Source organism: Lygodium microphyllum, chromosome 17 (genome assembly GCF_053477565.2).
Source record: "Lygodium microphyllum isolate KBCC chromosome 17, Lygodium_microphyllum_v1.1.10, whole genome shotgun sequence".
Taxonomy (NCBI): Eukaryota; Viridiplantae; Streptophyta; class Polypodiopsida; order Schizaeales; family Lygodiaceae; genus Lygodium; species Lygodium microphyllum.
In genome coordinates this window covers 87117076-87261254 of record NC_141151.1, presented here as the reverse complement: position 1 = coordinate 87261254, position 144179 = coordinate 87117076, and positions in this window count along the sequence as shown.

Sequence of the window (144179 nt, the reverse complement as noted above, 5' to 3'; positions counted from 1 at the left end):
CTTCCAAGTTTAGCTATATCAAGGAAATTTTCAATGTTCCTTTTGATTTGAGGGAGTTATTGGAGGATCTTGAAGATAAACTTAAGGAGTACAGATGTTTTTATGATAGACATGTTCAAGGTTTGGAAGTCATTGGATTTGTTCATTATAGTGATGTCATGGGAGCCAGCATCTAGGTCAACTTTGCTAGGCAGGTTCAACCTCATTGATGAGGAATTCAGAAAGGGAGAAACATGTTGCCCTTTCCACATGTATCAACATCAATGCCTTCTAATCCATAAGGACGTTGGATTTATTGTGTATCTTCAGTACATGGAAAATTCTTCTCCAGATATAGACCAACAAGAAAAGCTAGAGGATATTGCAAGTATGGATAAGGAGGTCGAAGAGAAGGAGGAGATGTTCCAAGAAGATATTGAGAATCAACTTGTCCAAGGTTTTGATGTAGGTTTGTTCAAGAGTGACAATATCACAATGGTGGAAGAAAAGGAGATCGAGCCAAGTGCACAGGTTGATGAAGAAGGTCCTCTTGCATGTGTTCCAACATTTCCCACTTATCTTATCAACAAGAAGAGATATGTGTTGCTAAATGATATTCAACATCTTTTTTATCTTAGAGAAGATTATTGCTTAGCAATCTTGCAGGTTGGGGCAAAAATGACATGAATTTTATAGGTTATGAACAAGAACCACTAGCAAGTCTTGATGTTGAGGGAGAGAATTTTCAAGACAACTCTATAGCCTTACATACATGTATTAATTAGACCGTAGAATATGAAAAGGGGGGGCTACCTATAGAAGAAGAGTTCTTGCAGGTCTAGAAGAAACTTCATATTGATGATGTAGGGTATGAAGAGAGATTGAACTCTCCATCAGATGAGAAACCCAAGAGTTCAATAAATCTTTATGATGATAGTCTTCTCGAAGAAGACAAACATCCTAAGATATGAAATATAATTCAAAGTTACCCATTGAGTTTATGTTAGACTTTATTATGCATTATAGATAAATATCTTATATCTTATACTGTTGTGGTTTGTTGTGTAGATTGGGATTGAAGATCTGGACAACTTTCTTGGAAGGACCAAGGGCTCTAGGCCAATAAAGCTTGGAAAAAATCAAAGCCTTGGCCATTATATTGGAAACTTAAACAATCAAACAATTGTAATATATCACAGTAGATTGTCAAGCTCTCCAAGTCTACCAATGATGGCTTTGAGAGCTATCTCAAAGGTAATTGGATCTCAAGTTTTCAGCAGAGATTTGGACAAGATCATTTTAGTGGAGAAGGAAGAAGCCATAAGAGTTTTTGGCTTCATGCCTGGATACAGTGGATCTAGAGCTAGATATTTTGGAGTTCTTGGCTCCTATTTGCTCTCTTATGTAGGAGATAGTAAGAATTTGAAGCTTCTTCGAGGCTATCGAAAACAGGAGTTTTTGAAATACAGAGGTCTTATTGAGTGGGATGAAACAAAAGATTCCTCTAGAGGCCTTATCGAGCTACTTGAAACCAAGGACTCCTCTGAAGGCCCTGTTGAGGTGCCGGAAACTAAGGTCTCCTCTGGAGGCCCTGTCAAGGTGTCTGAAACTAAGGACTCTTCTGCAACACAATCAGACTAGAATATGCCAAAGATTAAGGGTTTCTTGAAACCCATATTTTCTCAACTCTTCGTTTGGTTTGTAACCATTCTGTAAATCTTTGCTTTGCCCAAGAATTTAAACATCTATATTTTCTTCTTTGGGTAACAATTTGTATAGTCCTTGCTAAAGATGATGTATTGATTGATGTGGTTGTATCTTTAAGCTTGAATTTATGCCAAATTTGTCGATAGAACCATTGAAAGACCTCTAATAAACTGCTGGCTTTGTGTCTTCCACCTCCATGTCTTGTGTGTCTGAAATATTTTGTTCTTACTTGATAATGTGATTTTTCCATACCTTGGGTTGACCAGATAGATAGAGATCCATATTGTTTAATAAAGTATGGAGCATGGTTGTATAGAATATGCTGCATAGTCGACAAATAAAGAAAGTTATTAAAAAACATTATATGAGTTCGACAATGAAGAAACAAACAAATACTTCTTACCATATAGTGAGTAAAGTGTTGATCACCCCAAGCTTCTGTCATCGCCTTTTTTAAAAGGTTCAATTGGTTTTTAAAGTCTTTGAGATCATCATCATTCCATTCAGTCTTATCACAATAAAAAAACACTTTGTCTAGTGTTTCCCAAACTTTAGCTTTTCTATTTCAAGCTTGTCCATTATCAGTGTGATCCTTAACTGCATTATGTAGGGATTTCCATTGATTAAATTTAATAGTTGAGCCACCATTTCTCGAGTTTATCTTGCCAAGTCTCCCATGAAAGCCTAGAAACCTTCTAGCCTTCACTCCACCAATAGATGGTTTTTTTGGGACACAATTACCATCCTTAGACTTCTGAAGATCTAGTTCAATAACAACATTGCCACCATGCAAACCAATTGCAGAGAGAAAAATTTCAACCTTTGTTATAGCATTTGTTCTAGTTAATAATGGCTTCAACTTCCATGCAAATCCTATATAGAGATGAACAAGCTTTTCAATTATCCTGCAAAGTGCATGAAGTGTACAAATATGGACATTCGCTAAAGGAATGTCCAAGACTGGTTTATACTGTGGATCCTTATTGTGCCTAGAGGGAGCTCTATTCCAATTGCTTGAGTTTAACTCTGCAGCTGGTGACATGCAGTATAAGCAAGGAGATCTCAAGTTGGCTCCCTTTGATACATTATATATACATTTGAGTGTCTTTAGGTCACCATTTATGTGCCACTCAATCCTGTAGTTCCCAAATCCTTCAACAAATAGCTCTTCTCCTACTTGTTTCCTTTGAATAACATTAGGTATTGATGTTTGATGAAAAACCCAATATAATATATCAAAATTCTCAGTATCTACCTCAAACGCTCCTAGCCACCAGATGTTATATTCAGATTGAACACTAAATGATGTTGAGTGATTGTAATGACATGACAAAAGTGCTCTATTCATCAAGGTAATAGAGATTCTCTCCAATTTTTTACATTTCAGAATCTCGCTTTCATCAAGTTTAATCACAAATCTAGCTACTCCCTGTGCCTCTGCTACTGACAAGTCATAAAATTTGATCATTAAGCATTGTAGGCTGGGCAAGTCGAAGAAAATATTGTTAAATTAATTGAATGTAACCTCCTTTTTCTTGCCCTTGAAGCTAGCCTTGATATGAAAAGGCTCACCTAGAATGCCCATCACTTTGTTATTAACTCTCTGTCTGATAGTCCTAACCACAAATGGCTTCGAAAGTATACAATTGCGTACTTGTCCTTGCTTCATATTTGATTGTAAAAGCTGGAAAAGTTGCATATAAGCATCTCGACTGATACCAATACTATCCACTGTCTTCTGTACTAACTCAAAATCCAAAGAATAATCCTTTACAAATGACTCCATGCATTGTTTTTTTGCCTTTTTAAATTTCTTCTTCTCCAAAATATCCTTTGAAACTATTGAAGGAAGAAGGATGATAATAAAACTGAGCTGCTTTTAAAGAATATCTTTCACTTGTATTTGGTTATAGAAGAGATCTAAGCAAAATTAACATCACAAATCAATGCAAGTAATTTAAATAAAGCTATTTTTAAGATTTTTCAAGTGAAAAAAATATACCTTGCTGCTTGGATTGTTTTACCACAGCCTCCTCCTCCTCGTTTGAGATTCTCAATATTTTTAAGAGCTCTTTGTCGATTTCGAAGGTCTTATAAAGTTTGTTTTCGTTGATAAGCTTTGATACGCTTTTCCAATGAATGAATTTTTGTTGACAATCCTCTAGCTTCTACAACAACTCTATATTGTGTTTCATCAAAAGATGATTCTCTAGTCCAAGGAGATCCTTTTCTACAACAAGTTTAAGTGTATAACCTAAAAATCCATTGTAGCCATCACCAATAAACCTCATTAATGATGAACTATTATAGAAAGGAGGAGTGCTATTTCTGCTAGGATCTTTGGGATATAGCTTTTCATCTAACCAAAGATCAATATTCTTCTTTCCTTTAAACCTCAGTATATGTTTCATAGACTCTGTAACCGTGATAGATTTTGTTCTCTTTTTTATTGGTTTATACTCACTATCCAAGTCAATATGAAGATGATAGAGAGGTTTTTTATGAGAGCTACATAGATCATTGGATGATTGATCCATAGCTGAGTTACAGAAATCATTGGGTGATTGATCCATAGCTAAGGATATGATTAGAAGCAAGAACGAAAACAAAGAAGAGACTACTAAGGAGGAGAAAAAAAAAGAGAGAAATGATGGAGAGAGGCAATCGAGTATCCACCAAAATTCAAATTGAATATTACTTTTCACTTTAATGAGGAGAGGTAAGATCTTCATTATGACAACCTTGCCAACTTTATGGCAACCTAGATTTCTAGGTCTGATGTGACCATGAGAATATCACGACAATGACTTATTAACGAATTTTGATATTTTAACTTACCAAAATATAAACCTTTTAAAAATTCTATAAAATGATTTTATTTCTTAAAATTTTTTCTCTCTCTAGGATCTCTTACAGGGCATTTTTGAGACCTCAAAACTCCTCTAATGCATGGAATGTTTCGGGGTTTGTTGACTAGGGTTTCCCAAGTCTACCTCGCAATGAAATGTTCGCAGCCGAGAACCCACTAGGATCGACTTGAGATTTGGCTCCTAGTAGTCAAGGTCTCCTAACATCATTCTAGCATCAGATTCTAGACATTGGGTTCTGGACATCCTACTCTATGCACAGATACCCAAGCCAAAGAAGATCCATGCCACACTTGGTTAAAAGTGATTGGGAAACGAGAGGGATGCACCACTCAATCTCTCTACCTGTAGGGCGGCATAGTCCCATTCTGGTCTTCTAAAACGGCATGAATTAGGTTCTAACTTACCACTGCCTAAAGGTCGATAGTAAAACCTTGTGAGAAACCTTCCAATTCCTTAGGACCACCCTGCCGTAGTACAGACCAGTTGGGGGTTCCGCCCACCCATTTCCTTCAGTAGGCATTCTTTAGTTATCTAATTAGGTCCTATTACATTTATGTGTGACATTTAAAACCAACTTTTTTAATTAATCTTTTTAGGGAAAAAGGCTCATTCGTGTAATTTATGGCACAGACACAAATACAGAGCAAGCAATCCTTTTGAGAAATAAGTTCCTTAACTTATCTTCAAGTTAATCTTTGTCTCCTGCGTATACAGGAGAAATTATGTATCCCTTCTTGTCCAACAGAAGTACCCAGTCCAAATCACATGGCACCATAATTTCCATCCATTATTTAAAATAAGATCTTCCAATGCCATAGACATTGGGCTCACGACAGTCTTCAAATCCATTCCAGACTAGGCAAGGGGTGTCCAGAGTTCCACTGACCCCAAGCGACCTAGGAGTGAGACACAACTTCCGTGGTTGTCCTTTTCACCACTCGACCTTCGGCCTGTGAATCGAGTAGTGCCCTCTCCAATTGAAATGCAATGTGACCTTGGAGATGATCCACCTGCGCAAAATATCCTTCCTTAATTAATCCAATTAAGAATCAAGCACAATCAAGGCAATTAGCCTAATATCATCTTCCAAGAAGTCATTTCTTATTCCCATGGCAATTTGACATCACAGACCCCTGCCATGCATTTACCATCAAATACAAGCACTTGGAATAATCATCCAAACCACAATCCAACAATCAGCTGAATGTAAAAACATTTAGGGTGTTGTTCGATGATCAACCAATAATCGATTGTATCTTTTTTCAAACAATGCAATAAAGGACACGATATCATTTCCATCGCATATCCGATCTCCCCCTTGGGATCAAAGAGCGCTACTATGCAGAATTTTAGTTGACTTTATATTCCTTTTCCCCAAAGAATGCGAGACAAATTTGTAACGATTCAAGACTATCTTCTAATGCAAAGTAATCCTTGAATTATTGTGCGAGTTGTACTCGACTCATGGTTTGGTAGCACAAGATAACTCTTTAACCATTACTCAATGCGAAACCTTCATAGGATACATGCAAGAATTTAATGCAAGATCAACTTGTGTATCCTCGATACTTATTTCATATAACCTTTTCCATGCATGTACCATCTATGGGCACAACCATCAAGGTAACCTTATATGCCCTTCATGCTATATTTGATTTTTTCGTGTAGCACTTGGATGCAATGATTGTATTTGGGTACAAGTTTTTGTGCGAATCTCAATGCGCCATATACATAAATCTACACAAGGTTATCTTTGGTTGCGGAAAAAGTTATCCCATAATTCCCTATGAGTTCATTAACTATTGAGAAAAAAATTTAGGTTACTTGTTAAAATCAACTCATGTGCATGCCAAAGTAATATACCCTATGTCTCAATGGATAGGGGAGATGGCAAATAGTACCTAGATATTTGAATATGAATTATCCATACCTGACGTTGTATTCATATTAGCACTAACGCCCTAGCCGATGACTCCATTGTTGGATGTGGGATTATCATTGGTGTTGTCTCATTCTGTTTGGGGGACCATACCTTTGGCTCATAAATCTCTCTCTCTCTCTCTCTCTCTCTCTCTCTCTCTCTCTCTCTCTCTCTCTCTCTCTCTTCCATTGTTGGATGTGGGATTATCATTGGTGTTGTCTCATTCTGTTTGGGGGACCATACCTTTGGCTCATAAATCTCTCTCTCTCTCTCTCTCTCTCTCTCTCTCTCTCTCTCTCTCTCTCTCTCTCTCTCTCTCTCATTGGAGAGGTAGCGTGCTAGGGTGACTCTCCTCTATACAAGACAATAAGTTGTGGGGAAGAGACAGAGTGTGTGGTCACCCTCTAAGGAGGGGAAGAGAAGGAGAACCTTCTTAGGGGGGTTCTCTCTCTGTCACTTCAGCTCTCCCTCTCTCTCTTCGTCTCACTCACTCACTCACTCACTCACTCTCTCTCTCTCTCATAGGCCGACAGCAAGGGGGGGCGGGGGGGGGGGGGGGGGGGGGGGGAGGGGAAGAGGTGGTACCTCCTTCCCCTTTCCTTTACGAGGGGGGTTTTTTAATAGGAGGAGAGGGTTATTATTGGAGTGGAAGGTGATTATTATTGGGGGAGGGGGGGCAATGTGGAGTAGTGCTGGTGTGGTGGTGGAAGTGACCACCGCTTGTTTTGCATGGCAGCAGGGGCTTGCAACCTCCCAACAATTGCCCATGATCTGATGGTTATGCCCGTGAGGGAGGGGGTGGTAGGCCACATGGCCTCCCCCTCTCCATCGTGATTATCGCATCCTTCCTCCCTGCCCCTTGGCATCGTCCATGTCCTCCTTCTTCGTCGATATGATCAACGGATTCTCCCTCCATGTTGACTAATTACTACAACTCCCCTTCCCTCTGCTATAGCTGGCGGCGTCGATAGGGGGCATGAACAAAAATTGATTAATTCTATTAAAGGGAGGTGGGGTATGGTTCCTGTACTGGGATATCACATCTTGTCCACCTTAGAGAACTCGGAGATGCCCTCATCTCGAAAGAAACTGGGGAAGACAAGTATTAATGGGGTTTAAGGACTGTGGGTTTCGACCCACCATGCGTCTACTGTGCTACTCTTAAGGATTCAAGTAGTGCAACTCATATTATTGCAATTAATCGTAGGTACAAGAGTAGGACTTATTCTTGATATAAGTTGTATTACATGTTGATAAAATTTCCAAGATTTCTAATCATCTTGAAGAGGTGTAATAGGTTGTAGGTCTTCGTCTTCATGTGATTCATCTATATATCCAAAGATTCTACTTGTGTAGCTTCGTTTTCTTGTAGGTTCAATGTCTTCTGGACTTGGATTTAAGTCAGGGTAGTCTTTTTGGAAATTCCCTAGCTCATTGCAATGGAATCATTGATGGTAGGGACATCTCCTATACGGATGTGCCCTATCTCTCCGCACGTGTGGCATCTCTTGTCCTGATCTTGAGGATCCTCTTTGTCATGATTGCATGATTGAAATTATTGGATGATTTTCTTTGCTTGAAGTAATGCATCTTGCAAATCTTTTGGATGCATTGCTTCAAGATGGTAATCCAGAGGAGCGTTCAAGCCATGGCAAAACTTGGATACTTGCTACACAATATACATAGGCGGTGTGTATTTTAGTAGGGTTACAAACTTTGAGTAGTAAGCCTAGGTTAATTCTAGCTGCTTGAGCTTGGAGAATTCATTCTTCCTCAAAGTCTGGTAGGTTGGCGGTGTTACGCGAGCGGTGATCGAGAACTAGCCTCACTCACAACCTGATAACGAGATGTAAAGGAGTGCCGGCTAGGGTAATTGACTTTGTCAAATGCTCAACACAACTTGGAAAATTTAAATATTCGACGAAACTCACAACCACACAAGACAACTTACAAAGAAGTATCCAAAATTTTGACAACAACCAAATAAATTATATTCTCATACCTTAATAGCCTCAATCTGAAGCTTGGCACCACAAAGTCTAACTTCTTCCTTTTCCACAATAGCACGTCCAAAAATCTCTCGCATACGACCCTCCTCTCACATCTCTCACAAGATGACAATATTAGACTTTTTTATGCTTTTAAGGAAATTTAATGTTTTTAATTTTTAAGATATTAAAGCTTAAGAAATTTTAAAACCTTTAAGGATTTTTTACTCCATGCGTTAAGTTAATTCAACTCTTGCTGTATGGCCTGCTTTGTCCTTTTTCTTCTATTGTGTCTTCCCTCCATCGCATCAGCAACTAGAACCTTCTCCTTCTTCAAGCCTGGCAACAAAGGCAAGCTTCTCCACTAGTTCTTTCCTGAGCTTGCCTGCCTCTTCTCTCTCTTTCTTTCTCAGATCGTGCATCTGGCTACCATTCATGTTTACTGCGCTTCTGGCTTGCTTCGTCTCAACAGAAAGGGCCAAAAACCTGTTGCCGCCTCGGCGAAAAAGGCCTACAAAAAACTCCAGGAAAGTCATAGATTAATGCCCTATTGTTGCCAGGATTGGTTGTAAGGGCAACTTTTCTGTCGTTTTCCTGCTGTTGCTTGAATCACCATATCCAAATGAAGCTTGCAGCGTTTATTTCTAGCTTTTCTCTTCCGCTTCCAGAAATCACAGCACACAGAAATCATCAAAAACCATCCTCGTCTTTCTTTTCTTTATGTGGTAAAAAGACTCTTCCATGTTTCAACTTTTTAGCTATTTTTCTTCCTCTTCATCTTTCGCAACTTGCATGGAAGCTTTTCCTCTGCAGTCCATCGACGATTCTCTCTCTCTTTCTCTCTGTGTGTTTCTGTCCGAGCTCAGACAATGGCTGCTGGCTTGTTTTCGTCTTCCACCTTGAAATGTTATGGACAGAATGACCATGACCTGGCCCATATCTGACCGTGACAAGCCACCGAACCTTAAACGGAATCTTGAAGACTGCCATGTCCTCCATAGCCTACAGACCTAAGCTCCACTCTCAATCTCCATAGGCAGCAGCCAATGTAACAGGAAGACAAATGGAGTGTGGAGGATGCTCTGATGCAAAATCAAACAGCAGCGTTAACGAGAAGTTCGATAGGCCAAAACGTCAAGCCCAGGAATTCTCTCTCTCTCTCTCTCTCTCTCTCTCTCCGAGTGTTGTTATCTTCTTCTGATTCTCTCAAGGAGGGCTGAGGATCTCTCTCTCTCTCTTGTGTGCAAAAGGACTTGCACAAAGAAAGAATAGGTGATGGCATCAGGGGTGTGTTAGTGCGATTTGGTGATGAGATTCTCTCACCACATTCATGGTCGAAGAGAAGAAGAAACCCTGTAGGTATGCTATGCTGTACCACTTTTTTCTGGGATGTGCAGAAGCTCCAGCAGACCAGCTCACTACCTTCAGCGTTCTCTTCCCAGCCAAGAGACCACATAAAAGTTTTTTCCTCTTCCTCTGAGTCTACAGGTAAAGGAACACCTGTACTAATCTCCTGTGAGCATTCACCATTCGAAGACCCCTTCGATGAACCAACGGTTTCGGTTAGCATGCCATCTTTGCTCGTATCAGCCTCCAGCTTTTGAATTGTTGCATCAATATCCGATAAAGCAACATAGCGAAGATCAGCAACCCTTGCAAGATCCATTCTCCTTTCGAGACCCAAGGAACAAGAAAGACCCAACAAGCTGCTGTGGTCTTCCAAGTTCAGCTCTGGATCTGAGTACAGCTTCAGCCATTGCATCAACCGCCTGATCTTGCCCAACCACACACTGATGCAGACATTCAGCCAAACCTATCAGGCGCTCTTTCATTCTGTCCTAATCTAGCGTCTGGAATCCCTGTCCATCGACTCACTACCTCAGCTATCTGATCAGGACCAACAGTTTTGTTCATCATAGACCCATTCACCAGATTGTGATTTAAATCACCGTTACTGTGAGTCACAGTTGAGATCTGGCTAGAGAGCAGCCTGTGTTCTTCCATTTTCTTCCACATCAGAGCCATGGCATAGGTCATCAATAGCCTCATCAAGTATTATAGTTTAGTTCCGCAGCTTATGCTCACTGAATCTGCCTTTGTCTGAATTGATGAATCAGATTTATTGGCACTCAAGGAAGCATTCCCATTAGTGGCTGCTTTTTTCTAAGAGCATTGAAAAAATCACTTCTGTTTTGGGCTTGTACAGAAATCCGTTTATCTTCTGCAATATCTTTTAATCTCACTCCAGCTGCAACATCTGAAGCACTTGCTCCTGGTTGTCTTCGATCTTGTAAGTTTTCTGCATTGACCCTGGCTTCCTGTTCCCATAACGTTTGTTACCTGTGTGTTAGCATTTGCAACTCCATGTGAACTTACTTGAGAACCATTGCTCCTGTCAGTTTTTTTGGGTTGCTGAAACTGTTACACCATCTTTATTAGACTTCCGAAATAGTAGCTTCCTTTGGGGAAAGGAGGTTTAACATATTACAAACCAAATCCTGCAATTCGTCTGGAAAGAACACAGCAAGCTTCTTGGTAAGGTCACTACGTTTCTCAATTACTCCCACATTAGTGAGGGAGAGATCTTGTAACTTTGGAATCTTCTTGAAATAGAGAAATTAGAAGGCTTGAATCTTCAAGTATTGAGCAAGAAGCACATCATCATCACGTAATTGAGCGCTTGTGTGATCATTGATTTCAAATCCTTTATAAAACCGCAATAAATCTACGCTCCATGAAACACTCACAGTTCAATAAAGCATCAGAGGCAACATGAAGCTCTGTTTTGTAAATCCCATCAACGAGAGATTTATTGAACTTAGGCTTTGAGTCGCCCTTCAAGGTGATAGACCAATTCTCTAGAGCAATCCTAGTGAGCCTGTCCCTTTGAATATCTGAGAGGGTAATGGTTTTGCCCGTGCCCAAAATTCCTGCTTCAATCTAAGCAACTGCATCCTTCTGAATGCTAGGAGCGAAACCATTCTTGGAATTAAAACATGCAATGGATCTAATCCATGACATGCTACCATTTAAATAATGCTCACACAAAAAAATATGGATGCACTGAAGATATTTGTGCCTAGCCAATCTAGAGGTGATTGTGCGTCATGCAAGATGCAAAAAAAATTCCTTGTTAATTTAAAATTCCTTATCCTCACCTCTCAACTCTCTTCAAAAAGATATAACATACTCCACTCCTCCCGCCCACAATCTCACCAACACTCTAGAAAGGATGGTCCTCAAGATATTGACCAAATATGAACAACCCTTCTCACAATTGATGGCGTCCTTCACGACCCTCGAACTCTCCCAACCACCTTACACTCTCAACCAGAGGTTCCTAGCTTTGTGATGAACATCCCAAATGGTGTGTGCAAGAAATGTGCGTGCTCAATGACAGGTGCTCTCTCATATGCGCATGCATCTAAGATTTACTGCATATAGTTGCAGCGGACCTCATGCCATGCTAGCGCTCAACGATGGTGCAAAATGTGCATAATCCCAATCCATGGCATGGAAATATTTGATAAGGACAGGAGACGACCCCCGAGTGCAGTGCATCAATAAGTGCAACATGAAGTGCTCGTGAACCCATTATCCCTGTGATGTGCAAAAGTCTCGACAAGAAAACATACCTAGCTCCTCAATGTTGAGTAGCTATTAGCAAACTCCAACTTTATCATGTTTAAAAAAAATACCAAGCTCGACCAAGGCTATCACGTTTCACACTCAAAATCAAACAAAATGACAGAAGAAAATCCTATGCTAATCAGACACAAGAAATCCAAATACAAAATAACAAAACAAACTGTCACACAAACAACTAAGCTAGCAAAAATCAAACCTAACTACGATTTGACTAGGGGATTTCAGTTTTCAGAAAAACGCTTGGCAGCGGAAGATATGGTTTGCGTACAACGTTTTTCAACCAAACCCAAGTGACAACAGCTTCAGAAATACCTTGATCTTTGCACCATTGCTTCCACCATATCCCAGCTTGGCCAACTTGCTCAAGTTTGACTATCATTTCTTGATTGGAAGAAGCAATTCTCGAAGTAGAGAAATAATCATTTATTGACTCAATCCATATCTCTGCCTCTGCTGCGACGACGTCTATCCCTTCTCCATCAGACTTGGGGGCCTTGACTTTTTGAGAAGGAATTTCTTCTCTTGCATGTTAGTATTCATGGGTGCAGAAGGTGCTTAACAATCAAGCCATACCACTTAGGTTATTCTATTTAAGATATATCTATGAACCATACACAAATCAATCCCATATTGTTATGAAGTTTTACTCTGATGCCAACTATAATGTGCATGTCCAAGCACATTTTAATAGTCCATCGAGAAACGAATCTAAGCGTCATTGTGCCCGACACTCCCATGGAATGTTCCAGGGTTTGTCACCTGGGGTTTCTGGAGTCCGCCTTGCAACGAAACATTCGCGGCCAAACCCACTAGAATCAACCTAAAATTTGGGCTCCTAGTAGTCAAGGTCTCCTAACAACATTCTAGCATCGGGTTCTGGACATCTTACTCTACATAGAGATACCCAAGTCGAAGCAAATCCATGCTGCACTTGGTTCAAAGAGAATGGGAAATGAGAGGGATGCACTGCTCAACCTCTCTATCCGTAGGGCATAGTCCCATTTTCATTCCCTAAAATGACGTGAATTAGGTTCTAACCTAGCATGGCCTAAAGGTCAAATGATGGTAAAACCTTGTGAGAAGCCTCCTAGTTCCTTGGGACAACCTTGCCGTAGGACAGACCCGTCGGGGGTTTGGCCCGCCTGCTTTTCTCAATAGGCCTCTTTAGTTATCTAATTAGGTCCTTTGACATTTATGTATGAAATTTGAAACCAACTTCCTTAATTAAGCCATTTAGGGAACAAGGCTTATTCACAAAATTTATGACACAAACACAAATACAGAGCAAGCAATCCTTTTAACAAACAAGTTCCTTAACTTATCTTCAAGTTAATCTTTTTCTCCTGCCCACACAGGAGAAATTATATATCCTTTTGTCCAACAAAAGTATCCGGTCCAAATCACATGGCACTATAATTTCCATCCATTATCTAGAATAGGATATTGCAATGCCATAGACGTTGGGCTCATGGCAGTCTTTAACTCCGTTTTGGACTAGGCAAGGGGTGTCTAGAGCTCCACTGACCCCAAGCGACCTAGGAGTGAGACACAACTTCTGTGGTTGACCTTTTCCTCACTTGACCTTTGGCCCATGAATTGAGCAATGCCCTCTTGGCTTGAAATGCGGTGTGACCTTGGAGATGATCCACTCATGCAAAATATCATTCCTTAATTAATCCAATTAAGAATCAAGCACAATCAAGGCAATTAGCCTAATAATCATTCCTTATTCCCATGGCAATTTGTCATCATAGACCCCTGCCATCATGCATTTACCATCAAACACAAGCACTTGGAGTAATCATCCAAACCACAATCCAACAATCACTTGAATGTAAAAACATTTGGAGATGACCAACCAATAACTCATTGTATCTTTTTCCAAACAATGCAATAAAGGCCACAATATCATTTCCATCGCATATTTGCTCTCCCCCTTGGGATCAAAGAGTGGTACTATGTAGAATTTTAATTGACTTTATCTTCTTTTCCCATAAAGAATGCAAGACAAATTTGTAAGGATGCAAGCCTATCTTCTAATGCAAAGTAATCCTTGAAATATTGTGCGAGTTGTACTCAACTCATGGTTTGGTAGCACAAGATAACTCTTTAAACATTATTCAATGCAAAACCTTCATAGGATGGATGCAAGACTTTAATGCAAAATCAACTTGTGTACCCTTGATACTTATTTTGTATAACCTTTTCCATGCATGCACCGTTTATGTGCACAACCCTCAAGGTAACCTTACATGCCCTTCATGCTATGTTTGATTTTTTCATGTAGCACTATGATACAATGATTGTATTTGGGCACAACATTTTGTGAAAACCTCAACATGCCATATACATAAATCTATGCAAGGTCATCTTTGGTTGTAAAAAGAGTTATCCCATAATTCCCTATGAGTTCATTAATTATTGAGAAATCAATTTAGGTTACTTGTTAAAACCAACTCATGTGCATGCCACAGCGATATACCCTATGCCTCAATGAATAGTGGAGATGGCAAATAGGACCTGGATATTTAGACATGAATTATCCATACCCGACATTATATTCGTATTAGTAGTAATGCCCCTGCCAGTGGATCCATTGTTGGATGTGGGATTACCCTTGGTGTGTGTCTCCCTCTATTTTGGGGCCATACTTTTGGCTTATAAATCTCTCTCTCTCTCTCTCTCTCTCTCTCTCTCTCTCTCTCTCTCTCTCTCTCTCTCTCTCTCTCTCTCTCTCTCGTCAGAGAGGTAGCATACTAGGGTGACTCTCCTCTATTGTGAAGGGGGTTTAACTTACAAAAAAAGGAAATAAGTTGTGGGAAAGAGATGGAGTGTATGGTCACCCTCTAAGGAGGAGAAGAAAAGGAGAACCTTCTTGGGGGGGAATCCTCTCTCTTTCTCTTCATCACTCCCGCTCTCCTTCTCTCTCTTTCTCTCACTCACTCACTCACTCACTCACACACTCTCTCTCTCACAGGCCGATAGCAAGGGGGGGGGAAAGAGATGGTACCTCCTTCCTCTTTCCTTTACGAGGGGGGTTTTATAATAGGAGGGGAGGGTTATTATTGGGGTGGAAGGTGATTATTATCAGGGGGTGGGAACGTGGAGTAGTAGTGGTGTGGTGGTGGCGTTGACCACCACTCGTTTTGCATAGCGGCGGGGGCTCGTAGCCTCCCAACTGCCCATGATATGACAGTTATGCCCATTGGGAGGGAGGGGGTGGTAGGCCACGTGGCCTCCCCCCTCTCCATCTTCATTATCTCGTCCTTCATCCTTGCCTTGGCATCATCGACTTCCTCCTTCTTTCTCAATATGATTAGCGGCTTCCACCTTCACGTCGACTGATTATTGCAACTCCCCCTCCCTCTGCCAGCCTGGCAGCATTGATAGGGGGCGTGAAAAAAATTTGATTAATTCTATTAAAGTGGGGCAGGGTGTGGTTTCCGTGCGGGGATATCACATCCTATCCCCCTTAGAGAACTCGAGATGTCCTCAGCTCAGAAGAGACTAGGGAAGACAAATATTAATGGGGTTTAAGGACTGTGGGTTGTTTGAACCCACCATGCCTCTATTGCGCTACTCTTAAGGATTCAAGTAGTGCAACTCATATTATTGCAATTAAGAGGAGCTACAAGAGTAGGACTTATTCCCGATATAAGTTGTATTACATGTCGATAAAATTTCCAAGATTTCTAATCATCCTGAAGAGGTGTAATAGGTTCTAGGTCTTTGTATTCATGTGATTCCTATATATATCCAAAGATTATACTTGTATAGCTTCATTTACTTGAGGTTCAATGTCTTTTGGATTTGCAGGGCAGTTTGTTTGGACATGCCCTAGCTTATTGCAATGGAAGCATTGAGACTAGGGACATCTCCTATGGATGTGCCCTATCTCTCCGCACGTGTGGCATCTCTTGTCCTGTTCTTGGGGATTATCTTTGTCATGATTGCCCAATCCAAGTTATTAGATGATTTTTTAAGTTAATCTTTGTCTCATGCCCATACAAGAGAAATTATGTATCCCTTCTGTCCAACAGAAGTACCCTATCCAAACCACATGGCACCATAATTTCCATCCATTATCTAGAATAGGATCTTCCAACGCCATAAAAGTTGGGCTCACGACATTCTTTAACTCTATTCCGGACTAGGAAAGGGGTGTCCAGAACTCCATAGACCCCAAGCAACCTAGAAGTGAGACACAACTTCCGTGGTTGGCCTTCTCAGCACTTGATCTTCTGCCTGTGAATCGAGTAGTGCCCTCTTGGGTTGAGACACGGTGTGACCTTGGAGTTAATCCACCCGCACAAAATATCATTCCTTAATTAATCCAATTAAGAATCAAGCACAATCAAGGAAATCAACATAATACAATCTTCCAAGAAGTCATTCCTTATTCTCATGGCAATTTGTCATCATAAACCCCTGCCATGCATTTACCATCAAATATAAGCACTTGGAATAATCATCCAAACAACAATCCAACAATCACCCGAATGTAAAAACATTTACGGTGTTGTTTGATGATCAACTAGCAACCAATTGTATCTTTTTTCAAATAATGCAATAAAGGCCACGATATCATTTCCATTGCATATCCGCTCTCCCCCTTGGGATCAAAGAGCGGTACTATGCACAATTTTAGTTGACTTTCTATTCCTTTCCCCAAAAGCATGCGAGACAAATTTGTAACGATGCAAGACTATCTTTTAATGCAAACTAATCCTTAAATTATTGTGCGAGTTTTACTCAACTCATGGTTTGGCAACACAAGATAACTCTTTAACCATTACTCAATGCGAAACCTTCATAGGATGGATGCAAGACTTTAATGCAAGATCAACTTGTGTACCCTCGATGCTTATTTCGTATAACCTTTTCCATGCATGTATCATCTATGTGCAGAACCCTCGGGGTAACCTTATATGCCTTTCATGCTACATTTGATTTTGTCATCGTGCAGCACTGGGATGCAATGATTGTGTTTGGGTACAAGGTTTTGTGCGAACCTCAACACGCCATATGCATAAATCTATGCAAGGTCATATTTGGTTGCAGAAAGAGTTATCCCATTATTCCTATGAGTTCATTAACTATTGAGAAATAAATTCAGGTTACTTGTTAAAACCAACTCATGCGCATGCCAAAGCAATATACCTATGTCTCAACGAATAGCAGAGATGGCAAATAATACCTGAATATTCGGATATGAATTATCCATACCCGATGCTGTGTTTGTATTAGCAATAACACCCTCACTGGTGGCTCCATTGTAGGATATGGAATTACCATTGGTGTGTGTCTCCCTCCGTTTGGGGGCCATACTTTTGGCTTATAAATATCACACACACACACACACACACACACACACACACACACACACACTCTCTCTCTCTCTCTCTCTCTCTCTCTCTCTCTCTCTCTCTCTCTCTCTCTCTCTCTCTCTCTCTTTGTGTGTGTGTGTGTGTGTGTGTGTGTGTGTGTGTGTGCGTGTGCGTGCTCGGAGAGGTAGCATGCTAAGATGACTCTCCTCTATTGTGAAGGGGGTTTAACCCATGAAAAATAAGTTGTGGGGAAGAGATATGTGAAGAGAGGAAGAGATAGACAAAGAGTGGAGAAGACTCAAGAGCCTTCAGGCTCATGTACTTTCTTCTTCATTATTCCACACTTTGTCTAAAAAACACAAAGTAAGAGTAATTGTTAATCTAGGTCTAATTGACCAATACCCAGATTAACCCTACACCGACTTATTCAATGACACACACATGAATAGCTGTATCTAGCTGGAGTTGGTCTATCACACACGACATAAAGAAGGACGGGGAAATACGGGGAGCTTGATTTCTAACACTCCTCAAGCTCAAACCATCTGAAACACTCCAAGTAGCTACCTAAAATAGATGAACTTATCTCTATCAAGTGATTTGGTAAAGATATCTGTTACTTGCTATTCAGTCTTCACATGCATCAAGTCAATCTGCTCTGCTAGTACCATTTCTCTTATGAAATGGTAATGAACTTTAATGTGTTTTGATCTTGCATGATAGATAGTATTTGTTGCAAGTATAAAATTGCTCAGATTATCATAATTTAGCTTCACTTTGCTATCCAAGCGAATCCCCAAGTCATTCAGTAACTTCTGTAGCCAAATAGCTTCATAGGCCGCTAAGGCCACACCATGATACTCAGCTTCTATACTAGACAATGCAATTGTAGGCTATTTCTTACTCTGCCAAACTAATCATATTGTTGTTGCCCAATCCAAATGCATAGCCACCGGTTGACCTCCTGGTCATAAGCATAACCAGCCCAGTCAACATCAATCAACCTTGTCAAGTCAAGGGGTTTCCCATATGCATAAAATAGCGCATAACTTGTCGCCCTTATTTATCTCATGATTCTCCTATCTGCATCCAAATGCGGTTTGCAAGGCTTTTTGCCTGAACTGACAGATTAGCCCCACAGCATAGCTCAGGTCAAGATGAGTAATGGTCAAGTAGATCAAGCTTCCTACCATATACCTATACATGGTTACATTCTCAATCTCTATCCCGACATCAACCTACAGCTTGACATTTTGCTCTAAGGGTGTATCCATAACCTTGCATTCAGTCGTACCATACTTCTATAACATGTCATGAGGATACTGCTTCTATAGCAACTATATGCCTTGAGGCATAGACACTACCTCAATGCCTAGAAAATATTTTAGCTCACCAAGATCTTTGACTTTAAATTCAGCATGCAAAGATGATTTAATGTCTGCAATCCCACTCTCATCATCTCCAGTGATGATAAGATCATCAACATAGAAAACCAAAAATACATAGCCATGAATTGTCTTTTTCACAAACAAACTATGATCAACATCACCTAATTTAACCCATATATTGTAAATAACTGCTAATTTGAGCATTCCATGCTATGGGTGCCTGTTTTAGCCCATATAATGCATTTTTCAACCTGCATACATGTGCTCGAAATTCTAGATGCACATAGCCTTTAGGTTGCTCCATGTAGACCTCTTCCTACAACTCACCATTCAAAAAGGCATTTTTTATATCCATCTGCCATAGTTTCCAGCCTTTAAGTGCTGCCAATGCAATGGCAAATCTAACAATAGCCATTTTAGTCACAGGACTGAAAGTCTCCTCATAGTCAAGACGTACTGCTGCGCATACCCTTTTGCAACTAGCTTGGCCTTGTAGCGTTTCAATGACCCGTATATGGGTCCGTCAAACGAAGCATTACGTGACGGACCCCAGACAACTAAGTGCACTAACTCCAAGGGTCTCAAACTATTCTTTACATGCTTCATGAAGGAAAACCTTGCCTACTTTCCAAACTGACATGTAGGACATACATGACCAAAGTCATTATACTTGAATTTAGGTAATCCAAGTACCACTTCCTTCTGCTGCATAGATTTTAGCTTTTGTACATTGACATGGCCAATCCTTTTGTGCCAAATCTCTATATCATCCCGAATAGCACTCTCATCATGTGCAAACATGGCTACCTTGAGTTTTGGAATGGATGTGTCCAATGTAAACATCCTGTCATCCCTTCTACCTCTGGCAATTAATTTGTAGCCATTATCGTATTCTTTAATAAAGCATCCATCTTTATTGAATCTCACATGCAAGTTTTGTTTTGCTATCTATCCCATAGACAAAAGATTCTTGGTTATTGATGGTACATGTAATACATCATGCAGGCTCTTTATCTTGCCATCATGCATCATCAACGAAACAATTCTTGTGTACTGAATGTCATGCTGGGTGTCATCCCCAGTACACACATAACCATGTGAACTTGCAACCATCTCATCGAACCACTCTCCATGGGGTGTCATATGATTTTATGCCTCACAGTCAATGTACCATCTATCATCTCTATTCTACCTAGATTCATTCTTGGACACATGCTGCATGGCAAAGAATCTGTCAACCTGCACATCATGAGCATAGTTAGAAGATGCATGGTGCCCATGTTGTTTTCCCTTTGCTTTCATTGGAGCCCCAAGAGGAACACCAAGGAAAAGGGAATTATCTTGCAAGAAAATCTATATTGTAACATCAACAAGCTTTTATTTCATTCTTCTGATCATCAAAACAAAGAAAACAACAAATCTTCACGCAGCATCATAGTAGATATCTCCCACGGATTTGATAGAATCAACCATAATCTCCAACATGATATAATTCTTCAATTTAACAAAGAATACAAAATAATACACCATCTTTGAATGGAAACCAATCACATATTATTCATCTTCAATGTCTTCATAGTTCTCTCTCTCAATCTCTCATATACAGTTACACTGTTTTGATAAAATTATCTTTGGCTCTCTCTCTCTCTCTCTATCAATAGTACATCATCTCCTCACTAAAATGCTCTCATAATAACCCTCAATAGCCCTTCTTATGTTGTCGATAAACCTCCCAAGAGGTATGTCTAATATGAAGAGTCACCAGAGCCACTACAGTGTCTTGTCACAGCTCACTACTGTCACTGTCACTTAGTCTTCTCTTCAGTCTTCAGCAGCTGGTTCTTCCACTTGTTTTAGCTCTTTTGAACTTAGATTCATCCTTTCCAAAGGTTAGAAAACTTTCCCAAAGTCACACATACATTCTACAAAACACTTACAGAAGGTCTACAGAACAGTTAGAGTACAGTATCAGAACAGCTACATTACAGTTACAGTACAGAGACAGAGCAGAGACAGAGCAGAGACAGAGCAGAGACAAAGCAGAGACAGAGGGTCTACAGAAGGTCATCGGAACCTCATAACTCATACTCAAACCATTACAAGCTACAAAAAATTCAATAAGCTTTAAAAATATCTCAATCTTCATCAATCATCAATCCATGCTTCATATAGAAGACAATCATAACAAAACAGAAGCTATACAAAAGGTATACAGAACCAATCAGAAGCTCAACAGAACATCATAGAGCTTCATATCTCTACTGAGAATCGTCATGAACTTCCAAAACATAATCAATATCATACAAAACACTCTCAAACACTTCCATTAACAACCATACATGGTGCATAGATCGGATGCCGTAAGAGCGTGTAGTGAGCGTCGGAAGGTCCCCAAGAACAAAAGAACTCTACTTTTTGCACAAAACTCAAGGTAGAAAGTATGCATGACATGAACAAGAGACCAATTGGGTGCAATATCCCCCCATACCTTGTGTGAGCACTCCAGAAAGCATGTATTTTATGTATTAATAATCTTCAAGCTCAAATAATAGCCCAATTTATAAAATAGCACGCTTTTGGCTTTTGAGTTTGCTTTAGTGCTAAATAGAAATAAAGTTAATGGGCGGGCGCCCAAGAAGTCATGCATACCCAATACAATGTCCAAATAAAAATATCATAACCATGCCCCCATGCGCATACAAAAATAATAAATAAATATCCAATGCCTTAATAAATATGCGCGATAAAATATAGGCGCCATGCCTAAGGTATGCACCCATCAAAATATAGATGATAACTCGAATACACGCTATCCTCCAATGCTTTCCACCGCCACTGCTGCTATCACTACACATCAACTGAAGCATTCCCAATCGTTAGTAAAACAATACAATTAAATTGACAAAAGTGAATATCTAGCAGTCTTCAGCTACATAAATAAATCAATTGGTTAGAAATCAATCCTAACCTTAATTTATCATGAGTACGCACTCTGAACTCATAAACGTTTACTAATTTAATATGTATTTTACAGAATCACCCGCTATGGAATCACCCATGTATACACTAAATTAACAAAACACCCAAAAAGGATAGACGTCCCCATCGACTTCTCGCACAAAGAATCCACTTTGTGTATGAGCCCTGATAATAAAAGTTTACGGAATCCACCATAAAACCTCACGAAATCCACTATGGCACAGAATCTACCGTGTAATATGCCTCATGGCATCATACCCCCGGGGTGGGATAGCATTTGTCCTCAATTGCTATTAGCTCAATGTGGAGCTAACGGAGTGGGGAAAGCATTTAAGTCTCTAGCCTGCATCCATTGGGCCTCTTCAACAAGATGGTTTTTAAACTTGACCAAATATCTAGAATATCTACAGTCAGTTCTAGTGGTCATAAAGTCAGTATGTATAATAGCTTTAGGCTCAAGGATTTCAGTCTCTTCATCTAACAAAGGTGGGTTTTCATAGATAGGGTATACAGGTAATTGGCCTCTAAAGGGTCGTAATAAACTAATATGAAAGGTGTTGTGAATTTTCCAATGTGGTGGTAATTCTAGTTTAAAAGCATTGTCGTTGATTTTGTGTATGATCTTGAATGGTCCATAGAATCTAGGTGCTAATTTCACAACTGGGTGTTTATCTACACTTTGTAATCTACGTTTTTCTATTCTTAACCAAACATAGTCATCAACTTTGAAATTCATGGCCTGTCTTTTCTTATTGGATTGTTTTGTATATGATTGCTAGGCTTTGGCAATCATATCTTTAACTTCATAAAAAATAGTAGCGTGCATGTTAGCAATATCATCAGCACTCTGAATCTTATTTGATAAAGATGCAACAGGTGTAGACAATCTATAACCATAAACCACTTCAAATGGTGCTTTCTTTGTAGCTGTGTGTGGTGTATTGTTATATGCAAACTGAAGTAAATGTAGATGTGTATCCCATGTATGTGGTTTTGAAATAGTGTAAGCACATAAAAGATCTAAAATAGTACTGTTAGTAGCTTCTGTTTGACCATTTGTTTCAGGATGAAATGCAGATGAATAATCAACCTTTGTGCCTAAGTTAGCAGACAAAGTAATCCAAAAATTATTACAAAATCTAGAATCATGATTAGAAATAATAACTTTTGGTAAACCATGATTAATGAAAACAGTTTTCAAAAACAGTTGAGCTGCTTGAGATGCAGTTAAAGTTTTCTTGCATGGAATGAAATATGTTTGTTTGCTAAACCTGTCTACAACAGTCCACATCATATCATGGTTAGCTTTAGTGTTAGGTAAACCAGTAATAAAATCCATAGAAATCTGTTCCCATGGTCTTAATGGAATAGATAAAGGCATTAGTAAACCATACTGTTTACCATGATGTCTCTTAACTCTTTGACAAACTAAACATTCAGAAACAAAGTTAGATACATCAGTGTCCATATGTGGCCAATAAAAATCTTCAGTCAATGTACGCAAAGTAGATATAATACCTCTATGACCTTGATATGGAGGACAATGAATCTCATTCAAAACAAAAGATCTAAATGGAACTGTAACACAATCTCTTTTCATAAAACATGAATCCATCATTGTACGACAGTGAATCAATAGGAATCTAGTTATTTCTAATTAATTTATTCCAATCAGCTTGAAAGGTAATGTCCTGATGATAAGTATCTTTCATAGGGATAAGGGAATCAAATGATATGACAGAGATATTATGAATGTTCAGTCTTCTACTTAAAGTATCGGCTACTACATTTTCTTTTCCTGGTTGATATTGGATAAGGGGATGAAAACTCTAAATGAAAGCTGCCCATTTGATATGTCGGTTAGAGATTTGGGGTTGACTAAAAAGATGTCTAATGCTTTGTTGGTCAGTCTTAATCATAAACTCAGAACCCATTAAGTAATGTTTCCATTGTCGTGAAGCTTGTACAATAGCTAACAATTCTTTATCATAAGTGGAATATTTAAGTTTGGATGGTTTCAGTTTACAGCTAGAATAGGCTATGGGATGATTATTTTGCATAAGTACAGCTCCTATTCCAAATTTGCTAGCATCAATAACTACTAAAAAGAATGGTCTATTGAAATCAGGTAGTTGTAATACAGGAGCATGGGTTAATGCATGTTTCAATAAATCAAAATATTTTTGTTGATTATCAGACCAATGATAAACAATACCTTTCTTTAAAAGTTTAGTCAAAGGCAAGGCAAGTAATGAAAAATTTTGCACAAACTTCCTATAGAAACTAGCAAGACCTAGAAAAGAACGTAACTCATGCACATTTTTGGGTATGGGCCAATTCAATATTGCTTCTATCTTTTTAGGGTCAACCTTACCTTCTGATGACACAATATGACCTAGATATTCAATTTTTGTTTGAAAGAACTCACTCTTTTCTAGATTAGCATACACTTGATTATCTTTCAACAACTTGAAAACTAAAGACAGATGTTCATAATGCTCATTCTCATTTTTACTGAATACCAAGATATCATCAAAGAATACTATAACACAATGCTGATATTTCAAGAATATGCGATTCATCATTCTACTAAATGTAGCAGGTGCATTAGTCAATGCAAAAGGCATCACTAGAAATTCATAATGTCCAAATTGTGTTCTAAATGCAGTTTTGAATATATCAGATTTATCTAATCTCACTTGATGATAACCAGATTTAAGATCTATCTTACTGAATATGGCAGAACCTTGTAGTTTATCCATAAGATCATCTACCCTAGGAATTGGATATCTATTCTTAACTGTAATTTTATTCAGGGCACGATAATCTATGCACATGCGATAAGTATTATTATTCTTCTTTAACAATAAAACAGGGGCGCCAAATGGAGAACTACTAGATCTAATTAATCCTCTATTTAGTAATTCTTCTATTTGATTTTGAATTTCTTTCTGTTCAATCTGGTTATGCCTATATGGTGCTTTACATGGTGGTTGTGTACCAGGAATTAAATCTATTTTGTGATCTTCAGGACGTGAAGGAGGTAGACCAGGTGGTAAATCTTCAGCAAAACAAACTTTAAATTGAGCAAGGAATTGTTTATGCCTAGGATGCATATGTTTTTCTTTAGCTTGAAGTTCATTCACCCAAATTAAATAAGATTTACTACTTTTATGTAATGCACGTTTAACTTGAGTATGAGTAAGTAGTGGAAAATTATTAGAAACGTGCATACCATGCAATGTAATTTGTTTTCCTTGAAAATAAATTTTAATTGAATGCATGGAATAATCTATGTCAGGATTATACTAATGACGCCAAGGCATACCTAGGATAATATCACTTGACTGCAAAGGTACAACTAGAAAATTTCTACGTTCAGTGTATTCACCAATTTTAATTTCTAAGTTATGCACCTCTTGTGTTCCATTATATCTTGTGCCTAAGAATGTCGCTTTAATGCGATAATGTGTAGAAACAGTTTGTAATTTCAATTCTTTCACTAACTTTGCAGAAATAAAATCATGTGTACTACCATCATCATGCAAAATAATCTCTTCTTTTCCATGCACTAAACATTTCATTGTCAACAAAGAATGTGGAGTTGACATACCTAGTGAAATATCCCAAGGAGTAGCAATGTCATCCTCATCTTCCGTAAAGTCAGGCATTTCCTCATGTTCTTCATCTTCCATTGCTCCAAGATAATTGATATGGACAGGTGGATTCTTCGATTGGCAATTGACTACTAGATGTCTAGGTTGATGGCATTTGTAACAAACTATAGGTTTGGCTTTCGATACATTGTTGGCAATGGCAGGAAGTCTAGGAATATTGGGATTTGTCTGTGAGGATGGCTTAGGGTTTGGATTGGTATTTGATGGCAAAGCAGGTGGTTTTGTCCAAGACTTACGGAAAGATGATGAAGGAAAATGACTTGATTGAATCTTCTAAAATTTGAATAGAATTGCTTGGAACCATAGTTACCATTTGCTTGAAATTGTTGTGGACGTTTGCCTCTTCCTCGAATCTTGTCTTCAGTGTCATGAGCCAAAGAAATTTCATCTTCAAGGGTTGTAGGCTTGAACATATTGACTTCAACGTAGTAATGCCCAAGTAATCCAAACATAAACTTGCGTTTGTGAGTCACTTCAGGTACATCTTCAAGCATTTGGAGTTGTAGTAGGGCATTCCAAAAGCGTTCGGTGTACTGGGAAATAGGCTCACGAGATCTTTGCTATAGAAGATCCTATTGCTTTATGGCTTTTTCATGGAATTGAGGAGGAAGGAAATTTTGCATAAACTTCTTTTTGAAACTCTCCCAGGTAGTGGGACAATCAATACTCTTACGAACCACGGTCAATCAAAGAGATGCTCGATCGACTAAATGATTAGTGACACATTTAATTTTGTCTTTCAGCGTATGTCTCTTCATGAAAGTAATCATCAAACTGACTGATGAATGCAAGTATAGTCTTTCCATCTCGAGTTCCATTGAAAGTACGGAATTTGAAATTTCTTTTACTTATCTTTGTTTCTTTGCGGATGGATTGAGCTTCGAGTGTCGTATCGATGGTTCATCGGATAAGATCTTCGAGTTGTGGTCCATCTTTGTCAGTGGTAGATCATTGCAAATTGGCCAATTGAACTTGCAAAGCTTGTCGGGCTCTTCGTTCTTCATCCAGCTGCATCATAATTTAATCAAATTTTTGTTCCATCGTAGGTTTAGGAAGATCACCTTCAGCCATTAAATCATCCATATTTTGTTTCGTCATCTTGTAAAAAGTGAAAAGACCTCAGACTCTCAAAATCCAATTAGTGGGATGAGCATAGCTCAAAGTCAGGTATACAAGGCTTATAGATTTTTGTTGGGCTTTTACGGTCTTCGTCTTTTGCGGTTGCGGGATTTGTAGTCTTCTTTGAAACTGTGTGTGACCTTCTGTGTGTGCTGAAACTGGTTTAGCAAGTCTGCGTGTGGGAATAGAGTCTTCCAGGGAACAATTTTGTAGTTCTGTGCTTCTGCTCAGGAACAGTCCTTATGGGAGTTATTGGAATTAGTCTGTTTTGATCTCTGTGGACTTGCAAAACTTATAGAGTAAAACAACTTGCAGAACTTGGTAGATTAGGAAGATTTTTTACTTGTAGCTTAGGTGATTAATCTTGATAGTAAACTAACTGGTGGTCGACAAATTTTGAGGGGGGGCCTTTTTTGTCCGTTAAAAATCACGCTGATATGCCGATGCTGCCGCCGATTTTTAAATTGAATAGATTAAGATTTTTTAAAGCTTAATTCTAACCTTTAACTTAAGCTTATGAAGTTTTAGATATGGAAGCTTATCTGTTGTTGACTGTGAAAAAACGACTTGATGAAGGAGATGTAGGAGTGGTCCTCCGCCTCCTCAGGCTGGTCCTTCACAATCAAAGGCTGTAGATAGAGGTTCTTGACCGCCAGGAATCCACCTGTATCAACCATTCGTGATGAAACTGAATGTAGATCTCGATCGTTCCAGGAGCTCCGCCTTCGCGCAAGATGGGTAGCGATTTTAAGCTCTCAATCTCAGCTTCGCTCTGATACCACTGGTGCATAGATCAGATGCTGTAAGCACGTGTAGTGAGTGTCGGAAGGTCCCCAAGAACAAAATAACTCTACTTTTTGCACAAAACTCAAGGTAGAAAGTGTGCATGACATGAACAAGAGGCCAATTGGGTGCAATCTCCCCCCATGCCTTGTGTGAGCGCTCCACAAAGCATGTATTTTATGTATTAATCATCTTCAAGCTCAAATAATGGCCCAATTTACAAAATAGCACGCTTTTGGCTTTTGAGTTTGCTTTAGTACTAAATAAGCTAATGAGCGGGTGCCCAAGAAGTCAGGCATACCCAACACAATGTCCAAATAAAAATATCATAACCGTGCGCCCATGCACATACAAAAATAATAAATAAATATCCAACACCTTAATAAATAGGCGCGACAAAATATAGACACCATGCCTAAGGTATACGCCCATCAAAATATATATGATAACTCGAATACATGCTATCCTCCAATGCTTTCCACTGCCACTGCTACTATCTCTACACATCAACTAAAGCATTCACAATCGTTAGTAAAATAATACAATTAAACTGACAAAAGTGAATATCTAGCAGTCTTTAGCTACATAAATAAATCAATTGGTTAGAAATCAATCCTAACCTTAATTTACCACGAGTGCGCACTCTAAACTCATAAACGTTTATTAATTTAATATGTATTTTACGGAATCACCCGCTATGGAATCACCCATGTACACACTAAATTAACGAAACGCTCGAAAAGGATAGACGTCCCCATCGACTTCTTGCACAAAGAATCCACTTTATGTATGAGCCCCGATAATAAAAGTTTACGGAATCCACCGTAAAACCTCACGGGATCCACCGTGGCACGGAATCCACCGTGTAATATGCCTCCTGGCATCAATACATCACTCTAAATCCATCAAAAATCAATCATTTAGTCCTCAAAAACAACAAAAAGCAGTAAAAAATTCAATCTTTTTCCACTCTCAACATATCCCCACACTTAGAAAGAAAGCGTCCTCACGATCTAAGGAAAAGAAGAATATAAGTTCACTAAAGAGCTCAATTTTATCTTCCTTTGGATCTTCAATAATCTCTCCAAAACCACAACCCCAACTTATTACCTGTATTTGATAGGAAAAAGTACTAAAGGAAAACTTCCATTCATTAACTCATCTGATTAATCATTTAAAAACCATAATAAATTTGTAAAGGATATGAGGTTCACTTCCATGACACCTCCAAAAAGAGATATCTATCATTAAGAATCATCCAAGATACATTGCAAAGGCATCAATGAAGATGATCCCTTTTGAAGGCTTGGTGGTTTCGAAATCGATCCATGGAGAAGGATTCATCTACAAATGTCTTTGGAGGATTTTGAAACAACTGCAAGCAGCACATCCTTTCTAGCAAAACAAGGTATCTGCTAGGGAGACATAGGGCATGAAAATACAAGACATCCAACTGGTGGGAGTCAATGTTCACATTGACATTCATATAAAGTTTTGGAATGGCCTTTTGATCATTATGGGAATGCCTATGCATGTATGCTAGATACCAAGCAAAATGAGCTGTCAATCTCCTTGAAGAATCTAGAGATTGTGAATATTGGTAAGCAAAATGAAGGTAGTTCTGGTATGCTTGATTGGCAGTTGTCCAATCTCCTAGAATTATTGGCCAATTTATCTGGGGCCCTGTAAGAGAATCAGTCGAGCTCCATCCTCTTCTTCTGGTAATCAGCTGATCAAACCCTTCATATTCACTAACCAACTGAGGGGGTTGAGAGATAGAAGTGGTAGGAGATGGAAGTGGAATAAGTAAAAGGGGATGAAGAGATGGGTAGGAAAAATCATAAAAGGAGGAATAAGTTAAACAAGGAGTGGCTGAAAATTTTAGGGAATCAGTTAGGAAGGGTGTCAATTGATAAATAGGAAAGGTAGAAGGTACATGGATGGATGGAGAAGGGCATGGTGGAGAAGGGGAAAATACTCCATCTTCGATAAAAGAGCAATATGTAAATATGGAAATTTGAGGAAAAGATTGAGGTTGGAAAAGAATGGGTAAGATTTCCGGTGAAATGGTTTGATAAAGGGAAAGATAGGTATCATAACGGTGAGCCATTTGTTGTAGTACAATAGGCTAGGAATAGAGGGACCTAAGATAGATCTTCTCTGATAGGCATAAAAAAAGGTTGAATCAAATGGATGGTTTTTGGAAAGGTGAGCTAAGAGATCCACCCTCAGTTGGTTAGTGCTCTGTACATAGGTAGAAGCCGTGTTTTGCCGTTGATTCAAGACCACATAATCAATCATTGAGTGCCAAGAATTATCAGGGCAAGTAGCCACTTTTGAGGAGTAACTCTGGAACATGTCATCTATTCGCAACTCCAAATAGTTGACATATAAAACAGCTTGTAAAACCACATCTCCCATATACCAAGCCATATCTACTTCATCTGGAATCAATAGATCACCTCGTAGATACATATATGACAACAACATGGTATCCATCGTCACAGAATCTTTAAACACCATACGGACCACTTCTGTCAGTAACTCAGGATACTAAGCTCCACTCCAACCATCCTCTGGAAGAGGAAGATCCATCGTTTAAAGCTTCATGTAAAAGGCCAACTTCTGCAATTGATAGTGGACAAAGAAAGAATGGTCCGGAGGAACATATTCCTAGAAATGCTCAAATGTAGACCATAGCAGATCCATCCTGGACTGCAATCATTCCACTTTATCTTGGAATAAAGGACACAAGGTATCCTGTCTCTGGAGAACTCCCAAGTCCTACTGTGAGAGAGAAGGGATCAGAGGAATATTAGGACTTGGAGGAATAGACCATGACTGTGCCAGTTGGTCTTGCAACTGCTTGATTTGGGAAGCTTGTGATTCCACTGTGTTATGAACAGTCTGTAAGGCTGAGAGTTTTGCATCTAAAAGAGTCTGAAACTCTTGAGCTTCTTTAGACATCCTCTCCTTCTCCTCTGAGATTTTAGTGACCTCTAATTGAGCTTCTGTTAACTGAATCTTCAAAGAAGATATCTCTTCTCTTTGGGTCTCAATCGGTTGGGTTTATTGCTCCATCTGCTTAAACAGATTTGCTAGTTTGTCTTTAGCAGATGCTAACTCTGATGTTGCATTATGCAACTGGTCTTTGGACTGCATCAGTTCTTTGTAAAAGGAAGCATACAGCTATTGAACACAGGCTGTCATTGAAAGTTCAATTGAACTCTGGATGCCTTTATAGAGGAATGGAATGGCATCTCCCGAAACTAGACTGCTCAATGAAGGGATTGATATATCCAAGGAACCCTCTCTATGTGCTCTGAATAGGTTGTTACATGTGAGATAAGTAGGGAGGTCACTGCCCGATGTAGTAGGAATTGTAACTGAAGGAGCTTTATCTGCTACCCGCTTCAAGCATTTTCGCTGAATGACTAGGGGAGGAGGAGAATCTAGATCCTCTATTTCAATAGGTTCTGACTCTTCTGAAGGTGGAGGAGGAGGTACTGGATCAAATGGAGGAGGTGGAAGCACACCCTTCTTTAGGCCTAAGTATGTCAAGAAAGCATACAGGTAGGATCCATATGTGACGTTTGTAACATTGCCCATGGTTACCTTGACAAAATGTTGATCCATCTTTGTGAGTAGACAAGTGCTCCAATCAATAGCTACTCTTTTTAACACCATCCTGGAAGCTGTAAAGAGCTCTTTGGACAAGTAATGGGATGGTGTCTTGGCAAGCATAAACCTGTCTTGGAGAAACTGGCAGACCAACTTCCACACAGGATCAATGATCATGGAAAAAGAGACTCCTGAATTGTTGATCACTTTCTTAACATCCAGAATTTCCTTTGTCTGTTTCTGTAACAGCTTCAAAATCTCATCATTAGAGAATAGTTGTTGAGCTTTAACAAAGGACTCTCCTTTGTAGGAAAGAGACAGAGCCTTCCCTAACCCTCGGGGTATCAGTGTCATGGAAGTACCATGGACCAGTCCCGACTTCTTGCTGTATGAGGCAAGAAACTCATCACATATGGATGGATCTTTTGGAATCAAGGGAAAGGAGGTAGCCACAAAAGTTGCGAGTCCTGCCTTCGCAATAGGCTCAAAAGTGAGTAGGGAAGAGTAATCCCTACTAACCAGTGGGACATACTGGATAGGAGGAGGAGTGTGAGGTGCCATTCAGATGATAAACACACACACTACAACACAGACAGTCACAAAGAATGCCTGCAAAACAACCAAAGGGCTATAAAAAAGGAATCAATCTAAAAGAAGGACACTCATATATACATAGACGTAACTAACCCATTTACCACCCCAGACAATACACATCCTAGAAAAAATTCGGCATGACCTCTACACAGATGCGACCGAAAACTTCATGCGATGCAACAAACAGACACCCAAATCCCTGTATCAGGCAAAAAAAAAGAACTACATACCGCACCTGTAATCATAACACATAGACAAATCAGACTACGAGCAAAATGTACATCAAGACTTGACCATAACCTGGACTATCAGTGTCAACTAAAAGACCTTTACGTGCCCATCCCACGAAGCGTATTTATTAAAAAGGAGAAAAAAGTGCAGTGAGGGAAATTTATTTTAATGAAGGGTTCATTTTAAGAAATTATTACCAATGGTTGACATTTTATTAGGTGATAAACCTTAATAAGAAAATGGTGGTTCCTTCTTAAAAAATTAATTACAAATTATTAAGGTCAAACGGTGCTTTATCGCAACGCGGACTACAATTCCCAGACTGGGTCTCTAAATGCAAATTCCTTAATTAAAAACTAAGAGTAATGTGGAGCACTTTTTTTGCCAGTGCGTGCTTCTTCGTGACGGCTGGTTTATTTTTATTATAAATTAAGTGCCTCTTAAGCGCACGTAGCGTGCGTAAAGTGAATGGTTGGTTAATTTTTAAAATTATTAAATGGTGTGTTTAGCATAAATGCGCGTGGAAAATATGGGTGAATAAATAGTTTATTTTAGCAATTAATTATGATTAAGGGGAAATGAAAATAAATAAATCTCATAAAATGGCCGGAATGCGCACGGAGGAGCCCCCCAAAAGCAATGAATCCAGTCAAACAAAATCAAAGACCATTGAGTGAGCAAAAAAGAAAACACCTTAGTGGGTTTGTTAATTTTTAATGTAGTTTTAATTTTTTATTTTGGATTGTGTTTAGGTTATATTTTAGGTGCGTTTGTTTTGGTTTTATAGTGTGGTTTGGTTTATTTTTTTAATTTGGTTTTTTGTTAAATTTAATTTGTTATTATTGGTGGTTGGTTTTTGTTTGTTTGTTTTTTAAATAATGTCAAAGAGAGAACCAGGGAGAGAGAAAGAGGCGAGAGAAGATTGCAGAAGAGAGAGAAAGACTGTAGGAAGAGAGAGAAGAAGAGTGACGAGGAGAGAGAAAGACTAGATTTAGAGAGAGAAAGACAAGAAAGAAGGGGAAGCCATAGAAGCTGTGAGCAAGAAGGAAGAGAAAGTTTATAATTGTATTAATGTGTCAAAAAGATGTGAAAAATTACATCTTCTCTCCTTTTATACCAATGTCAATGTGACATGGCATAATATCAATATTATTAACACTTATTTGTTATTCCCAGCTTCTTACAATCTATCCCTTCCCAAAAGTTTTTGTCCTAAAAAACAAACCTAGAAACAACTAGAAAGAAGATGGATAGAACATAGTACTACTCTGTTTTATAGGTTTACAAATGGGAAATGAATGAAAAATGACCACTACAAAGAACGGAAGTAAGCCCCAACTATATACATGATTTGAAATACTTCAGAAGCAAATGGAGCCATAAAGTCTTCAACAAATAGTCCCAGAACAAAGTAGATAGCTTGCTGAATAAACAGCCCCTGGCTGGACCAAATCTGCCCCATAACTATTGATAGAAGCGTCCAAATGAGATGTATCATATATCAAAATGAAGCTCTTGAAGAGTAATTTAAGCCCATATAGATAGCTTAATTCTAAAAATTAGGTACGATAAAAAACTGTTCTAAAACAGCGTGTTGTCCTGAACCAGTCTACATCATTACTAGCTCCATAAGCAATAGGCTTCAGCCGCCACCAATGTCTCCCTCAAGTATGGATACTCATCCAATATAGAATCAGGTCTCCAAGAAGCCTCTTCAGATGGTAAACCTCTCCATTTGATCAAATATTCCACAATAGAACGTGATCGAAACTTCTTTTCGCGCTGACTTATAACAGCCTCTGGGATGTACTGAACAAGAACATCTTCATCAATAGGTGGCAGCTCATCAACTATATCCACTGGATCACCATAATAGGGCTTGAGCTGACTAACATGGAAGACGTTATGAATCTTTGTAGAAGAGGAAAGCTCTAGTTTGTATGCCAAATCTCCAATTTGCTTAAGGATCCTGTAAGGGCCATAAAACCTGCGGGCAAGCTTATTACTAGATCCATCTTTTAACGTAGAGTACTTGGATTTGGGCACCTTCAACAAAACCATCTCTCCTTCTTGGAACTCTAAAGGCCTCCTCTTCTCATCAGCATACATCTTCATTTGATCTTGAGCCTTCCTTAGATTCACCTTGCATTGTTGAAGAAGGGTCTAGATTCTTTCCAACTCCTCCTTCCCATGAGGATTGATCTTTTCATTAAAGATGACTGTGGGTAAGGGAACCTTGTAACCATACAAAGCCTCAAAGGGTGAAACTCCTATGCTCGCATGAGTGGAATTGTTATAAGCAAACTCAGCCAGGTGTAACCAAGAATCCCATGAGGTTTGGACATCATAGCAAAAATGGCGAAGATAAGTCTCCAACCATTTATTAACTCTCTCTGTCTGTCCATCAGTTTGGGGATGATAAGCCATTGATGGAGCCAATTTATTGCCCATAGACGTAAATACTGCCTGCCAAAAGTTACTCATACGCTTTGAGTCCCTATCATGGACAATCACCTACGGTAATCCATGTAGTCTAAAAATATGCTCCATAAACTGGTTGGCCACTTGAGAAGCAGTAAACTGAATTTTTGTTGGGATAAAATGAGCTGCTTTGGTGAGTCTGTCAACCACCACATAAATACTATTCCACCCCTTCTTAGTAGTAGGTAAGCCAGTAATGAAATCCATAGTAATATGAGTCCATTTACCCGTAGGAATAGGCAATGGCTGTAACAAACCTCCTGGCTTATGGGTGCTATCCTTATTTTACTGACAAGGCATACACTTCATAACGAAGTCCTTGACATCTTTCCACAGTCCTTTCCAATAAAAGCTTTTGCTGATCCTGTCATAAGTCTTGAAAACTCCCAAGTGTCCAGCTAAAGGCAAAGAATGTAACTCCTCCATAATTTTTCGCTTAAAAGAAGAGTAGAGGGAATAATAATCTTGCCTTTCCACCAAATAAGACCATTTTTAAGCTGGTAATGCGAGTTTTCTTCCATAAGACCTTGCTGTAATTTTTAAAAGATTTGGCTGAATTCCTCATCTAAAAGATAGGCCTCCTGTAGTTCTTCAATCCAATCATTATGTAATTCTGTCATGGCTGACACTTTGCAGGCCCACATACGAGAAAGAGAATCAGCCACTATGTTATCTTTGCCCCTTGTATGAGTGATATCAAAGTCATAATTCTGTAATGTAGCTACCCAGCGACGTTGCTTTGGAGTGAGATTCGACTGAGTAAGGAAATACTTGAGTACCCGGTGATCACTATGTACTCTGAATCTGCTGCCATATAAGTAATGGTGCCACTTCTTGATTGCATGCAGGATAGCCAACATCTCTTGGTCATAAACATTCATAGCCATCTCCTTATCTGTAAGCTTACGGCTCTCAAATACAATTACTCCATGCTCCTGAAGCAAAACAGCCCCAATGCCACGGCTACTAGCATCACACTGTATAGTAAACTCTTTGGAGAAATCCGGGCATGCTAAGATAGGAGCAGAAGTAAGGAGTTCCTTTAACTGGTTGAAGCTGTTATCTGCAAGAGCATCCCAAAAGAAAGCCTCCTTCTTCAACCTGTCAGTCAAAGGAGCTGCAATTGCAGCATAATGCTTTATAAATTGGCGATAGAATGAAGATAGACCAAGGAATCCTCTAAGAGAGGTAGTAGTAGTAGGCGTTGGCCAATCTCTTATGCATTGCACCTTCTTGGGATTAGCCTGTATTCCTTTTTCACTGACTATATGTCCCAAGTATTCCACTTCAGTTTGCATGAAAGAGCACTTCTTCTCCTTAGCAAAAAGCCTATGATGTCTCAACACATCAAAAACCCTTCTCATATGTGCCAAGTGATCCTGTAAAGTCTTGCTATAGATCAAAATGTCATCAAAGAACAGACAAACTGAAAGAGGAAAGGTTGCAAGATCTTATTCATCAGGCTTTGAAAGGTAGCTGGAGCATTTGTAAGCCCAAATGGCATCACCAAGAAATGATAGAGCCTGGAGCCCACAATCAGTCCTAAAAGCAGTCTTGACTTCATTACCCTCTCGCATGCGAATTTGATGATACCCTGATCTCAAATCAATCTTCGTGAAGAATCGAGCCTCCTTAAGCTCATCAAGCAAATCATCAATCCTGGGTATAGGATACCTGTTCTTCACTGTTATCTTATTGAGATCCCTGTAGTCAATGCACATTCTGAAAGATCCATCTTTCTTTTTGACTAACAGGACTGGAGATGCATAAGGTGAAGAACTTGGTTCAATGAATCCCATTTCAAGAAGTTCTTTGATTTGCTTGGCTACTTCCTCTCATTCACACTTTGATAATCTGTAAGGTGGCTTATTGATTGTCTTTGAGTTGGGCTCCAAATCAATGGGGTGATCCACTGCTCTCTTAGGAGGCAATGAAGTATGTACTTCAAACAAATCTCTATACTCCTCAAGAAGAGCTGTCAAGGCTGGATGGTTTGCTGAAATATTGGGCTGATCCTGTGTTTCTTTGTTCAAATGCAAAACAAATATTTGTGAGCGCTTCTTGTACTCTCTTTTGAGTTGTTGAATGGTGATAAGTTGAAAATCAGATCTACTAGGAATTCCCTGTAAATGGATAAGCTGTCCATTGGAGATAAACTCCATATATAACTGTGAGAAATCGATAGTGATCCTGCCTAATGTCATCAACCAATCACAACCAAGTACAATATCTATGGGCCCCATTTCCAGAGTGATCAAGTTTACTTTGGCTTCAAAATTTTCAGCTAACTGCAAAGAAACCTGTGGGCAAATCTGTGTGCTGATTTCTTCTTCACCATTAGCCACTTGTACTCTAATAGGCTGTTGTAAGTCTGTGGGAACACAATTTAACTTGTCCATGATGGACTTATTGACAAAACTATGAGTACTGCCACTGTCTATCAAGATGAACACTAGCTTTCCACATATGCTTCCCTTCATACGAAGTGTATTAGGGCTCTTAGATCCTGTCCAAGCATCCATAGAAATAGAACAATTTGTGGCAGCAAGCGACTCATCACAAGATCCACCAAGGTCAAACGGAATATTTTCACCTGGATCAAAAGGAAAAGAGTCGGCTGGATCATAAAAGTACTCATGTCCAACTTCCTCCTCAAGATCTTCATTTTCAGCATTAATTGCCAGTGCATTAGCTTCATCTATGTCATCTTCAAAGTCCTCAAAAACTAGCATACTCTGAAGCTTGGGCTTGACATTTTTGTATACACACTTTGAAGCATGATCATGTGTATACTTTTCTCCACACTTGAAACATAAGCCCTTCTCCTTCCTTTCCTTGTAAAGATCCATGGGAATAGATTTGGGATTTGTATTAGCTGAAATGGACTTAGGCTTGTTGTCCCCCTGTTTGAATTCAACCTTTGGACTGTTTGTTGTCCTGAAATTACTTTGAGGCCTAGAATCATTAAATGGAGGATAAGTTGGTACCCGTAAGCTCCCATTAGGCACATGATTGCTGCCATAAATGTTACCAACTTGTCCCTCCTTTAAAACAGTCCTTGGCTGTCCATAACTGGGCTGAAATGAAGATTCTTTCCTATACTTTCTTCCATAGTGCTCCGCAAGCTCAATAGCCTTGAAAAGTGAAGTAGGATTTTGCGTCATAACATCAATTGACAAAGATGACTCCAAACCATACATAAACTTGTGAAGCTTAGCCTCATCATTGATGCTTTCCACATACATGGTCAAGTTGAGGAATTGGTTTGTATACTCTCTTACATTTAGGCCCCTTTGTTCCAAACCATACCATCTCCGTGCTAACTTCTCTTTCTCAAGAGGCAAAACAAAGACTTCAGCCATAAGTGCCTTAAAAGCTTCCCAATTCTCTACAAGTATATTCTCTTTCTTGATATACCTCCACCAAGTATGGGAAAATCCTTCTAGATGCAAGGAAGCAAAGCAAATCTTCATATCATCATTTTTAGGGTATATATCAAAGTAGGACTCCATCTTAGAGGTCCATTCCTCTAAGTCTGATGGTGAAGATGACTGGCCATTGAATTTGGCTAAAACAATTTTGTCCTTAAACTCCCTTTCAGGAAAGGGTTGTTGTTCCAAAATTGGCTGATCAGGATTACCAAGTACAGAACCTCCAAATTGAGACTGAAATCTTCTAACAGGTGGCTGAGAATTACTATGTAATCTTCATGTTGGTAAAGTACCCCTGGAATTTTGAGTATGCAATCCAAAAGCTTGAGTATTGACCCCATTCAAACTGCCCAAATAGTCATCATGACTTTGTGAAGCTTCTCCTACTTCATACTGACTATTTGGAATGCCTCTTCTTCCAATAATCCCATTACCATGACCATTTTGGTTAGATGGCTAAAGTGGGACTGAAAGGCCATTGTTTGAACAAGCCTTCTCATTAACTTCTTTTGATGCCATTTGCAACTGCATGAATTTAGAGATTTGTGCCATGAGTTGTTCGTTGGATTCTACCAACTTATCAATAGAAGCCTTGGTCTGATCAGTAGATAGAACCATCTGCTCCATTCTTGACAAGATGGCCTCATGTCGTTCCCTATGTCTTTGTTCATGGACACACAAAGTATTATTGAGTATATTGACTTCTCCTTGTTGTTGAAGCTCTTCAGGGTTCTCTTGAAGTGTGCTATCCATCATGGAATCCCTGATTTGCTGAGCATAATCCTCATGGACCTTATTTTTTCCTTTATGTTCTGCCATATTAGTGCAGTCCTGTAGTACCCCTTGTCAGAAAAACGGCTATAACTTTGGCTAGGAAACTTCGATTTCAGAACTTTTTTGTGCGAATCGAAGCGAAGAATGCCCTCTTCGAGATGAGGTATAGCACGCTATAACAGGTTTAGGACAGAAAATTCTGTAGCTGGATTTCAAAGTCTGAATTGTCTAGTCCTGTACCCTGTCTAGACCTGTAAGTGCCCTGTTTTGACCCTGTAATGCAAGATAGTAACCCCAAATGGCTACCAAACCCTGCAAAAGGGTATATAGGACCTGTGGGTACCCTGTAATACCTGCACCTCTGCTTCAGTAATGAATGGTGTACCTGTAACCACCTGTAAATACCCGGTAAGTGACCTGCTTTACCCTGTTTTAGTCTTGTAGGTACTTGAGTCCTTGGAAAGTCTTCAATCTTCAATCCTCCACTCGCTGTACCTATGTGAGGGATAAAATGGCATGACAAGCTCCCTACACGGGCTCCAAATCACCAGGAGGTGGGCAAAGTTCCCCCTGGGTCGGTTGGTTGCACCCCTTCGGGATCTTCGATAGTGAGGGAGGGTCACCTCTCTTTTGTCCCACTATCTCCCCCGGCATCCACCTTTTTCCTCGGTGGGAATATCAACATGGCAGAGGCTAGTGTTCTAAGCAATCAACATGATATGCATTTCTGAAATATTCATTCAGCCTTTCATGAGATGCAATTGAATGAGATTAGAAAAATTGGGATAGAAGAAGGGTCTTACCGATGCAATTCAGTGACTCACTGATTGCTAGTACTTACCCTTTTACAATATTTCAGCTTGGGTGAGTTCAACCAAACAAATCAAGGTTATGCATCAAGCTGATCAAATGATACCTATGATGAAGTAATGGTTTGAATCAAAATGAAATTCAATGAAATAGGCTAGAATCAAGGAGAATTAACACTAATCTCTAATCTATTGATCAATCCACTGAATTAATTGATCAATAATCTCCCATCAACAAGTGGAAAAGCCATTAGCAATTGGATTATTGAGAGATTTCAGAGATTAGTAAAAGGAAAATACCTCCATTAAGCTTGAAGAATATGATAGATGTCAGCTTCAACCCCGTTGATGCAAAAGTCCTTCATAATCCATCATAAATATGTCATAAAGCTTGAAATCTCCATAGAATCAGTCCATACAAGCTTCAATATGATAAAATCCTTGAAGAATCAATGCTCCAGCCTTGCTTGAACACTTGAACATCAAAGATTCAAGCTCCTTGATGAAAAGCCCCAAAATAACCCTTCCATTTGAGCTCCAATGTCATGCACGAGCTGAAATCTCTTCAATATCTTCAATCTTGGAGTCTATCCAACTTGTACTTAGCTTTAGAGAAGCTTTGGAGGTCGGGAAAGTCCAAAATTTTGAGAAATTTGAGCTTCCAGATCTGTGGCTATGGCTGCCCTGCTGTGTATTAGGGTTTGAGCAAGAGAATGACTGATCAGGATGCTTCAGAGGCTGAAGATTATTGTCAACAAGTGCTTGATGAAGCCTTCAAGAGCTGTGATCAAAGAGTTGAAGATTTGGAGCAGGCTGAGCACGGAGAGAGAGCAGGAAATTTAGCGCAATATTCGGCGCAATTTTTGGGCTGTTCTTGGCTGATAATCAGCACCACTGCTTCACTATGGTATTCCTCCTGAAGCTTATGCAACAAAGATCATTTGCCCCATGCTTTGACAGAGAGAAATGTTTAGCAGAGAGAGATATTTGGGACTTTCTTGACAGCCACCATGAAAGCTTCAGCCAAAAGCTTGATGGAGAGAGAAGAGAAGCTCTCTTTTGAAAAGTAACTATAGTTTAGCTTCTAACTAAGCCCAATTAACCATCCTTTATCCTAGTTATCTCCATTTTTGCATGAAATTTGATGACGTCCAGCCATTTAAGCCTTTATCTGCCATATCTGACCTTGGATATCTCCAGATGTAGTCTCTTACTAACTGTAGATGTCATGCAGCACTCCACTAGTCACTGTCTTGTACCATTTTTGTCTGAAATTGATTTTGAAATAGGAAAATGGGACTGAAAATGGAAGAAAATAATGGATCAAAGACTCAAGCTCTGATACTACTTGTCAGAGAGAGAACCAGGGAGAGAGAAAGAGGAGAGAGAAGACTGCAGAAGAGAGAGAAAGACTGCAAGAAGAGAGAGAAGAAGAGTGACGAGGAGAGAGAAAGACAAGAAAAAAGGGGAAGCCATAGAAGTTGTGAGCAAGAAGGGAGAGAAAGTCTGTAATTGTATTAATGTGTCAAAAAGATGTGAAAAATTACATCTTCTCTCCTTTTATACCAATGTCAGTGTGACATGGCATAATATCAATATTATTAACACTTATTTGTTATTCCCAGCTTCTTACAAATAATAATAACAATAATGAAATCAAGATATATAGCACATGAATATGTGATGAAGGAAAAAATAATAATACCATTTCAACCATGGAGAAAATATCCACAATTTATATTATGAAAATAAGTTTTTTTAATTATTTAAAAAAATATTTGTGCCTTGTATGAAAATATTTTGAAGTGAGAAATTAGTGGAAAAAGGTCAGGGGGTGGATGGAATTTTTTGAGATTTTTTTGAGATTTTTATGTATTTTTACTAATTTTAAATTAATTTTATGTATTTTCAGGTAATTTTGAATGAATTTTCAAATTTTATTTTTTAATAAAAATTTTTGGTTTGAATTTCCACCTGATAAATATTCCAAAAAATGATAAAAATATTAGGGAATTTTTAGAAATTTTCCTGTAATTTTTTCTAAAGTTAAATGAAATTTTTCAATTAATTAAATCAATTAAATGATGTAAATCAAGTTAGTTAGGTAAGTAAGGTCAAGTTAGGTCAACTAAGTCAAGTTAGTCTAGATAAGTCAAGTAAGTTAGGGTAAGTCAAGTTTGGGCTAGTTAGGTTAGTCAGGGTTGATTAGGTTAGTTTGAGTTAGTCTAGGTTAGTTAGGTCAATTAGGTTAGTGTAGGGTAGTTAGTCAAGTTAAGTTAGTATAGGGTTAGTTAGTCAAGTTAAGTTAGTCTAGGGTTAGTAAGTCAAGTTAAGTTAGTTAGGCAAGTCCTAACTAACCGGGGTTAGACCAACTAGCCTAGGGTGAGGTAGTGGGGTTGATAACTAACCATAATACAGTTAGTAGGGGTGGAAACTAACTAGGGGTCAATTAACCAACTAGGTTAGTGGGGGGTGGAACTAACCTGAGTTAGGTTAGTGATACTAACTACAATTAGGTTAGTTGGGACCTAACCCTAGTGAGGTTAGTTGGAACCTAACCCGAGTTAGTTTAGTCGGAACCTAACCCTAGTTAGGTTAGTTGGGACCTAACCCTAGTTAGGTTAGTTGACTCTAGGGAGGTTAGGTTAGGACTAACTAAGGTGAGGTTAATTAACTAAAGTTAGGTTAGTTTAACCAAAATTAGGTTGGTTTTAACCTAGGTTAGGTTAGTTTCTAACCAAAATTAGGTTAGGTTTAACCTAAGTTAGGTTAGTTTCTAACCAGGCAGTGAGGTGGTGGGGGAGGAGGAGGAGGAGGAGAGGGAAGAGAAGGAGGGGGGGAGGCCGGTGGTGGGAGGAGGGCGGCGCGACGAGGAGGCCGACACGGAGGCGGTAAACGGCAGTTGGAGAGGCCAGAGGGCGGTTGGAGAGGCCGATTCGGTGGCGCTGACGGGTGAGGGTGGAGGAGATGGAGGGAGCCGCGCAGGTGGGCGAGGCGGCGGGTGGAGGAGAGTTAGAGGCGTGGCGTGAAGGAGGCGGCCGAGGAGGACAGGTGGAGGCGTGGCGTGAAGGAGGCGGCCGAGGAGGTAGAGGTGGAGGCGCGGCGCGAAGGGAGCCAAAAGGCGCTACAAGCAAGTGGGGAGCCGGCGGATGGCCAGACACGGCATGCGGCATCGAGCAGCACGGGCGGCCGACGGAGGGCAGCGGACCAACGGTGAGAATGTTGTAGAGGCGGCACGGACGGCAGAGGGCGGCCCCGATAGCAACAGAAACGACAGGAGGGTGATGGGAGCACAGGAGGGCGACGGGAGCACCGGCGGAAAAGGGGGAACCCAAATAAGTACGTCCTTTTTTTTTCTTTTCTTTTTTAAAATTAATAATAATATAAAGTTTAGTTGTTGATTTTTTTCTTTAAAAAAATTAAAATTAATTTGTTTTAAGTTAATTTTTAGGGTTAGCCACGAACGCCATGGGGGCATCTCGAGGCGCGTAAAACCAAAAACAAGTGCATTCACGCGCGAGGCGAGAAACATGGTTAACAGGAAAAATGAAGAAAAATTAATAAAATCCAAATCGTTTGTCAGATCAAAAATCTGTAAAAAGGAAAAATGGGTCAGGAGATTAGGGAAAAATGTTGGAAACATGCAACATGGGTTTCGGAGCAAAATCAGGGTGTTCACATGGGAAAAACGCAAAAAAAACCTGAAAACACATACGTGTATTAATATCAAAAAATCTGTGCATCGAAACGAAGTGCAGAAAGAAGGAAAAATGTGCAGAAAAATGTGTCCGATAAGGTTACCATGAGAAAACATAGTTCCGATTGAGATAGGATGCATTCATATAGAAAAACCCCAAAAATGAGCTTGAAAAGGGACTCGAAAATTAATACGGGAAAAACCGTGCATCGAAATAGCAGGCGGTTAAAAGGAAAATTGTCTAAAAAAAGGAATTCACAAGATTGGCACGTCAAAACTTAGTTTGGGGAAAATGATGAAGGGTTCACATGGAAAAACACAAAACATACATTTAAAAACGCTTGAAAAAATTAATAACTAAAAATAAGATAGTCAGAAGAGGGGGGAGAAAAAAGAAAAAAGTGGGGGAAAGGTGGCAGGACACAATTGTCAAATCAAACTAGAATTCAGGTGAAAATAGGGCAGGTTCACATGGAAAAATGTAAAAAATAGACACGAAAAAGGTATGAAAACCCGCAAAAATTAATAACGGATGAACCGTGCATCGAAAGGACATGGAGTAAAAAAGAAAAATGTCAGGGGAAAGGGGTAGGATAGGCCTGACTCATCAGATTAGGGTTTTGAAGTAATAAAGATGCATTCACATGGAAAACTGTCCAATTCACGGGAATTACTTCAAAAACTAATAACTTGAGACACGTTTGTCGGAACAGGGGTTGGTAAAAAGAAAAAATAGGCAATTCAAAGGGACAAACAGGGCTGTAAAGTTAGATTGAGCTTTTAGTAAACATAAGGTCCGTTCACATGAAAGAAGCGCAAAACCAAGAATAAGGCAAACGGTCAAGGAACAACCCCTAGGACAGGGTGAAATAGAACGTAAGGGTGGGGAAGGAACCCCATCAGGGTAAAATAAAGTCACGACATAGATGCATGATTAAAACAGGGTGTATGCATGGGGGTATGCATCATGGACGCGCAGGGACACGTCCCCACACTTAAAACCTTAACAAGAAGGTTAAACCAAACATCAAGGACTTAGTACATCACATGAGACCAACCACGATGTCCCCACACTTAAAACATGACCATCACTGAGAAACAAAAGGTGTAGGATTAGAAAAACTTGGCCCATATTGCTGAGAAGGAATGCCAACTATCAAGATTGCGTCTGGAGGCGTTGTCGGTTGCAGGAGGTAACAAGGTGACTTCATAGCACATGTCCTTTTTTCTTCGTGGCAGGGACCAAGCGGCAATACCCAGGGAGGTAGATGATTGAAGGAATCACATGAAATTTGTCGACAGCGAGGGATATTACATTCAAATCACGATCACTCAAATGGATTGAAAGAGCAGTCACTCACCCCATTACTAATATCACTCGAGGAAATAAGGATGAAATCCCAGAGCTCACACCCGGCTTAGGAATCGACAAGGGAATGATGTAGAGGTAGTATGCCAGGGTGCACAATTGATGGTGCATCAGTGAGTCCAACCCATCTGGCATAGGTGCAAGGAGAAAGGCCAGGGAGCCTTGTAGTGCAGTATATAGAGCAGAGTGATGTGTCATGTGCTGATGGGGTAGAGACCCTTCATGTGGGTGCATAGGGAAACGGGAACGTACCTGATTCCAAAGGTCGTAACGTCCCTCAATCCTTACCTCTCGGTAATTGATTGAAAAAACACCAGTGACACTCAACCCACCCTCTGTCTCACGCTCTATTGAAAGATACAGAGGGAAGCCCTTTCCTGAAACCCATTGATGTAATCCTCGTTGTCACTTGTGCAGAGGTTGTATGCCTTGTGTGCTTTTGATGGTGTAGTTTTGCATCCTGCCCTGTGCCGGCATACAGTGCAAGAAGGAAGGCCAGGGAGCCTTGTAGTGCAGTGCACAGAAACAGATCGTGCTTTGTCCATAGAGAGGCCCATCCCGTGCGTGCAACACTCTGTTCACACATCTCACCTCTCATTTGATTTGAAGGGAAAGACTGGTCACTCACCCCACCCTCTGTCTCACTCTTTGTTAGATACAGAGGGCAGCCCATACTCACGTCCCCATCCTTTTAGGATGAAAGCTCACATCACTCAAGGGGTTCCTGATGAAGATCATGTCAGCTTGTTGGTGTCACCAGGATCTTGAGGACAAGGCGTACCCAGGGAGGCATCCTACAAATCTTGTACTTCAATGATTGGTAAGGAGAGTTGTCTATTAAGAAGGGCAGACGGATTGATATTGCAGAGACAGCATACCAAGGGAAGTGGCTTCAAATTACTTGCCAGAAAGATTCTGCAAGTGAGTCAGCTATTCTGAACTACGGGGTGTTACCACCTTTTCCACAGTCAGCTTCTCGTCCAAGGGTATTTCCACCTTTTCTTGGAACGAGGCATGTTATGATAGGGAATTTCTTCCTTTTCTCCCATAACAATTTTGTTGTTTTTTTCTCTCTCTCTTATTTTATTTTCTTTTCTTTTCCCTTTTTTTTCATTAAGAAAGAGAATGGTAGAAATACCATATGTCAGGACCAACCTTGCCACCATTTTTTTATCAGACGAGAAGAGAACAATGTCGGATTGAGATGTTTCTGCAAGGGGGTAGCAAAACGAGACCGCCTCATGAGGAGAATCATAATGGTTGTCAGAAGCATGACAAGAAAGTGCAATGCCCAAAAGGAAAGGGGTAGGTCGATTGTGATTGTCAAGATCCCCAGGGAGGGAAATACTTCTTCAAGCGATAGCCATTGATGAGGAAAGGATCATCAGAGTCATCAACGGTCTGTACCTGAACAGAGCCGTTAGGATTGATGGCCAGTACCTTGTACGGGCCCATCCACCATTGTTGAAGCTTGCCAGGAAACTTGCCAAATCTTGAATCATAGGCTAGAACAAGATCACCTTCTTTTAACTCCTTGTACTTGATGAAACTGTCATGATAGGCGTTGCGTTGCGCTTGAGTAGTTTCCGTGCACTGTAGGGCCATCTGTCATATCTCGTCCAAGCATTCCAAGTGCAGGAGACGGCGTTGCAATGACTCATTATCTCCCAAGTTTAGGGGTCCTTTGAACCAATCCATCCTAGCTCTTGCTTTAAAAAGCCAAGGTCTTCCCAACAACAGAGGGTATGCGGTCCCATAAGAATTTGGTTTAACCACCAAACATGTCAGCCAATAGTCTCTTCCTGCAAGGGTTGTTTTTACGTATGGGAGGATGCCCAACGGTTTGACTCTACTTTGGTCTGCAAATCTGATAAGCCATTGTGTAGGTTGAATTCCTTGCAATCCTAAGTCCTTCATTGTCACATCCGTCATTATGTTTACTGATGAGCCTCCATCAATCAATGCATCTGAAATAAAGCATCCTTCTATCCATACACTAATCTTTGGGGTTCTAGGATCTAGGAAGGCATTAGCCACATCTACTTCCTTTATAGGCTTCGGGGCCTTATTGATCTTGGTTGCTGTTGAAGGAGCGATCCTTAGTCCACGTCTTCTTGTCAAGATTCTTTTGAATTTCTTTCAGTAGCTAGGAGATAGCATTAGCAACTGTCGGAATGTTAAGTTTGGTTTAAAAGTGTCTAGGCCTTTTACCAAGTCATAATCTTTGATAGGATCCACAGGCTTCTCTAGCCTATTGGGGAATGGAGCTACACCCATTTTCATCTTTCCTTTTTCTTCCAATAATTGTAGCATCGGCACTTCTTCTGTCTCTGGAAGTGCTTCTGTATCTTCTAACTCCTGGACCTCTGGTCCTGTCTCTGGGACTGTCTTTGTAACTCTCTGTGGCACTGTAGTGCTATGTACTGCACTGTTCTGTTCTGTACTTTTTTGTCCCTCTGTTGGCAGGTTGAACTTCACAATCTTGGCAGGAGAGTTATTTTCATTATGAACCACTGGTTTCTTCTTCTTGGTGCGCGTAACAGCAGCAACTTCCAACTCTACCAAATTGGAAGCATGCTCTTGTACCTTCTGTTGGCTATCAGTGGCATTGGCCTTTACAGGGGCTGGACTGGGACAGTCCTTTGTAGTGTTGCCTTCTCCTTTGCATCGACTGCACAAGGGCCTGTAATCCACAGATCGTCTAGGGTTTGGAAAATTTGGGGAGATATGTCCCTTTTCTCCACACCTATAACATTCCACCTCTGATCTCTGACCACCGCCAGATTGTCGTCCTCTGTAACTTTGAGAGGGAAACCTCCTTGAACCAAAATTAGGACCAAATTCCCTAGGCTTTGGTTCAATTTCCTGTGTTATCATTTTGGATTCCAGCAAGTTGAATCTTGCATTTTCATCCTTCTGTCTTTGTTCATGCATCTCTTTCAGAGAGAAAATATCCTCTGTATGGTTCTTCCGCAAACAGTAGGAACAGAAGGCTCCAGGAATGGTTGGTTTTCGGGTACATTCAGTGGCTAAATGTCCCTCTTGATGACACTTTCCGCACCATGTATTAGCACGCATCACATCTCTTCCAGCTCTCCTAGGAGTGGATATATTGGCAGTATTCACCTTCAATGTCTGTAACTGCTCTGTAATCACATCCAGAAGCTCTTTCTTGATACTTGAAACTGAGTTGGATAAGTAGTCCTTCAAATTTTCACCTCCTGAAGTACTTGTAGTAGGGTTTTGGGAAACTTATGTAATTACTGTATAAACTCGTTGGGTCGAATCCAGAAGGTCCTCTATTCTGGCTCTGATTTAGAGCTCCTGTTGAGACTTGGGGTTGTTGATTCCAGTTGGTAGGGTTCCAGTGTTGTTGAGTTGCCATTGGAGGAACTGTTTGAGGCCACTGTTGTTGTGGTTGAACCATCATTTGAGGCACTGTCGTCTACGGTGACCATACTGGATTATGTGCATTATACTGCGGCACTATTTGCATTTGGGGATAGGGGTAGGGAACTGTCCATGGGACTGTATTTGGTGGGTATACCATTGCAGGCATGGGAGGAGGTAAGACTCCTCTTCCTAGAGTCATTGACAGCCTTGCTTCCACTTCGTCATACAATCTTGCACCTTCCACTGTAGCTTGCAGATTGACTGGTCTTCTCAATTCTACGAACTTGTGAACTTTTGGTTGTAGGCCCTTGAGAAACACTCCTTTTTGAATTCCTTCGTCCAAATGATGGTTAGTCCATCTCTTCAGGATGGATTCCATTCGCGAGACATAAGCTTCTACTCTTTCTCTAGAGGACTGACTTAGGTTCATGAACTCCTCTCGCATCCGCTCTTCAAAACCTTCACGCATGAATTTAGTGAGCAAGGCCAACTTCAGGTCATCGTCCCATGTGCCAAAATTTCTTGCTGCTTGTCTCTCATACCACTGAAACGCCATGCCCTTGAAAGTGGCGGGGAATATTGCTAACCAATGCTCAGGGGTTCTTGCATTGTTAGCCACAAATGCTACCATAAATTCTGCTACATGAAGATTAGGGTCTTCATTGTACTCTCCCTTAAAGACTGGCAATGGGACTACATTTGCTGGCCTATCATCAATATTTCCAGGACGAATCTGACTAGGAAGGGGACCTTGAGTCACCATGGGGACTTCTGTAAAGAGTGCTTTTAGGGCGTCGAAGGAGGCTTCTGTTGTGCGAGCTCATTCTCAGCTTTGATTTTTTCCTTCTCTCTTCTCACGTACCTCTGGACTCATTCTAATGCTTGCCTCTTTATTATGTCATTCATCAGGGGGTTGGCTCCAACCAGTTGGTCTGGACTCAACAGGATAGTATCAAAGAGGGCTTCAGTCTCTGAGGGATTCTCTGGCCAACATCTCTTCTACTTCATTCTTTTCAACATCTCTGAATTTGGATTTCAAACCACTACAGAGGGGAAGATATTCCGTTTTAAAAGTATCAAAACTCATTCTTCTTAGGATCGTTGTTGCGTCATTATAATAATGCCAGCTTCTGAGGGTTTCAACAGTGTATGTTATGAAAAACACTCTATCTACCAACTTCCAGTGGGTTGCTAATTGGACAAACAAAAGATTGTCAGTGCACCAAGCATCCCATGTATCTTGCTGTTGAGCATCCATGAACAAATTCCAATGCTTTTCCTTCTTGTTTTCGTGAACCTCTATAGACCAAGACTCCTGAAGCTTCTTCACAATCTCCCACTTGATGATGTCTGGAAACTTCCCAATGAATGCCAAATCTTCTATGGATGGTCATTCTCTCTTTTTCTGCTCTTCAGTTTGTTACCAAACAGTTTGCCACCAAGATGCAAGTTTCTACCTCTTCAACAGGAAGAGGAAACAGTCCACCACATAGAGCATGCATCATGATGGTGATATGTTTCCGCCATTGTGAGATGAACTTGTTGTGGAAAGTGACTTTGATTATGAGAATTTCCAACTCCTCAATGGAAGAAGGACTTTTGCAAACATCCATTGAATTCTCTCTTCTTAGCAATGCCATTTCCTTCATTTTCAGCCTCTTTTGGTGCTTGTTGATGGCAAGTTTCCCCGGCTGCGCACCAAAAACATGGAGCCCCAAGAGGAACACCAAGGAAAAGGGAATTCTCTTGGAAGAAAATCTATCTTGTAACATCAACAAGCTTTTATTTCATTCTTTTGATAATCAAAACAAAGAAAACAGCAAATCTTCATGCAGCATCATAGTAGATATCTCCTACGGATTTGATAGAATCAACCATAATCTCCAACATCTTCATATAATTCTTAAATATAACAAAGAACACAAAATAATACACCATATTTGAATGGAAATCAATCACATATTATTCATCTTCAATGTCTTCATAGTTCTCTCTCTCAATCTCTCATATACAGTTACATTGTTTTGATAGAATTGAATATCTATGGCTCTCTCTCTCTCTCTCTCTCTCTCTCTATCAATAGTACATCATCTCCTCACTACAATGCTCTCATAATAACCCTCAATAATCCTTATTAGGTCGTGGATACACCTCCCAAGAGGTATGTTTGATATGAAGAGTCACCAGAGCCATTACAGTGTCTTTCCACAGCTCACTACTGTCACTATCACTTAGTCTTCTCTTCAGTCTTCAGCAGCTGCTTCTTCCACTTGTTTTAGCTCTTTTGAACTTAGATTCATCCTTTCCAAAGGTTAGAAAAATTTCCCAAATTCACACATACATTCTACAGAAAACTTATAGAAGGTCTACAGAATAGTTACAGTACAGTACTAGAAAAACTACAGTACAGTTACAATACAGAGACAGAGGGTCTACAGAAGGTCATCAGAACCTCATAATTCATACTCAAACCATTTCAAACTATAAAAAAATATTCAATAAGCTTTCAAAATATCTCAATCTTCATCAAACATCAATCCATGCTTCATACAGAAGACAATCAAAACAAAACAGAAGCTATACAGAAGGTATACAGAACCAATCAGAAGCTCAACAGAACATCATAGAGCTTCATATCTATACTGATAATAATCATGAACTTCCAAAACATAATCAATATCATCCAAAACACTCTCAAACACTTCCATTAACAACCATACATCACTCTAAATCCATCAAAAATCAATCATTCAGTCCTCAAAAACAACAAAAAACAGTAAAAAATTCAGTCTTTTTCCACTCTCAACATTCATATCTTCCTGCTTGTTGTAATAATCCTTGTAATATATCCATATCTACCTCAGTAATGACAGTCCTTATATTTGTTTGACTAATCATTCGACTACCATGAGAACCAGATCCACCACCTCTACCAAGGGGTGATCTCCCCCTGCATCTAAAGCCGCCAATCCATGCTGGCCTCATGTATTTGTGCCATGCCAATTACCCTGCTGCTGCTGTCCATAGGTGTTTCAAGTGTCACCATGACCTCAAAAGGAACCATAGCCTCTACTGCCTCTGCTACATTGGATAGAGTACAAAACAATGTCTCTACCTTGAGACGCACTAGAACTTGTATTCAATCCAAGCTTTACCTCCTCATGCAATAGCAAACCAACTAGCTCATCCCAGTTAGGGGGTTTAGCTCTTAATAGAAATAGATGTATCAAAAGCTTTGTATTCTTTGCTAAGTCCATTCAGTGTGATAGCAATCATATCATCTTCAGATATCTTTGATCCAATGGTGGCAAGTTGGTCTGCTATGGTCTTAACCTCTATCGTATAAACATGGATGCTTCTACCATTCCTAGACATGTTGTTGAACTGCTGTTTTAGCTGAATCTTCCTTGCATGTGTTACATTTCCATAGTTCTTCATGAGTATGTCCCATGCATCTTTCGGGGATTCACATCTAGTGATCTGTATTGCCATAGCATTAGATATACATAAAGAAAACTAGTGCAACACCTTGCATGCACTCTTAGTCCATAGCTTATGAGCTCTTTTTTGATAATTGGTTGGGTTCCTCTCAAGCACTACAAGTTTAGCTTCATCACTTGTGCATAGGTCCCAATATCCTCTGTCGACCAAGAAATTCTTCATATAGAACTTCCACAATGCGAAATTCTTATTATCCAACTTCTCACCGACAATCTGTGTAATGTTGTCACTGCCCTACGAATTTTCCATGTTGTAATAGACTTTTTTTGTCAAATGCGTGACTTCCTACAAGCTAACAGGTGTGACTGACCAAGTGTAGTCCTTAACTGTCTATGACAATTTTTTTGCAACATGTTCATTGTAAAACAAGTGTATTTCAGTCCAATGACAGCTCAAAAATATCCACAAATAGGTAATCCCTCCTGTAGGTACAATGGTCAATGCATACACAATGTAGTTGCTTTAGCTTTATCTTCTACAACCTTACTGTCAAAATGCATACATACAGTCTGTAAACTGTAGACTACCAGTGACCAACAGCTTATTTAGTACTAAAACTGAGTCTTATACATGTCATACATGTCCAAAACCTTCATAAACATCTGCTAGTACATGTAGCAATCCAAACATAAGCATACAGGCACAAATTTACGGACCGCTTATTGATCAAGCATTTCAAGCCGAGCGGCCATGGCTACCTCTCACATAGCCGACACGCAATGCCTACCTTGCGAGTGTAGTGAGCTTACCTTGATGTTTCGATCGAGTCCCCTCCTCTCTCTCACGCTCCAGTAGCTCCACGATCCTTGTGGCAAGTTCAAGCAACCTCAAGCCCCCTCCGTCAAGCTCCATCCCCCATAGCCGCATGAGACAAGAGAACAGAAGAAGGGAAGGAACGATGAAGAGAGAAGATAGGGAGCTTTTTCTCCACGATCCCTCACTCTCATACACTCACTCCCTCACTCCCTCACACTCCCTCAATCCGTCACTCAAGCACAAGCATGAAGGTAAGAAGCAAGAGAAGAGGAAGAAGAAGCTTTAGCCACACCCAAGAATGAGTTTCTCGTTCACTTTTGAACTTTATATACATGCCCTACCTTTTGGGCGGTCATCCACACTTTTTTACATGGCCGGTCATTAGCCTAGGCCCTCTTTTCCTATTTCCCACCATTCCAACTCATCCCATTCCCACTAATGCCTACAATTGGCATAAGAGTGAGCCTGTCACACTTTTTACAAAGATTCGAGAGTGCCTTCATATTTAATGGCACGCTTTTACTCTTTTCTTTTCTCGAGGTGATAGCATCGTTTAAATCATTCAAATTTCCAGGCTTCCATTTTTTCCGCACTTCTGCTCCATTTTCCGTTCCTCTGTGCTGCGGTAAACATTACCCCCCTCCTAGGGAGTGTTAGTCCCATGGCACTGGGGTGGGGAGCAGCAGCAAAGTTGGGATCAGTGCTAAGTGGAATTGGCGAACAGATGACCGCGATTTAAAAAAAAGGTGCTGCTATGAAGGATGCATGATGGGGTGTTGCTTCAAGATGATTTGGAGAGGTTTAGGATTGCTTTGATCTTCATGAAGGTGCTCGGCCTTTGTTACCCAGTTGGAGTTTGTCGTTGGCCATGACTGTCACAATCGGGACTCCGCAAGCCATGGAAAAACACATGGTTCCAAAATCTATGCCAATGGCAGGCCCCGATTCAGTTATAAACAACCTATAAGAGAAGGATGTGCACTCCCTAAGGGGTGTGTCTGCCTCCCGGTGAGGTGTAAGTGCATGTGTAGTGGAACTGGCAGATGGGTCTAACCTTGGGCTTGCCCTCGGTAATGTCCCACACTTGAGGACCCAGTTCGTGTGTTGTTGGAGGTGCAGTGTAGAGCTTAGGGTGACAGGTCTGGAAGTCCTTCCCTTGATGTGCCCTAAGCGTGAAGTGGGGAGAGGGGCTAGGGGTGAACCCTAGGTGCAGTGAGCAAGGTGAGTTTTTTTTTTCTTTTCTTTTCTTTAAAAAAAAAGTCGACAGTATACATAGAAGGCGTTTGGCTAGTGCCGATCACCGTCAGCCAAAGCGCGGGGTGGTCGTAGGCATTGGGATAGAAAGGCACGGTGAGAGCGGAGTTTAGGTGCCAGGAAGTGCTTAAAAATAGCTAAAAATTATGAATATCAAGGGAAAAATATTCACCGTCAAAGGCGGGGCTCGATCTAGGACGATTTTAAGCGCCAAAGTGCTTTAAAGGTGCCCGAGCGACACTTGTTGATTTTTCATAATTTTTCAGACAGTTGTGCCGGTTGACACGAGCTACTGGCCAATGCGGGATGCTAAGCCGGACGCCCAAGATTTTTCATAGCTCAATTCCGAGTCCGGACGGGGAAATGGCCAAGGAAACGGTCAAGATGCGAAGGGGTGGACAAAATTTGGACCAAATGAGTAAGTGACCCTTGGGAGCCCAAGAATGAAATGCCACATGAAATGTTAGAGAAGAATCGTGGAGAGAGAGAGGAGAAGATCACGCCAGCATGCGCGCGAAAAATACGCCGTTCATGATGGAGATGGAGATGTGGGGCTGCAAACAACCCCTGCAAATGATGATTGCCCCTCATTCCCCTCTGTATGCTGATCTTATCGCCGCCCTTCGCTCCTCAATTGATGGCCTGAATGCTGAGATAGAAATCTAGTCTTTCTCTCTCCTCCCTCTCTCTCTTCTCAGGGGGAATTCATGTGGGAAGAAGAAGGAAGAAGAAAGAATGGTGGAGGCTTGTGCAGCATGGATCGGATTGCTTCACGGGCTAGAAATGGTGATTTGTGATCGTGCTGAGCATGAAGTGCTGCTGATCTTCAGATTTGTAGCCATGGACATGAAACCCGAAACACGCAAATAAGCGGTAATTCAATTTTTTCAAAGGAAATTTGAGATTTCATGGCTTTTGATTGATAAAATGTTGTTCATGTGGGCTAAAATTTGTTTATGTTGCTGTTTTCCATGAGTATTTGTTGATCATAATCAAAAAATCAGAAAAATATGCATATTGTGGCTCAAAATAATACACTAAAACACGTAAAATATGGAAAATCAAGGGAAAATGATGTTTTTGGGCATAAAAATGGGAAAATGAATAGGAACACCAACTAAATTTTCATTTTGCTACAAGAAGGAACTAAGGGCCACAACCCATAACCTATTTTGAATTTTCAATAATTAAATAATGTAAAAATAAGGGAAAATACAAGGAAAATAGAGGAAAATCGCAAAAAAAAGGGAAAAAATGCATTTTGGGTGCGAAAAATTAATGAAAATTAAGAACAATGTTTGTGAATGTTTGTGGGGACTAAAGCATGAGGATTTGCCTCAGTTCAACCCCACCTTCTTGTTCTAGTGTGTTTTTTCCGCTTTTTACACATAAAATGATGGCAAAATGCCCTATAAGTCTATACAACAATGCAACATTTGATCGCTGGAAGGGTAGAGTGGTTAGAATGTGTCTAAATGTGGAGTAAAATGATGAAAAGATTGCTGTTTTTGTTTGCATACCATACAGGTCGGTGAATAATTATAAAATAAGAGCATAGTAGCACGAGGGTTTCCTTGGTGCTAGGTTCGTACAACGCCGCATAAGAATGCTAGTTGAAAATCATTGAAAGGATGTTTTCCACATGTGCACAATATTGATTTTATAATTGTTTGAGCACTTGGCATCCACAATATGCATAAGTCATGGAAATATTTAAAGGTATCAGAAATCCCGGATGCACAGCAATTGGTTTCATTAGGACCTTGACCTACGCTGAGTGAGAGACAGGACACCCTAAGCCATAGGCTAGTTGTGGGGTCTAGGAAAAAGAGAGGTAAGGACAATGGTACATTCCTGTATACGATTAAATGGCACCTTGAGTGGATTTTGTGCGAAATGTTCATATGTTGAGCGACACATTGAGGGGCCAATCCCCAAGGTGTAGGAGAGTCGCAGAGGGGTGACGGCATTCAGCCATTAGAGGACCCCCTATGTTTGTGCTTCGTGCCATTAGGCAATGTGTAAGGGACTCCCTCTGAGGAGTAGTGGGTGAGAGAAGAGTGGACTACAAACGACGTAATACAAACACAAGACATTTAGGAAGGCAATGTATGTGTCATCAACGCTCCTGGCCGCGAGGCCGTGGGGTTGTGGAGCGCGTGAGATAGAGGTCCGGCTAGTGCACGAGCCAGTGCTGGCCCATTCTAGGTTCCATCAGTGGTGCGTCTACAGGGAGCCGCTTAAAAGTGGTGGTCCTCGAATCTTGGTTGTCTAGGGACCAACTAGCAGTTTATGCCAAAGGATACTGAGATTGATCCGTTATTTATCGATAAGCATCGTCTAGCAGAAATCCAAAAGCAAGAGAGAGACGAAAGAGCTAGGCGACGTGCTGAAATTTTTAGGAGATATTCCCCTAAGCGTAGTGGTGCTGAACCCTTACGAGGGAGTGGATCTAGTGGTCTTGGTGCCACAAGCAGTAAGTTAGGAGAAGGTGGAAGCTCTAGTGCTCCCCTTTCTACCATAAGTCAGTCTATATCAAGTGCGGGAGGTGCAACCCCACCGTCCCCTATTACTAGTGCAAATCCAATCCTCGTGATGGCGCAGCCTATTGCAATTCTAGCAGGAACAATGGATTTGCCGGCTCTAAGTTACCCGCTACCCATTTTTAATGGGCTAGTTGAGGAAGATGCGGAACTCCACATTAGGGAGTTTCAAAAGCTGATGTTTAACTGTTGCATTCAAGAAGAAGGACATTTAATGATGTTCTTCAATATGACTCTCAAAGGAAGAGCTGCCATATGGTATCATGGTTTAGAAGCCGTAACCATATTGAATATTGATGCATTTTATGGAGCTTTTCGAAGGGAGTTTACCCCTGAAAGGGGTGGACAATATTGGTTGTGTGTACTCAACGTGACCCGTCAAGAACCACACGAGGATATTCGTGCTTATGCGAAGAAAATAAAAGAGGTTTTCCGTAAGTTGGACACCTCTATTCCTATCCCCGCAGCTGCCCAATTGCAATATTTCCTACATGGTTTGGACTTTAATATCCAATTGCAGTTGAGTAGTGTCCCTTTGGGGGATATAGATACTGCCATTACACGAGCACAAGAGGTGGAATCCCGACTACAAGCAGCCTATGCTTCTCGAGGCAATTCGAATATGGGTTTAATATTGGGAAATAATGTGGCAATGGCCAATGGCGGTAGTGGCCAAGGAATAGCGATGGCTAACCCTAATGGGAGAGGGAACATGATGCAGAATGTCCCTTTATTACCAGCTCCCCCTAGCATGTCGATGCCTACGAGCAGTCAAATGGCTCCAAATGGTGGAGGCCAGGCGGTCAATTCTAACACCATGCCTGTGGCTCAAAAACCAGTGCCTAATCGAATTGTTAGGCCAATGGAACGACATGGTAATGACCAAGGCTATGAGTCGAGCGCTTCCAATGTTCTTGGCGAGGTTAAGGACATGATGAAGCATTATACCGACATGATTACGGAGCAGTATTTTTAAATAGCCGTCGATGTCAACTTCCTAAAAAAACAACAAAATTTGATAGGAAGTAGATACCCAGAGGAGGGTGCACCTTCGAGGTTTAGTTGCAAATGGTGTGGTGGGCAACACTATCCAAGAAATTGCCCAAATGTTAAGTGCGACATTTGTGGAAAATCCGGCCATTTAGCAGCTACTTGCTGGAGTAAGATCAGTTCCCTCCAGCGAGGTAGTCGGCAGAGCTAGGGCCTGTTAATCATCATGCACAAGGAAATGATTCCCAACGAGAAGATGGGCCTAAACAAATACTTCAACGACCAAAGACTACAGTGGAGGAGATACCTAGTGGTAGTGGGGTTAGTTTGATTGAGGCTGTACGCATTAATGATGCTGAAACCTCTAATTTGCGAGCTGTTCTTACAAGAGGTCAAAAGGGTAGAGAAGCCGACAAGGATAAGCCTGTCGACGGAAACCCTAAACAAGGCGACAACGGAATGCAAGTTTTGGATCTTGCCATGGAAGGGGGACCTTTGAAGCCCGTAGAGAGTAAAGCCGATAAGGAACCACCAAAGAAGAAGGTGAAAGTTAAGAAAGAGGCAATAAAGCCGATTCAGCGACCTAAAGAGCGGATGGTTTGGCGTGAAAAGCGAGCTCTATCGGACTATCATGAATTCGATTTGGCGAGCTCTCTTTGCGAAGTCAAGCCGGATGTGAATCTTTTACAGCTTATTAAGCTTTTCCCAGGAGTACGCAAGGAATTTAGAAAGATCCTACATACCGGGTATATCGTAGAACCTTTGGGTATTGCGCGAGTTGGTGATGACTGGTTCGAGCATGCTGAGAAGCATTGCCCAAGGGTTGCAGCCTATGTCGATGGGATATTAGTAGATTATGCCATTGTCGACATGGGATCATCTATTAACATTATGAGTTCTGAACTGATGGAAAGGTTGGGTCTTGCGATCTAGAAAGATACCTCCACAATTCTCAGGATGGCAGATGATAGTTTGAGACAGCCAGAAGGCTGCATCACTAAGGTCCATGTCACTGTTGCAAATGTAGAATGCCTGTTGGACTTTAGGGTGATTCATTTTGCAGGCCGTCCAAGTTACCAAGTATTACTCGGACGACCTTGGATCTTGCAAGCGGATTGCCAAGTAGATATACCCGTCAGTCGACTAATATTCGGTAGAGGTGCCCAACGTGTGGTGGTTGATGCTTATCCTGAGTCCCCGCAGAGTGAGAGAGCTCCTCTATCTTCTATAGAATTGGAGACATTAGAAGATTTATCTGCCAGTGAGACATCATCGAGTGATGAGTCCAAAGAGGGATCCACCACGGAAGACATCTATCAGATTACTTTGAACGAGCCGATAGAGGGACAAGATCGTATAAGAGATGCAGATGTTATCGAGCTCGACCTTGGTATGCTTGATGATTCACGGCCAATCAAATTAGGTTCTATGCTCAGCACAGCAGAAAGGGAGGACTATGTGGCCCTGATCCAGGAATTCCGTGATATCTTTGCTTGGAGTTATGATGAACTGAGAGGCATTCCTCCTAGTCTTGCTGTTCATACAATTCCGTTGAAAGAGGGCAGTCGTCCTGTACGACAGAAAGTAAGGCGTATGCCTTTCGAACAGAGGGACGGGTTGTTTGAAGAATTACAGAAGCTTCGAAAAGTGGGTTTGATTTTTCCTGTGCAACACACGGAATGGTGTTCACCGGTTGTGATAAGAAATAAGAATAATAATCAAATCCGATTGTGTATAGACTTTAGAGAGCTGAATAAGCAGACAATTAAGGACTACTACCCGTTGCCATTTATTGACCAGATTTTGGATCAATTAGCGGGTAGGGAGATATATTCGTTTATGGATTGCTTTGCAGGATACAACCAAATGGCAATTGTAGAAGATGACAAGTTGAAAACAACTTTTATCACTATATTTGGTACTTTTGCGTACCATGTGATGGCCTTTGGTTTATGCAATGCGCCTGGTTCGTGGCAACGAACAACAGATAAGACATTTGGTGACATATCCCTTGAAGAGTTGAAGGTGTTTATTGATGACTTAGGGGCCGCCACCGTGAGAGAAAGGCAGTTGATCATTTTACGAAAATGTTTTGAGCGCTATAGACAATTTTGCATCGCTCTAAACCCATGAAAGTGTGTTTTTGGAGTACCTTATGGGCTATTGCTGGGTCATGTGGTCAGTTCAGTAGGAATTGCGGCAGACCCCGAGAAGGTCAAAGTTATAGTTGCCATGGGTCCACCACGCACTCCAAAAGAAGTTCATAGCTTTCTGTCTTCGGTTGGTTATTACCGTAGATTCATAAACGCCTTAACAGAAAGAACGTTGCCGCTTACAAATTTATTGTCCTTTAGCTGTTCGTTTGTATGGGGTGACCCTTGTAAGATAGCATTTGAGGATGTGAAACAGGAGCTAGCAAGAGCGCCCGTTTTAAAAGCACCTAAAAGAGGTGAGGTGTTCTATATATTCTCAGCAGCCACCATGTATAGTATCAGCTGTTGTTTAGCCTAGATTTGGGAAGAGAAGTGGTATCATCCGATAGCCTTTGCTATTCGGAAGTTGGGGGTATCCGAAATCAATTATACTTACATGGAGAAGTTGTGTCTAGCGATGGTCTTTGGGACCAAGAAATTCAGGCATTTATATTCTCTATGAGAAAGTCGTGCTTTATACGAAGGTGGAGGGACTTTGACTATTGATGAATAAGCTACAGCCGCCTGATCGTCTAGCAAAGTGGTTGATCACTTTGCAGGAATTTGATTATGAAATCAGGAGTAAGCCACCAAGGTTGCAAGGCATCGTGGAATGTCTTGTGGACTTTGGGGAGCCGAAAGAATCTGTGGCTGAAGGTAGTGACATGGAGTTGTTATTTAAAATAGATATGGCATCTATTCCCTCCTGGTATGCTGCAATAACACATTATTTATCGACAGGAGAGGCGGGATCCGAATTATCTAAAGCTGAGAGAAGGAAAATGAAGCAGCAAGCGTTAAAGTTTGCCTTGATCGCAGGTACATTATATCGACAAGGGGTTGATGACATCTATCGCCGATGTGTGATGCCTAATGAGGTGCCATTCATTTTGGAAGAGTGCCATGATTCCGCTTGCGGTGGCCATTTTGCTGGACGGCTTACAACACAAAAGGCTTTAAGAGCAGGTTATTGGTGGCCGGCCATCTTACAGGATGCGTTTGCGTATGTTAAGAGATGTGATATTTGCCAACGACATGATAGTCGAGAGAATAGGAAACGACCACTCACCCCTATTATGGCGATACTTCCATTTGAGAAGTGGGGAATAGACTTTGTGGGTCCTATTACTCCGTCGTCGACTACGCAAAAGAGGTATATCATTGTAGCAACTGACTACTTCACAAAGTGGTCAGAAGCACGTGCAACAAGGAAAGATGATGCTAAAGAAACTGCTAGTTTCCTTTTAGAGCAGATAATATGCCGTTTTGGCCCACCGAAAGAATTAGTGTCGGACCATGGAACCCATTTCCTGAATAAGGTGATCAAAGGTTTGACAGAGATGTGGCAAATCAAGCATAACAAGACAACCCCATATAACCAACAAGCCAATGGGCAAGTTGAAAGCACCAACAAGCAGCTTGTGGGCATCCTGTTCAAAATTGTGTCAGAAAAGAAACGGGATTGGGATAAAAAGTTATACGTGACAGTGTGGGCCTATAAAATGACCTTCAAACGAGCCATTGGCCATACCCCGTTCAAGTTAGTATATGGGGAGGAGTGTGTCTTGCCTTTAGAGATTGAGCTGTCGATTATTCGGTTTGCCATCAATCATTCTTTGAGTGGTGAAGATGCACTGTTTGAGTGCTTGACGACATTGGCACATTTAGATGAGATTAAGCTGCAGAGCTTATTGCACCAAGAAGTGGCGAAGCGCCGAATGAAGCAGCTACACGACCTTAAAGCCAAGAAATACACTTTCAAGAAAGGACAGCTTGTTCTGTATTATGACGCACGACGTGAATTATTTCCAGGCAAGCTAGAGCCCAAATGGGATGGGCCCTATAGGATCGTTAGAATAGGAAAGAATAAATCCACAGTTTTGTTAGTCGACCTTGAGGGGATAGAATTTAAAAATAAGATTAATCTTAAAAGAGATTAAACCTTATTATTTCTGACTGCACTAATGCTATGATTGCCTTGCAAGTCTAGGAGAGATCGATCAAATATCTGCAAGGAAATCGTGATAGAGATTGATGGGTTGTCTAATCCCTTATTTTAGAACACCCATATTTAGAACAGAGGTATCATCAGGGAAAGCTCATTTGGTGGAGCAAAGGATATAAGGTGACTGAGCAAGAAGGCGGGACATTTATTTGGGAGATCAAGGTCTTTTGCCATCACTGCCTACAAATTTTGACGAGCATCCTTGTTGAATTTAATGATGATGGAGGGATGGAGCCTACAGTCCACCCGTTGAATATGCTGAATTTCAATTACCATAATTACGAGTAGAGTTCTGGATGGCGGGATATGTAAACCCTTTATGGACGTACACCTTGTACTTTGATGGGGCGTCCAAGGGTGCATGCAAAAAAGGAAGTGTAGGTGTTGTCATCCGAGACCCCCGCCGACGCATTGTCATGAAGTTAGCTGCTTATCTTGGGGTGAATTTTACCAATAATATGGCCGAATACAAAGCCCTGATTATGGGTTTGAATATTGCAAAGAAGGGTGGTATTCGCCAGTTGTTGGTGGAAGGGGACTCTCAGTTGGTTTTAAATCAACTCAATGGGACGTACATGGTAGGAAACCCCATTCTTTGCATGTACCATCATACTGCCATAGCCCTGCTAGACGAATTTGATAGAGTGTCTTTTCAGCTGATTCCACGAAATTGGAATCAGTTTACCGATTCATTGGCTAATTTTGCGTATGAATAAGATCTCTTCTTTAATTGTGGCCCTTGTCCCGATATATCTATTGATGGTGAGACAGGACCTGGTCGTTTGTGGGGTATGCTTTCTGAACATGCCCTCTTTGGCAGACGGTGGTTGATCTGGGTGATGCAGAGTGTAAGCGAGACTCATTTGCCTTTATTATCTTGGACCCACAGACTGATTAGACGACATGTGATGCGAACACCTCTTGCGATATACGCAGGAGGGATGGGTCATAATTTAATGCACCTAGTTTAGGGCTACGAGCCCTGTTCCCCTGGGAATGGTATGCTTTGATGTCTATCATAGTTGTTTCTAGGAGGATGTTATGAGTAGTCATGTTTTATTTCATTAGGCCAAGAGGGCCATTTCCCTGTCTAGTGCGGGTGCGTTTAATTGGGTTTTTGTTTTAAGTATTGTGCTGGACAGGTTTCGTGTTCGTAATGTAGGTGGAGCCTGGAGGAGCCTTTGCTGCGATGGAAGCTTCTTGTGGCCAATCCAGGTGATATCTCTCCTTTACGAGTATCTTTCTTTCCTGTTATATGTGTATTTGTACTTATCGAGGGGATATATTTTTGTTGGGGATTGGCAACCAAGGCATGAAGTCCCAGGTTTAGGCTAATTATGTTTGAGGGAGGTCGGAGTAGTCATTGCCTCCTGTAAAGACATTGTCAGGCATCGAAAGACTTGTTTTAGAAGGAAGTCCTAGTGGCCCTGTTCTGTTAGCCTGCTAGGCAGCCGTTCTAGGAGTTCTTGTTAGTAGTGAGGCAGTTAGAGAAGCCTGCCAGAAAGATAATAATGATGATGCTAAGAAACCCTGGACATCCTAAAAGATGAATATAAATACGAAGGTGTGTAAAAAGGGGTTCTAACCCCTATCAAAGAAAAGAAAAGGAATGAAAAGATATAAGCACTTTGCGAAGACCTGGTAGGTTCCTGGGGATGAGTCAGACCCGGGGCCGATACCTTCTCTTCCCAGGGGTGGCTTCTTGCTGGAAAAAACAATGACAAAACAAGTGTTGAGATATCGAGCTCCACTCGTGATACGCCAGGGTGACCGTTGTGTAATTATGTCACCGACTTGTCAGTTGCAGGCGCGGTTGGTACACCACCCATGAATAATAGCTACATGATAGCTATCCTTATCTACTCTAGTTCGTGGCTCAGTTAGTATGCCACCTTAGTTAGTTGAGTTTGGTTTGACACCCATATATAGGTTTCTTCTATTTCTTTGTATTTGACTTCTTTTGGCTTACACAACTAAGAAGAGAAAAAAAAAATTTATTTTCAGCCTCCACCTCTATGTGTATTCCCCCATTGTGCAAGCAAGAAAGCTACAAGTGAGACTCCTTCCTTCTCTCCCACAATCTTGACATGGTATCAGAGCCTTGTTCGTGGTAAGGATCTCAAGAAAGCAAGCCAAGCTCGCGGTGTTCTGGTAAGAGGAGCAGTGTTGTTTTCATTTTCTGTTTTGAGAGCAGATCTCTGCAGGCAGCACAGTCGGAAATTGCAGGAGTGCATTGTCTCAAGTTGAGACGCCCTTCGCGGTGAAGCAAGAGGGCAGTATATACTGCAGGTAAGAGCTTTAGCCCTTGGCGACCCTGTTTTTTTGATTTGAGACCATTTCGGGGCCTATTTTGGAGGCGGAAGTTTTCTGCACGCACTCAAGAAAAGGCCTAGTTTTATGCTGTGCAGCCACTGTTGTACAGGTCGGTGAAAAGTTACTGTAGAAATTCCATCATATGCTTGTGTGCAGAGACATTGGGAGTTACAGAATCATCCCTGTTGCATGTTGATGCAAAAATCGTCACTAGAAAGTGACTGTGTGGTCAAATACCACTTTCGTCAGTTTTGCAGATTTGCCTTTGTGAGGCTGAAGCTGTGTTCTTTGCAGTGACAGAATTTTTTGCACTGTTTTGTAATGGCGTCTGATTCTCTCTCACAGATTGTCACTGAAAAGCTTGACAAGAACAACTTCCAAGCATGGAAGTTTAGAATGATGAATTTCCTTATGGGAAAAGGATATTGGGAATTTGTTGCAGGAAACAAAGAAGAACCAGTTCTTCCTGATGTTCCCAATCAACAGCAAATGCAGGCATTTAAAGCATGGCATGAGAGAGCGAGGAAAGTTATGTATTGGCTGTCTATCAGCATTTCAGACTCTATGATAGTGCATATTCAGGATGCAAGTACACCAAAGGAGGCATGGGATACTTTGTCAAAAATATATAGCACAAATACGCAAGCGAGGAAAATGCAGCTCAAGCAAGAGTTGCATAATGTGCAGAGAGAAAATATGAGCATCAATGACTACCACATGAAGGTGAAGAAGATTGCAGATGCACTTGCTTCCATTGGGTCGCCAGTGGAAGATGACGATTTAGTTTCTGTGACCTTGAATGGTCTAGGAAAGGATTATGCACAGTTTCGGACATCCATTTCAGTTCGTGAAAGATTTCCTGATTTTGAGGAGTTGATTGCTCTTCTAATTTCTGAGGAGTAGAGAAATGGTGGTGCATCTTCATCAGGAGGAACTTCAAAAGAAGCTGTCTTCTACTCAAATGCTGGAAGAGGTAGAGGCAGAGGTAGAGGAGGCCGATTTGGAGGCCATGGTAGAAATCAGAATATGCAGCAAACTCAAGAAAACCAGTCCTATGGAGGAGGACATGGTAACTCTAGAGGCAGGGGGAGCCAAAGAGGTCGTGGTGGATGGCAAAGAGTCCAAAATGCAAACAATAATGTTGAATGCTACTACTGTGGTAAAATGGGTCATATGGCTAAAGACTGCTATAAAAAGCAGAATGACATGATGAATGGAAAACTGCAACAAGGGAATTATGCATCTTCTAGTAGATAGGGTGATGACAGAAATGAGCATTTATTTATGGTGCAGCACATGAATAATTCTGTGACAAGTGCAGAAGAAAGCAACGATGTATGGTATGTTGACTCCGGTGCATCAAACCACATGACAGGCCATGCAGAATGGATGGAAGATGCAAGGAAAATGGAAAAACCAAGTTTTGTGGAGACTAGTGATGATACTACACATCCTATTGTGCAGATTGGAAAAATTCATTTGTCTATGTAGGATGGGAAAAAGAAATACATGTCCGATGTATTCCATGTCCCAAATATCACCAAGAATCTGGTTTCTGTTGGTCAAATGGTTGAGCAGGGCTTGCAAGTCAGATTTAATCCTCATGGATGCTTTGTTGAGGATATGAAAAATAAAGGTCGCTTGATAGCAAAAGGAAAGAAGAAGGGCAGAATGTTTACATTGGATGCAGACATGCCTGAATTGAGTGCAGCAATGTTTGCACATGGGACCGGTGTAGTTGCAGATATTGATATCTGGCATAAACGCATTGGTCATGTTAATGTACAACAACTTAAATCAATGCAGGCCCAAAACATTATTGCAGGATTGCCTAAATTCAAGGTTGTAGAAATGCATAAGGTATGTGAAGCCTGTCAATTTGGAAAACAGGCAAGGAAACCATTTCCTAGACATGTTCAAGAGAGTAAGAAGCCATTGGAATTAATCCACTCTGATGTGTGGACTACTAAAGCTGCATCTCTTGGAGGCTGTCATTATTTTGTCACTTTTATTGATGACTATAGCAGAAAAATTTGGGTGTATTTTATGAAAAAGAAAAGTGAAGTTTTTGGGCATTTCAAAACTCTTAAAGCTATGGCTGAAAAAGAAACAGGTCTGCAAATAAAATGCCTAAGGTCAGATGGAGGGGGAGAGTACCTCTCAAATGAGTTTGCAAGGTTTCTGCAGGAGCATGGCATAAAGCAGCAATATTCATACAGTCATACCCCACAACAAAATGGAATTCCAGAAAGGAAAAACAGGCATATTGGAGAGGTATCTCGTGCCATGCTCAATGAAAAAGACTTGCCAGATTTTTATTGGGCTGAAGCAGTTGCTACAGTAGTCTACATAATGAACAGGACTCCCACTGCAGCAATACATGGAATGACTCCAGAGGAGAGGTATACTGGTAAGAAACCAGATATTTCTCATTTGAAAATTTTTGGTTGCATTGCTTATGTACATGTGCCAGATGAGTTGAGATCCAAGTTGGATCCAAAAGCTGAGAAGTGCATCTTTATTGGTTACTCTCTGCATCAAAAAGGGTATAGATGCTATAACCCTTCTACTCGTAAGTTTACAATGAGCAGAGATGTTGTTTTTGATGAGATGAGTAGCTGGTATAAACCAGTAAATATGATTGATGATGTAGATGCACAAAATGGTAATGCTGCACAAAATTCACAGCAGCAGTCACAAAATATTAGTTGACCTGGAGCGTCCTCTAGCAACGAAGATATCCTTCATGTGAAAATGCTATTGAAGCAGAAGTTTGAGATGAAGGATTTGGGAGAGCTACGTTATTTCTTAGGCATTGAGGTGATTAGATCACCAAGTGGGATACAGCTCTTGTAGAGGCAGTATGGATTGGACATGCTGTCCAAATATGGGATGACAGGCTGTAAGCCTATTTCAGTTCCTTTGGAGCAAAATGTGAAGCTGAGCATAGATGCAGGTGAGCTTCTAGAAGACCCTACTATGTACAGACGCATAGTAGGAAGTTTGATTTATATGACTATTACCAGGCTAGATTTGAGCTATGCTATTGGATTGGTAAGTCAGTTTATGCAGGCTCCAAGGAAACCACATTTGGATGCGGCTAGATGCATACTTAGGTATGTGAAGTCCACATTACAGTATGGACTATTTTATGAGACTGAGGTTCAGATACAGTTGCATGGATACACTGATGCTGATTGGGCTGGTAGTATTTCTGATAGACGATCTACCAGTGGATATGTGTTCTCTTTTGGGAGTGTTGCAGTCACTTGGAGCAGCAAGAAACAGCCTACAATTACCTTGTCCAGCACAGAGGCTGAGTACAGGGGTGCAACAATGGCTGCATGTGAGGTAGCTTGGTTGCATAAGCTACTTTATGATATGCATCAGTCTACAGATGGGCCAGTTGTCATTTATTGTGACAACATAAGTAGTATGCACTTGGCAAATAACCCAGTCTATCATGCTAGATCAAAGCACATTGAGGTGCATTATCACTATGTGCGAGAGAGGGTTTTACTAGGTCTTATTGATCTAGTTTATGTCAGCACAGAGGATCAGGTAGCTGACATATTCACGAAGGCATTGGGCACAGAGAAGCTGCGCAAGTTCAGAGACCTGCTTGGTGTGCAGGAATTGGGATTGAGCTTGAGGGGGAGTGTTGAGATATCGAGCTCCACTCGTGATACGCCAGGGTGACCGTTGTGTATTTATGTCACCGACTTGTCAGTTGTGCAGACACGGTTGGTACACCGCCCACGAATAATAGCTATATGATAGCTATCCTTATCTACTCTAGTTCGTGGCTCAGTTAGTATGCCACCTTAGTTAGTTGAGTTTGGTTTGAGACCCATATATAGGTTTCTTCTATTTCTTTGTATTTGAGTTCTTTTGGCTTACACAACTAAGAAGAGAAAAAAAAAAACTGTTTTCAGCCTCCACCTCTGTGTATTCCCCCATTGTGCAAGCAAGAAAGCTACAAGTGAGACTCCTTCCTTCTCTCCCACAATCTTGACAACAAGGAAGGTTGGAGTGAAAATAAAAGTGAGCGTTAAAAAAGGATTAAGTGTCGCCTTGCGAGGGCTTGGTAGGTTCTTGGGTGCCGAGACAAGTCCTGAGACCGATGTCCTGTTCTCCTTGGGTCACTACGCTCAGCTCCCTCCTTTTTACATGCCCAAGTATGTTGATGAAATAAAAACCCTACAAGAAGACATGTACTGAAAGAAAATACTCGTTGAGCAGGCTATAGGAGTCCTCGCCTTGTAGGAGCTCCTAGTTGTGTTGTCTTTAGTTGGTAAGTAGTTCAGACTACCACTTAGGGCAACCTCTTTGATAGGTTTTTTATAGTTTGGCTGTGTTGGAGCAGCTGGTTAGTGACTCACTTCGGATCTTCTATTAGATGATGCTAGGCCTACTCCTTGTGGATGTCATGCCTTGGTTCAGTCCAGGGGTAGGGGGAGCATTGTGCTGAGTTTTATTATATATTTGTTTTGTATCAGCTTGATGCTTCTTTGGTTGTTTATGTGCAAATATATTCGTGGATTCGACGGGCTGAGTCGCCCTATCCCGTGGTCGCCAATGAGAGTGGAATTTAGGTGCCAGGAAGTGCTTAAAAATAGCTAAAAATTATGAATATCAAGGGAAAAATATTCATCATCAAAGGCGGCGGCTCGATCTAGGACGATTTTAAGCGCCAAAGTGCTTTAAAGGTGCCCGAGTGACACTTGTTGATTTTTCATAATTTTTCAGACAGTTGTGCCGGTTGACACGAGCTACTGGCCAATCCGGGATGCTAAGCCGGACGCCCAAGATTTTTCAGAGCTCAATTCCGAGTCCGGACGGGGAAATGGCCAAGGAAACGGTCAAGATGCGAAGGGGTGGACAAAATTTGGCCCAACCCTTGGGAGCCCAAGAATGAAATGCCACATGAAATGTTGGAGAAGAATCGTGGAGAGAGAGAGGAGAAGATCACGCTAGCATGCACGCGAAAAATGCGATGTTCATGATGGAGATGGAGATGTGGGGCTGCAAACAACCCCTGCAAATGATGATTGCCCCTCATTCCCCTCTGTATGCTGATCTTATCACTGCTCTTCGCTCCTCAATTGATGGCTTGAATGCTAAGATAGAAATCTAGTCTTTCTCTCTCCTCCCTCTCTCTCTTCTAAGGGGGAATTCATGTGGGAAGAAGAAGGAAGAAGAAAGAATGGTGGAGGCTTGTCCGGCATGGATCGGATTGCTTCACGGGCTAGAAATGGTGATTTGTGATCGTTCTGAGCATGAAGTGCTGCTGATCTTCAGATTTGTAGCCATGGACATGAAACCCGAAACACGCAAATAAGCGGTAATTCAATTTTTTCAAAGGAAATTTGAGATTTCATGGCTTTTGATTGATAAAATGTTGTTTATGTGGGCTAAAAATTATTTATGTTGATGTTTTCCATGAGTACTTGTTGATCATAATCAAAAAATCAGAAAAATATGCATCTTGTGGCTCAAAATAATACACTAAAACACGTAAAATATGGAAAATCAAGGGAAAATGATGTTTTTGGGCATAAAAATGGAAAAATGAATAGGAACACCAACTAAATTTTCATTTTGCTGCAAGAAGGAACTAAGGGCCACATCCCATAACCTATTTTGAATTTTCAGTAATTAGATAATGCAAAAAATAAGGGAAAATACAAGGAAAATAGAGGAAAATACAAGGTTCGTGCAACGCCGCATAAGAATGCTAGTTGAAAATCATTGAAAAGATGTTTTCCACATGTGCACAATATTGATTTTATAATTGTTTGAGCACTTGGCATCCAAAATATGCATAAGTCATGGAAATATTTAAAGGTATCAGAAATCCTGGATGCACAGCAATTGGTTTCATTAGGACCTTGACCTACGCTGAGTGAGAGACAGGACACCCTAAGCCATAGACCCCATAGGCTAGTCGTGGGGTCTAGGGAAAAGAGAAGTAAGGACAATGGTACATTCCTGTATACGATTAAATGGCACCTTGAGTGGATTTTGTGTGAAATGTTCATATGTTGAGCGACACATTGAGGGGCCAATCCCCAAGGTGTAGGAGAGTCGCAGAGGGGTGACGGCATTCAGCCGTTGGAGGACCCCCTATGTCTGTGCTTCATGCCATTAGGCAATGTGTAAGGAACTCCCTCTGAGGAGTAGTGGGTGAGAGAAGAGTGGACTACAAATGACGTAATACAAACGTAAGACATTTAGGAAGGCAATGTATGTGTCATCAACGCTCCTGGCCGCGAGGCCGTGGGGTTGTTGAGCGCGTGAGATAGAGGTCCGGCTAGTGCACGAGCCAATGCCGGCCCGTTCTAGGTTCCATCACATGGATTTGGAGATATTCTTTAATAGAAGCCTGTGCCTTCAAAGATGATGACAAAAAGGGATGGTTACACCTTGTGAAGTAGGTGTCATTCATATTTCTTAAGAGTTCTAAGCAAAAAGAGGGAAGGAGGGTTGCCCTCATCATTAATCTAGTCATAGTTCTACTATCTATTCCTAGATTGATGTCAAAAAAGAGAGGGGGAAGGTGGGCTTTCTCAGTGGTAGGCTCATGTATTAATAGGAATTTGATCAACCTAAGATAATTGCAGGTGGTTAGGAAGGCGGGATTCAGGCAGGAGGAGAAGTCCGCGAGGAAACGGTTGATGGATGGAAGGATATCCTCTACTCTAAAAACTAAGCATTCCTCGGGAGTTCGGGCATTTACATTATATATTTTAGGAAAATCAAAATCCCCATGAATAGTGCGGTCATAATCCACTCCATGCCGGCAGAGGTAGGGCATGTAGGTGGGGTCATTTCGTTCCTCGAGGAGTGAGCTACAGAAGGTGGTCCAGGCATCAATATTGGCATCCCAAATCCTCCTCCACTACTTCGGCTGCGCCTCATAGCCTTGGACGGATTTGGGAATCTAGTTCACCTTGACCTACCAGTAATCTATGGGCTCTTCCCTCCACCTGGTTATAATTAGGCTCCTCTCTTCCATCCATCTGTTTGCCAGGTCCTTGGTCAGATCCTTGATCTTTGATAGGATACTTAGTGGCAACGCCCGGTCCAGCGAGCGTGGATAGGAAAATGACAGCTCAAAAGGTCTTGTTTAGAACTCCTGGTCACACCAGATGATCAATTCCTGAGGCCAATCAATAGGGTTGCGGTCCCCTCGTAGTGGTACCGGCTCATCAAAGAATTGTTTGGGTAGTGACCCTACTCTGTGTTGTGCATCCTCTGCCAGCTCCTGCCTCCTTCTTCTGGCTTCCATGATATCCTCCAGCATGTGGGCATCTTCAGGCTCGTCTGGCGGGAGGTCTGGTAGAGGGGGACTGGGAAATTTTCATTGTTCTTTGTCAGCCTCCTGCTCCAAATTCGGGCCCTCCTCCGTATCTTGTTCGGCCACAGCTAGGGTCATTTGTGGTGGTGGTGCGGGCTGCTCCTGTTCTTCGAACCCCAGTTCCTTGAGCTCAACATTGGAGAGGTCGGCACTGCGCAGGTTGTGGAATTGCTGCTCCTTGGTGAGTCGCGTGTCAGTGGGGAGCTCCCGTTCCTGAATGTTAGATATGATCAATGCCCCACCCTCATTAGGTGCTACCAATGATCCATGGTGCTCAAAGTTGTAAGGCCCCCATTATGAGGAGAAGCCAAGTGTGAGCCCGGACATTGGTAGAGTCCTGACTTGTATATCAGATGAGGTCTATGTGATCGGATAGCAAAAAGGTGACCATTGTGGATCTAATCTTTGGGTTAGACGGAGTGGTTAAGCTGGTAGCAACTCGAGGCGCATTGCATCGAGTTGCGGTGTAAGGGAGTCCGATGGTAAAGGGAATATTCCCTGGAATATTCCCTGGCCGACTAGTGGAGGCTCATATGGTAGGTCGGTCAGCAGGCCGACCTAACGACCTTCGCAGGCTATAAAAGCTAAACCCCTTCGCAGCCATCTGACACTCATCTTTCACCCAGCCAGAGTTGTTATTCCAGCTAGCCTTAAGCTCTTCACCTATCTTCTGTCTAGATCGCCATCTAAGCTTCACACAGTGGAAGCGCACGGGTGGACAGAGCCATCTTTGTATCAGTTGTTTGGAGTTAAAGAATTTACGGATTCTCCTCTTATGTGTTGTGTACTCTCTATCTCTTTCTCAGATTCTGTTCGCTCCGCCGTGTAATATTTTACATGGTATCAGAGCCCAGGGGGCTCTAGAGATCAGAGAGCGTGCAAGAGGCAAAGGCTTCAACAGCAAAGAGAAACTATGTCAACTTCGGGAAGCGGTTCTGGCGCATCAGGAAGTGGTGTAGGAGGTGGTGCTGCTGTACCGGCTATTCAAACACTGAGGATTCGTCCACCAACCTTCAGCGAAGGCAAGTTAGATGGTACAAACTACACCTTGTGGAAGTTCAAAATTACAACTATCCTTGATTCTTATGAGCTTCTGGAGACTGTGCTGGGGACTGACGTAGAACCACAGCCTACCCCCAACCCATCAAATCCTAGTGTGATGATTCCTCCGAATGCAGATCTTCTACGAGCTTGGAAACGAAGGAATGCAGATGCATTGTGTGCCTTAGTTACAAGCTGTTCTGACAGTGTTTTGACTCTGATTCAGCATACAACCAAAGCGTCAGATGCTTGGAATGTACTAAGGAGTCAGTATGAAACACGAAACTAAACAAGGATTCAAAACTTGGAGAATCAACTAGCAGCGGAGAAGTTTGCTGAAGGAGAGACGGTTGAAGCATTCATCACTTGGATTAAGAATCTGCGCGACCAGATGGCTGGCGCTGGGATACAAAAGACTAGTGAAGAGCTAGCTTGGAGGTGTCTTCGGATTTGTCCACAAAAGTTTGATGGACTAGTAACTGCCCTTAATACTCAGGTGAGACCTCAAGCTTTGAATTTTGAGGAGTTTTGTGCATTATTAATGGAGGAGGACTTGAGGCTGAAAGCCTGAGAAGGAAGCAACAATGGAGATGCTGCATTCTCTGCCAATGCAAAAGGCAAAGGTGTTTCCTCCACCAAAAATGATGGTGACAAAAAGAAGAAGGGCAGCAAGAAGAAGTTTCAAGGAGAGCGCTTCTACTGTAAGAAGAAAGGACATGCAATTGCAGATTGTCGTGTCAAGAAGGCAGATGAAAAGAATGGTACCCTTAAAAGTAAAGGGAAAGAGACAGCCAATACGGCTGAAGCAGAGTTGGAATTATTCATGGCGACCATTGAGGAAGTGTGCTCCTCAGCGCAAGAAGAATCTACCACTGACTCATGGGTGTTGGAAAGTGGGGCCTCCCGTCACATGACCAACAAGAAAGGTCTATACAGTTCTATGCAGCCTCTACAAGAATCCATCACTGTGACAGTTGGAAATGATGCTAAATGCCCTGCTGCGGGCACAGGTACTATTTCTTTTGTTGCTGCAAATGGTGAAGTCAAAAAGCTTTCAAATGTGTTGTATGTTCCTGAAATCAGGAGAAATCTCTTATCAGTTGCTGCCATAACTGATCTTGGTCATGAAGTGAAGTTCAAGAAGACAGGTGCAGAAATTATTGATAGTTCTGGCACAATTGTTAGCAAAGGAGAAAGAAGGAACAACCTGTATGAGCTAAGTGCTCTTACAACCACCACTGGAGTGGGCACAAGTAAGCTTTGGCATGAAAGGTTTGGACACATCGGATTTGCAGTATTGAAGGAGATGCAAAAGCAAGGTATGGTTGCTCACCTACCTACAAAAAAAAAGATGTGTACGCCATGCTGGGAGTCAGAAAAGAAGATGTGCACACGGTCAATGGAATTAGTCTAGCTAACATTCCAGACCCGACGAGGAGGATGTAGGCTAAGATGATCCATTCTCTCTTCTCTACCCATAGGTACAATACACTCATGAATAGAATCAACGTGCCACTATTGGAAAGCATTGCGGTAGGCCCGGAGGAGGTGGACTAGAACGGCTTTGTCCAGAAGACTATAAAGAGTTCAGCCGCCCTTCTAGCTCCAACCATAGCCCCAGCCGATGGGGAATCTACTGTCAAGATTGTGGGAGAGAAGGAAGGAGTCTCGCTCGAAGCTTTCTCGCTTGCACAATGGGGGAAGACACACAGAGATGGAGGCTGAAAACGTTTTTCTCTTCTTAGTTGTGTGTAAGCCAAAAGAACTCAAGTACAAAGAGAAATAGAAGAACCCTAGATATAGGTCTCAAACCAAACTCAACTAACTAAAGTGGCATACTAACTGAGCCACGAACTAGAGTAGATAAGGATAGCTATCATGTGGCTATTATTCATGGGCGGTGTACCAACCGCATCTGCAACTGACAAGTCGGTGACATAAATACACAATGGTCACCCTGGCGTATCACGAGTGGAGCTCGATATCTCAACACTCCCCCTCGAGCTCAATCTCAATTCCTGCACACCAAGCAGGTCTCTGAACTTGCACAGCTTCTCTGCGCCCAATGCCTTCGTGAATATGTCAGCTACCTGATCCTCTGTGTTGACATAAACTAGATCAATAAGACCTAGTAAAACCCTCTCTCGCACATAGTGATAATGCACCTCAATGTGCTTTGTTCTAGCATGATAGACTGGGTTATTTGCCAAGTGTATACTACTCATGTTGTCACAATAAATGACAACTGACCCATCTGTAGACTGATGCATATCATAAAGTAGCTTATGCAACCAAGCTACCTCACATGCAGCCATTGCTGCACCCCTGTACTCAGCCTCTGTGCTCGACAAGGCAACTGTAGGCTGTTTCTTGCTGCTCCAAGTGACTGCAGCACTCCCAAAAGAGAACACATATCCACTGGTAGATCGTCTATCAGAAATACTACCAGCCCAATCAGCATCAGTGTATCCATGCAACTGTATCTGAACCCCAGTCTCATAAAATAGTCCATACTGCAATGTGGACTTCACATACCTGAGTATGCGTCTAGCCGCATCCAAATGTGGTTTCCTTGGAGCCTGCATAAACTGACTTACCAGTCCAACAGCATAGCTCAAATCTGGCCTGGTAATAGTCATATAAATCAAACTTCCTACTATGCGTCTGTACATAGTAGGGTCTTCTAGAAGCTCACCTGCATCTGTGCTTAGCTTCACATTCTGCTCCAAAGGAACTGAAATAGGCTTACAGCCTGTCATCCCATATTTGGACAGCATGTCCAATCCATACTGCCTCTGCAAAAGCTGTATCCCACTTGGTGATCTAATCACCTCAATGCCCAAGAAATAACGCAGCTCTCCCAAATCCTTCATCTCAAACTTCTGCTTCAATAGCATTTTCACATGAAGGATATCTTCATCACTGTCACCTGTCATAATCAAATCATCAACATAAATGACAAGTAGCATGATACCTTTCTCTGTTTTTCTCACATAAAGTGAGAAATCTGCCTTGGAAATCTGAAAGCCAATAGTGACAAGATACTGCCCTATCTTGTCAGACCATGCTCTAGGTGCTTGCTTCAATCCATACAAGGCTTTCTTCAACCTGCAAACAAACTCAGGATGAACAGCATGCACATAACCTGGTGGCTGCTCCATATAGACCTCTTCTTGCAAATCACCATGCAAGAAGGCATTCTTTACATCCATCTGATGTAAAGACCATCCCTTTGATGCAGCCAAAGCAATGACTGCTCTTACAGTTGCCATCCTTGCAACTGGACTGAATGTTTCTTCATAGTCAATGCCATATGTTTGTGCATACCCCTTGACTACTAATCTTGCCTTGTATCTGTTCACAGAACCATCTGCATTGTGCTTCACCTTATAAACCCACTTACAGCCAATTGCATTCTTACCTTTAGGCAAAGGTACTAACTCCCATGTAGCATTTGCTTCCAAGGCATCCATTTCTTCATCCATGGCTTTCTCCCATTTTTCTTTTCCCATAGCTTGCTCAAAAGAAGTGGGTTCTGGTTCTTGTATCACCTTCACCATATATGCATAGTGAGTGGCTGTAAATCCATCATATTTCAGCCTATCCACAGGATACCTAGTTCTCGTAGACCTGCGCAAAGTAGGTTCACTCCCAGGTGCTCTCAAAACATCCCTGGTCTTCCTTACTCCAGGTGTAACAATAGAAGGAATACCCAACTCATCATCAATGCTCTGTTCTGAGCCACTGGATTCACCATCCACATAAGAGTGACCTGCATTCACATCAAACATGGGCTGATCAACCTTCTCTTTTCCTTTTCGTGATACCTGCATACCACTATCTGCATTACTTTGAGAAGATTCTCTTGATCTCAATCTGCCTGTCCATGGCGAAGAATGTGAACCAATACTAGAGGACGCTCCAGGTCCACTAATATTTTGTGACTGCTGCTGTGAATTTTGTGCAGCATTACCATTTTGTGCATCTACATCATCAATCACATTTACTGGTTTATACCAGCTACTCATCTCATCAAAAACAACATCTCTGCTCACTGTAAACTTACGAGTAGAAGGGTTATAGCATCTATACCCTTTTTGCTGCAGAGAGTAACCAATAAAGATGCACTTCTCAGCTTTTGGATCCAACTTGGATCTCAACTCATCTGGCACATGTACATAGGCAATGCAACCAAAAATTTTCAAATGAGAAACATCTGGTTTCCTACCAGTATACCTCTCCTCTGGAGTCATCCCATGTATTGCTGCAGTGGGAGTCCTGTTCATTATATAGACTGTTGTAGCAACTGCTTCAGCCCAATAAAAATCTGGCAAGTCTTTTTCATTGAGCATGGCACGAGATACCTCTCCAATATGCCTGTTTTTCCTTTCTGCAATTCCATTTTGTTGTGGGGTATAACTGCATGAATATTGCTGCTTTATGCCATGCTCCTGCAAGAACTTTGCAAACTCATTTGAGAGGTACTCTCCCCCTCCATCAGACCTTAGGCATTTTATTTGCAGACCTGTTTCTTTTTCAGCCATAGCTTTAAGGGTTTTGAAATGCCCAAAAACTTCACTTTTCTTTTTCATAAAATACACCCAAACTTTTCTGCTATAGTCATCAATAAACGTGACAAAATAATGACAGCCTCCAAGAGATGCAGCTTTAGTAGTCCACACATCAGAGTGGATTAATTCCAATGGCTTCTTACTCTCTTGAACATGTCTAGGAAATGGTTTCCTTGCCTGTTTTCCAAACTGACAGGCTTCACATACCTTATGCATTTCTGCAACCTTGAATTTTGGCAAACCTGCAACAATATTTTGGGCCTGCATTGATTTAAGTCGCTGTACATTAACATGACCAATGCGTTTATGCTAGATATCAATATCTGCAACTACACCGGTCCCATATGCAAACATTGTTGCACTCAATTCAGACATGTCTGCATCCAGTGTAAACATTCTGCCCTTCTTCTTTCCTTTTGCTATCAAGCGACCTTTATTTTTCATATCCTCAACAAAGCATCCATGAGGATTAAATCTGACCTGCAAGCCCTGCTCAACCATTTGACCGACAGAAACCAGATTCTTGGTGATATTCGGGACATGAAATACATCGGACAAGTATTTCTTTTTCCCATCCTGCATAGACAATGGAATTTTTCCAATCTGCACAATAGGATGTGCAGTATCATCACCAATCTCCACAAATCCTGGTTTTTCCATTTCCCTTGCATCCTCCATCCATTCTGCATGACCTATCATGTGGTTTGATGCACCTGAGTCAACATACCATACATCATTTCTTTCTTCTGCACTTGTCACAGAATTGTTCATGTGCTGCACCATGAACAAATGCTCATTTCTGTCATCACCCTGTCTGCTAGAAGATGCATAATTCCCTTGTTGTAGTTTTCCATTCATGATGTCATTCTGCTTTTTATAGCAGTCTTTAGCCATATGACCCACTTTACCACAATAGTAGCATTCAACATTACTGTTTGCATTTTGGCCTCTTTGCCATCCACCACGACCTCTTTGGCTCCCCCTGCCTCTAGAGTTACCACGTCCTCCTCCATAGGACTGGTTTTCTTGAGTTTGCTGCATACTCTGATTTCTACCACGGCCTCCAAATCAGCCTCCTCTACCTCTGCCTCTACCTCTTCCAGCATTTGAGTAGAAGACAGCTTCTTTTGAAGTTCCTCCTGAAGAAGATGCACCACCATTTCTCTGCTCCTCAGAAATTAGAAGAGCAATCAACTCCTCAAAATCAGGAAATCTTTCACGAACTGAAATGGATGTCCGAAACTGTGCATAATCCTTTCCTAGACCATTCAAGGTCACGGAAACTAAATCATCATCTTCCACTGGCGACCCAATGGAAGCAAGTGCATCTGCAATCTTCTTCACCTTCATGTGGTAGTCGTTGATGCTCATACTTTCTCTCTGCACATTATGCAACTCTTGCTTGAGCTGCATTTTCCTGGCTTGCGTATTTGTGCTATACATTTTTGACAAAGTATCCCATGCCTCCTTTGGCGTACTTGCATCCTGAATATGCACAATCATAGAGTCCGAAATACTGATAGACAGCCAGTACATAACTTTCCTGGCTCTCTCATGCTATGCTTTGAATGCCTGCATTTGCTGTTGATTGGGAACATCAGGAAGAACTGGTTCTTCTTCATTTCCTGCAACAAATTCCCAATATCCTTTTCCCATAAGGAAATTCGTCATTCTAAACTTCCATGCTTGGAAGTTGTTCTTGTCAAGTTTTTCAGTGACAATCTGGGAAAGAGAATCAGATGCCATTACAGAAGACTGCAAAAAATTCTGTCACTGCAAAAACCACAGCTTCACCCTCACAAGGGAAAAACTGCAAAACTGGCGAAAGTGGTATTTGACCACACAGTCACTTCCTAGTGACGATTTTGCATAAACAGGAACCAAGGATGATTCTGTAACCCAATGTCTCTGCACACAAGCATACGATGCAATTTCTGTGGTAACTTTTCACCAACCTGTAGAGCAGTGGTCGCAAAGCATAAAACAGGGCTTTCTCCTGAGTGTGTGTAGAAAACTTCCGCCTCCAAAACAGGCCCCGAAATGGCCTCAAATAAAAAAAACAGGGTCGCCAAGGGCTAAAGCCCTTTCCCGCAGTATATACTGCCCTCTTGCTTCACCGCGAAGGGCGTCTCAACCTGAGACAATGCACTCCTGCAATTTCCGGTTGTGCTTCCTGCAGAGATCTGCTCCCAAAACAGAAAATGAAAGCAACACTGCTCCTCTTACCAGAACACCGTGAGCTTGGCTTGCTTTCTTGAGCTCCTTACCACGAACAAGGCTCTGATACCATGTCAAGATTGTGGGAGAGAAGGAAGGAGTCTCGCTCGAAGCTTTCTCGCTTGCACAATGGGGGAAGACACACAGAGATGGAGGCTGAAAACGTTTTTCTCTTCTTAGTTGTGTGTAAGCCAAAAGAACTCAAGTACAAAGAGAAATAGAAGAACCCTAGATATAGGTCTCAAACCAAACTCAACTAACTAAAGTGGCATACTAACTGAGCCACGAACTAGAGTACATAAGGATAGCTATCATGTGGCTATTATTCATGGGCGGTGTACCAACCGCATCTGCAACTGACAAGTCGGTGACATAAATACACAATGGTCACCCTGGCGTATCACGAGTGGAGCTCGATATCTCAACATCTACGACCTCCACCACATGATCCATGAGGAAGAAACTTTATAGCCTCTACGATCCTTGATAGCCTCTACGATAAGATATGGAGGAATCATTACAACAATCATTGACGAGGCTATCAAGGATGCCCGCATGGAGGGAGAGAAAATTGAGCACCAAGGCTCACCACGTCGTGAGGAGAAAGGCTCGAGTGAAAGGATAGCTAGCGATGAAGGAGAGCCTGAAGTACTGCCCATGCAAATGGCTGAGCCTCATAAGAAAATGAAGAATGGCAAGAGCCAAAGAAGGGGAAGAGACTGAGCAAAGTGAAGAGAACTCAAAAAGAGTCAAGCAGGTTGGAAGAACAACTGCAGAAGGAGGAGGAGGAAGAACTCGAAAGAGTTAAAAAGGAGTAAAAAAAGGCGAAAGAGGAACGACAAAGAAGGGTGGAAGAGGAAGCCCACAAGCTAAGCATGAAGGAACTGGCTAAGTTGGCTGAGGCCACTCGCAGGTCTGTTGAAGAAACTCATGGAAGAGGAGAAATCAACCCCTATGGTCCTCACCATGAGGCTGAAGCAAGTGGTAGTGCGAGGGCAGCCCCAATAATTACAGGCAAGGGAAAGTCGCTGTTACACCCCCTGCCTCCCTCCTTCATGCCGGCACCAACAGACACCCCAAATGCCCCACAACCCACGCCCTCTCTGGACATGGCTCAGGTAATGAGCATGATGCAGATGCTCATCAGTAAGGTGGCGGAGATTGTCCCACAACCTGGAGTGAAAAGACCTGCCACTACTAATGCTGAGTCCAAGAAGGACCAGAAATGGCAAAAACTCGAAGCATCAACCGCCATAGCTCCTATCCCCATGTCACTTAGTGCAGACTACGATGCCTACGTGGCCGAACTCCTAGCGCAGCTGGATAAGGCAAAGGAGGAAAAGAAGGTGGCCCTACTGGAGCTAGAAAAGGAAAGGGAAACCTTGGTAGCCATGAGGCTCGAAGTTTCAAGGCAAGGGGCTAATCCGCAAAGGGAGATCAAGGTGTTACAAGATCAGCTGGAGACAAAAGAGAAAGAGGCCCAGGATCATGAAAACTGCCTGAGACAGAGGCTAGAGGACAAAGAACAAAATCTAGTGGGGCTGAGCAGCGGAGCTTAAAGTTGCTAGTGCAGCAATATACTGACCTAGAGTAGAGAACTGCCAGACTGGAGGGGTATGGACCATTGGCAACTCAAAGAGGTGATCCAAGTGAGTGGCAGGGAAATACCATGGCAAAGCTTTAGTATGAGCTCGAAGAACAAAATAGGCTAGAGAGAGAGATAGAGTTCCTAGCATGGGAACGGCCGGAAACCCTTGCAACAGAAGCACAAGAACAACAACAGGAGGCACAACGGCTGAAAGGTGCGTTGGAAGTTGCCAAGGAAGACACAGAGGCCCTCATGGACTGGCCTTCATGCAACGAAGACTGCACCTTGCAAAGATCTAGAACCATGAGCAGCTAATGCGAGAAAGATCAAAACTAATTACTGAGGTAGAACAGAAATTCAGTATCACAAATTAGGCAAAAGAAATCGCTAAAGAATAGTTGGCTCAAAAGTCCAGGGAGTGGCACCAACTATGGGCCTTAACGAACGAACAAAAACAAGTGGTAACCACACCAGCAAGTGCGCTAGAAGAAGAAAGAAGAAAGATGGATGAAAGGGCCAATGCTTGGGAAGCGAACAACTTTGAAAGAATTAGGCAATTAACGCAGTGCTTGGTGGTGGTAGAGTGCAAGAGAGTGCTTGCCGAATCCAGAGCTAAAGCAGTCGATGTATGCACCCATGCACAGAGGCAAGCCTTTCTCAGCACCGTGCTACATGTCATCCAAGCACAAGGTGATGATTCAGTGGAGAGGGTGACAAGGAAACTGGAATTAACTACCTGGGTACTAAGGTATGGCCTTCAGTGTAAAATATTACACGGCGCAGCAAACAGAATCTGAGAAAGAGATAGAGAGTACACAGCAGATAAGAGGAGAATCAGTAAATTCTTTAACTCCAAACAACTGATACAAAGATGGCTCTGTCCACCCATGCGGTTCCACTGTGTGAAGCTTAGATGACGATCTAGACAGAAGATAGGTGAAGAGCTTAAGGCTAGTTGGAATAACAACTCTGACTGGGTGAAAGATGAGTGTCAGATGGCTGCGAAGGGGTTTAGCTTTTATAGCCTACGAAGGTCGTTAGGTCGGCCTGCTGACCGACCTATCATATGAGCCTCCACTAGTCGGCCAGGGAATATTCCAGGAAATATTCCCTTTACCATCAAAGATTAGACCCACAATGGTCACCTTTTTGCCATCCGATCACATAGATCTCATCTGATATACAAGTCAGGACTCTACCAATGTCCGGGCTCACACTTGGCTTCTCCTCATAATGGGGGCCTTACAACTTTGAGCACCATGGATCATTGGTAGCACCTAATGAGGGTGGGGCATTGATCATATCTAACACCCCCCCTCAATGTCCACCCATAGGTGAACTATCTCCTCGGCCCAATGCCGAGTCTCTGAAGATGAACTTGAAGCAGATCCTTCGTAAGTGCTTTGGTGAAGATATCTGCTCCATTCTCCTCTGTTGAACAGTAGATCGTTTCCACTATCCCATCCTCCATCAAATCATGCACATAGTGATACTAGATCTCTATATGTTTGGTGCGTGCATGAAACACTGGATTTTTTGCAATGGCGATGCAACTCTGATTGTCACATCTCAGCACAGTTGGTTCTTCATCCTCCACTGTAAAATATTACACGGCGCAGCAAACAGAATCTGAGAAAGAGATAGAGAGTACACAACAGATAAGAGGAGAATCAGTAAATTCTTTAACTTCAAACAACTGATACAAAGATGGCTCTGTCCACCCGTGTGCTTCCACTGAGTGAAGCTTAGATGGCGATCTAGACAGAAGATAGGTGAAGAGCTTAAGGCTAGCTGGAACAACAACTCTGACTGGGTGAAAGATGAGTGAGTAATGGCTGCGAAGGGGTTTAGCTTTTATAGCCTGCGAAGGTCGTTAGGTCAGCCTGCTGACCGACCTACCATATGAGCCTCCACTAGTCGGTCAGGGAATATTCCAGGGAATATTCCCTTTACCATCGGGCCACACCGCAACTCGATGCAATGCGCCTCGAGTTGCTACCAGCTTAACCGCTTTGTCTAACCCAAAGATTAGACCCACAACAGTCACCTTTTTGCCATCCGGTCACATAGACCTCATCTGATATACAAGTCAGGACTCAACCAATGTCCGGGCTCACATTTGGCTTCTCCTCATAATGGGGGCCTTACAACTTTGAGCACCATGGATCATTGGTAGCACCTAATGAGGGTGGGGCATTGATCATATCTAACATGCACTCCCATATGCCATAGAATCCTTCTCAACCATACGGCCTCACATGCAGCAAAACAAGTTGCCTTGTACTCTGCTTCGGTAGAAGACAATGCCACTATTGGTTGCTTCTTACTAATCCAAGAGAAAATTCCTGAACCCAAAGAGAAACAATAACCAGAAACTGACTTCCTGGAATCAATGTCTCCTACCCAATCTGAGTCACAGTTCCCCACAAGAGATGTTCCGAAACTGTATGTGATACCATAGTCAAGAGTTTTCTTCAAGTATCTGAGCACCCGCATCCCAGCCTTCCAATGACTCTCATGAGGTTTGTTTGAGAACCTGCTCAAAACACCAACAACAAAACTGATATCTGGTCTGGTGTTACACAAGTAGATCAGACTGCCGACCAACCTCCTATACCTCCCAATGTCTGCTAGTGCTGATGTATCCTCGACGGATAACTTTACATTCACCTCCATAGGTGTAGCTATCTCCTTGCACTCGGTCATGCCAAATGCCTTCAAGATCTCCCATGCATACTTCTTTTGAGAGATGAAGATCTTTCCTGGCTCTTGCCAGACTTCAATCCCCAAACAATAGTGCAGCAAGCCCAAGTCTGTCATTTCAAACTCAGAACTCAAAGCCTTTCAAGTTTGGTTGATCATATCTTCATAGTCGCCTGTAATAAGAAGGCCGTCCACATATAGGACAATCACTACAGACTTTTTACCATCCCTATAAACATACAAGTTAGCATCTGAGACACATCTTTTGAAGTTTAGGTTTAAAAAGAACATATCTATCCGCTGGTACCATGCTCTGGGGGCTTGTTTCAGCCCATACAATGCCTTCTTCAGTTTACACACTTTGTTCTCAGAATGGGGGGCCTCAAACCCTGGTGGCTGAGCCACGTACACCTCCTCCTTGAGGTCACCATTTAAGAACGCTGACTTAACATCCATTTGGTACACTGGCCACTTCTTGTGGGCAGCCACTGCAAGTACCGTGCGAATAGTGGTCATTCTGGCAGTTGGGGCAAATGACTCTTGAAAATCAAAACCTTCAACTTGTGAAACTCCTTGGGCAACCAGTCTAGCTTTGTACTTTTCTAAGGTACCATCAGCCTTGTACTTTACCTTCCAGATCCACTTGGTGCCAATAACCTTCCGCTTTGCTGGTCGATCCACTAGCTCCCAAGTGTCATTCTTCATTATGCTGTCATACTCCGCCTGCATAGCAGCCTTCCATGATGGATCTGCAAGTGCTTCTTCTAAGTCAGTTGGCTCCTTTACTTCTCTCATAATCTCAACCATCAAGGCCATATTGACTATGTGAGCAGAAGCCCTCCTTTGCTCCTCTATTCTCTGAGACCTCCTTGGTCCGTCTGCCTTCTCCTCAACAGATGCAGGCATAGGATTATTGTGGTCATAGAGCTACTTCACCCAGCGCGGCAATGGCTTTTCCGGTGGGGTGATGTCAGGTTGGTGAACTTTTTCCTCATCATCTGAAGATGATGCTTCCTCCTCCTTAAGGATAGGGATAGCTCTCGGGACAGGTTCATAGTGGACTACTTCTTCGCTTGATGATAAAGTGGAAGAACTTGCCTTCTCCTCCTCCACTGTATGCGGCTCCTCCTTGAACACCACATCACGGCTCGCGATGATCTTCTTTGCCTCTTGGTCATATAATTTGTAAGCCTTCTGCTCATCACTATAACCCAAGAAGATACATTTTCTACTTTTTGGTTGTAACTTGTTTCTCTTCTCATCTGGAACATGTGCATAACATTCACATCCAAAAATTCTGAAATGTGAGATAGATGGTTTCTTACCAGTGTAAGCCTCATGAGGTGTTTTTCCCTTGAGAGCCTTTGTATAGCTCCGATTTAGAATGTAGACTGCAGTATTAACAGCTTCAGCCCAAAAATGGTTAGGCAATCCCTTGCCCTTTAGCATGCATCTTGCCATCTCCACAATGGTGCGATTCTTGCGTTCCACAACACCGTTCTGCTGAGGTGTGTGAGGCGTCGTCAATTGACGCTTGATCCCTTTGCTCTTGCAAAAGCCTTCAAACTCCTTTGAGTTGAACTCACCACCACCATCTGTTCTAAATTTCTTCACACTTTTCCCTGTTTCATTCTCAACAAGTATTAGCCATTCTTTAAACTTACCAAAACCTTGAGCCTTATCACGAAGGAAGTACACCCACATCTTTCTACTGTAGTCGTCGACAATCAACATAAAATAAGAAGATCCCCCAAGGCCTGTGTAAGCATCTTACCACACAAGTCAGCATGCACCAACTCTAGAGGAGCATGTGCTCTATTCTTGCTTTCTTGTTTGTACCCGTCTTTCTTGATCACCTGCCCTTACCATGACTATGCCACAGCTTCGTCCTTCATCAAAATTTCTTAAGAATTTTTCACACATGCTATAGTCTACAGCCTGCCTGACTTTCTCTATGTACTTTTGGAGGCTGCATTTGTCCACCAGCTCTCTTACAGCCGGCTCCTCCGAGATGGCCTCATCCAAGTTTATGGTATGCTTAAATGTGAATTGGCTGAATCCCTGCGTCTCGATGCTGATTCCATATTTTGTCATCTCTGCTTCCGTAAATGGAAGTCTACCCTGTCCTACCATGGTAGGTGTCTGTCATTACCCCAATCAACGTTAGAGTTATGATTTGATTCATTCCTAGCATACCCCAAGAAAAAATGTGTGTGATAGTTTGCCGGGTGGATTTAAGGGGATGAAACTTTTTAGAAATAATTCACAACCAACATCTACTTCCTCCTTGCTTTCTTTCCTATTTGAATTTAGTTAAGCACTATTAGCCTTTACACTTCTTGCTACATCACTTGGTTAGTCCCTTGGTTGTCACTTGCTCTTCCCCCCTCTTCCTAAGTGGTACGGGGATCCTTTTCAGGATTTGCAGGGGAGGGGGGAAGGCTCACATGGGCTGTGTGGGGTGAGCTACTTGGCCATAAGCCAGGTATAAAGGTTAGGGTTGTATTCAATCTGAGCATGACGATCAAATTTGCATGGTTGTAGGGAAGCTTGAGTGATGTAGGTTAAGATGTTATGAAATATGTCCCCCGAGTTGAGGCGACTAGCAATGTGCAACTCCTCCTCTGTGGTAAGGAATTGGTCAATGTACGGATGGGCCAATCATCTAAGTGTAAGTTGCATGTAATGGCCAAAACTATGTATGAAAGAGGTGCCACGTACGTAGGGTCGTGTTCAATTGTTTTGATTGCCCTCCTTTGCTCAGCATTGGTCATGATCCGATGGCCTTTTTCCTCCCATTGGAGTCGTAAGGCGTACCACAGTTGTAGGAATGGAGAAGAAGAGCTGGCAAGCTGCATGAGATCCTCCAATTCTTGTTTAGGAGTAGAGCGAGCAAGTTTGCGGTATGAGGTGACTAGTCGTCTGAGAACAACTTGTTCCTTCAAGATTTCTCCATTAGTGATTAGCTCGACCGCAACTTTGGGAAATTTGATGGTCATGAACTTGTAGTCTTCCCAAGTGCATGGCAACAAGAAAACATCAGAAGCGAGGGGTTCATCAAGAAGTCCTAGGTCAAGCCTCTCGTAGCTTCTACTGAATGTAGTGAAGATGTCGTCCAACTCCTTGATGCATGTCACTACGTCATTCCCTGAGGTCTAAGCAAGATCCTTGGCCGTTGAAAGGAAGGATCGTGACAGTGGTGATTCCCTTACAGGCGTCGTCAATGGGACTTTGCACTCTGGGTCATTTGGAAACATTGCAATGGGCTCTCGTGCCATAGGAGGCGTGCTGCAATCCATTCGAGCGGGTATGGGGGTGTGCACCTCCTCTAACCTGGATGGTGCTGGATCATTTGGTTTGGGATACTAAATGTGTTGGGTGTCCTTAATCATCACCGTTGCTGGTTTGATGTTCTTTGTGACTTGTGCTTTGTTTGTGCCAGTCTGTCCAGTTGGAATGGGGTTGCCCAAAGTTGATCTTCTTGGGTGTCTGCCCTTAGGCACCCATATCCAAGGGTTGCCCTCATAGTATCCTTGTGCTCGTAGAAGATCTTTCGATATCCATCGTGGCGTGGCGGTGTGCCCATGTCGATGGCGACTGGGCTGCCTCTTAGGCTGCAACTGATAGTTTTTGCATTTAGGAGCGCGCTTCTGTGGTCTACCAGGGAGGTGGCACTCGCCGCTTTGGCACCCATATGTGCATGGGCTCCCCAACCATGTGAATGGCTTGGGTGGGTTTTCTTCTGGCGGTTGGGGCACGGGGTAAAATATCCATGCCCTTCTTCTTAGGCTTGGCCGTGGGGGTCTCTATCGGTGGCTCTGCAGTTGTAGAAGGCGCAAGATGGCCCTTGCTGAAAGTAGTTACTATGCACACATTGCCCACAGTCAGGTGAATGAGATCTAGGTTGTAGTCCACATTGCAGTTTGTCTGCTCTTTGAAAGTGCGCCCTAGCAATGATTTATCACTAGACCCTTTAGTGTTTGGTAACACATAAAAGACGACTAGGATACTTCCAGACTCGACAGAGACAACCACTTGGCATTTTCCTAAGAGAGAGTAAGTGTTGCCCCCAAATGGGCTAAGTTTCGCATTTGTGGGTTGTAATTTAGGCTGACCAATGCGTGTCCAATGGTCATGTGTCAAGTCATTACAGTCGGCCCCTTCGTCGATCAGGGCATCAAAAGAATATGTCCGTTCTATAGTGATCGTGATTCGGAGGTAGGCGGGTGCTATTGCTTCCTCATCTTGATCTATTAGTTTGGTAATTGTGGCTATGTAGACGATGACAGGAGCTTCATGCATCGGTGGCTTATGCAATGAATGGGAAGGAGGATAGTACTTTTTCATGCCACTGCCATTGAAGAAGCCTATTCCTTCCACTTCGAGCGTCTCCAACTCGACATTGCCCGTTCTGCTAATTGCACGCACCCGAAAAGGTCCCAGTCCTTGAAATTTCATTTTCTGTTTGTGCCCTTTCACCGAGTAGAGTAGGAAAAGGTCCCCTTGATCAAAGTTGCACTGGTTGACATGCTTGTCGAACCACAGCTTTCGTCGTGCCTTTTCACAGATCAGAGCATGGGTGGCTAAAAGTCGAGTCTCTGTGAGACGCTCTAACTCCACTAAGCGGTTAGTCCAAGCCTCTCTTCCCTCCCAATGATCTTGCACTACTATTCTTAAGCTAGGGACAAAGAACTCTAAAGGTAGAATGGCCTCCATCTCATAGGTCAAGCTAAAAGGCATTTGTGTGGACAGCCATCCAATAAGCCCACAAGGCTACCATCAGTTTATTATCCCAGTTTCTTTGTGATGTGGATACTACCTTAGTAAGCACATTGACTAGGATTTTATTTGTGGAATCCACTTGGCCATTTTCCTGAGGGTAGTAGGGAGAGGACCTTCTATGAATGATTAGGAAGGTTGAGAGTAGGTGGGATATTACTTTATTAACAAAGTGTGCGCCTTGATCACTTACTAGTTCGATTGGACAACCAAACCGTGAAAAGACCTGTTCCCACAGGAACTTCATAGTGGTCCTAGTGTCGTTCCTTCTAGTGGCTCTTGCCTCCACCCACTTCGTCAGGTAATCCATTGCCACAATGATATAGTGTGCATGGGAGTATTGAGTTGCAGGACTGATAGGTCCGATGAAGTCAATGCCCCATTTTTCAAAGGGCTGTCCCGCTATCACGGGGGTTAACTCCATCTTATCTTTGCACATGGGCACCTTAGTCCTCTGGCACTCATTGCAGTGTTTGACAAACTTAGTGGCATCACGGAACAGGGTGGGCCACCAGAGTTGGGATTGTAATACCTTACGGGCGGTCATGTCCCCACTAAAGTGCCTGCCAGCTATCCTGCAATGCGCCTCTCTCAATACATCAAGCATCTCGTGCTCGCACACACATCTACGTAACACCCTCTCCTGCCCCAACCTATAGAGTTGACTAGTGATCACTTGGTATGGCTGGATTTTTAAGATAAGTCTCCTTAGCCTGGCTTTCTCAATAGGTCTCTCTGGCAGGCCGTTTTCTAACACTTGGACAACATCGTCTACCTAATAAGGCGTCAAATCAGCTCTAAACAAGTCCCCTTCGCTAGACAGGCCAAAGAGGTGCACGTCCGGTAAGTCATAAGGTATGCCTTGACCAGCAGCTTCCCCTGTGGGTATGCGGACATGTGATCTACCATGTAGTGCTACTTTCCCTTATGCAAAATCACTGAGAAATCAAACTCTAGCAGGAGAAGTAACCATCTTGCTATGTGACCTGTGGCGCATGGCTTGTTCACAAGATACAACAAGGCTTGATGGTCCACAAAAAAGATGAAGGGTGTGGCCAACAGGTAATGCCTAAATTTCTTTACGAAAAACACCATGGCTAGCCCTTCCCTTTCTGTAGTGGAATAGTTCATTTCTATTTCGGTGAGCTGCCTATTGGCAAAGCTCATAGGGTAATCAATACTATCTTCACCAAGCTAGCATAGAACGGCTTCGATAGCAAACTTGGAGGCATCTATGTGTACATGGAATGTTACACTCCAGTCTAGGACTCGTAAGATTGGTGCAGTGGTGAGAGCCTTCTTTAACTATTCATACACGTGTTGGCATTCCTCAGTCCACTTGAATACAATCAGCAGCTTGTACAATGGTCTAGCAATCAGCGCGTAGTTCAATACAAAACGTCGGTAGTATCCTGTGTGGCCTAAGAAACACTGGACGCCTTTGTAGTTGGTGGGCAGTGGGAGGTTGGCAATGGCCCTGCCTTTTGAGAAGTCAATGGCAATGACATTCCTTGACACTACATGCCCTAGGATGCATCCATGCTTCACCTAGAACTAGCACTTCAAGGGGTTCGGCGAGAGTTTGTATAACTGACATCATTTGAAGACAGCTCTCAACCTCTCTAAGTGTTTGGTCCAACTAGAGTACATGCATAAGTCATCTACGAATACCTCCAGCTCGTCTTGCAGCATATCCTTGAAGATCGTACACATTAATCATTGGAAGGTTGCAGGTGCATTCATTAGCCAAAAGGGCATAACGATGTAGGCGAATACACCCCACTCCATGGCGAAAGGAGGCAGTCTTGTGCCTGTCATCACGGTGCATTTGCACTTGATTATAGCTAGAGAAACCATCCAGAAAGCTGTAAGCTTCTTTGCCTGCCACTCTCTCCAACATGTGCTCGGTATATGGCAAGGGGTAGTTATCCCTCTTCATAGCGGCATTCACCTTCTTGTAATTCACGCACACCCAAATCTTGTTGTTCTTTTTCATAACGATCACTATGGGCGATACCCAGTCTATGTGATCGATCTCATATATAAATCCCGCCTTCATGAGCTTATCGATCTCTTTCTTCACTGCATGGTCATGTTTAGGATTCATAGGGTAAGGTCGCTACTTTATTGGCACCGCTTCTAGGACCATTGGAATATCATGGATCACAACCCTAGGATTGAATCCTTTCAGTTCCTCCAAGGACCAGGCAAACACATCGACATACTCTCGCAGGAGAGCAACCAGTTGCCTCCTCCTCCTTGGCCAGGTCATCAGCAATGAACACAGGTCGAGGTTTCTTACCCTCCCCTGCCAGGTCGAATTCCTTGACCATGGCAGGTCCCTCAATTGGTTCATTGGCTTGCCTTTGTCTCTTTGCTCCTAGCAAAACCACCACTCTATCACCCTTCTTAAACTTCGTGAAGCATTTGGGGAGGTCCTGCGGCTTCTTTTTTATCTCCACCTCTGAGTCTCTAGTTTGATTCCTGGCTTCCTCCTTTATCCATTTGCGCCTTAAGTGGACTAGCAAGTCCCCTTTGGTGCATCTGGCCTTAGAGGGTTGGGGTATTTCGAGGTCACTCTATGTACTAACTTCAGACTCCGAGTTAAACTCACATCCCTCGCTTGAGGAAGGGGTTTCTCCTGAGGATTGTAGTTCAATAGGTGAATCCGTCTTTAGTATTGGGACTACCAGCGATTGCGCCACCCCTTCCTACTCATAATCCATGGCTCCAACCTGCTCCAGCCAGGTCCTGTCGCATTCCATCCACACGACTCCTTTTCCATTCCTATCGCATTCCATCCACATGACTCCTTTTCCATTCTTGCATGCCCTTTCTCTTTTTAGCCTAGAGTTTGCCTCGATCTGTTCGATTGCTCTCCCTTCAGTGTCATAATCTATCATGTTAAACTCTTCTTTGCTCTCGTTCGTCTGAGAGCAATAATGCTCATACCCCTCATCACCGGAATCTTGCCCCTCTGACTGCTCGTCATCCCCCAGGTTTTTCTCTTTGATCTCCTCTTCGTTGGTGATTAAAGCCCAGTTGTATAATAGGTTAAGATTGTGAACTTTGGTCCATTCCCATTCAGGCCGAGCCAAGAGATCACTTAGGGGTTTTAGATTAGCCATTTTGTTGCCTTTCAATTTAGTGGTCAGGTACTCTACGGTTTCCTGAAGCTCGAGCTTGTTAGTGGGGGTGTGGTCTTCCTGGGTCCCGTGAGCTTCCCGCCATCATGTAGGGTGGCACAGTGGGATCCTTTGCTAGCATGCTTGGTGATTTAGCAGCTTGCTTATACAGCTCTTCCTCATGTGAGAATGGTAGGTCAACAGTTGCCAAGACATGCATCAAATCCCTCTTGTCCTCAAGGCAGGGGACATACTTGGTCAGTGTCCCATAGGGCTTGCGTGCCTGGCCATCACCTTTTAGCATGGTTGAGATAGCATTGAGTTCGGCTAGGGTAGTCTTCCAGGTGTCCATCTCAACCCTTACCACTTCCATCCTATTCCCCAAGAATATGAGGTTGTTTCCCTAGTCTTCAACCAATCACACATTCCTCATCTAGGGCTGGCCTAATAGTATGTCGTAGTCCACACCCTTCATGATGATGAAGTTCACTGAAAACTGCACTCCTGCGACCATCACTGGTAAGTTTTTTAAGACCCCAAATGATCTGACCTTCATTGCATCGGCCAATGTAACATTAAACCTAGCTGCTTCCACAGGTGGGTTTCCCCAGGTCTGTAGAACTACGTGGCTCAAGACACTAACCCCGGTGCTGGTGTCTACAATTCCTTTCCGTGTTGCATCCCTCAAGGCTAAAACAGGTAGGACTGCATGTATCTCTGTGCCTTCCTAGAAAGCGTTGATGTGCAGTGACCTTGGAGCTGAGTGCAGTGTTAGGCTTGGAATTTGCGCGACTACTTCCTATTCATGCAAGTCAGTGGCAGCATGCTCCCCCTTTCCCTCCACCCAATGCCTCAATTCTTGCCACAATGGAGGGTGCTGCCAAAGCAAAACTCCCAAGCTCATAGTCACTGGGGTGGTTACTAAGGTGGTGAGGAGGTTGCTGGGTAGTTGGCTTCCTCCTTGGTCACCATTCTTTGGCCACATGTCCTGGTTAGCTTGTTGACAAGCTTCTCCCTGGTCTTGCCTTTGTGGCATCTCTCGTGCTGTGGGCACATTCCCCGATTGAGGTCGCGATGACAAAGCAGGTGTGCTTGCACTAGAAAGGTCCTCCATTGGATCCTTCAATATGGGTTCTACATCTTTAAGGTGTTCTTGGGCATCCTTGACCCACTCCTTAACCTTGGCTATAGCCTCGAGTTGCCATCTAGGATGAGGATATTCCCCTACCTTGGCACTACCTAGTTCCGCCGTCTTGGGGGTTGAGGCCTCTGCCTCGGCATTTGTGAACCCCTTTCTTGCCACTAAGGTTGTAGCTTCCTTAGTCTTAAGGGTGATCCTTGCGTCTATTCTCTCTCTCCTTCTCCTTTGGCTTTTCTTTTCTAGCAAGGCTGCATCTAGGTTACTTGGCCCATGCAGTGAGATGCATATTCATCTTGTTTGTGTTCGCATCATGACATGCAATGGGATGGGTGGGTCCTCTTGGCCAAAGGTATCCACCCCGAATAGCCCCAAGGGAACAAAGGGCACGTTGGCCGAGTTGGCTAATGGTTTTTGTCTAGGGCAGTCTCAAGAAACATGTGTGTGATCCCACATTCATCACATCGAAGGTCAGCCTTGTCCTGGTTTGCTTGTTCCCTTTTCGGGCAGCGTGATGAGATATGTCTTGGATGACTGCAAGTCCAACATGAGATTGGGTCCTGGCTTGGTCCTCCAAAGCCTTTGCCTCTTCCTCTGCCTAGTGCCATTACTGGAACTAGTCGATAATCCATCAGGATTGGATTGCCTTCCTCGTCATAGGAGATGTATGGGTTTACGTAGCTTTCTTCTTCACTAGGTTCCTCCACATAATGAACAGGAGCATCACTCGGTGGTTGGGTTACGTAGGGTCCTGGTGGTCTGGGTATGCTTGTTGGGTTCATCTCTAGCCTAGAGATGGCTAGTCTTGTGTTGTTTGGTGCTGGGAGTGCTAGCTAGGCTCCCTTGCCAAGGAAGTTAGATGGATTGTTGCCTAGGTAAGGAGGGTTGTATTGCTGTGCATATGGAAACCTCCTAGGCAATTTGCAGTGCAACGTGTCATGACCAAACCTACCACAGTTCGAACACAGCCTAGATCTAGGATCTTGACACATGTTGTCCATGAGCCACCTGGCTACAAGTTCACTTAATGATAAGTTAGCCTCCTGCCCGCTCTCTCTCCGCATTTGGTCCTGCTTTTGCTGCTCCCGCCAGGGCTAGTACATGTTGGGCCTTGTATATATCCACGTCTTGTTGAAGTTTCCTAGCCTTTTGCTCGTGGTTATAGGCGATCATGCTCTCTAGCGCCCTTTTGATTGCCTTTCTTACCTCTTCTAGGGTTGCTATCACTTCCTCTAGTGGCCTACCCTGAACTACCATCCGGGCCAGCAAGTCATACTCGTTGACTAAATCATGCACCATGACTGGGAATTCTCCCAAGTCCAATCGGTTCTCTCCTTGTCCGCCTTGTGATCCTGACATTGCTCCCACTTCCAACTCCACAAGGTCGTTGATCAGCTTGAGAAACTCTGGTAGCGTCCAATTCTTTATGTTGTTGCCTTCTAGATCTTCGTGTCCTCTTAGGGCCCTACTGATGGGGTTCCCTAGTAGCCAGCTATGCTTTGGGATCTTCTCCTAATACTGGGTTCCTTGATGTTATTATGTTTCCTGTTGAGCTCCTTGTTACTAGAAAGTGTTGTCAATCTTATCCACAACTTGTGCTTCGTGCTTTCTAGTGCTCAGTGTGGAAGTAGGCTTTTCCTTTCCTTATAGTGCACCCTAGGTGATGAAATCAAAAGGTGAGGTGAGGATGCACTAAATGCCTAATGCAGACTCCACCCTACTACTTACCTTTGTAGCCTGATGTGGCTCTAGGCACAGGTCCTGGCCAATCTAAAGTCTTACAGAAAGACCTTGATGCATTCTCTATTCTGCTTCAGGGTTCATTAGTTGGTTGGTTGGTCGCCGAACGTCACGTCCAATTCCAAATTAGGTTTGCCCAGTGTCTAGCTGTTTGGGGTGAATCTTCGGTCACCCTATCTGGTCTCCAACTTCCAATATTAAACTGGGTTCCCTGGGGGATCAGAGACGTGACCAAGGTACCCAAGACTGTGGCCCAGGTAAACACACTTCTATTCAAACTCTAGTGAAGGTCTAATTCTAGCAATGGGACATAATGGTCTAATTTTGGGAATCGAACGGAATGGTCCAATTTTGGGAATCGGACAGGTGGGTCCAATCTTACTCAGGTCCTTTCTCTAGTCGGACGGGGGTGTTCCGACCCTTGCAATGGGTCGAGTGGTTCAAGTCCAGGACTAGGACACGTGGCGTGACTTTGATGGGCTGGTCTGATTATAAGAATCCGATCGAACCAATGGTCTGATTTTTTTTCAACTGGTCCGATTATGGGAGTTGGACTATCTGACTCTCGAAATCAGAGAGTCCTATTCTGGGAATCAGACACACAGGTCCGATGGCACAGACGACGGCCTGCAAGTTGCGCACGGTGCCTCTAGGTCAACGCCTACTCTATCAGATCATGTCGTGCCTTCCAAATAGATGCGAGCAATAGAAGGAAACGTCTGGCATACCTCGAAGTGATGGGGCACCCGATCGGTCAGTACTTCATGATCTCCCGCAGCTCTCTCTCTCTCTCTCTCACTCTCTCCCTGGCTCTCAGGCTCACAGTCTTCCCAGAAGGCAGGGTGCCAAATGTGGCCTCCCCTGGTCCCCTGGGCCCCTTATTACCTCATCTCAGTCTGTTGTAGACTCAGAGATTAATCTCATACACTCCTCCAGCCAGATGTCTGAATCTACGTCCCAACTTCCTTGTCTCCAACAACAGCAGAACCCTGATGTTCCCTTCTTTTTCCTATCCTACCCTTAACCTATTGCAACAGAAATCAGAACCAGAAATAAAGACAGATGGTCCTCCTCTAACATTTAGCAACAAATAAAAATACTTACTTGCTGTTAACCCCAACACGAAGAAAGCAAAAAGAAGTGGAAAAGATGCAGGGCAAAGGCGAAAAAAAGATAGCCCAACTGAAGAAAGAAAAGGAGAAAAGGCCAAAAGCGCAAGGGCAACCTTAAAAGTCCAAGGCAAAGGCAAAAGGGGAAAGGCACATTTTAAAATAAAAATGCGCACCCTGAAATCTTGTAAAAGAGCGCCGGGCTCTCACCCGTGCAATTTGTAAATGTAGATGGGCGGTGGAAAGGAAGCTAGGAAGATAGAAGGACAATGGGAAAAAGGGCCTAGGCTATGGCCGGCCATGTAAAAAAGGGAAAAAAGGGATGACCGCCCAAAAGGGATTTAGGGTTTTGTATATAAAGTTGAAAAGTGAATGAGAAGCTCATTCTTGTGTGTGGCCAAAAGTAGCTCTCCTCTTCTTCTTCTTCTTCTTCTTCTTGCTTGCTTGAGCTTGTGCTTGAGAGAGGGAGTGTGAGAGTGTGAGGGAGTGAGTGTGTGAGGGTGAGGGACCGAGGAGGAGAAGCTCTCCATCGTCTCCTCTCTTCTTCTCTTCTCTTCTCTTCTCTTCTCTTGCTCGCGGCAATGGAGCTTGGAGTGTGGAGCTTGAGGATGGAGCTTGGTTGAAGCTTGCACTTGGATCGTGGAGCTACCGGAGTGCGCGGGAGAGGAGGTAACTCGAACGGCATCAAGGTAAGCTCACTACACCCGTAGATATGGATGGCGCGTCGGCTATGTGAGAGGTAGCCATTAGTGCTCGGCTTGGAACGCTTGAAACAATAAGCGGTCCGAGGGTCTTGGCGGTTGAGTGAAAGCTCCCACATTTTGGTTCCGTTACCGGGACCAACGGATTCAAGTCTTGAGCGCTTGCGCGCTTCGAATCGAGCATCAAAGTAAGGGGTTTCCCCCGAACCGATGCTTGAGGTAGATAGGTAGGAAGCGAGGGGATTGAAGATGGTATTCGATCTCCTTGGCAAGTAGGCTTTTTGCTTTTTGAGATTTATATTGTGGAATGGAGTAGTATAGGTATTTATTTTGTGATTTGGATGCATTTAGGGTAGGAAAAAACAAAGAAAAAGAAGAAAAAAAAGGCAAACAGTGGGGTTCTCTGTTGCTGTATAACAGGCTAAAACAGGGAAATAGGGGCACAGATCCTTGGAGTGACGTTCGATTCGAGCACCACAGTGGTTCCAGGCATGTCTGGCATTCCCTGGTAGTGTCTTGCACCTATCTGGAAGGCGCTGGACGATTCGGTGTAGTAGACGTCAGTCTAGAGGCATCGCGTGCAACTCGCGGGCCGTCGGCCGCGTAGTCAGACCAGGCCGTCCGAGTCCCAGAATCGGACCCACCAAGAATCGGACCAGTCCCAGAATCGGACCGTCCGAGTACTAGAGTCAGACCACCTTGTCCGATTCCCAGAATCGGACCATTCCAATCGGACGTGCCATGTGGCACTCGGACCAACCCGTCCGATTTTTGAAATCGGACCACTCGGACTCGGACCGCTCGGACCAATCTGTCCGACTCGGACACTCGGACGAGTCCATAATCGGACCACTCACAATCGGACCAGCCAGAATCGGACTACCCTATTCGATTCGATTCCCAGAATCGGACCAATTGAAAATCGGACCACTTTTTGATCCGACTCCTAGAATCAGACGTGACCAAAATCGGACCATTGGTCCGATCGGACCCACCCAAAATCGGACGTCCGAGTCTGAAAATCGGACTCCTGAAAATCGGACATCTGAGAATCGGACAAAAACTGTCAAAATCGGACACGTGTCTAGAACACAAATTCTGATACATCTAAACCCCGAGATTGACCCCTAAGGCTACGTAGAGCTGAAGGCACATCACAGATCCATAACCTGGCAAATTTAGAGCACGTAGTTCAAAATTTGGCTATAAATGGTCCTTCAAATTGTATATGGCGCCTACCGTAACAGCCCTGCGGGCCGGGGGGGACTACCCCCCCCGGACCCCCGCAGAGGGGGCTCTACCCCCTCCGCACCTCCCCCAAGTAGGTTGGAGAGAAAACGCGTGCCGTGACAGGTCTTCCAAATTGGACCCTAGTGAAGTAATGACTCTGCACCAGCATGGAGTCTCACTTGCAATAGAGCAACCAAAAGCCCATACCCGAACAGAGAGAAATAGAGACCCTAGAACATCAATGGGCCAATCTAGCCATCAAGGGCAAAAGGGCCACATCACGAGAACACAAAGACATTGTGTTCACAACGTGTCTAGTCGGAGCGAAATGCAACATCAGCAAACTACAAAGGTCAAGATGACTAAACATGACACTCTTGACGAGAGATGTACCTTGAATAGCACTGCACTGACGATCCAAGACAGCAGTGGAGAATCCACATCTGGTCGTGCAGTCGAGAGCTCAAGGGCATCTGTCATCAGAAGGCTTAAATTTACAAGCCAGGACCCGGAAGATGAAGACATAGTACCACCTGCTTATCTTAGGGTCAAACTCACCGCGAAAAGAGAGCATAGTGTTGATGCTCTCATTGATGAAGGAGCAGATTTCAATATTTTGACTTATGAAGCATGGACTCTACTAGGTCAACCAGAGCTCAAACCGACTGATGCAACTCTTAACCCTTACAGGGAACACCCACAAGCACTTCTAGGGAAGTGCAGAATCCTTGTAGCTATTGAAACAGAAAGCTTGCAAGTCCTGTTCTATGTTCCTCCAAATAGCGAGAATTGTGGAAAGGAAATCCTCTTAGGAAGGCCCTTCAAAAAGGAAACGAAGTGTGAAGCCGACTATATAGCATAGAGGATACACCTAACACTACCAGGTGTGAGGATAATCACAACTTTTAGCAAAGGTGACCTCGCCAAACCTCAAAGGAAGGGCAAGGAGCATTCTAACATACCAAGCAAGCTTAGTAATGAGAGCAAGGAGTTGTTGAAAGAGTTGATACAAGCACATGTCAAACAACGAGAACCAGTGAGTGAGGCCATGCCTGAAAAAGGAAGGTCAAGAGACAATGCCAAGGACGGGCTTTGGACTTACAAATATCCTAGAAGACCCCAAAAGAAGTCCAAACCTTATAGACAAAGGTGTCCATGGAGAGCCATCACAACGCCACGATGGATATCCAAGGCGTTGCTTCGGTCTCAAGGGTATTACGCAGGCAACCGATGGATTTGGGTGCCAAAACCCCTTGCTAAACCTCCTTGGTCGACTAAAGGCCAGATCATATCAAGAGCAAAGGAGCGTAGGAGGAGATCTAAACGAAAAACCAAGTCTCGAGTCAACAATAGTGAAGTGACCGAGCCCCTCATGGTCAAAATTAAGAGACCAAACAGGACCAATCGGAGGGTAGATCCTCAGCCTAGCAAGCTTAGCAAGCAGATATCAAAGGTAACTCTCAAGCGTGCACAAGGACCGCGAGTGCTCAAGGAGCCTTTGACTGCCCAAAAGAATAATGAGCACCACACGCACAACATGGCTCATGATAAGGTTGAATGCCCAACAAAGCAACTAGCAAAATAATCTAACAGCCATGAGCAAATCTCCAAGCCAGTGTCAAAGCCACCTAGGAGTCCCAAGTCTCCTACACCCTCTTCCCCTAAACGGACACAGGAAGCACAACACTCGTCAAGTGCGGCTACTCAATCCCTATCTCGACCTACATCAAAGCTTCCAAACGTCCAAGAGGCAGGACACGACACCACCCTTAGCTCTCAACTTAAGGATGTGCTTGTGCAATCCACCGTTGCTAGACCGATCTGCGCAAGTGAATGCTCTATGGGCAACAAAAGGCACAACCACTTCTGATCTTCCTAAGGACTTGACACCGCAATCCACCAAGGGTAGCCAGCCCACTAAACTAGCTGCAACTACTTCCAATCAGGGATCACAGCAGTCACAGCCCTTGGCCGTGACAATGCTCTATGTGGAACGCGTCCTTAGTAGTTTATCTCTGGAGGAGGTGTCGCAACCAACTTCCTCAAAAACTCCAACACTTTCAAAGTGCCTAAAGCCTAGGCTGGAGGAGCTAAACACAAAGGAGTTGGCTGAAGAGCTAGACTCCCCCAAAAGAGAGACAGTTGTACCCATGCAACCTGGCAAGGCTATTCCATAGGCCACAACTAGGTCCCATGAGGACACAACAGCGGTCGATCTAGCCCAAGGTCCTAAGCTGTTAGATGCACCTGCACTAACCAAGAAAAAGAGGAGAAAGCAGAGAAAACAACAACAGTTGCAGGTGGTTGTGGACCCCAAGAACATTGAGACGAAGGGCACTGGAGAGCTGATGAATAAAGCATCGAGTCCACCCACCAATGAACCCATTAATGCCTCTCCTAATAGCGGTGAATCCTCAGACACATCCGTGTGCTCTGAAAAACCCGAGCAACAGTTGCCATCAACGGTTGCTTGCAACACTCTATCCACTGACAATAGAACTCACATTGATCAATCAAGAGTGGATACAACGCTGTCACAACAAGGTGACAAGGTCCTACCAGTCACACTCGAGAAGAACCATGACAAAATAGCAGCAAAACCTCAGGAGCAACGTGAGAACCCCACGAGCATGAGAAATCCTAGCGTTGATCAATCTTGCTCATCCAGGCCTGAGCCCACAGCCATGCTAAAGCCTAAGGAAACTCTTAGAACTTTGCATGAGATAGCAACCGAGCAAGCCCTCATTGAACATAGAAGTGTCACAGAATGCTTAACTGAGTTGGAGGCTAAGCTCAAAGTGGTCCACGAGTCTACGTCCTTGCGGACATGGGCACAATCCCCAAAGAGCAGCTCGGAGATTACTTGACCTTTCCTCTAACATGGGAAGAACAAGAACATCTTAACGGGCACTACAACAGGTTCCTGCATGAACGCATGCGACTCATCCCTGACGAGGAGGTTGACGAACTGCGCTTATCCGTCACATTCAATGAAATGCTCTGCCGACCGAATCTCGTAGACATAGAGCAACTAAAGTGACTATCAGCAGGCCAAAGTCAATTTGAGCAGCGTTGGTGCGAAAACCGCATTGTAATGGCCGAACTAGGGGCTCAGATCATGACAGTCTCTGAGGAGCAATTGGCCAAATGGCGATCCCAAAGGGACCCAACCTATGTGGCACCAACTTCCCTTCGAGTGCTGACTGCCATTCGGGGTATGGACTTGGCTAGAACTAGCCAAGAGAACGCTCTGTTTGATAAGGTTCTCACTGAGGAGGAGTTACATATTGCCAGTAGACTCGGACAAGGTTCCATGCTACTCGATGTGGCAAAATATCTATCGGTATTGAGTAAGTTGCCACGAATACTAGATGCGTGTGCCACGCTCCAGTACAATCCTGAGTTCTACAATTGGTTTCTGTCCTCGTGAGGTGACATGGATTCATATATGTATAAATGTATATATAAACAATGATTTTTGTGTTACCCTGTATAGATACTATCAACACACACAAGCAATGATAGTCAAGCGCAGGGAGAAGAGTTGGGTTTGATAGGCTAAGCTCCTTAGGTCCCCCTCTCATCATGCTTTAAAAAGTTGTGTGACCATCCTCACCTCCAAGTGAAGGGCATGCAACCCACATTACCGCCATAGGAAGCCTTGACCAACAACTCTGATGGTGTAGACAAGGTATAGTCCCTTTCTATACACCTTCTTCCCTTTCCGGTCTATCCTTCCGAGGAGAAGCCCTGCCTAAATCCATGACCGCCAGCCGAGGTAACTCGGCGTGAACCAGGATCTGCTAATGGCAGGAGGCTAAATATACATCACGGGGGCCATCCCCCTACAACAAGCATTGCATGCCCTACCCCTCCCCTCCTCATCCTATGCGCTTGATAACCCGCTCTATAATCCCTTACATATGAATGGTCTTATCATGTAACAAATCCTAATCCTTGATTCGCATCTTACAGGTCCCCTTGCGAGGAAAGCATGGAGAACCAAGGGCAGCTAGCTTGCAAGGACGCTCTCCGCAGCCGATGGGAACATGCAGCACACGCCCCTCCGCCAGTGCATTATGTTCCCACTCTTAAAAGGTATGCCAAGAAACACGGCCCCAAGCGACACCGCCCCGAACGAAGGCCAAAGAATGGCCAGGGGAGCGGCAAAAGGTGGCAATGCCAGTTGCACAGGCCCCCAACGCACGTTCGGGTACCAAGTGCTCACGAAGTGACAAGGCGGCTAGAGATAGGGTAGAATTTAATGAATTGTTTAAAGACATTCTAGAAATGGTAGCGGCCCGGGACTACACCATTTATGTCCCAGCCGAGATGTTCCCTGCCCAGCCTCACAGGAGCCCCGCACTAGCAGTGCCTCAGTCGCCTAGCCAACCGGACTCATCCCGCCTAGTACCTATCGACTAAGCCCCTATGATGTACAAGTAGCTTGGCAAGTCATCATACCAGAACTTTTTGTTTTTTGATGAGTAAAGGGGCAAGATCCCCACTTGTACACACTTCCTTCACCCACCGTTAATGTATGCGACCTTAACAAGTAATGGGATAGGCATCATAGCATTCTGAAAAATTATGTCTTAACATGATTGCATTGGTCCGATGTACTTAACGCGAGTGAGCATATACTCTCACAAAGTGACAAGTGGATGCAGAATGACACAGGTCAAGGGCTAGAAGCGTTTAATATCCAAGTCACCACAAGACCACCAACCCCACAAAGAACCATTATGGAGGAAGTAACAGGATACCAAAAAACAAAAGCCATGATGGAAACGCCACCGAATGGGAACCCAAGGACACCTTTGCAGAAAAAGCACATATTGCAATTGAGCATGGCCAAGGCATAATCATCGATTACCTCCTTCTTCTTGTCCAACTCTATGTTCGGGCAGGAACGTCTCTTCATCATCCAAGATTCAATTCGCAAGATGCTCTCCCCTTGTCCATGCACAGCTCACTCCAAGTGCTACCTCAATTGTTCAATCTCCCACATGTTACAAAGAGGTATGCAAAATCTCAAGTGTATCTCTTCATCTCAACAATAGTTCCTCTAGCAACAAGGCTGGTACACAATCATCTCTGTAACATCCATTCTTCATAGCCTTTGGATCCCAACATTTCTCAAATCCAAATGAAAGGCTAACAGCCTCAATGTATGGCATTGATTGTATTCACTTTTTCCAAAAAAGAAAAAAAAAGGAAAAAAGAAAAGAAAAGAAAAGAAAAGAAAAAGAATGAATGAATGAATGAATGAAAAAGAAAAGAAAAAAAGAGAGAGAGAAAAAAGAGCACTCACGATCACAGCACCGCACCTAGGGGTCCTCAAATTAGGTACGTCTAGTGGCCTTGGTCGGTTGGCTCCGTCCCTAATCCCCTAGCCCTTTGTACATCCCCCACAATTGTTCAGGGCACATCAAGGGCAGGACATACCTTGGGAGCTCACCTCGCCTATGGTTAAACCTGTCACCCTGAACCACTTGCACAATTCTTTTACACTCCAAATCAATGCCATTACAATCAAAAGTGGTAAGCAAGGTTTGAAAGACAATGGAAAAGTACACCATACGTTCCAAGCACTACAAGTAGCCACTAGCTACCAATAGCTAAGACATCAAGAAGCTTAATTATGCTACATTGCTTTGACAAGACCATAATGATATCTCAAGCAATCTTCAAGTGTACTCCCCGTCTTCATTGACAAAATTTTCCATCAACTTAGCCCCTAGCTTCACCGACCCATTGCTATACAAGGAACCAGGCCGACAGTCTTCTAACTAAGTAATATCTAAGTATGCACAAGCACCCACATAATACCTACACTGAAGTATATACACAGTTTGGGTCCTCAAGTACAGGACAATACTCTCAGCTTGCTTAGAGTTAGACCTATCTCCCAAACTAATCAAATATGTCTTGTGCACGATAAGAAGACTAGCACTACCCCTTAGGGAGAGATCACATGAGAGGTTTTCAAATTGCAGGTATTGAAGCCTCCAACGAAATTCCAATCGCTCCTTATCAACACTCAACTTTGAATGCTTGTCCCTTACCATCCGACAAGCCCGCAAGGAATCGTCATGCGCAGAATCCCCAACAAACCAACACTTGTGCTAGCCATCAATGCAATCCCCAACACAGCATAGCCCTACCACCAACTCCAACAACCTTCCACCTGCCACCTTGGCCACCAACAGGCCCCCAGGACGACCTTCTGCCACACCACCACCAACACTCCTCCATGGAAACCATAGGCGTCCTTGTCACCCACGTCTTCGGTGCATGTTACGGCTTGCCACCTACGACGGTGAGTGCCATGGGACTGGCACTCATCTAGGAGGGGGGTAATGTTAACCCCAACACAAAGAAAGCAAAAAGAAGTGGAAAAGACGCAAGGCAAAGGTGAAAAAAAGGTAGCCCGACTGAAGAAAGAAAATGAGAAAAGGCCAAAAGCGCAAGGGCAACCTTAAAAGTCCAAGGCAAAGGCAAAAGGGGAATGGCACATTTTAAAATAAAAAGGCGCACCCTGAAATCTTGTAAAAGAGCGCCGGGCTCTCACCCGTGCAATTTGTAAATGTAGACGGGCGGTCGAAAGGAAGCTAGGAAGATAGAAGGACAATGGGAAAAAGGGCCTAGGCTATGGCCGGCCATGTAAAAAAGGGAAAAAGGGGATGACCGCCCAAAAGGGATTTAGGGTTTTGTATATAAAGTTGAAAAGTGAATGAGAAGCTCATTCTTGTGTGTGGCCAAAAGTAGCTCTCCTCCTCTTCTTCTTCTTCTTGTTCTTGCTTGCTTGAGCTTGTGCTTGAGAGAGGGAGTGTGAGAGTGTGAGGGAACGAGTGTGTGAGGGTGAGGGACCGAGGAGGAGAAGCTCTCCATCGTCTCCTCTCTTCTTCTCTTCTCTTCTCTTCTCTTCTCTTGCTCGCGGCAATGGAGCTTGGAGTGTGGAGCTTGAGGATGGAGCTTGGTTGAAGCTTGCACTTGGATCGTGGAGCTACCGGAGTGCGCGGGAGAGGAGGTAACTCGAATGGCATCAAGGTAAGCTCACTACACCCGTAGATATGGATGGCGCGTCGGCTATGTGAGAGGTAGCCATTAGTGCTCGGCTTGGAATGCTTGAAACAATAAGCAGTCCGAGGGTCTTGGCGGTTGAGTGAAAGCTCCCACACTTGCTCGAGGGATTAAAACCTCCTAATCCTCCTAACTATCTCGAGCACCAATTTAGGCTACCAACCCTACTGCCATGATTGATTTGATGCACGTGGCGATCAAGGCTCAATTCCGTCTGTCCCGGCAACAAAACCAAAATGTTGGGGAGCTACGGAGCTCCACCCTGAGACCCACAGACCGCTTATTGATCAAACATTTCAAGCCGAGCGACCATGGCTACCTCTCACATAGTCGACGTGCAATGCCTACCTTGCAGGTGTAGTGAGCTTACCTTGATGTTCGATCGAGTCCCCTCCTCTCTCTCACACTCCGGTAGCTCCATGATCCTTGTGGCAAGTTCAAGCAACCTCAAGCCCCCTCCCTCAAGCTCCATCCCCCATAGCCGTGCTAGACAAGAGAAGAGAAGAAGGGAAGGAATGATGAAGAGAGAAGATGGGGAGCTTCTTCTCCATGATCCCTCACTCTCACACACTCACTCCCTCACACTCCCTCAATCCCTCACTTAAGAACATGCATGAAGGTAAGAAGTAAGAGAAGAGGAAGAAGAAGCTTTAGCCACACTCAAGAATGAGTTTCTCATTCACTTTTGAAATTTATATACATGCCCTACCTTTTGGGCGGTCATCCACACTTTTTAACATGGCCGGCCATTAGCCTAGGCTTGCTTTTCCTATTTCCCACCGTTCCAACTCATCCCATTCCCATTAATGCCTACAATTTGCACAGGAGTGAGCCCGGCACTCTTTTTACAAAGATTCGAGAGCGCCTTCATATTTAATGACACGCTTTTACTCTTTTCTTTTCTCGAGGTGACACCATCGTTTAAATCATTCAAATTTCCAGGCTTCCATTTTTTCCACACTTTTTTTCCATTTTCCGTTCCTCTGTGCTGCGGTAAACATATATAATGCCCTGTCATTGTTAACATCAAGTCTTCACTATTTTCCATATCTATATATCACTGTTACAGCTCACACATGAGCTACCATCAATGCATTCGCTTCTTAGAACCTTTGAGCACCTCCCCAAGGGCATAACTAAGCATTCTATCACTTAGAATGCAACCAATGTGTTGATTTGAGGGCAATGGAGCTTGAGCATGTATCAAGCGCAGTCACATAGATCTGTAATCTTGTTTCCATCAGCACATGATGAAGGTAATGATGATGACCAGGCACTCTAATGTGCTCAATGAAGTCTTACAAGTCTCCCCAACAAGCCATTGCTAGCATTTTTTCCAATGAAGACCACAAACTTACAATGCATACCTTCAAGAAAACAACCCTCAAGGTAACCTTATATGCCCTTCATGATACATTTGATTTTGTCTGTAGCACTGATGCAATGATTGTGTTTGGGTACAAGGTTTTGTGTGAACCTCAACGTGTCATATACATAAATCTATGCAAGTTCATCGTTGGTTGCAAAAAGAGTTATCCCAGAATTCCCTATGAGTTAATTAACAATTAAGAAATAAATTCAATTTACTTGTTAAAACATGGTTCCTGTGTGGGGATATTATAGGAAGAACCTTCTTAATATCATATTTTGTATTTTGAAACAATATCCATGGCTTCTCCAAGAGGATACTAGCTCATTGAAAAGTTGACAACTTGCTATATAAAATTTTTATAGTCAAAATAATTGGCCTATTGATGTCAAGTTCGCTTTTTGAAGACATGGATGGTTACCTATGGAAGTATACTTCATTTGTATACCTCATACACACCAATCCAACATGTCTATCCAAAGTTATGGGCTATTTTCTATAGCTACACTGTTTAGGACAACATTTTAGAAATTCACTATTTATCATCTTGATTATGCTTCTACAAGGCTACTTCAACATCGGATTCTTCCCTATTCATTTCTACCATTCATTTACCTTTTATGAATTCAAGTTTTGAGGACAAAAATTTTGGGTAGGGATGGATTGTATTTGTTAACCTCAATTCAAGATAGCAGAAAAATGAAGGAAAAAGTGGAAAAAGGATGGAAAAAGAGCAAAGGCATAGAGGCGGTCCCTAAAGCTAAGCTAAGGCAAAAAGTGTAATTTTAAATGAAAGGCACCTCAAAAAACTCTAAAAACTCTTGTAAAAGAGTGCCAGGCTCCCTCTTGTGCCATTTGTAAAAGAATCGACAAGTTTAGGCTAAGGGCATGAAGCAAGAAGAGGGAATTCGAAAACGGGACCTTGCCACAATGACCGGTCATGTAAAAATGGATGGGTGCCCATGGGATTTAGGGTTTTGTATATAAAGTTGAAAAGTGAATGGAAGCTCATTCTTTGGTGTGTGGCTAACAAGAGTCCTCTCTTCTTCTCTTCTTCTCTTCACCTTGCTTGTGTGTGTGATCTTGAGAGAGGGAGTGTGAGAGTGTGAGGGAGTGAGTGAGGGTATAGGAGTGAGGGCTCAAGAGGGTGAAGCCCTTCACCATCTCCTCCTCTCTCTTCTTCTCTCTTCTCTTCTCTTCTCTTTTCTCGCGCGTGTGGCTATGGCAGATGGAGCTTGGAGATCAAGGATGCTTGAGGATGCTTGAGCTAGCATCTAGGATCGTGGAGCTACCGGCGTGTGTGAGAGAGGAGGCAACTCATTCTGGCATCAAGGTAAGCTCGCTACACCCCGAGAGGATCGACGGTGTGTTCGTTAGGTGAGAGATAGCCATGAGAGCTTGCTTGAAATGCTTGAAACAATAAGCGGTCCGTGGGTCTTGGCAGTTGATTGCCACTACAGTAATTAGAAAAAATTGTATCCTTTAGTTTGGGGAAATTAGCTTAACTAGTGATGGAGTATAAAAGGAAAGAGTGTGCCGTTGTAATGATATTTTTAGCACATTTGTAAACTCCATTTTCTTGGAGCTTGAGGGTTCTTGCTTTCCCCACAAACATTGAGGGTAAAAACTCAATGTCCACCATTGCAAAATGTGAATTTCTTATAGCAGCCTCTCATCTATGATTCTCATTATACCTTTGATTCAACCTAACTATGGCTTATTTGTGATGTAGTTTTAATTCATTTTCAACTATGGCATATGGCTATGGCCAATTAATCCAATTGTTTTTTCTTGATTTTCTTGCCATTTTGATTCAATCTAGGCCAAGTTCATCTCATTGCAACTTATTTTGGCCATAACTTTATCATATGAACTTTGAATATGGTTTTTGAGATACTCAAAACAATCCAAATGGCCTTGATCTTTATGGAAATGTGGAAAATTTTGAGAAAATCCTATCAGAATATCAAAAAAATGATACTTTTATAAAACACATTTCTTTTTTATATTTCTAATCTTAGACGATTTGTACTATTCAAGATAGGTTCTTGTATGCATTTGAATCCATCCAAAGTTCTCATTAATTCATTAACTCTTAATATTGGAAATTTAGACTATTTTGGTGGACCAATTCTACTCCTTGAAAATCCTATAAAGATCTTGTTTACGTACCCTATAAGCACATATTCAAAAGACCTATATGGATGTATTTTCCTTGCTTTTCCTTCATTGGATCTATAGCCTCACAATATCCACTTCCTCTATGTTGAGATTTAAGCTCAATACTTATGATCGACCTAGTTGTATAGCTATAGCTAGTTGTTATTAACATGCGTGTTGTAATAATGAGTCATGTTTGGTCAGTTTGTGACCTATCTTATCTTTTGTATGGTGTGATGGCTTAGACTTTAGAGAGTGTTACAAATAATGAATGAATAATGGGAATGAGAGTCTACATTGCTCTTAGTTAGGAGCTCCATCCTTTTGTTTGGTCTCTTCCCCTCTCCTTCAACATGGTATTAGAGCTAGAGAAATTGACGCTGAAATGAGCAAGAGTTGGAAAGCTGGAGGTGGACTTGACCTGCATCATTCCCTTTAGGACTTCCATTGCATTGTTGAAAAGGTATGCATTTGTTTTGTGGCTTTCCTAGGGCCTATTGAGACATTCAACTTGGTGGATCTATTAGCATGAATTAGATCTTTTGGATGGGATCATTGTGACTAGCATTGACATCAACATATCAATGTCATACTCTTAGATTTGTGAGTGTAACCTTTGTCACGTTGGGACAGATTGATAGTCAAGAGGTAAGAATATTTTGCATTGATTTTTGGTGTGGACTTAGCCTACATTATAGAGCTTACCAAGCACTCTTCAATGCTTAATGGAGTGCTCATAGTGTACATGAGAAGTAGCACCTAATCAGCCATCCTGAAATCAACATGAACTGTAGATAAATTGCACCTATGTTTGCTTGAAACTATCATGAATTTTTGACTATCAAATGATTTGATTTGGCATACTCAAACATCAATGGATGCTTGTCAAAGAGCATAGCATCAATCGCATACACTTGATCATCTTAAGAGTGAACTGAAGTGTATCAATTGAATGTATATCATAGGCAAGGTACTGTCATAAAGCATGTGACAACTTGTACTTGATAGTTTGTGCTCACTGAAGCTTGAATTGTTGCCCATTCATGCTTGGATGTTGCCACATGATTTTGGGATGGTTTATGAAGAGCTATGAGTAGTGAATGTTCAAGTTCAAAGTTATTTACCAGTGACAAAATAGGTCTGGTGGCTGGTTACAGCCTGTGAGAAGCTCCTTTGTCACTAGTATGTGATGTATGTACAAGTGTTTTTGCTCATATGACCATGTATCAACCCTAGAGGTTATGGCACATGTCTAGTATACTTTGAGGCTATTATGAGTAGATAATACCTTGGTAATAATAGAGAGTTTATTGCTATTTCCTCATAGACTATTTTTTTATCATTGGTTGGAAGAATAGTCTTCATGTCTACGTAAGATTTATGTAGTCAATGATATCTACATGATATGCTACTAATCATAAATGTTATGATAAATGTTGGGAGATGTCTTGGCACGTTTTTGAGCTCAAATACCTTGGTTGTTGTTGCAGAGTTTTTACTATCATTAACTCTAGGAAAAAATTTGTAATGTTTGAGAAGTGGCATACCTATGCTACTTGACTCAAATTTTTGGGATTCTCATTGAAGAACTCATGTCTACTATATGTCTCAGCTTGACTAAACTGGACACTAAGTAGTTGAAAATGTCCATGTGTTGCTTGAATGTTATGCAAGAATTTTATCATTGAAAAGACATATTGGTCAATAGGGAGTTAGGCATTGTTAGTTTGAACAACTTGGATATTGCAGTAAATCCTTATAGCTACAAGTATGGAAAATGCAATAGGAACTAATAATATCACTCAGATTATAGGTGAGAGACTTGATAACAAAAACTTTGATCTATGGAAGTTCAGAGTGCAAAAATATCTTATTGGGCTAATGAAATTGGGATCTATGTATTGAAACGAAAGTGGAATTGAAATTGCCGCTGAGAGAAATCTGTCTCCTAAGTAGCACAACAGAGCGCTAAAAAAAATTGGTTGAAAAGAGCAAGCAAAGTGCTAGATTGGTCAATCCACAAAGGATCCTTGGAAAATTCTTAAGATGAATTATGGTAGTGTTACTCATGCACAAAAATTTTAACTAAAGCAGGAGTTGAATAATATGACAAGAAGTGGCAGGAGCATACAAGCTTATACTATAGATATTAAAACCATTGTAGATCATATTGCTTCTATTGGTTCAAAAGTTAAGGAGGATGACATGATTGCAGTCACCTTGAATGGCTTGGGTAAGGAATATAAAGCCTTTGAAACATCGATTTCTATGAGATTAGACCCCCTTGATTGGGATGAATTACTTGCATTGTTGCTACCTGAGGAAGTCAAGCTTGGCTTGAATATAGATTTGAGTACCTCTCAAAGTAGAGATACCACCTTTTACTCTAGTTAGAGAACTAGAGGTAGCAGAGGTCATGGAGCTTCTCGAGGTCATGGTGACACTCAAAATGCCTATGGACTAGCAGCAATAGAATGAATGGTAGAATCAAAATGCACAAGGCTAGATATGATCTAAATCCTTTAGTCTTGAGAGCAAAAATAGGTAAGACACCGGCTCGAAGGCTCTAGATGGGTTTCTACACTCTCCAAATAACCCTCATGGCCTTGTGTCCAAGAGCGTCTAGATGCTACAAAATAATGTATATAACCAATGAATTTGTAGATATAATCTTCAAATTTTAGTCCCCAACATACTACCCATCCCAACTTTAAGCAAAGGGAGTCTCCCGCACATAGCTGACTACTTAACCTCGATATACACACATAAACGACACCCCCCCAGTAGAGTGTTGTGGCCCCTACGTCTCTCCTACCCCCCCAAAGATTGTCCCCAAGATGCACCATCTTAATACACAAAGAATGAAAAAACATAATCCACTCTTTCCTCACTAATATCCCTTATGACCCATGTATCTCAATGGCTTGGATGTATCTTGCAGGCTCGAAAAAAAGAATACAATTGTTGTGTGATGGTATATGAAAGATTATGCTTGTATGCAAAATATAAATGAATGTGTGTAGAAATGTTTAATGAGACAATAATAGTGTGAATGTGCATTAATCATTTGTTTACATCTTTCCATGAATTTCCTACTTGTTGTGACACTGCTAAACATGCCCCAAGGCATTAAATCCTCCTGACTTATGCTATCTTTGGGAACACAGATAACACACGACCATCTTACTCATGAAGTATAGCAAAAATCCATTCTTTTAAGCAATTATTCTCTAATTTTTTATACTTGGATTCCTTTAGCACACCGTGAATGGCACCGGGACCACTTTCTCAAAACATCTTATTTAGACACAAAAATGCTTGTTTTCATGATTTTTAAATCCATATGTAAAATATAATTATATTTAATGTTTCTTCATTTCATTCATAGTATTTTTCTATTTATTGGTATTTTCTTTAGTTTTTGTGTTTTTTAAATTTTATATCTATTTATTTCATGGAAATTCAAAAAAATAACAAATAACAAATGTGAAATACTAAAAATTAAGTATTCATATTCCTTTTTACCCTCTAAAATAAAAATTTCAATTCCATTCCATTTACTATAAAAATTAATGAACTTATAAAAAAATGATTACATGTCGTGACACAAATGAAATGTCATGTGAATTCCAAGGCTGTTGACACTTGAGATAGCTGCTAACATACTCGATAGTACTCTATAATGCTCCATTAACATGCCACAAACTGTATCTTTCACATAACTCTCACCTCTCCCTTTTTTTAACCCATTCCCCTTCTCTCATAGGAATAGCCATTATGCAAGAGGAAAGGAAGGAGAGAGAAATATTGTTTTGAGAGAGGAGAAAGAAATACTAAAAAAGCAAATTTTTTTATTCTTTATATTAGGCCAAAAAATTTACATTATCGCATAGAGGATGACAAAAGGGCTTCGTTTTATCCATCACACACGAGAAATGATGAAGATCTCACGTAGAGTAATCATCAAATACTCAACATTATGGCGTTTTTTATTTTTTGCCCATCTTTTCCCCTTCTTTCTCTCTTCCAACTAACTAGAAATCAAGAAAAAACACCCCTTTGAGGCCTACCATAATTGCCCCTTCAAATTGGGCATGCCCACATGGTTTTGGAGCCTTTTTTGGCCTGCCTATCCACTCTCTACACTCCCACATAAATTAAGGTTTCATGACCTTAAATTTCACCCCAAGCATGCAAAATTAATGTCCAAGTGATGACTAGACACTTCTTCATTATTTGTAGACTCAACTTGGTGATTCATTGCATCTCAAACTTCAAAACACTTTGTCTCTTGCATCTTGATCACTTTGCACCACGAACCACTTTGAGCCTAAAATCTTCATTTTCACCCACAAAAGCCTTATGGATCCATCTAAAATTGTCCAAAATTTTGAAAACGTTTGCCTCTCATTTAGAGTAGGAGGAGATCACCTAGAGACAGAGGTGGTTCTTGGCAGTCTCATTATCAATCAAATAGAAATAAATGACTGTGGCACATATGGACACATAGTAAAGGAATGTTATTAAAAGTAGGTAGACATGAAGGCAAAAGATAGAGAACATAGCAACTATTTATCCTTCAATAATACTCAAGATGATCAGACATATAGGCTATTTGCTATGCAATATATTTCAAAGGATATGCTGATGAATAGTGGTATATAGACTCATGTGCATCCAATCGTATGACTCTGCATAGTGAGTGGTTTGATGAGATGACTGCAAGCTCTCATGTCTATGTATGTTGCACTAGTGATGATAGAGAGCATGATATCAAGCATATAGGTGTTATATCACTAGTTATGCATGATGGCAAGAAAAAGAGTTTGTTTGATGTGCCACATGTACCATCTCATTAAGAATCTATTGTCTATCGGACAAAAGTAGAATTTACAAGTTAGACTCAACAGAGATTGCTATTTTATTGAAGATTATTCACTTTGGATGCTTCTATTCCTAAGTTTAAGGAAACCATGTTTGCTCATGATAATGGAGCAATTTGAGATATGAAAATCTGGCATAAGCGCATTGGACATGTAAACATACAAAGGCTAAAATTCATGTAGAAGAAGGAGATTGTACTTGGCTTACCAAAGTTCAAGTATATATATTTAGGACATGTATGTTCCGCTTCTCATTTTGGAAAGTAGGTGCGATTTTTGTTTGTCGTCAAACATATTAGAAATAGTTCTAGACACTTGCAATTGGTGCATTCAGATATATGGAGTCATGCCCATAATTGATCCTTAAATAGTGGTGCAAGTTATTATATATAATTTAATGATGGTTTCAATAGATATACATGGCTATATATTTTAAAGCACAAAGATGAAGTGTTAGATGTTTTCAAGGATTTCAAAACACATGTTAAAAATAAATTTGGGTATTATATCTTTATGGAATCTACAAGGGCCATGCTCAATAAAAAGAATTTGTCGAATTGTTATTGGGCTGAAGTAGTTGTAACTTTAGTTTATGTCTTGAACTAAAAACCTATAGTTTGCATTCATGATCTTACAATGTATGAGAAACCATATGGATACAAATCAAATATTATCCATCTTAAAGTATTTGGCTACATTACTTATTTACATGTGCCTAGTGAGAAGAGGAAGAAGTTAGATCCAAAAGATGCTAAGTGTATCTTTGTTGGCCATGCACAGTGCTACAACCCATCTACTTGTGAGTCACTTATTAGCAGGGATGTAGTATTTGATGAGTTCTCTTCATGGTATGGTGGTCAAAATGTAGTGGTTTCTAATGAGCCAACCATACTCATGCTAAAAATTATCATTTTTCTAGTACTACAATGAGTGGACCTATAGGTAACATGTCTTCTATTGCTAGTTCTTGGATAGGACGTTTGCGTAGTCATGGTTCTCTATCCACTAACAAAAATATGTTAGCGAGGGGGAAAATAAATAAAGGAAAAGAGAAGATGTTTGATGATGTTATTGACCTACTTACATTTGGATATGAGTCACCTAGCAGTGATAGTCTTGATAGTGAATTGGGTATATCATCTATTACAATGCTTAGAGTTAGGCAAAGCAAGTATGTGCCTCCCCATGAGAGGGAATCACATAGTGCACCACACTTAAGAAGGTCAGAAAGGGTTGGAAGCCTATCTATAGGCTTACCTACAGTAGGTATTTAGCCAAAAATTTTGTTTACATGACTAAAGTGATGGCTCACAAAGAGCCTATGAAGATACAAAGCTTGGTGGTTGGGTAGGAGTATGGTTTGGACTATGAGGAGACTTTTAGCCTGATTGCAAAGATGGAAACCATGAGAACAATCATTGATTTAGTAGTGTCTAACGAATGGGATCTTTGGAAAATGGATGTCAATGCATTTTTGTATAATGATTTGATCGAGGAAGTACATATGGAACAACCTGAGGGCTATGTATACCCTAATTATCCAAATAATGTGTATAGGCTAAAAAAGGCCCTTTATGGATTTAAATAGGCACTAAGAGCATGGAATTCTCTCATTAGCTCCTATTTACATTACCTTGGTTTTGGGATACCTTGGTTTTGGGATGGAAAATGCATATCATACTCTGTTTACGAAGAAGATAGAGATAGGTTATGTATTCTTGGTGATTCATGTAGATGACTTGATCATTACTCAAGATGATGACCATGGTATTGCTGAAATTAAATCCATGTTACAGGTTGAGTTTAAGGTGAAAGACTTAGGAGAGCTAAAATATTTTCTTGGCATTGAGGTTGTGTCTACACCTCAAGGAATCTAGTTGCTATAGAAATAGTATGCACATGATATGGTGTTGAAATATGGAATGATAGATTTTAAGCCCAGAGAAACACCACTAGATTAGAACTTCACACTTGCAATTGATGTTGGAAATGAGATAGAAAATATCGCCATGTATAGGTAGATGGTGGGCAGCTTGATCTACCTTACTATTACCCATGACATCCATTATTGAGTGGGGTTGATTAGCTAGTTTATGTAGAGGCCATGTAAGTCTCACTTGGACGTGGTTAGGAGGATTTTGTAGTACATGAAGGATACTTCTTACTACGGGTTGTTCTATGAGCTTGAAAAGCCACTTGATTTGATAGGATTTATAGATGTTGATTATGGGTACTACTTATTATGGGTTGTTTTATGAGATTTGATCTCTCTAGCATAGAGGCAAAGTATAGAGATGCAACCTTAGCTACATGTGAAGTAGTTTGGCTTTTCAAATTGCTACACAACTTGGGTATACATATGAACAAGAAGGTCACATTGCATTGTGATGACATGAGTAATGTGTTGTTGGCTAGTAACCCAATCTACCATGCTAGATCAAAAGCACAGAGAAATTCATTATCACTTTATCAAGGAAATAGTACTTGCAAGATAGATAAATGTACTTTGTGTGAAGACTGAACACTAGGTAGCTGATATCTTTATCAAATCACTTGGTAGAGATAAGTTTGTTCACTTCAAAGAACTACTTATAGTACAACATTTGACTTCAGGTTGAGGAGGAGTATCATGCATACCATCATGGTCAAAAATCTAAACTCCTATCATCCTCACAATCATGTAGCTAATCCAACCAGCTTGTGACTCGGATCATAAGGCATCAAGAGCTTAGACATCCCAACTATTGTTTTCTCTCTACATCTAACCCTAGCAATAATAGCTCATCAAACCTTTCTAGCATCCCAATCCCTATAAACTCTATTGTATCATATGGCATCAAAAGATCAAGTCCAAGTAACATGTATCTATCTATATCCTATTCTATGGAATCCATAGGCCCTTCCAAATCAAATGGTAGAGGTAACCCATCAAATATATCATACCTTGTAGATCCCCTTGGATCATAAGATAACTACAAGGTTTTTAGCTTTACTTTGGTAATCTCCTCAAGTTCTTGTAACCCATATAATCCTTCAGCATATACATAAAAGTATACTTTCCCTCGGTCCAACATTCAAATTTTTACCATATGTAGGGTAATGCCATCCTTGTAGCTTTGAAATCCACACTGAAATCCATAGCATATATCTTTGTGTCTAATTCAGAGAAGACACCTTTGAAAGTCTCTAGCACAAGCATAAGTGGAGACATTTGCTCAATATCCTTTTTGCACTCTTTTCTATCATCTCCATCCCCTTCTTTTTCATCATAGTTCATTGTAATCTCTACTTGCATTGGTAAAGAATTAGATAAGACATAAGTATCTTGTAAGCCCTCTACTAGTAGATCATCTACATCTACAAACTCTGCATCATCCAGCTCTTCTACATCTTGCAAATGGAGAACCTCAATCTGGTTATAATATGTATTCAGAGCGGCTTTCCCTTTCTCTTCTTGCTTCTCTGTCCACTCTTCCTATTCTTCTCTTGACTCTACCTCAACAAGCTCAGTGACTTCTTTAGGCAAAATATCAGTGGCTAGCATAGTCTCCTCAAGCAAACCATCCTCCTCTATGTCACTCGATTTTTCATAAACTCTGTTTTGTTGAAGACAACTCCTTTATTGTGAATAATCATTACTCAACTCTTTTCAATACAATAAATAAGCTTTCTTCTCTATTTGTTGAAATAAATGAGAAAACTACTATTTTTTCTAATCTGAATAACCTTCAACTCTCTTGGGTGAAATAAATCACCCCCCTACAAGACATTTGGCTAAAATAATTTAGCCTTCTTTCCTTTTTTATCTATAAAAGCAACCCTAAATTCATTTTCCTAGACTAAATCATCTTTTGACTCTTTTGGCTATAATAATTCAGCCATTTTTTCTATTTGCTAAAATAAATTAGTGGACAACTCTTTGTCGATTTGCTGAGAAAACTCAGCATCCAATTGTTTTTTCTACATATAATCAACAATGTCATAGTACATATCCAAGGAATGAACCTGCACTTAAACTAGAACATCTCTATAATTTTGATTTCAATATAACTAAAATATATGTAATAGTATCTATACATGACAACCCATTGTTACTCTACAATAAGCTATGTTTTCTTAACTCTTTCTCTTTCTTGCAAACATACTACTTGTCAAATGACCATAGTTATGTCTACTTTTCTTTTGACTTCTTTTTCTCTATCTACAATCCATATGTTGCTGCATCTATGGTTGCGTAAGCTATTTGTACAAATAGATATTCTAAAAGTTTCTTCATATCTTTTTTCCCAAAGTTTGTAGCAATGGGCATTCCTATCTTGCTTGCACAAATCCTTCCATATTTCCAGAAGATCAAGTTCCTCCCCGTAGCATCTTGAAATTCTTCACAATCATTTCTTTCATGATCAATGGCTTTAAATCTCTCATATCTTTTTCAAGTTCATCAATTATATAATCCTTACTTGATGTAGGAGTAAGTACCGAAGGCTAAGGTCTAGGCAAAGGTGTTGTGAAGCAAGAATCATAGGTTGCAAAGCCATCAACTACTCATGTCTTTGTTGCCTCTTTACCAACTTTGAAACTACTTCTTGTACATCAACCTAATCTACTTTCAGCCCATTCTCCTTGGGATTATCTTTTTAAAATTCTCTAGCTCTAATTGCAGTGTAGGATTTGCAAATTATAGAAAAGGTCAATTATTTCAAAAAGTAGAAGTTGTTGCTTAGTGGCACTAAGCTGGCTGTCCAAAATCCCATTGTAGCTCTACAGTAGGTGAAAGTCCTTTACAAAGCTTCATGACCCACTCTAAGAATGATTGTTTTGTTACAGGATCTGCATCTTCTAAGAAAAATTCACCTTTGAAAGCCCTTTTGAAGCTAGCCCATGTTAAACCACAATTCCCTAAATTACAACTCTATTGAAATACCATTGCATATCGTTGACTACCACACTTGCAAACTCAAGCTTGTATCAATAAAACCGTAGAAATCTAGAGATGTTCCTACGATCAACTGCTTTGTCTTTGTAATAATAGCCTGTAGAGCCCTATACATGGCTTACTCATGCTTTGTGTTCATATGTCAACATAAAGTTACACATCTCATTATTCATATGAATATTTGTAGCATTGAAGTTCTTGTTGAACACATTTCCTCTATCATCTTTCCTATTTTTGATAGGTTCTATGTCATTATCACTATCTACCATCTTGTTGAATAATGATGTGGTTTTCACATTGTGTTCAATAAATGTCGAGGGAGGGAAGGGAGTTCCCAGCCACGAAGCATAGGGGTTCTTGAGAATAAACAAGATGGAATACAATATATGAAAAGTAGAAACCCAATGTATTATATTGAATAAATAAACCCTATACAATCTTCTACATTGTAAAATACTTCTTGGAAATCACGAACCCTATCTCAAGTTATTAGCTTGATCTCAACTCTTGATAGCATAAAGTCCATCCACTTTGTGAGTCCCAAATCTTTGTCACAATAGTACAAAGACTATACAAAGAGATCCAAACAAAATAATTTAATTTAAACAATTGTCAAGTGAGCCTTTTTGGGCCAAGGCATGTGACTAGTGCTTATTCAATTTTGGTTTGCAAGACCACTTCAATAGTTGAATTTCCAACTTTCTTAGCTTTCTTGATTGCCTAAATTGCCTCCGTCATCTATGCTTCTATTTATACAACTCTATCTCTTGTTTACAAACTCAAAATCTTGCTTTCCAAACACAAAATCTTGCTTTTGCTTTTTACTTTCCCTGTTTTCATTTTTTTGCAGGTCTTGAATTTGGATGCATCTTGTTTGGCCATAAACTTGTCATATAAAGTCCAAACATGGTCATTCAAGTACTAAAAATGATCAAAATAATCATGATCTACAAGCCAATGCAAGTAGAAATACAAAAATCCTCTCAAAATATCCAAAAATGATGCTTTTCATAAAACACAACTTTTATACATTTCTAATCTTGTATGATTTGTACTATTCAAGATAGATCCTTATATGCATTTGGATCCCTTCAAACTTCTCATTAAGTAATCAAAACTTAATATTGGAAAGTTAGCCTATTTTGGTGGACCAGTTCTAATCTTTGAAAATCTTGTAAAGATCCTATTTAAGTATCCCATAAGCACATATTTGAAATACTTGTATTGATGGGACCTAAAACGGGCCGGCACTGGCTCATGCACTAGCGGGACCTCTATCATGCGCTCAACAACCCCACGGCCTCGCGGCCAAGAGCGTGGATGACACATACATCATCTTCCTAAACATCTTGCGTTTGTATCACGTATCATAGTCCAACTCTAACCCAATTAACACTCCTTAGAGGGAGTCCCTAGCACATTGCCTATAGGCACAAAGTACAAACATAGGAGGTCCTCCCACGGCTGAGTGCCACTACCTCACTGCAACTCTCCTACATCTTGGGGATTTGGCCCCTCGATGCGTCACTAACCATATATAACGCTTCGCACATAGTTCTCTCAAGGTACCAATTATTTTGTTCCAGGATTGTACCATTTTTCTCACTTTCTTTCCCCTAGACCCAACGCATAGCCTACAGCTTAGGACAACCTTACTCACTCAACGTTGGTCACGATCTAGAGAATACAGGTGCTATGCATCCAGGAGGTATTGTCTAATACCTTTTATCATTTTATGCTCCATGAAAATTGTGAATGTCCATGTGCTCAAATAATTAATAAAATCAGCATTTGTGCTTAGTGCAAAAGCACTCTTTCAATGAATTTAACTATCGCTCGTATACGGCGTTGCATGAACCTAGCACCGAGAAACCCTCGTGCTACTAGGTTCTTAATTTGTCATTATCAACCAACCTAAATGGTATGCATAAAAACCAGCAAGATTTTCATCATTTCATTCAGTATTCAAACATCTTTTATACACTCTACCCCCTCACCTGTTTAAGTTGTGCATTATTGATCGGTCTAGGGTTCATTTTTCACATTTTTTTGTGTATAAACACAAAGAAAACCATACTAGAACAAAAATGTGGGGCTAAACTGAGGCAAATCCTCATGCTTCAGACCCCACAAACATTCACAAGCATGGTTCTTATTTTTCCTTAATTTTCGGCACTCAAAATCCATTTTTCTCTTATTTTTCTCCATTTTTCCTATTTTTCTTGTATTTTTTGTAATATTAAATAACTGAAAATACAAAATGAGTTGTGGGCTGTGGCCCTTAGGTTCATTTGCAGCAAAAACACAAATTTAGTTGGTGTGTCTTATTATATTTTCCATTTATATATCAAAAACACCCAATTTTCCCATATTTCGCGTGTTTTACGGGTTTTACACCATTAATTTCAATCTCACAACACTTATGATTTTCTGACTTTTTGAGCATAAACTAATCAAACTCAAAGCAAACAACATTATGATGCATAATCATCCCATGGAAACAAGTATTCATGAAGCAAATTGCATAAAACATCCATTTCCTTTGTAAAAATGAAATTACCGTTCTTTGCGAGTTGCGGGTTTTTATTTGCCATGTCTCAGGACTGATTTCCAACAGCCATTAATGCTCAAGACAGTCCACAATCAGCAATCTTCATTCCTCTTGAACCACGGAGCAATCTGGTCTTCATTGGACAAGCATCCGTCATCCATTCTTCTTCTTCTTCTTCACCACATGAATCTGCCGTTAGAGGAGAGAGAGGGAGGAGAGAGAGGGAGGAGAGAGAAAGACTGAAATCAGAGTTCTTCATAGAGACCACCATTGGAGGAGCGAAGCCCGATGATATGACCAGCATCCAGAGGGGATTGAAGGGCAATGATCAATTGGTATGGTTGTTCACACGCAGCATGCTTGATTCCCCATGCTCTTAGCGCAAATTTTTGCGCCATCAGGATGCACCCTCTCCTCACGTTTTTGCTCCTTTTTTGATGCCACGATTTGTTGTGGCATAAAATGCCCTCCAAGGCCCCCCAAAAGTCACTTACATTTGGCCACTCTAATGTCCACCTTTTCATATCTTGACCGGTTTCTTGGCTCCTTACCCGTCCGGACTCTGAATTGAGCTCTGAAAAATCCTGGGTGTCTGGCTCAGCATCCTGCATTGGCCAGTAACTCCTGTCAACCCGCACGACAGTCTAAAAAATTATGAAAAATCAACAAGTGTCGCTCGGGGGCGCATTTAAAGCACTTTGACGCTTAAAATCGTCCTAGATCGAGCTGCTACCTTCGACGTTGAATATTTTTCCCTTGATATTCGTAAATTTTAGCTATTTTTAAGCAGTTCTCGACATCAAAATTCTGCTCTCATTGGCGACCACGGGATAGGGTGACTCAGCCCGTCGAATCCCACAAGAGATCTGCACAAAACAACCAAAGGAAGCATCAAGCTAATACAAAATAGATACATACTAGACACAACACAATGCTCAACCTACCCCCTGGCAAAACCAAGGCATGACATCCACAAGGAGTAGGCCTAGCATAATCTGATAGAAGGTCCCAAGCTAGTCATTAACCAACTGCTCCAACATGGCCAAACTAAAAAGAACTATCAAAGAGGTTGCCCTAAGTGGTGGTTCGAACTACCTACCTAACTAAGGACAACACAACTAGGAGCTCCTACTAGGCGAGGACTCCTATAGCTTGATCAAGAAGTATTTTCTTTTAACACATTTCTTCTTTTAGGGTTTTTATTCTTCCATACTTGGGCATGTAAAAAGGAGGGAGCTGAGCATAGTGACCCAAGGAGAACAGGGCATCAGCCTCAGGACCTGTCTCGGTACCCAAGAACCTACCAAGCCCTTGCAAGGCGACACTTAATCCTTTTCTAACGCTCACTTTTATTTTCACTCCAACCTTCCTTAGTTTCTTCTTTTCTAGCAAGATGCCACCCCTAGGAAGACAAGGTAGATATTTTTAAAATACGACTTTTATACATTTTTTACATATAGAAGGATATAATGTAAAGGGATTATTTACAAATTGAATAGAAAAGGGTTATTTTTTATTCAAAAAAATTCACAGATAAGGATATTTATAAATAGGCCTTGAATGCACACGTGATGTAGAGGATATACATATAGTAACTTCCCTAAGGAGAAATCCTAGTTAAGGACACTGATCCTAAGCTCAAAGTCAAATGCCAAAATTTCACTATGGATGATTGACTTGTCTATTTCAAGACAAGGCTCTGCATTTCTCTCAATCAAGTGCTAAAAAATAAGACATTATGAGAAGCCCATGACTCCCCATTCTCAGGACACCCTGGCTATGCAAAAACTCTTAATGTAGTTAGGAAAGTTACTACTGGGAAAGACTGAAGCATGATGTACTTAGATTTAATGTTATTGAGTGCCTAAGTTTCCTATGAGTGAAAGCGGAGCTTGTCAAAATGTCAGGTAACTCTAGCCACTTGACATTCCACAGATGAAATGGGAGTTCATCAATATGGATTTCATAATTGGCTTACCTTCTATTCAAGGAGGGTATAATTTAATCATGATGATTGTGGATATGCTAACAAAGGTCACTCATCTTATCCCAGTCTCAAGACCAACTACAAAGCTTCAAATATTGTATGACTGTTTGTGAAAGAAATCTTTAGGCTTCATGGATTACATAAATGGATCACTAGTGATTGCAACTTTCTATTTACATCACATTTCTAGAGAAGCCTATTTGAAGTAATTGAAACTCATCTTTGCTTTAGTATAGCTTACCATTACCAAACTGATGGTCAAACAGAACGGGTTAATCAGGCCATTGAAGATATACTGAGAGCTTACTGTTCCAGAGAACTAACAAGGTGGATACAATATTTACCCTTAGTAGAATTTTCCTACAATGCATCATATCACCAGAGTATTAAAATGACCCCATTTCAAGCATTGTATGGGCAAGATTGTTTGATGCCATTAAATTTATCTAATTTAACCCTAAAGGTTGGTGCTTCTAAGAAAATGCTAGAAGACATGGATGATCAAGTCAAAACTATCAGAGAAGGCATCCAAGCTACCAAAGACTACCAGAAAGCTTATGCTAATCTAGGATGGCAAGAGCATATCTTCCAAGAGGGAGACATGGTTTTCATCCGTATATGCCCAAAGAAGAGTTCTCTATCATTAGGAAAGTTCAAAAATTTGAGTCCAAGGTATTGTGGATCATACAATGTTCTCAAATGCCTAGGAGCTAATGCCTACAAACTTCAACTTCCTAATAATGTGAAAGTCTAGAATATATTTCACGTTAGTCTTCTAAAAGCTTATGTGGAAAATCAAGATCAAATTGTAATGCCTAGTCAAGGAACCCTTGAACTCTAGCCTGATAAGATTCTAGATGTAAAAGAGAAACCTCTGAGAAATAGAACCATTAAAGAGTATCTTATCTAGTGGATCCAGTGGAAATACTATCCTAAAGAGGATGCCACCTAGATAGAAGAGACAACTCTAAAAAAATAGTTTCCCCAATTCTTTTTTGAGACGAGGATATCTCCATTCCTCTAAGCAAGAGAGGATGTAATATTTTTGCCACATTGCTTCATATCAAGAAACTAATTTGGGCTTGAGGCATTTTAACTAATCATCCCCATGCCACCATCTGACATGTAAGCAATCAAAATGAATATTTAATAAAGTTCAATTGGCTCTTGATAAGTAGTCAAAAGAATTAGTCGACTACATACTCCCCCTCATGCTTATAAATACACCCCCTCTCCTTCACAAAAAAATCAAGAAGGAAGGCCTTGTGATGATGGAAAATTTTCTCTACTTCTCTTATCCATTGAAGCTTGAGCCTTGAAAGAGGAAAATACCCCCTTTCTACCTCATTTTTATTTTCTCTACCCCTTGCTATGCCTTCATTCCATACAACCATAGCACTAAGAAAAATGATATCGAAATTATTTTTAACGACCACCAGCTCTCCTTGAACTACCATGTCAATCTCGCCTGACATCCATGGCTCCGTGAGATCGCAGAAATTCAAAAAGCACATTTGAAGCAAGGGAAGTAAGGAACGCGTCCAATGGAGAAAATCATGTAGTAGGAATTGGCAAGACTCCCATTACATCAAACCTAAGAGAGGTAACATCTCGTCAATTTGAAAAAATTAATTTTTTATAAGATTATTGCTTTATTTGGCTCTAAATGATTATAAATGCATTCTAATGAAAATACATATGAACTGCCACTTAGACAAATAACATAAGTAATATAATAATTAACTATTCAGTGAAAATAATCTCTCACTTGGAAAAGGATTATATGTCTATCATTAATAAAATATCTTAATTATGGTTTTTAAATATTTATTGTTATTTTATTAATAATGTATGTGATCATAATAATAGAAAAATGATAGATATTATTAGAAAATGATATATTTTATAATTTTTTGCTTGAAAATGACTATCTCTATTTTATTTTACTAATAATAAACAAATGTATATGAATTTTATAATAATTTATAGAGAATCATTTAGATAATATCATGAAATAATCAATGCATTAAATCAACAAAAAATTACATTAAAAAATATATACTAGCTGTGTATAAATTAGGTACGTGAAAATATAATTCAATTTCTAAAAGATGAAAAAAATTACACTTATGATTTTTGCATTGGCTAGAATTAAAAAATTCAGAAAAATAATTAACATTGCACTTATGACATAGCTAAATGAAAATTAAACTTTCTAGATAACATTGAAAGCTCAAGGTAAATAGTCGAACATTGTCAATTAAACCACAGAATATGAGTAGAATAAAATAACAATTATTTTCTTATTGAAAACACATGCAATGTTAATATTAATGATTACATTAGCGAGAGCGTTAATATCATGAGTTGACCCACATATGAATCAAGGATAAAACCTAACCTAAAATATCAAGAATGTTGAAGCGAAAACATCTATGAAATACTTGACAATCCTGAAACTATCAGTATTAGAAAATTAAATAAATATCGAAAGTTTGTAGGACTTGTTGGACACTGATAAGAATTTTTTGATACAAATTCTAAAGTTTAAACAAACTTGGAAAAACATTTGAAATCCTACTAAGTGCCAGTTAGGGCAAGGCACCGTATGAATTGTCTGCCATATGCATAAATGCCCATATTATCTTTTAGGATAGAAATAACAAATTTTTCATAAGGATAAAAAAGACTTATCATAATTAATCAAATTTGTGAAATAACTTGCGGATTTCCAAAAAGAGTTGCAAGTAGGAAGTGAAATCGTGAGAATAAGGTGGGACCTTAAAACAGAAACCCTAGATTTGGGTGGGGTTGCTTCCTATGCTAAAAACACTCACTACAAGGATATAGGGACAAAGTGATGGATAGTTGCGATGCATAATAGTGGCGTCGCTAGCGATGTGAATAGCGAAAAAAATAGTGATGATACTCAGAGAGAGAAAAAGCACGCAAAACTAGAGCATGACATGTTGCCACAAAGAGTGAAAGAGAGAGCAGAAGAGAGCGTGCCTTGGAGAGGGAGAGGAAGAGAGAAAGAGAGAGAAGGAGAGCTTGTCACCGCCACCACCACTGTCGTCACCGTTTGCGAGAAGAAGAGGGGCCGTCTCAAAGAGGAGATGAAGAATCCATCCTTGAGCCTTTGTATTGAGTACATTGCCCCCTCTTGATTTTTTCTTGTTCTTTCTTCTTTTCTTTTGTTTGTTTTTGTTAAGAATGAGGTGCATTCAGGGTGAAAGAGAAGAAATGAGAGAGGGAGAAGAAGAAAAAAGGAAAAGGAAGAGAGAGAGAGAGAGAGAGAGAGAGAGAGAGAGAGAGAGAGAGAGAGAGAGAGAAAATAAACATAAAAGATAACAAAGAATGTAAGAAAGAGAGGGAGGGAGGGAGGGAGGGAGAGAGGAGAATGAGTTAGAAAACACGAGGGGGTGGAGAGAAACAAAGAGAGGGTTTGTCGTGAAGAGAAGATGAACAATCCATCCTCCTCTTGGTTTGTTCTTATTCTTTACTCTCTCTTTTTTTTTTGTTTTTTAGAATGAGGTTCATTGAGGGAGAAAGAGAGGAAATGAGAGAGAGAGAGAGAGAGAGAGAGAGAGAGAGAGAGAGAGAGAGAGAGAGAGAGAGAGAGAGAGAGAGAGAGAGAGAGAGAGAGAGAGAGAGAGAGAGAGAGGTTTGTATTATAGTTTAGAGTATATATTTATAGATTTATCTATTAGTTAGTTAGTTTAGTTATATACTTTGCTTTAAATTGTTTAGATTACTGATCAATGATTAAGAGAGAGAGATAGAGAGAGAGAGAGTTTTGTATTGTTTAAATTGTTATCTATTTAAATAATTGATTAGTAAGTTAGTAGGTTTGTTTACAATTAGTAAGTTTAGATTTATAGATTTCTAGCTGATTTAACGAGAGATAGAGAGAGAGGGAGGGAGAGAGGAGAATGAGTGAGAAACGACAAGGGGGGATAGATTTATAGATTTATCTAGCACTTAGTTTAGTTAGATACTTTGCTTTAAACTGTTTAGATTACTGATCAATGATTGAGAGAGAGAGAGAGAGAGAGAACGGTTTGTATTGTTTAAATTTTTATGTATTTAAATAATTGATTAGTAAATTAGTAGATTTGTTTACAAATAGTAAGTTTAGTTTTATAGATTTTTAGCCATGATTTCTAGCTAATTTAAAGAGAGAGCAAGAGACATGGAGAGAGGGGAATAAGTGAGAAAACATGAGGGGTGGGAGAGAAATAAAAAGAGGGTTGTGAAGAGGAGACGAACAATCCATCCTCCTCTTGGTTTGTTCTTGTTCTTTCTTCTTCTTCTTTTTGTTTGTTTTTCTTGAGAATGAGGTGCATTGAGGGAGAGAGAGAGAGAGAGAGGAAACTAGAGAGGGAGAGAGAGAGAGAGAGAGAGAGAGAGAGAGAGAGAGAGAGAGAGAGAGAGAGAATAAACATGAAAGACAACAAAGAAATGGGGAAAGAGAGAGAGAGGAGAATGAGTGGGAAAACACGAGGGGGTGGAGAGAAACAAAGAGAAGGGCAATAAGGAGAGAGAGAGAGAGAGAGAGAGAGAGAGAGAGAGAGAGAGAGAGAGAGAGAGAGAGAGAGAGAGAGAGAGAAGGGGGAGAAAACATAAAACAAAGAGTACAAAGAAAGGGGAGAAAACCAAGAGTTTGGTTGATGTTAATTTTGTTGAGTTACAAGAGAAGAAATCCATTCCCAAACAAATTAAGAAAGAAAAAGAGAATGAGAACAAAAAACCAATTGTTTGTCATAACGTAGAAAAAATGGAAAACGATGATGGTCATGGTGTTCAAGATCATGAGGCATATCTTAATCAATGTGTCCCATGTCCTTGCTCTCAATGCCAGCTGGCAATCAGATGAAAGCATCACTTATCTATAGAACGCATTGCTTCAGCATGTTTAAATCATGGATCATTGATCAGGGGACCTCAGACTTTGAGCAAACGGTAAGAAAAATGTATATCAATAATGCCTTATTATTTTTGCAAACTAATTCAATATCATATACAAAAACATTAGACATGGTCGTAATATTTATACAGGAAGGTGACGTCTTATCCCAAGGAGGAATGCACCTACTATTACATCCAGTTAGAATAGTTCATGGGTATGTGAAGGATGGAGTGCCTGAGCCAATCCACCACTTGGAAGGCACGACTAGTCTATACCATCAATACTAGAGAACATAGGCAGCCTTTCATACTTTCCTACAATCTTGGAGCCTGAGATGGAGAAAATGATTGATGCATTGATATCCATGGATTCCGAGACATCTAATCTACTAAGAGAGGAAGCATCCATACCATTATATGATGGGTGGAGTGATGCGAGTGTGACCGAGTTGTTCAGATATCTTCTACGTACACTTCGTTGATTTCTTTTTGGCACCATTATAAAAAAAATTGTGTTTTTTCAAGGTAGTTTATGATTTCTTTTCAGGTTGCTAAAGTATCATATATTGCCACTTGGAAATACCATGCCTGAGTCTCGTGATGTTGCATGACATGTTTTACAAAAGGTTGCAATGGACTATAATAGCATCCATGCATGTGTCAATGATTGTGTGTTGTTTCGAGGAGAGTACAAGACTATGGAGACATGTCCAAAGTGTGGTTCTCATAGGTATCGACAAGACTTGCAATGGCAAACAATCCCTCAAAAAGTTCTTAGACACTTTCCACCTATCCCTCGTATACGTCACATGTTTCATACATCGAGCATGGCGAGCTTGACAACATGGCACACACAGAATAGCTCCACAAATGGAGTTCAACAAATATTTGTGGATTCATGGGCATGGAGCCACATTGACTCTGCCTTTCCAGGCTTTGCACAAGAGCCAAGAGATCTTCAGCTTAGTCTTTCTATGGATGGCGTGAGCCCATTTGTCTCCGCTCAACTTATTACAATGTGTGGCCTATAATCCTTGTTAACTACAACATTCCACCATGGGTTTCTATGAAGAAAGGACATCCGATCCTTAGCTTGCTCAGTCATAGCCACTACAAAGTTAAGAATATGGACGTCTATCTTTGTCTGTTAGTCTATGAGCTTAAGATTTTCTGGGAGGAAGGGGCTACCCTGGAAGAAGATATGAGCAAGTGCGATGGTCGACAATCCGCCAACATATGAGCCATTCTCATGTGGACCATGCATGACTTTTCGGGATTCAGGGAGTGCTTAGGTAAGTAGGCTTCCATTCTCCTTGGTCATATCTATCATAGCTCGTTCAAGTTTGTGTTCACTAAATGGAGGTATCGGGACATGCCTGGCTACCTCAAGTTATCATGCATGTCCATTGTGTGTGCCATAGTTAGACTCCCAAAGGTCACGAACCATGAAGAAGATGTCAAGATTGTGGGAGAGAAGGAAAGAGTCTCACTTGAAGCTTTCTTGCTTGCACAATGGGGGAATACACACAGAGATGGAGGCTGAAAACAGTTTTCCTCTTCTTAGTTGTGTAAGCCAAAAAGAACTCTCGTACATAGAAATAGAAGAACCCTATATATGGGTCTTTAAAAAAACTCAACTAACTAAGGTGGCATACTAACTGAGCCACGAACTAGAGTAGATAAGGATAGCTGTCCTCTAGCTATTATTCATGGGCGGTGTACTAACCGCATCTGCAACAACTGACAAGTCGGTGACATAAATACACAACGGTCACCCTGGCGTATCACGAGTGGAGCTCGATATCTCAACACTCCCCCTCGAGCTCAATCCCAATTCCTGCACACCAAGCAGGTCTCTGAACTTGCGCAGCTTCTCTGCGCCCAATGCCTTCGTGAATATGTCAGCTACCTGATCCTCTGTGCTGACATAAACTAGATCAATAAGACCTATTAAAACCCTCTCCCATACATAGTGATAATGCACCTCAATGTGCTTTGTTCTAGCATGATAGACTGGGTTATTTGCCAAGTGTATACTACTCATGTTGTCACAATAAATGACAACTGGCCCATCTGTAGGCTGATGCATATCATAAAGTAGCTTATGCAACCAAGCTACCTCACATGTAGCCATTGCTGCACCCCTGTACTCAGCCTCTGTGCTGGACAAGGCAACTGTAGGCTGTTTCTTGCTGCTCCAAGTGACTGCAGCACTCCCAAAAGAGAACACATATCCACTGGTAGATCATCTATTAGAAATGCTACCAGCCCAATCAGCATCCGTGTATCCATGCAACTTTATCTGAACCCCAGTCTCATAAAATAGTCCATACTGCAATGTGGACTTCACATACTTGAGTATGCGTCTAGCCGCATCCAAATGCGGTTTCCTTGGAGCCTGCATAAACTGACTTACCAATCCAACAACATAGCTCAAATCTGGCTTGGTAATAATCATATAAATCAAGCTTCCTACTATGCGTCTGTACATAGTAGGGTCTTCCAGAAGCTCACCTGCATCTGCACTCAGCTTCACATTCTGCTCCAAAGGAACTGAAATAGGCTTACAGCCTGTCATCCCATATTTGGACAGCATGTCCAATCCATACTACCTCTGCAAGAGCTGTATCCCACTTGGTGATCTAATCACTTCAATGCCCAAGAAATAACGCAGCTCTTGCAAATCCTTCATCTCAAACTTCTGCTTCAATAGCATTTTCACATGAAGGATATCTTCATCAGTGTCACCTGTCATAATCAAATCATCAACATAAATGACAAGTAGCATAATACCTTTCTCTGTTTTTCTCACATAAAGTGAGAAATCTGCCTTGGAAATCTGTGAAAGGTGAGAAGGATCGAAGCTTGCACGCGAGCTATGGCGGGAGAGCAAGAGCAAGAAAAGAGAGAGAGAAGAAATGGGAACTCCAACAGTCACAATGTGTGACCGGGCCTTCCTTTATTCAAACTGTCACTAAAAGAATAAAGAATAAAGTGACGTGACAGGCGCCCGCCACCTGCAGTGTGCAGTGGTGGGTACTGTCAGTGTAGTAATACACGGGGCGGCACGGCGGAGGCGCCTTTACCCCCAACAACCTCCCACTTAAAGGCGAATCTGCCCTAGTGAGAGAGAAAAGAAAAAGAAAAGACAGTACAAATGTACATAGGTACAAGGGATGAGGAAAGGCGACATCTCATCCAACGCCCATCAACCTCCTGAGGAAGGCAAAGCGCTCAGTAGTGAGGCTCTTCGTGAGCAGATCTGCAGGATTCTCGTCAGTGGAGATCTTGACAAGATCAACAGACTTGTCCTCCACGACACCACGTATGAAGTGATACCTCACCTCAATGTGTTTCGTCTTCGCATGGAAGACCGGATTCTTAGCCAACTGAATTGCACTCATAGAATCCGAATGCAATGTAGGTGTAGCATCAATCCCAAGGTCAGCAACTAGACGGCCTAACCATATGGCCTCCTTGCAAGCCTCAGTGGCTGCAACATACTCGGCCTCAGTGGTAGACAAAAAGCCGTACACTTCTGAACCCTGGACATCCAAGAGACAGCCCCTCCAGCATAGGTGAATACATAGCCAGAAGTGGACTTCCTACTATCTACATGTCCTGCATAATCGGAGTCAGTGTACCCCACGACCCCTGTATCCTGGCTGCCATAGCAAATACACATATCTGCTGTGCCCTTCAGGTACCTCATGATACCCTTCACGGCATCCCAATGTCTGTTGCCAGGTGTAGCCATATAGCGTGCCACAACACCAACTGCATGCGCAATATCTGGACGAGTGGCTATCATGGCATACATCAAACTGCCCACGGCTGAAGCATAAGGGATCTTGGCCATCTCGGCCCTCTGCTCATCTGTCTGCGGACAATCGGCCTGTGATACCTTCACATAAGAAGGTAATGGACAGCCAATAGGCTTTACGTTTTGCATGCGGAAGCGTTCAAGGACTTTATGAATGTACTCCTGCTGTGAGAGATACAAAAGCCCCTGATGCCTATCGCGCTTAATGCGCATCCCAAGTATATGTGAGGCCTGTCCCAAATCCTTCATCTCAAAGCTCTTCTTCAGTTGAGATTTAAGAGCATCTAGCTCATCATGAGCTTTCCCTGCTATCAGCATATCATCAACATAGAGTATCAAGATAAGCAAACTGCCATCACGGGCTTTCTTCGTGTAAAGACATGGATCCATAGCACTCCTGCTGTAGCCCTGTGACTGCATAAAGGCATCAAACTTATGATACCATTCCCTAGGTGCCTGCTTCAAGCCATACAAGCTCTTCTTCAACTTGCACACTAGGTGCTCCATGCCAGGTTCTGCAAAGCCCTTAGGCTGATCCATATAGATCTCATCATGCAAGTCCCCATGTAGAAAAGCCGTCTTGACATCCATCTGATATAGATCTAAGTCAAGCTGTGCAACCAAAGCCAAGACTAAGCGCAGGGTGGTCATCTTAACCACAGGAGAGAAGACCTCATCAAAGTCCACACCATGTTCCTGCTTAAAACCCTTTGCTACCAATCTAGCCTTGTATGCCGGCTTGGGGTGTCCAGGGGTACTTTTCAGCTTGTACACCCACTTGCATGGCAAAGCCTTCTTGCCCTTAGGCAAGGCAACCAAATCCCAAGTCTCATTCTTATGCAGGGAGTCTATCTCAGACTGCATAGCCCTCTCCCAGGAGTGACTGTCACCCCTGCGCATAGCCTTATCATAAGTGAAAGGCTCTCCTGCATCTGTAACCAAAACATAATGCATAGAGGGCTGAAATCTGTCAGGTGGACATCTGTCTCTAGCAGACCGTCTCACCGCAGGCTCTGCTGCCTGTCTAACTGCCTGTCCAACACTTTGGCCCTGTGGAGGAACTGCTGCAGGCTGTACTACTGGCTGTGCTGGAGCTCTAGGCTCCTCCTGAAAGATCACTCTGCAGATCTCAACCACCTTCTCAGGCTGCCTATGCATCTTGTCTTCATGGAAGACGACATCATGGCTGCGTACTATTTTCCACGCTTGCGGATCCCATAGGCGATAGCCCATCTCTCCTGACTCACCATAGCCAAGGAATATGCATTTAATGCTCTTTGGATCCAATTTACTCCTCTTGTCCTTGGGCACATGGCAGAATGCCTCACATCCAAAGACACGGAGATGCGCATAAGAGGGTGGCTTACCAGCCCAAACTTCCTCTGCAACCTGGAAATCCAATCCACTGGAAGGCGATCGGTTTATGACATGCACTGCCATACTAACTGCCTCAGCCCAAAAACTCTGGGGTAGGCCTGCATGGCTAAGCATAGAGCGCACACGCTCCTGAATAGTCCTGTTCATGCGCTCAGCCAAACCATTCTGGGGTGGGGTGTAAGGGGCGGTCAACTGACGCTTAATACCCCTGTCATCACAAAACTGCTCAAAAGCACGTGAGACATATTCTCCCCCATTGTCAGTCCTAAGGCATTTCAGCCTATACCCAGTCTGGTTCTCAACAAGAGCAAGCCATCTCTGAAAAACTGCCAAGACATCGGACTTCTGCTTTATGGGATAAGCCCACACTTTCCTAGAAAAATCATCAATGAAGGTAACAAAGTACTTCGCGCCACCCATAGACATGCAAGGCATAGGCCCACAAACATCGGAATGCACCAATGCCAAGGGCTCACTCATGCGTGGCCTACCCGATTTCTTATGCGTAGACCTATTCTGCTTACCATAAAGACAATGATCACACGAGTCAAAACGTGCATAATCCAAAGGTGGAAGATACTGCAAACCAGATAACATTTTCATTCCCTTCAAAGACATATGCCCCAAACGGGCATGCCAAAGTGATACATGTGGGATAGAGCCCACTGCCAAAACATGGTCTATAGAAGACCCAGATACAACAAGAGGATAGAGACTGCCAGCCTTGGCGCCTCTAGCAAGCACAAGTTTGCCTTTGATAATTTTCCAGGCAGAATCCCCAAAACATACATGAAATCCTGCATCATCCAGCTGTCCTGCAGACATAAGACTGCGCGTAAGCGCAGGTACATGACGTATATCCCTAAGCAAAAATGAACTGCCAGTGGAAAACTGCAACTGAATATCACCCATGCCCACAATGTCAAGAGACCTGTTGTCTCCAAGTCGGACTGAACCAGATATAGTGCGGTAAGAGTGGAACCACTCACGGTAAGGCGTCACATGGAAGGACGCACCTGAATCCAATAACCAGCACTGTGCATACATACTAGGTGTCTCAGTCAAGTGTGAAGCATCAGAAGAACTAGCTGCAAGTATAAATTCATCACCACCATTGGACTCCTCAGTCTGCATGACATTAATTTCCTCAATCTTGACGCTGGACTTCGTAGGTACTATGCTGCGATCAGAGGACTTCTCCTGCACTTTATCTTTCCCCTTATCCTTGCGCTTCTCATTGCGCAACTCATGACACTGTGGTCTAATATGGCCCTTTTTCCCACAATGATGACAAGTGACATTTTCATTGCGCCCACGCGACTTACTACACGACTTGCCACCACGAGATTTAGACCGACCCTTCTGCGAGTCACGGCCTCGGCCATTACCACGGTCATACCTGTCATTCCTACCTCTAACTGTCAAAGCATGACTACCACGAGAGGCATCCAAGTTTTTGCGATTCACCTCTTCCTGAAGAAGAGCACTCTCAACATCTGCCAATTTTAGAGTAGCACTAGAGGCACATAGGGCAGTGCGGAATACATCCCATGACTCATTCAGAGTCCCAAGCAAGAAAAGAGGAGTTACTTCCTCTCCAAAGGTAATATCCTGCGAAGTCAAGTTCTTCAATATAGCATGGAACTGGCTCAAGTGAGCAGACATAGTCGCATTATCCTTCATGCGCAGATCCATAAGCTGCTTCAACCAGTACATCTGACTCGCCGGACTTTTCTTATCATAAAGATTCTTGATCTTATTCCATAGATCCCATGCACTCTGTGCTTCCTCAAATACATTATAATGTACCTGTTCAGTGAGAGACAATACAATCGTGGACTTGCATAGCTCATCAAGTTCAAGCCAGTCGTCATTGTCCATAGTTTCAAGCTGCTCCCCACTCAACCGAAGTGGCTTAATCTGAGATTTCTGCACCAAGACCTACCAAATTTGACTCTTCCAATAAGAGTAGTTGGTACCATCCAACTTTGTAATGTTAAAGATGGCACTATCATGCGAAGATGACGCCATTATGCAGGCTGGAAATGCCCAAACAGTCCAAAACTGCTTGCTGTTTTACTGCAGAAACTGCCCAAAAATTACCAAAATGGGGTCCAAAGGGCGAGCAAAGTGTGCCAAAAGTTGCTGCCCACTTAGTACTAGGTGCAATATACCAAATCAGGATATTTCAGCATGAAAAGTACACCTCAGTCCACCAATAAGTGCTTGCTGTAATAAATTGCAAGTATGCAATCTAGAGAGCAAACTGTCCCAAAATAGGATCCATATGTCAAGCAAACAATGCTAGGTCCAAAGCCGGCATGAAACAGACATAAGCAAGGTCAATGACAGTGAAAAGAACATGAGCTCAACACCAAAGCATGTCAAAATAACATCTGCCAGTGAAAGGCACACCCCCAGACACTCTAGGCAAAGTGTTCCTGTAACTGCCAAAACCTGACACAAATAGGTGTCTGCTCAAAGAGAAAGATCCAAATATGAGACTCGGCTCATAAGCATCCTATGAACCAAGATTACATCAATGCATATCCATAAAGATCGGAGTATGATCCCAAAGTCTCAATGCGTATGTAGCTGCTCAAGACATAAACTGCTCCAAATACATGTAAGTGCTCCAATAGCATGCAACTGTCAAAGGTCAAGCAAGCATGTAAAATGCTCCCACTGGCACAAAAGGCGTACAAGGCGAGCTTAGAAGCTCAAACAACCCAAGAGAAAGCACCAGTGATAAGTGACCCTGTCAATGCATCAAGCGTATCCAAGAGAGCATGACATACATGAAGCACCGGTCGTATTAACCATGAAGCAATACATAAGCCCAAATAAGCTCTCGGTCAACTCAATGACATCCAAATAGCAACCAAGATCAGTGATCAAGTAAGCCGGGAATGCTCAAATACATCCAAATCCAAGCTCCAAATGTCGGTATGGCATACACGAACCAAATAGCAGATGTCACGAACCAAAGCATGTAATGCAAAAGCCTAACTGTCAAGCAGAGACATGAGGCATAGGCGGTCCATGAGCATGCCAAGTTGGTCCAAATGCCAGTGAAGATGGAGCTAATGCGAAGCTCAAAAGCATCCCATAATCTCATACATATGCTCCAAGTCGTCCCCAAATGTCAGAGACATCATGCCAAAGCTCAAAGCATACATCCGGTATCGGTAGGTAAGTGCCAAAGCATGTAAAGTACCTTCAGCCCACTGTTATTCCAGCATGTATTTACTGTTCTAAATAGTAGATTTCAGCCCCGAATTCAAGCCAAAATCATGGTCAAACCAAATGCATACATCCCCAATACATCCGGGTAGGAAATAGACCGCATATGGGCATCAAACAAGGTAACCGGAGTAGGGTATAAGCATCAAATGCCAATGCCAAGTGTGGCTGCCCTGTTTCCAGCACTGTATAACAGTAAATAACAGTCCCAAATCAGCCAATATTTCAAGCCAAAATCATGGCATAATCATGTGCATACATTCCCAAGGCACTAGCCATCATGCAGACCGCATACGGGCATCAAATAGCACAACTGGGATGGAGTATAAGCAACAAATGCTAATGCCAATGGTGCTGCCCTGTTTTCAGCCTGTTATGACAGTTTATGACAGTCCCAAATCTGAAGAAATCAGCCCCGAATGATCAAGACCAATGCCCAAATCTTGAATGACATCAAACATGAAGTCTATAGCCCTCTTGATCAAGGTAGAGAGCAAGAAGCAATGGCCAAGTGTGGAGCTGAAGTAGATGAGTGCTCACAACCTGGAAAAAAATGATGCAATCTGCCCTGTTGGTGCTGAACTTGCTGCTGCTCCACATGGGCTGAAAAGGGGGTAATGGGGGGCTCAAGAAGGGCCTATCAAAGGCCTATGACAAGCCTCTTTGAGCCTTGATAGGTGTAAGGCACAATATGAGGGGAATAAGCTTCAACAGTTTGAAGCCATGGCTGCCCTTGCTGTTTGCAACCTGTAGACTGAAATAAAACCATGAAAGAATGATCAAATACCTCAGTATCAATGCCTTGAAGGTGCCTCAATAGGCTGGGAAGGTGCTCGGGAAGCCGGGGAGTGACGAGAGCTCGGGGAGATCGGATATGGCTGCCGGGATGGAGACCCAATGCGTGAAGCGAGTCGATGCGAAGGTCGGGAAGCACCGAGTCGAGCTCGAGCAAGAGAATGCCAAGCTCTGATACCAGTTGAAAGGTGAGAAGGATCGAAGCTTGCACGCGAGCTATGGCGGGAGAGCAAGAGCAAGAAAAGAGAGAGAGAAGAAATGGGAACTTCAACAGTCACAATGTGTGACTGGGCCTTCCTTTATTCAAACTGTCACTAAAAGAATAAAGAATAAAGTGACGTGACGGGCGCCCGCCACCTGCAGTGTGCAGTGGTGGGTACTGTCAATGTAGTAATACACGGGGCGGCACGGCGGAGGCGCCTTTACCCCCAACAATCTGAAAGCCAATAGTGACAAGATACTGTCCTATCTTGTCAGACCATGCTCTAGGTGCTTGCTTCAAGCCATACAAGGCTTTCTTCAACCTGCAAATAAACTCAGGATGAACAGCATGCACATAACTTGGTGGCTGCTCCATATAGACCTCTTCTTGCAAATCACCATGCAAGAAGGCATTCTTTACATCCATCTGATGTAAAGACCATCCCTTTGATGTAGCCATAGCAATGACTGCTCTTATGGTTGCCATCCTTGCAACTGGACTGAATGTTTCTTCATAGTCAATGCCATATGTTTGTACATACCCCTTGACTACTAATCTTGCCTTGTATCTGTTCACAAAACCATCTGCATTGTGCTTCACCTTATAAACCCACTTACATTCAATTGAATTCTTACCTTTCGGCAAAGGTACCAATTCCCATGTAGCATTTGCTTCCAAGGCATCCATTTCTTCATCCATGGCTTTCTCCCATTTTTCTTTTCCCATGGCTTGCTCAAAAGAAGTAGGTTCTGGTTCCTGTATCACTTTGACCATATATGCATAGTGAATGGCTGTAAATCCATCATATTTCAGCCTATCCACAGGATACCTAGCTCTCGTAGACTTGCACAAAATAGGTTCACTCCCAGGTGCTCTCAAAACATCCCTGGTCTTCCTTACTCCAGGTGTATTAATAGAAGGAATACCCAACTCATCAGCAATGCTCTGTTCTGAGCCACTGGATTCACCATCCACATAAGAGTGACCTGCATTCACATCAAACATGGGCTAATCAACCTTCTCTTTTCCTTTTATACCTGCATACCACTATCTGCATTGCTTTGAGAAAATTCTCCTGATCTCAATTTGCATGTCCATGGTGAAGAATGTGAACCACTACTAGAGGACGCTCCAGGTCCACTAATATTTTGTGACTGCTGCTGTGAATTCTCTATAGCATTACCATTTTGTGCATCTACATCATCAATTACATTTACTGGTTTATACCAACCACTCATCTCATCAAAAACAATATCTCTGCTCACTGTAAACTTACGAGTAGAAGGGTTATAGTATCTATACCCTTTTTGCTGCAGAGAGTAACCAATAAAGATGCACTTCTCAGCTTTTGGATCCAACTTGGATCTCAACTCATCTGGCACATGTACATAGGCAATGCAACCAAAAATTTTCAAATGAGAAATATCTGGTTTCCTACCAGTATACCTCTCCTCTGGAGTCATCCCATGTATTGCTGCAGTGGAAGTCCTGTTCATTATATAGACTGCTGTAGCAACTGCTTCAGCCCAGTAAAAATCTGGCAGGTCTTTTTCATTGAGCATGGCACGAGATACCTCTCCAATATGCATGTTTTTCCTTTCTGCAATTCCATTTTGTTGTGGGGTATGACTACATAAATATTGTTGCTTTATGCCATGCTCCTGTAGGAACCTTGCAAACTCATTTGAGAGGTACTCTCCCCCTCCATCTGACCTTCGGCATTTTATTTGCAGACCTGTTTCTTTTTCAGCCATAGCTTTAAGAGTTTTGAAATGCCCAAAAACTTCACTTTTCTTTTTCATAAAATACACTCAAACTTTTCTGCTATAGTCATCAATAAAAGTGACAAAATAATGATAGCCTCCAAGAGATGCAGCTTTGGTAGTCAACACATCAGAGTGGATTAATTCCAATGGCTTCTTACTCTCTTGAACATGTCTAGGAAATGGTTTCCTTGCCTGTTTTCCAAATTGACAGGCTTCACATACCTTATGCATTTCTGCAACCTTGAATTTAGGCAATCCTGCAACAATATTTTGGGCATGCATTGATTTAAGTCGTTGTACATTAACATGACCAATGCGTTTATGCCAGATATCAATATCTGCAACTACACCGGTCCCATGTGCAAACATTGCTGCACTCAATTCAGACATGTCTGCATCCAACCTAAACATTCTGCCCTTCTTCTTTCCTTTTGCTATCAAGCGACCTTTATTTTTCATATTCTCAACAAAGCATCCATGAGGATTAAATCTGACCTGCAAGCCCTGCTCAACCATTTGACCAACAGAAACTAGATTCTTGGTGATATTCGGGACATGAAATACATCGGACAGGTATTTCTTTTCCCATCCTACATAGACAAATGAATTTTTCCAATCTGCACAATAGGATGTACAGTATCATCACTAGTCTCCACAAATCCTGGTTTTTCCATTTTCCTTGCATCTTCCATCCATTCTGCATGACCTGTCATGTGGTTTGATGCACCTGAGTCAACATACCACACATCGTTGCTTTCTTCTGCACTTATCACAGAATTATTCATGTGCTGCACCATAAACAAATGCTCATTCCTGTCATCACCCTGTCTACTAGAAGATGCATAATTCTCTTGTTGCAGTTTTCCATTCATGATGTCATTCTGCTTTTTATAGCAGTCTTTAGCCATATGACCCATTTTACCACAGTAGTAGCATTCAACATTGATGTTTGCATTTTGGCCTCTTTGCCATCCACCACGACCTCTTTGGCTCCCCCTGCCTCTAGAGTTACCACGTCCTCCTCCATAGGACTGGTTTTCTTGAGTTTGCTGCATATTCTGATTTCTACCACGGCCTCCAAATCGGCCTCCTCTACCTCTGCTCTACCTCTTCCAGCATTTGAGTAGAAGACAGCTTCTTTTGAAGTTCCTCCTAAAGAAGATACACCACCATTTCTCTGCTCCTCAAAAATTAGAAGAGCAATCAACTCCTCAAAAATCAGGAAATCTTTCACGGACGAAAATGGATGTTCGAAACTGTGCATAATCCTTTCCTAGACCATTCAAGGTCACAGAAACTAAATTATCATCTTCCACTGGCGACCCAATGGAAGCAAGTGCATCTGCAATCTTCTTCACCTTCATGTGGTAGTCGTTGATGCTCATATTTTCTCTTTGCACATTGTGCAACTCTTGCTTGAGCTGCATTTTCCTAGCTTGTGTATTTGTGCTATACATTTTTGACAAAGTATCCCATGCCTCCTTTGGCGTACTTGCATCTTGAATATGCACAATCATAGAGTCTGAAATGCTGATAGACAGCCAGTACATAACTTTCCTGGCTCTCTCATGCCATGCTTTAAATGCCTGCATTTGCTGTTGATTGGGAACATCAGGAAGAACTGGTTCTTCTTCATTTCCTGCAACAAATTCCCAATATCCTTTTTCCATAATGAAATTCATCATTCTAAACTTCCATGCTTGGAAGTTGTTCTTCTCAAGCTTTTCAGTGACAATCTGTGAAAGAGAATCAGACGCCATTACAGAACACTGCAAAAAATTCTGTCACTGCAAAGAACACAGCTTCAGCCTCACAAGGGCAAATCTACAAAACTGGCGAAAGTGGTATTTGACCACACAGTCACTTCCTAGTGACGATTTTGCATATACAGGATGTTGAGATATCGAGCTCCACTCGTGATACGCCAGGGTGACCGTTGTGTATTTATGTCACCGACTTGTCAGTTGGAGATGCGGTTGGTACACCGCCCATGAATAATAGCTACATGATAGCTATCCTTATCTACTCTAGTTCGTGGCTCAGTTAGTATGCCACCTTAGTTAGTTGAGTTTGGTTTGAGACCCATATGTAGGGTTCTTCTATTTCTTTGTATGAGAGTTCTTTTGGCTTACACAACTAAGGAGAGGAAAACTGTTTTCAGCCTCCACCCTTGTGTGTATTCCCCCATTGTGCAAGCAAGAAAGCTACAAGTGAGACTCCTTCCTTCTCTCCCACAATCTTAACATGGTATCAGAGCCTTGTTCGTGGTAAGGAGCTCAAGAAAGCAAGCCAAGCTCGTGGTGGTCTGGTAAGAGGAGCAGTGTTGCTTTCATTCTCTATTTTGGGAGCAGATCTCTGCAGGTAGCACAGCCGAAAATTACAGGAGTGCATTGTCTCAGGTTGAGACGCCCTTCGCGGTGAAGCAAGAGGGCAGTACATGCTAGGAGCGAGGGCTTTAGCTCTCGGCGACCCTGTTTTTTTGATTTGAGGCCATTTCGGGGCCTGTTTTGAAGGCGGAAGTTTTCTGCACGCACTCAGGAAAAGGCCCTGTTTTATGCTGTGCGACCATTGTTCTACAGGTCGGTGAAAAGTTATTGTAGAAATTGCATCGTATGCTTGTGCGCAGAGACATTGGGAGTTTCAGAATCATCCTTGGTTCCTGTTTATGCAAAATCGTCACTAGGAAGTGACTGTGTGGTCAAATACCACTTTCGCCAGTTTTGCAGATTTGCCCTTGTGAGGGTAAAGCTGAGTTTTTGCAGTGACAGAATTTTTCGCAGTGTTCTGTAATGACGTCTGATTCTCTTTCACAGATTGTAACTGAAAAGCTTGACAAGAACAACTTCCAGGCATGGAAGTTTAGAATGACGAATTTCCTTATGGGAAAAGGATATTGGGAATTTGTTGCAGGAAATGAAGAAGAACCAGTTCTTCCTGATGTTCCCAATCAACAGCAAATGTAGGCATTCAAAGCATGGCATGAGAGAGCCAGGAAAGTTATGTACTGGCTGTCTATCAGCATTTCAGACTCTATGATTGTGCATATTCAAGATGCAAGTACGCCAAAGGAGGCATGGGATACTCTGTTAAAAATGTATAGCACAAATACGCAAGCCAGGAAAATGCAGCTCAAGCAAGAGTTGCATAATGTGCAAAGAGAAAATATGAGCATCAATGACTACCACATGAAGGTTAAGAAGATTGCAGATGCACTTGCTTCCATTGGGTCGCCAGTGGAAGATGATGATTTAGTTTCTGTGACCTTGAATGGTCTAGGAAAGGATTATGCACAGTTCCGAACATCCATTTCCGTCCGTGAAAGATTTCCTGATTTTGAGGAGTTGATTGCTCTTTTAATTTCTGAGGAGCAGAGAAATGGTGGTGCATCTTCTTCAGGAGGAACTTCAAAAGAAGCTGTCTTCTACTCAAATGCTGGAAGAGGTAGAGCAGAGGTAGAGGAGGCCGATTTGGAGGCCGTGGTAGAAATCAGAATATGCAGCAAACTCAAGAAAACCAGTCCTATGGAGGAGGACGTGGTAACTATAGAGGCAGGGGGAGCCAAAGAGGTCGTGGTGGATGGCAAAGAGGCCAAAATGCAAACAGCAATGTTGAATGCTACTACTGTGGTAAAATGGGTCATATGGCTAAAGACTGTTATAAAAAGCAGAATGACATCATGAATGGAAAACTGCAACAAGGGAATTATGCATCTTCTAGTAGACAGGGTGATGACAGAAATGAGCACTTGTTTATGGTGCAGCACATGAACAATTCTGTGACAAGTGCAGAAGAAAGCAATGATGTATGGTATGTTGACTCAGGTGCATCAAACCACATGACAGGTCATGCAGAATGGATGGAGGATGCAAGGAAAATGGAAAAACCAGGATTTGTGGAGACTAGTGATGATACTGTACATCCTATTGTGCAGATTGGAAAAATTCCCTTGTCTATGCAGGATGGGAAAAAGAAATACCTGTCCGATGTATTTCATGTCCCGAATATCACCAAGAATCTGGTTTCTGTCGGTCAAATGGTTGAGCAGGGCTTGCAGGTCAGATTTAATCCTCATGGATGCTTTGTTGAGGATATGAAAAATAAAGGTCGCTTGATAGCAAAAGGAAAGAAGAAGGGCAGAATGTTTACGTTGGATGCAGACATGTCTGAATTGAGTGCAGCAATGTTTGCACATGGGACCGGTGTAGTTGCAGATATTGATATCTGGCATAAACGCATTGGTCATGTTAATGTACAGCGACTTAAATCAATGCAGGCCCAAAATATTGTTGCAGGATTGCCTAAATTCAAGGTTGCAGAAATGCATAAGGTATGTGAAGCCTGTCAGTTTGGAAAATAGGCAAGGAAACCATTTCCTAGACATGTTCAAGAGAGTAAGAAGCCATTGGAATTAATCCACTCTGATGTGTGGACAACTAAAGCTGCATCTCTTGGAGGCTGTCATTATTTTGTCAGTTTTATTGATGACTATAGCAGAAAAGTTTGGGTGTATTTTATGAAAAAGAAAAGTGAAGTTTTTGGGCATTTCAAAACTCTTAAAGCGATGGTTGAAAAAGAAACAGGCCTGCAGATAAAATGCCTAAGGTCAGATGGAGGGGGAGAGTACCTCTCAAATGAGTTTGCAAGGTTCCTGCAGGAGCATGGCATAAAGCAGCAATATTCATGCAGTCATACCCCACAACAAAATGGAATTGCAGAAAGGAAAAACATGCATATTGGAGAGGTATCTCGTGCCATGCTCAATGAAAAAGACCTGCCAGATTTTTATTGGGCTGAAGCAGTTGCTACAACAGTCTACATAATGAACAGGACTCCCACTGCAGTAATACATGGAATGACTCCAGAGGAGAGGTATACTGGTAGGAAACCAGATATTTCTCATTTGAAAACTTTTGGTTGCATTGCCTATGTACATGTGCCAGATGAGTTGAGATCCAAGTTGGATCCAAAAGCTAAGAAGTGCATCTTTATTGGTTACTCTCTGCAGCAAAAAGGGTATAGATGCTATAACCCTTCTACTCGTAAGTTTACAGTGAGCAGAGATGTTGTTTTTGATGAGATGAGTAGCTGGTATAAACCAGTAAATGTGATTGATGATGTAGATGCACAAAATGGTAATGCTACACAGAATTCACAGCAGCAGTCACAAAATATTAGTGGACCTGGAGCGTCCTCTAGCAGTGGTTCACATTCTTCGCCATGGACAGGCAGATTGAGATCAACAGAATCTTCTCAAAGCAATGCAGATAGTGGTATGCAGGTATCACGAAAAGGAAAAGAGAAGGTTGATCAGCCCATGGTTGATGTGAATGCAGGTCACTCTTATGTGGATGGTGAATCCAGTGGCTCAGAACAGAGCATTGCTGATGAGTTGGGTATTCCTTCTATTGTTACACCTGGAGTAAGGAAGACCAGGGATGTTTTGAGAGCACCTGGGAGTGAACCTGCTTTGCGTAGGTCTATCAGAGTTAGGTATCCTGTGGATAGGCTGAAATATGATGGATTTACAGCCATTCACTATGCATATATGGTCAAGGTGATACAAGAACCAGAACCCACTTCTTTTGAGCAAGCCATGGGAAAAGAAAAATGGGAGAAAGCCATGGATGAAGAAATGGATGCCTTGGAAGCAAATGCTACATGGGAATTGGTACCTTTGCCTAAAGGTAAAAATGCAATTGGCTGTAAGTGGGTTTATAAGGTGAAGCACAATGCAGATGGTTCTGTGAACAGATACAAGGCAAGATTAGTAGTCAAGGGGTATGCACAAACATATGGCATTGACTATGAAGAAACATTCAGTCCGGTTGCAAGGATGGCAACCGTAAGAGCAGTCATTGCTATGGCTGCATCAAAGGGATGGTCTTTACATCAGATGGATGTAAAGAATGCCTTCTTGCATGGTGATTTGCAAGAAGAGGTCTATATGGAGCAGCCACCAGGTTATGTGCATGCTGTTCATCCTGAGTTTGTTTGCAGGTTGAAGAAAGCCTTGTATGGCTTGAAGCAAGCACCTAGAGCATGGTCTGACAAGATAGGACAGTATCTTGTCACTATTGGCTTTCAGATTTCCAAGGCAGATTTCTCACTTTATGTGAGAAAAACAGAGAAAGGTATTATGCTACTTGTCATTTATGTTGATGATTTGATTATGACAGGTGACAGTGATGAAGATATCCTTCATGTGAAAATGCTATTGAAGCAGAAGTTTGAGATGAAGGATTTGGGAGAGCTGCGTTATTTCTTGGGCATTGAGGTGATTAGATCACCAAGTGGGATACAGCTCTTGCAGAGGCAGTATGGATTGGACATGCTGTCCAAATATGGGATGACAGGCTGTAAGCCTATTTCAGTTCCTTTGGAGCAGAATGTGAAGCTGAGCACAGATGCAGGTGAGCTTCTAGAAGACCCTACTATGTACAGACGCATAGTA